This window comes from Echiichthys vipera (genome assembly GCF_963691815.1).
Source record: "Echiichthys vipera genome assembly, chromosome: Y".
Classification (NCBI taxonomy): domain Eukaryota; kingdom Metazoa; phylum Chordata; class Actinopteri; order Perciformes; family Trachinidae; genus Echiichthys; species Echiichthys vipera.
In genome coordinates this window covers 10,169,303-10,313,481 of record NC_139849.1, presented here as the reverse complement: position 1 = coordinate 10,313,481, position 144,179 = coordinate 10,169,303, and the positions used below count along the sequence as shown (strand labels likewise).

Genomic DNA, 144,179 nt, shown 5'->3' with positions numbered 1-144,179 from the left:
TTGTCTCTGGTCTGGCCACGGGGGGTGCTGTCCCGTGGACGGTTCCGGCACGGGCAGCTAGAGGGCTCTGCACTTTGGTGCGGAGGCTCCTGTCTGCCTGGGTCGGGGTGGTCTCTGTGGCGGTGCTCCCTGGACTGGGACCTCTCCCAGTGTGGTTGGCCCCCCAAAGGTAGCTTCCTCTAGACTCCTCTGTACCTCCGGTCTCGCTGCCCGGCCATGTCTCTGTAGTGACAGCTAGTGTTTGCGTAGGTGTGAGTGTGTGTGTCTGTGTGTCAGCGTGGCTGTGTGTGTTTATGTGAATGTGTGAATGAACTTATATACATTGGTGTATGTCTCTGTGCATGACTGTGGGAGGGTTGGGTTCTTTTAACTTTCTTCTCCATTTGATGTTTCTCTTTTTCTGTACATCTCACATCTCTGTAAGGCACTTTGCGATACTTTTCTGTATGAAAAGCTCCATATAAATAAAGGTTGATTTGATTTGAACATATCCCGTAAGGCCTCCTTCTTCAGTCAGACAGCTTCCCTGACCACTGGTGTCCACCACGGTGGTCGAGAGTTACCGCCCCTTGAGGCACCTAAGACCTTGAGGCCACAGCTCACCGCTGCAGCTTCAGCAATGGAAGCTTTGAACATTGCCCACTCCGGTTCAATGCCCCCAACCTCCACAGGGACGCCAGAAAAGCTCCGCCGGATGTGTGAGTTGAAGATATCTCGGACAGGGGCCTCCTTCAGACGTTCCCAGTTCATCCGCACTACTCGTTTGGGCTTACTTGGTCCGTCCAGAATCTTCCCCCATCCTCTGATCAGTTGACGGCTCTGGCCCTCTCTTCACTCGAGTGTCCAAAACATACGGCCTCAGATCAGATGATACGATCACAAAATTGATCATCGATCTTTGGCCTAGGGTGCTCTGGTACCACGTACACTTATGAGCATCCTTATTTTCGAACATGGTGTTAGTTATAGACAGTCCGTGACTAGCACAGAAGTCTTATAACTGACCATTTGGGTTTAGATCAGGGAGGCCGTTCCTCCCAATCACGCCACTCCAGGTGTCTCCATCATTGCCCACGTGGGCGTTGAAGTCTCCCAGCAGAACTGTCCCCTACTGGAGCCCCATGCAGGACTCCATTTGGGGTCTGCAATAAGGCCAAAACCTCTGAACTGCTGTTCGGTGCATATGCACAAACAACAGTCTAATTTTTTTTCCCCTACCACCCGCAGGCGTAAGGAGGCGACCCTCTGGTCCACTGGGGTCAACTCCAACAACGCGGTGCTCAGCCGGGGGTTTGTGAATATCCCCACACCCGCCAGGCGCCTCACACCCTGGGCAACTCCAGAGAAGAATAGGGTCTAACCCCTATCCAGGAATACAGTTCCAGAACCGAGACTGTGTTTGGAGGTAAGCTCCACCAGATCTAACTGTTAGCGCTCCACCTCCCGCACAAGCTCCGGCTCCTTCCCCCGCAGAGAGGTGACATTCCACGTCCCCAAAGCCAGCCTCTGCTGCCCGTGTCTGGTCCGTCAAGGCCCCTCACCTTCACTGCCACTCACTCACTGCAGCAGCACACCCAAACCCAGCGGTTCCTCCTGCGAGTGGTGGGCCCACAGGATGGAGAGGAGGGAGGTGTCACGTCACTTTTTCTGGCTGTGCTCGGCTGGGCTCCGTGGCAAACCCGGCCACCAGGCGCTCGCCGGTGAGCCCTCCGTCTGGGCTTGGCTCCAGACGGGCGCCCCGGGCTTCCTCCGGGCAGGGTCTCTCTTCCTCTTCCTCGTTTGTCCATAGAGTCTTTGTGAACCATTCTTAGTCTGGCCCCTCGCCTGAGACCACTCTGCCAAGAGAGACCCTACCAGGAGCACTCCAGAAAACGACTTTCAAAATAAAAAACGAGAAGACAAAGAAGAAAAATAAAAAATATGGCGGCATATTGCTGGCATGAAGAGGCCTCTGGCTGCAACAGAACAAAAGGAGGATGAGGAGGACGATTAACAAAAATATTAAAAGGCGTTTTAATACAAAGTGTAAAGAGATTGGCTTGTGTACGACGCCACAACAGAGGAGATGCACTGTCGGGATTGCAGTATGTATGGCAAGTGGAGGAAGCAGAGGGGAGTGTCTGCTCCTCCTCCTTTTTTGAGGACTCTGCTCTGTGCTCTGTGAAAGGGTTTTTCAATCAGTGGCTGACCTCCACATTATAGTGTAATGTAGTTTGGTTTCTGTTAATTATAATTATTGTTGTTGTTGTTGTTGACTAAATGTTATTCAGTCAAAATAGTCAAAATATGTCTTATCTTGAAAAGCAACATAAACTTATAAGTCATTTGTTATAAATGTAATGTTTATTGTTAATCTAAAATTTAAAGGAAATGTTGAACCTGGATATCTAATGACACCACAATGACAAAGAAACAGTGACTAATGGATTGTAGTTGGGTGTTAACTAAATAAATGAGATGATTGGCTGTTTTTATTTCTGTTATTTCCTATTCTAAATGGCTGCCACACCAGGTCAGACACAGCTGTAAGTGATTCTAGTAATTAATGAGAATCATTTGGTTAATAACTCAACAGCTTTAATGTGTACTCCTTACAAGTTCAAGAACCATTCTGATGCATTTTCTGAGTCGTTCGCCTTTGTTTTAGGCACAAAAAAAATTTGGTTGGTAAATAACCACAGTGGCTGGTGGCCAAAAAAGTTAACTTCAGGCCCTGCTCACGAGTATTTGTTAGATGTGTCTTCACAGCCCTCTCACACTGCAGTCGCAAGACATGAGAATTTTAATTGACGACGAGGAATTGCGTAATCCCAGGTTAAGATAGCCCAGGAGAAGGCTCTCCTTGTGTTACATATAGCCCGGCCGAGCATATTGAATTCAGGGAGTAGCTTTTTGAGCACCTCTTTAGAGCATGACCATAACTGGTGTGACTCTGAATTCACTCACTATGAGGACATGGACAATGTTCTACATTTTCTTCCCCATCCCAATAGGATGGGTTGTTGCAATACGGTCAGTCTCTTCACCTCTTGGGCGAATTGACAGCGGAAGGGCTTTCACTTGGAGGCCATGTGGCCTGATACACTGACACAGGAAGCTTGGGGTGTCGCAGCAAGGCCCTCTCTCCCTAGACCTAGGGTGAGAGAGTTTGTATATATGGACTACGTCCCATTTCACAAAGGGACTCCAGTGCAGTGGTCATCTCTGACTGCATGGAGCAATGTGCCAGACCTACAGGCTGTGCACCTAGTCCTCATTTATTCCTGCCATACAGGAGAGGCAGGCATGTGCTTGTCTGTTCTGACATCACCTTGACCAGACTTTTTCTCCTGTCATGAGCCTTATGCTACTAGAATGGCGACTTTATCCAGAGGTGTGCTTCAGCATCTGGGAGCTTTTCGGCAGAACAAAGGTCAATCTCAGCCTAGGAAATATCGTCCCTCTGTCCTGTTTGGTTCTCCTTAATGCGCAACGTCCCTCCGGGTCAAGATGCTCCAGCTCGTGCATGGTTATGTAGTATTCTTATTTTTGCTTTTCCAAGCCCATTAGGGCTGGAAATGACACGGTAGGGAACCACAGGCTTCTTCTTGAAGGAGCCTCTGGGTTTGCGTCCCTGAGCCCCCTCAGGCTCCTGCATGGGACCTACCCTTAGTGTCGGATACCCTTGCCTCCCTCGGAGCCCTGGGCACAGGCAGAACTGAAATGGTTCACAGCCAAAACTGCATAACTTCAGCTAACATGTTGTGTGCTACGTTCCTAGTCTGTGGATTGATTCATGGATGGCTCAGCTGACATGCTGTGGCCAAATTACGGTCAGTTATGCCCAGTCTGGGCCCTTGCAACCCTTTCTGGCACAATGATCCTTAGAAGGACTGTGCTCTTTCCGAACAGCGCCCCGTTCCCCTGGATCATGGTCATTCCTGTGGGACGCATGGACAATGACTGTTTTTTACAGTAAGGGGTAGGGTTCCACCCTTCCAGCAGTCTCTCCAACATTTTGGGGAGCCCTTAGGGTATATTCAATCATATTCTCCAGTGACTACAGAGTGAGGGTTGCCACTCCACATCCATTGGGCATGGTTCATTGACTGGGTTCCTCTGCCTCCTCTTTATGAGGTAGGACTCATTATTCCTTGTGACTCTGTTAGTGTGAGTCATCCAGGGTGAAACACTGCCTCTGGCGGTCAGTAAGGATAAAATAGAACAAAAGTTGAAATGATCTTGTGGATGACACCGCAACTTATACCTGAGCCGGGGGTCATCCCAGGTCACATGTTGATGTTAATGCTCGACCTGTGCTTGCGCGAGACAGAAGTTATCCAGTGTGAAGCATTGTCTCTGGCGGTCATCCAGGATTCATAAAACCGTAGTTACATTTGTAACTTTCATTTGTTTTTATTGACTTTTAACTTAAATCGTTTCTTTTCATTTGATCAGATTGATGATCAGACTTATAATTACGATGAGTTCATATGCACCTTTATATCAATGCTGGCATAAGAAAGTAAATCTCTTTATCTTGAGGATTTTTCTTTTCTTCTTTTTTCTTCACTGTTGTTTGCTCCCTTTTGCCCTTTGTCCCCTAAATTCTGTGTTTGCTGTTAGTGTCCAAATATATCACACCCCTTCACTCACATCACGCAATATTTATAGATATGGTTGTACTAAATGCACGAGCTGAGCTCCAGACTCAGTTAAAGCAATTCTTACCTTTCTGGCATGTTGCACAGCACTTAGTAAAAAATGTAATATGACGCTGCAACTTTTAGTCTCTGTATACGCCTGCTCTAACCACTGAGCCACTGGGTGCCCCATAAATAACATTTTTAATCAGTTATATGCAAAAACCCAGTTTCCTGCCAAAAGGCTGATTTTTTATATCGTTATAATTCTATTTTGTTTATATTATTTCCTCCTTCATTCATTCTTACAAACAATCATAACTCATGTAAGAATCGTCTACCTCTGAGCACCGAGCAATCCCCATAAAGGAAATTAAATTGCCCTCCACTCTCATGAAGGCAGTCAAGTTTTTCAGTCAGAGCATCTCGACAACGTGTTTGGTCAATTTTTTTATTCTATATGTACTACCATTTTAGTCTCAATGTAAATTTTCTTGTGCCACTGCTATTGACGGTTTGTAAATATGAAATAAGGCATGTGTCCAGTTGGGGCATCTGAATGCTTATTCATCAAGTATTCATTCTTATTCAAGCTCTTCTCTACAGTCTTAGGACCAGTACAGTTAAATATATGATTTTTCAACAATAAGTTAATATTTCCTCAGCTGTGTGTCCCTTACTCATGTTCTTATGGTGCCAATAAAGTGTTGAATGTTTTGACAAAAAATACCATGCGTTTTATTCATCCATAGCATTTCAGTTCTAATATCTCCACTGTTGGAAATTCACTCTAGAAGATAAAAGTCATCTTTTTAATCAGATAATTCGTGACCAATTTTTAAAGGTGTCCTGAGGCATCAAAGGTCTCGAGCTGTGTATGAACATCTCAAAACAAGCTCTTGTTTTATTTTTGTACCTGAATTGGATCTCAAAGTGAGTGAATATTAAACTGGATGTGTGCATCTCTGTGTTTTTGTACACATGTATCTGTTATTTGGCTCACCTGTACACGGAGTTCAGTTGTTATTTGTGCTTGCCAATTCATACTAATAATAAAGTCAAGGAAAATATCTTGCTACAATTCAGATTTCTTTTTTTATTTCTCTCTGTAGCTCGCTTTGTCGATTTCCCCACCTTTTTTTCACTCAGGTGGCTGAAATTTGTCATGTGTGTGTTTGTGTGACAGCATGGATTCATACGTGTATGTGGTCACAGCAATTGTGAAATTACGCCTGTTATTACTGCGACTGACTACAGTGGTTGATCCAGGATTACAGTATTTTTTAATGGCAGTGAATGAACTAGTGTTGGATTAGACCTCATAGCACAACATGTTTACAAATGTTAGTATTACTTTTGTCAAGAGTTGGTTCTGTCAGTGCCCTCCTCTCTCCCTTTTGTTTGAGTTTGTCTCCCTCTGTCTGTTTTTCCCTTTCGGACACCGTTCGATTAAACTAATGCGCCAGCAGTGGAGAGCCGTGGAGAGTGGACAGGTTAGGTCGGATCCTGCAACTCAACTCCCATATCTACGGATACACGGGAGTTTGTCCTGGCCTGCACCGTCTGCGCCAGGGGAAGGCCTCTCATCGCCCTCCAGCTGGTCTTCGCCGTCCTCTTCCCGTGCCTGGTCAGCCCTGGTCTCACATCACCTTGGACTTTGCCACTGGACTTCCTGCCTCCCAAGGTAACGACACCATTGTCACCATTGTGGATAGATTCTCTAAGATGGTTCACTTCGTTCCCCTGCCTAAGCTGCCTTCTGCCATGGAGACGGCATCTATCCTGGTTGACCATGTCTTTCGCCTCCACCGGATACCGGCTGACATCGTCTCGGACCAGGGTTCCCAGTTCACCTGCCGTGTCTGGAAAGCCAGGCCTTGGCAGCTAAGGTCAGCTTATCGTCGGGCAAATCAGGACCTGGAGACCGCTGTTCGCTGTATCTGTGCTCGCAACCCCTCGTCGTGGTCTTCTCAGCTGTCCTGGGTGGAAAACTCCCACAACTCCCTTACCTGCACCGCTACAGGTATGTTCCCGTTCAAGGTTTCGTTGGGCTACTTACCTCCTCTCTTTCCGGCCCAGGAATCAGAGATTGCTGTTCCGTACGTCCAACACCATCTGCGGAGAGTTCGCGGGATATGGAGAGAGACCCGGTGGGCTTTGTTACGGACGGCGGAGCAGAACCGCAGGATGGCAGATCGCCATCGCATTTCTGCGCCCAAGTACAGACCAGGTCAGAAGGTCTGGTTGAACTCGCACAACATCCCCCTGAATGTCGCATCCAGGAAACTTGCTCCTCGCTTTATTGGTCCCTTCGAGGTGGAGACCATTATCAACCCCAGTGCTGTCCCCCTGAAGCTCCCAGCGTCCCTCAGGGTCCTTCCAACCTTTCACGTCTCCCAGTTGAAGCCAGTATCCACCAGCACGTTGTGCCCTGCTGCCGTCGCCCCACCACCCCCCCGTACCGTTGACGGCCAGTTCCATTTCGGACGTGGTTTCCAGTACCTGGTGGACTGGGAGGGATATGGCCCTGAGGAACGGAGCTGGGTGTCACGATCCCTAATCCTGAACCCCTCCCTGATCCGGGACTGGTACCGGGCTCACCCAGGGGGGCCCGGAGGAGCGCCTAGAGGCGCTCGTTAAGGGGGAGGTACAGTCAAGAGTTGGTTCTGTCAGTGTCTCCCTTTTGTTTGAGTTTGTCTCCCCCTGTTTTTCCCTGCATGTGTCTCCCCTTGGTGTTTTGTTTGTCCAGGTCCGGTAGGCGTGTCTTACCCAGCTGCAGCCTGTTACGACTGATCAGCTGTGGACTATAAAGACCCTGAGCTGACAGGCATGCAGCGCCGGACCGTTGTTATCCTTCCCCTGTTAAACTCTTTGCCGGATTGGCTCCCGTTACTCGTTCGTTGGTTTTTGCGCTCCTCGTTGTTTGTTATATTAATCGTTGTTTTCTTTGTTTCCTTCCATAGTATCCCGCGTTCCTGTTTCTTCGTCCTGTTCCCTGATCGTCCGTCGTTTCCCGTTCCTGTTGTCCTCGACCGTCTTGTCCTCAGTGTATCTGTATCCCTGGTAGTTATTTCACGTTTGTTTGTCGTTTATATTAAACGTTTTGTTTGTACTTTTACCCCGTGTCCGTGTCTGCATTTGGGTCCAGTTTCCCAGTGTTATATCCCGCACCATTCATGACAACTTTATTATAACACAGCCTTCATTTTGATCTCAGCTACACACCTTTATTGTTTTGTTACTTCATCTTGCACTATTGGTTATCACAGTGAAAACAACAACAAAATCTGGCCACAGAAAGAGACGGACAAACACCTGGCAAAATACTCAAATCACCTCTGTGGTAGTTCAGATTGCAGTAGATTTCGGCAGGACCACATGTTGCCATGACGACACACAGACTCTCAAACTGAAGACAATACTGGTTGGAAATCACATGTTACAGATCTGAGTAGGTTTCTTAGATTAGGCCACCTAGATGATTAGGAATTGAAAGTTTGTTTCTCCCTTTCCCATGCGTAGACTAGACAAGACGTAGACAAGACACAATTAGTAAAGTGCAAGACACAAGTAGTAGCCAATGGTGTACACTAGGGAGCGCAATCATTCAGGGACGAGTGGTATAGTAGAACAATGTATTATAAAATAGAAAGGTCTACAAGAAGGAGTCAGCAGAGAAGTCTCACAGCCATCAAGGGGAATTTATTGAATCAAGGTCAACCGACTCTCATCACAGAATTCCTAGTGTCTCTTAACAGAACTTCCCCTCTTATACTGAGGTTCGTGTGCTGGCCTATGTTCCAAGTACATTGTGAAATTGTGGTTGTGAAATAGTTTCTTGTTATTCACTTTCTCAGTCATGTCTCTTCCACAGTGGGGCCATCCCTAAATACTGTACTACACAGTCAAAGAGACCATTAACATATGGACTTTTTGCAGAGGGACACCATGGCTGTGATGTACATGTGTATTTAGGTAAATATGTACTATTCTTAGTGCTTTTTTACTGTATTTTTCTTTAATTCTGTATTGTACTGCAAGTACAAAATTTGTAGTAAAATAGTGTAGAGTTTATAATTTTTCTGAATGAAATAACAAGATTTTTTTCACTTTATCCAAATGGGTTAAGTCTTTTGTAACATATAACAATTAACACTAGATAAACTGAGCCTGTGATGGGCATGACTTTTAAATTCTATCTTTCCAGTTTTTAAGGTGGTTTGGGTTTTATTTCTGGCAAAGTGGTTAAGTACACACAGAACCTCACAGCTTAAGATGCTGGAGGTAAATACTGGAGTTAAATATGCTGTAGCGATATGTCAGCACTGTTTGCCTGTAATTTAGTGTAGAAACACAGACTAAGATCTGTAGATTTGGGAATATCAGACCTGCAACTAGCAGTTATTTGTATTAATTAACCAATGGTCACTTTTCCTGATTAGTTGATCAATCATTTGATTTATACTATGTCAGAAAATAAATAAAAATACGATTTCCAGTTCCAAGCGCTCCGTTGTACTAAAACAGACTTAACGGCCGAACATCTGAACAATTACGATCACCTCTAACGTCAGTTAGACACCGTATTCATCCATAAGAAAGAGGTAAAATAACATTTATGTTGTTTTTTAAAAACTCAGATCTGTTCTAACAACGGGGAAAACGGCACTGCTGCGGTGGAGAAATACGAGGCACAGACCAGCTTAGACCCGAAAATCATATTTTGAAAGGCTGTTACTGATGCTAATTAAGTGTCCAAAACCTCAATTTAGTTTAATATCACAAAAAGACTAATAAAACCCTCTCCCCCCACTGGCCAGCCCGTTTGTACTCACACTGCCTGGGCCTCGCGCAAATGCTTCTTGCCTGTCCATACGTCATCACGGCGTAACACATCACACGCACTGATTGACGTCATCGCGATGCGTCGCTTTGTTTACAAATCTTTCCATGGACCTCGGAGTTTTTGTGCGTCTTGTCCGACTGTTTTTAAATATTTTCATCCGCCGAAATCTGCAGTAAACACTCCACCTCCGCATCACACCAACGTGAACCTTTCGCCACCATTGTTGTTGTTAAATGTCTACGCATGGTCCGTTATTTTTTTTCTTTCTATATCCGAACAGGCGCGCATAAAATGACGTGAGAGCCGCCGTAGGCGCTGTGCTCGTACATGTGCAAACGCGCTCTACAAAAGCCCACCTCTCTCAAACGGGCTGTGGATGGCCAACTGGCCGCAGCTAGGTGCGGAGCGGTTGCACTCACACTGGTCAAACGCACTAGGCTCTACCCGAAAAACCTGTTTTTGCCCAGTGTGGAAGGACAGTGTGAGTGCGCCCTTATATTTCAGAAGCTGGAACCAAGTTGTATTAGCCTTTTTGTTTAAATAACATAAACAATTATCAAAATAGTTACTGTTTGATTATCTGTTGTCGACTAATTGATTAAACTAATAGATTTTGTGTCTAAATTATCAGTATGTACAAATAATTTGTCGTGTGGAACCATGACTCACAAGGACAAAAAATGCAAAAATAAAAATATGAAAAAGGATTGTCAGATTTCAAATATGCAGCCAGTTATGGCTAATGTTTCGGATCATTTAGGTCTAAAAAAACAATGGTCTATAATGAAGGAAAGACGGGAATTGAATGAGGGAGGTCCCAGCGGTCTCTCCAGTCATGTGCCGCTGAGGACTCAGAGGCATGTGCATGGTGACTTGAGATAAAACGGGCGTTGCGAGTGAGCGCGCACACATGAGCCACTCAAGTTCAATTCAATTAAATTCAATTTTATTTACAGTGCCAAATCATAACAAAAGTTATCTCAGGACCCTTTACAGAGTAGGTATAGACCACACTCTATGACTTATTTATGATTTACATAGACCCAACAATTCCCCCGTAGAATACGGTGGAGACGAAAACCTTCACTATAACAGACAGGAACGTGGAACAGACCCAGCTCTGTGGAGGACAGACATCTGTCTTCGCCGGTTGGGGGGGGGGGGGGGGGGAAAGGAGAGAGAAAGATAGAAAAGACGGACAGATGGACAGAGAGAGACAAAGCCAGACACAAAGACAGAGATGCAAGCAACCGCAAAAGTAACAGTGACTATAATGATAGCTAAAGCAATGTGAATATGATTTACAAGATATTGCCGTTCATACAGCAGAACAGCAAGAAACAGGCAGAACAGCAAGAAACAGGCACAGCTAGAGTGAAAGAACATGACAATGATAATTATGGTGGCAAACATTGAGTTGATTTAGTTACATGTGTAACCCATCTGGTGTCTGTTCCACCAACCCTGCAGGTATGTCTAATGTCTAGGTTCTAAGAGGAGACTGAAAGTAAAATAGAGCAGTAAAGTAGTGAATGAAACACTTATTTCTTCCCAACAATAACTCACACCAACCGTTAACCTTTTTCAAATCACCGTATTGGTTTCTATTTCAATGTTTAACGGTTTGTTTCACTTTTTTTCCCTGGTATTCACCTTTAAGTTAAACCCTAGCTTTAAATTGTTTTTCTTTTACTTCAGTACACTTTTTCATATTTATAACGAAGACCTTTAACATGTACACAATTGGGCATGACAAAATTTAAACACACATCTGGCCCAATTTGAAGTTAAATTATCAATACCGAAACAAATATGGCGACATAATTATCATCATGACATTTTGCGCTAACTTGTATTCAACTACAAATAAATTGTTGGGACCCAACCAAAATAAAAAATAAAAAATTGAGATCTCAATAACCAAAACAAATGTTTTGGGGCGGCTGTGGCTCAGTGAAAAGAGTGGGTCGTCCTACAATTGAGAGATCCCCAGCTTCCCCTGTCCTTGGGCAAGACACTGAACCCCGAATTGCTCGCATGGGTGTGTAAATGTGGTGTCAAGTAGGCTGGTAGGCTTCCAGGGTGTCCATGTCCTGGTTTAGGCCGGCCTGCATCTGCTCCCATGTCAGTCGTCTCATCATAATGGCCAGGTCGTCAGCGTAGCCATATTTCCGGGATGTTGTCTCCGGTTTGTCGTGGATGTAAATGTTGAACAACATCGGTGCGAGGACAGACCCCTGCGGAACACCATTCCTCAGCCTCCTTTAAAGTGAAGCTGCGGTTTGTCACCATCTCCATGATGAAGTTCACCATGTGCCGGTCGGGAATTATCTTTAATAGCTTTAGGTGGAGTCCAGGGTGCCAGACGGTGTCGTAAGCGGCAGTGAGATCCAGCAACACTACTCCAGCCTTCTGTATTTCCTGAAAGCTGTCCTTGATGTCTTGGGTGAGCAGTGTCACCTTGTCAACCGTTGACCGTCCGCACCGGAAGCCAGCTTGTTCCCGTGGGAGTTGGGGGTCCACTATTGGCTCGATGCGATTATGGATCAGCCTCTCCAGGATTTTGAATGGGACGCAGAGCGGTGAGATGGGTCGGTAGGATTTGGGGTCTTCAGCAGGCTTGTTTGGTTTTGGAAGGGCTATGACAGCAGTGCGGTGCCATATCTTCGGGAGCTTGGACCTCCGGAGGCATGCCGAATAGAATAAGCAGAGCCATGCAGATGTTCTTGCACTCTGGTGAATCACAAACTCAGGGTGGACGTAATCATGGCCTGGTGCCTTCCCTTGTTTGATCTTACTCAAGGCAGTCCAGTTCAGCTGTTGTAAATTCCCCTGACAAGTTGGCGTCCACACTAGCCGCTCTACACAGGGAAGTCACCTGGTGTGATGTTGTGCGGGCAAAGTTTTTATCAGCATCAGGGAAACTGACGTTCTTAAAGAGCTGGGATGCGATGGCATTTGCTGTTATTGGGCACCGGGAGGTCGATGGTGTTCTGCCTGTCAGCTGGTATATTGTCTGCCACGCCTTACGGCTGGAGTGGGTGAAGTCAATTGACTGAACTACTTCAGTCCACATTGACCTCGGGTGGCATCTAGCTTCTGCAGGAGTGCCGTTGCAGATTCATTAACTTCCTGCCTGGAGCTTGCCTGCTGGCGGGCATGCAGGAGGTTGCTGCATTCTTCATCCCAGGCCGGGATGTAGTTAGCGTTAAAGCCACAGGGGATGGTTTCCCTTGCTGACCCAACGAGTACTCTGCAGTAAGCTGCGTACCCGGTGTCCACGTCGGCGTTGTCTGGGTCTGGGAGGCAGGATGATGTTCTTTCCGGGAATGATGATGAGAGGGAACCAGAAGGCAGCGGGATGAAGGTAGTTTGAGCACTCGATCCAGTCTGTAGAACAGCTCAACAAAAAACCAGCCTGCACGGGAAAAATAATAATTGTCCTTATCAAAGGTCCACTGTATTCAATTCAATTCAATTCAATTTTATTTATAGTGTCGAATCATAACAAAAGTTATCTCAGGACACTTTACAGAGTAGGTAAAGCCACACTCAATGACTTATTTATGATTTACATAGACCCATCAATTCCTCTGTAGAGTACGGTGGCAACGAAAACCTTCCCTTTAACAGGCAGGAACGTCAGACAGACCCAGCTCTGTGGAGGACGGCCATCTGTCTTGACCGGTTGGGGAGGAAGAAAAGGAGAGAGAAAGAGAGAAAAGACAGACACACTTCCAGAGATGCAAGCAACAGTAACTATAATAATATTTATAGTAATGTGAATATAACGTATGTGTTAAGACAGTTAATACAACAGAATAGTAGAAACAAGCACAGCTAAGGTGACAGAATATGAAAATGATAATAATTATGGTGGCAAACATGATCAATGATGAGTAGTGGCAATAGCAGCTACGACACAGCCACAGCTTTATAGTTTATTAAACTAGTGATAGTATATATGAGTAACAGTGATAACAGCAGCAGGAAGCGTCATGTAGGACCACGGCAGCAGGCACCACCATGAGAGACCTGCGAGACGACAAAGCACAAACAGCTCCGGGGAAGAAGCTGAATTAGTAACATGCATTGATGAGACATGAATGATACAAACAGAGAGGAGAGAAGCTCAGAGTATCAGGAAAAGTATTATCCCCCGGCAGACTAGGCCTATAGCAGCATAATTAAGCAGAATAGAGTCTTATCGTAAGCCCTAGCTGTAAGCTTTATCAAAAAGGAAGGTTTTAAGTTTACTTTTAAATAAGGGGACAGTGTCTGCGCGCCGAATAACATTTGGGAGTTTGTTCCACAGGAGAGGAGCTTGGTAGCTGAAGGTTTGTGAGTTATACCACGGAGCTAACTTCCTCTGTTTTATTATCTTCTTTTTTAAAGGAGCAACAGAGTCGAGTGTTGTTCTTAGAGAGCCTGCAACACTTTCAACAAGGTGATCAATTTCAGAGAAACTAACGTTAGTGCAGGAATCTTGAATATTAGGATAAGGCATTAAAGTAAATGCAGATGGAATCACTTCCTTAAATTTAGTTATAGCACTATCATATAAACATCTAGTGTAGACACTTTTACCCAGAGGTGAGTAGTCCTGTAATATGAATTCAAAAGTTATTTAATAATGGTCTGATAAAATAGGATTCTGTGAAAAGACTATTAAGTCATTCATTTCCACACCATAAACCAAAACAAGGTCGAGGGTGTTATTAAAACAGTGAGTAGGTTTATGTACACTCTGACTAAAACCAATCGAATCTAATAGAGAGATAAACGCGATACTGAGACTATTATTATCGCTGTCCACATGAATATTAAAATCACCTACAATGATTACTTTATCAGATTTAAGGACTACATTTGACAGAAACTCTGAGAATTCAGACAGAAATTCAGAGTACGGACCAGGAGCACGGTACACTATAACAAATATAATTGGCTGCACAGTTTTCCAGGTTGAATGTTAAAGACTAAGAACAAGACTTTCAAATGAATTATAATTTAGTTTAGGTTTAGGGTTGATTAATAGGCCTGAGTCATAAATAGCTGCAACACCTCATCCTCGACCACTGCCTCGAGGAATATGAGTATTAATATGACTGGGAGGAGTGGATTCATTTAGGCTAACATATTCTTCGGGACGCAGCCAGGTTTCGGTCAGACAGAGTAAATCAATATGGTTATCTGATATCAGATCGTTTACTAATACAGCTTTAGATGACAGAGATCTGATTTTTAAAAGTCCACATTTTATTTTCTGATATTGTTGCATTGTCGCAGATTTTGCGTTGATTTGTATCAAGTTTTTCTTTATAGCTCCTCTTCTGTTCATTTTTGATCTGTTTAATTTAAATGATCGTGGTTTGTATACTAAACTGAGCTGGAAAATGCTCCACAGGGAGCGCAGAGAGGTGTGTAAGACTGCCACTCTGCTTCCTGGGCACCTGCGATAAGGGCAGCACAGAGAGGTGTATTACTGTATGTCGTCCCTTTCTATCTCTCAGAGTTACACACACTATCACACAATCCCTCATACTTCACATCCGAACATTACACTCACATATACCTTAACTTTTGCATTATATGTGTAGCAATCCCCTCAATAGGGCAGGCTTCTGGGTTTAGTCATTGTATGTTCACCCTATTTTTAAAGTAATTCTCTGAAAGTAATTTGGATTTTGTTTTTTACACACTCACCTCACTCACATGAATTCACCTTTTCAACTTTGGCAAAGGAAATATCACAAGACTTCTTTGATATTTAAAAAAATAAAACTTTTTTTATTTTAATTATTTACTTCAAGTTTTAAATGTATTCAAACAAAACACCAATGTCAAGAGTCCTCTCTCCCTCTTGTGTGAGTTAGTCTCCCTCTGTCTGTTTTTCCCTGCATGTGTCTCTCCTTTGTGTTTGTTTGTCCAGGTATGGGTAGGCGTGTTCCTTCCCAGCTGCAGCTTGTTACACTAATCACCTGAGGAGTGTAAAGACCCAGAGCTGACAGGCATGCAGCGCCGGACCCGGTTATCCTTCCCTTGATAAACTCTTCGTCAGATTGGCTCCCGTTTCTCGTTCATTCTGTTTTTTGCGCTCCTGGTTGATTTTTGTGTTAATCATTGTCTTTGTTTCTTCCCGTAGTTTCCCGCGTTCCTGTTTCCCCGTCCTGTTCCCTAACCAATACACTTTAACTGAAAATATATTTAAAGGAAATTATTTGTAGTCTTCTTGTTTCATCACAACACTAGTTTACTGCCAATTTTAAAATAAATCAAAATTGGCATAACACAGAAGAGCAGCCTTTCAGTTAAATAGAACACCTTTGAGGTCCCCAAAATATATCCATCCATCTTCAACCGCTTGTCCCTATCAGGGTCGCGGGGAGCTGGAGCCGAAACCCAGCTGACATCGGGCGTGTGGCATCACAGGGTCACAAAATATATGTATAGCCTAATCCTTTAAGTTTCAAAAACTACTCTTTAAGTTTCAAAATACCATTTTAAGTTTCAAAAAATACATGCAATTTACTCCAACTAACTATAAACCCTAAATATTTAGATTTTAGTTACTTTCAGTAATAAACTCAAACACAGCTCAGTGGGGACACACTCACACGCACACACACACAGCCAGCAAAACAAAATAACCCCGTTGCAGGCCTGATATGGTGACTTTTGAGTGCGAGGAAATCCAGCGTCTGAAGTCTGGAAGGTGACACTGCAGGTAGATGGAGACAGACGAGCAGGCGATGGAGACTAGCAGCCCGGGACGATATCCAACGACGACGAGTCACACACAATAGCAGCGGCCGAGCCGAATCCTCCTGCTCCCACGTTGAGACCTCAAGGTACAGCCTATCAGAAGCTGGTTTAGCTCCTCAGGGCTAAGCTAAAAACAGTGCAGCTTCGACAGGAGTTCCCAGCTGAAACTTCTCAAACTGTACACCGAACATCAGTAGCTCCAATATCCAGGTTCCGAGTGTGGAGCAGACAGTCTCTTAGACTAAATATGAACTCATATAAACCATAGATTATTTACTCTATGAGTAAGGATACTTAACAGGTTTACATATGCTGAATAAAATAGCTTACAAAGAATATTTTCACACATTGAGCACATTTTATTAACCATGATTAGCTGACCAATAGGCCTAATTTTTTCCACACAGCATTTACACAGTTCCAAAATAAACACACCGTAATATCACAGTGAGCCTATCAGCTTATCCCGACTGTTTTTTTTAACACAATTAATCCACAGTCTGAAGTTATAACCTTTATCAAGTTATCAACCAGAATGCTAATTCACCGTGCTAGTTGTATGTGCTAATTCGCCGGGTTTTTCTAACAGCTAACTCACCGGGAAATTCAATAGCCACGTAGTTCAGGAGGTACGGAACCTCCACGATGTCGGACGACTTCTCTTTCCACAGTCAAAAAACTCTCCTAACGTAGCCTTGCTACTTCCTACTTTAAAGATAAGTAGTGAACTATTGTTTTGTGCTAGTAACAGCCCTCTGCTGATGCTGCTAAGCTTACTCTCCACACTCGTGTCTGTTGGTTTTTTTTGGAAACACTCGTCAGTCCCCCACTTCCTATCGCTCAGTTACACCACTAGGCGGCAGTAGTAAGCCACCAAAACTGAAAACATGGATAATCTGATACTAGAATGGCTGTTTAGACTGCTGGGCTACACATGCATTAATGAGACATGAATGATCCAGACTGACAGGATAAAAGCTCAGAGTATCAGCAACCGGATAAGCCTTCGGCAGACTAGGCCTATAGCAGCATCATTAAGCATAACAAAACCAGCTTAGGCTCTAAGAGAACTTGGATGCCAATAACAACATAGCTAAGGGCTCGTAAGCCCTAGCTGTAAGCTTTATCAAAGAGGAAAGTTTTAAGTTCACTCTTAAATATGGGGACAGTGTGTGCCACAGGAGAGGAGCTTGGTAGCTGAAGGCTCTGCCTCCCATTCTACTTTTGGAGACTCTAGGGACGACGAGTAGCCCTGTTTTCTCAGAGCGCAGCGATCTAGTCGGGTAATACCGTACTATGAGCTCTTTAAGATACGACGGAGCCTGACCAATAAGAGCTTTGTAGGTAAGGAAAGGGATTTTAAATTCTATTCTAGATTTTATGGGTAGCCAGTGCAAAGAAGCTAAATACAGGAGAAATATGTTCTCTTCGATTTGTTTTAGTTAGTACACGAGCTGCAGCATTTTGGACCAACTGGAGACTCTTAACATACTTATTGGAGCAGCCTTATAATAAGGAGTTGCAATAGTCCAGCCTAGAAGTAACAAATGCATGGACTAGTTTTTCTGCATCTTTCTGAGACACAATGTTCCTAATTGATAAAAGCTGATTGACGACTAGTTAGAGAGAAAAGGAAGGTTAGATATAGGTCTATTGTTGGCTAGAACCTCTGGATCAAGATTGGGCTTTTTAAGAAGAGGTTTAATTACAGCTACTTTAAAAGACTGTGGTACATAACCTGCTGATAAAGACATATTCATCATATCTAATACAGGAGTGCGAACTGAAGGTAACACTTCTTTTAGTAACCTAGTTGGAATAGAGTCTAGGAGACAAGTAGAGGGCTTTGATGCCGAAATAGTAGAGGTTAATTTGTTAATCTCAACTGTAGAAAAGCAGTCCAAGAATATATCAGTTCGTACAGTTGTTTCTAAGGTTCCTGGGTTTGAAGAAAAATAGGTGCCAACCGAGTTGATTTTGTCATTAAAGAAGGTCATGAAGTCGTTACTACTGAGGGTTATAGGAATACATGGCTCAATAGAGCTGTGGCTCTCTGTCAGCCTGGCTCTTATTCTCCTCTATTAAGTCAAGTCAAGTCAAGTCAGTTTTATTGTCAAAAATTGCAATATGCATGACAAACAAAATGCAAAAAATGAAATTACAGTCCTCTCAGACCCAGTGCAATCGGCATATTAATAATTAAAAATAAAAATAGACTAAAGAATTAACAATTTTTTTTATATATACAACATGATAAAAATAATAAAAATATACAAAGAGTAAAAAATGTAAAGTGGCAGTGGATTGTAAAGTGACAAGTGAAAATGACAGTGGTATGAATCAGAATAAGATAATAATAATAAATAGACAGTAACAATGCAATGACATTTGTTGAATTGAGGTAGAGCGGTATTGTTCATTAAGGTGAGGTAGTGCAGTGAAGTGCAAATAGCAGTTAGAGTCCGAGTTCAGATGTAATGTGTGTGTGTGTGTGTGTGTGGGGGGGGGGGCATGATGTCAGATGACGGAGGGGAGGGGAGGTGTAAGGGTGGCTGTGGCAGGGGGCAGAGTCAGAGGGGGGAGGGGGGGCAGAGTAGGGAGGGAGTTGAGTCTCCTGACTGCCTGCTGGTTTTGGCTCGGAGACTCCGCAGTCTCCTCCCCGACGGCAGCAGGCTGGAGAGGCTGTTGGAGGGGTGGGTGGGGTCACCTGCGATCCTGATGGCTCTGCGGGTGAGACGGGTGTTGTAAATGTCCAACAGGGGGGGAGAGAGACACCAATAATCCACTCAGCTGCCCTCACGATGCGCTGCAGAGTCTTGCGACAGGACACGGTGCAGGCGCCGTACCACACGGTGATGCAGCTGGAGAGGATGCTCTCGATGGTGCCTCTGTAGAAGGTGTGCATGATGGGGGTCGGGGCTCTTGCTCTCCTGAGCTTGCGGAGGAAGTACAGGCGCTGGTTTGCTCTCTTGGCCAGTGATGCTGAGTTGTTGCTCCAGGACAGGTCTTCAGAGATGTGCACTCCTAGGAACTTGGTGCTGCTCACCTGCTCCACTGCAGCACCGTCGATGGTGAGTGGAACATGCTGGGAGTGCCGTCGTCTGAAGTCCACAACAATCTCCTTCGTCTTCTCCACATTCAGGCGGAGATTGTTGTCCTTGCACCACGTGGCCAGGTGGCTCACCTCGTCCCTGTAGGCGGTCTCCTCATCGTTGCTGATGAGACCGACCACAGTTGTGTCGTCCGCAAACTTGATGAAGAGGTTGGAGCCGGATGATGGTGTGCAGTAGTGGGTCAGCAGAGTGAAGAGGAGGGGGCTCAGCACACACCCCTGGGGGGCCCCTGTGTTGAGCGTGATGGTGCTGGAGGTGTTGCTTCCAACTCGAACTGCCTGTGGTCTCCCCGTCAGGAAGTCCAGCAGCCAGTTGCACAGGGAGGTGTTGAGCCCCAGCTGACTGAGCTTGTGGGTGAGCTGCTGAGGGATGATTGTGTTGAATGCTGAGCTGAAGTCGATGAACAGCATTCTGACGTAGGAGTCTCTGGTCTCTAGGTGGGTGAGGGCTGAGTGGAGGGCGGTGGAGATGGCATCGTCGGTCGAGCGGTTGGACCGATATGCAAACTGGAAAGGGTCCAGGGTGGGGGGGAGGGCAGACTTGATGTGTTGCATGACTAGCCGCTCGAAGCACTTCATGATGATGGGAGTGAGTGCAACCGGGCGGTAGTCATTGTGGCAGGTGGGGAACGACTTCTTCGGGACCGGGATGATGGTGGTGGCTTTGAGGCACGTGGGGACAACAGCCTGGCTCAGTGAGGTGTTGAAGATGTCCGTGAAGACATCTATGAGCTCCTCAGCACAGTCTCTCAGGACACGACCAGGAATGTTGTCGGGACCCGGGGCTTTGCGTGCGTTGGTCCCTCTGAGGGATTTCCTCACGCTGTCCGGGGATAGCGTCAGCACCTGGTCGCCGAGAGGTGGTGAGGTCTTCTGTGCCGGGGTGCTGTTGTCAGCCTCAAAAGATGAGAAATAGGCTGCTCTGGCATTACGGAGGGCCTTTCTTTATTTGTTTTAGACATTCTTGCCAATGTAACCAATCTTAGTGATATAAAAGTGAATTACAGCATAATAACAACTTGGACTAATAACTAGACCCTGGTCAGAATCAGGAACCAATGTGTTTAGCAGCAATAATGAGGCAGGCACTGGAATAACTGTTGACTAGCCACTCTTGTATTTTAAAAGTAAACAAAAACAATGTTCAATTTGTACAAAAAATAGGATAATGAGCAAAAATAATAGAATAGTGTTCACACTTAAATAAAACAAAAGTGTCCGTTGGGGCAGGTGCACCTGATTTTAATTAATTTAGGTCCATGGAGTGTAATGTGAATGTACTGTATGTGTGCGAGTGCGTACGCGTGTATCTCCTATGATTTATAAAATTACTTTATTTCCCTTTAAATTGGCATTAGGATAATAAAACAAACCTGTGTTGCTGGCTTACTTTTCCTCTTTTCACAGTTTAGCTCGGGTTTCTTTCCTTTTTTCTGTCTGCTAAGCAGGTAGCTGCCTTCACTCCCGTGCCTGAGATAAAAAAGGACCAGAAGAGCGACGCGCCGGCACTTCACCTTCCGAGGTGAACGTGGCCTGCGTTACACCTGATTGGCTGTTGGGGATACCCCATGTGGGATCATGTGAACTGAGCGGTGCATTCAAATGCAATGGGAGATTTTAAACGTTCCCGATATAAATAAATAAAAATAAGAAAATAAATACTCTCACTTCTTTCTCTTATCTAATTGTGTTCATTTTACATCTGGGCTACACCCTCCACTCTTGAACTCATGCATGTCCCTGTGCATGGTAGACAGTTAAATGATAATGATTTAAGGGGTCAAGGCAGGGGGTTGAATAGCTCCTCACCATCACTGATGACATCTGCCCAAGCTATAGAAAGACCTTGGAAAAATTATTTCCCTGCTGTGATCAAAGGATTGCCTAACTCTGTATAAGGTAGCGGTTTCTATCAGATCTCCTGACAGAATCATTTGTATCTGTGTCGTCTGTATCTATTGGGATTGTTCCAATCCATTTCACCTGCTTCCTCCTTTCTTTCCTCAGTTTCTGCATTTTTAATGCCATCCTTCTCAACTGGAAGTTGCTCTACCTGAATTCCTAAATGATCATCCTCAGGTAAGTCATGTTGAATCAAGGCTGTTTCATTCGCTTGTGACTCTATCGGTGGGTAAGTACTCAGTATCACTTTGGTGAAAGTCAGGCTCAATGAGCATCAAAGGCCCATCTGAAGTACTATTGGACATATCAGGTAGGTTGTCAAAATCAGATTGGTTGTCAAGATCAGGTAATTTGTCAATATCAGGTGGGTTGTCAATATCTGGTAGACTGTCAACATTTCGAGCATTTACAGGATTCTCCACAGGACGAACAACCGGAGGTTAAGTATGCTGGGTATCTTGAACGTTGGTCATAGGTAGATCATGATCCATAGGACTCTCACTGACTGTGGCGATAGGGGGACTTACACAAACTGGAATGAGTACATCATCTCCTTCATCTGAGGAATTCTTTTCCCCTACTGCAGGGTTTGCACGGGTTCCTGGCCTGCGTGACACTGGTTTTTGTACAGTCCCTGCTTTCAGGTTTAACTGTGTATACTGGGAGAGTACCTACACTTCTTACCACTACATGAACAGTGGGTTCCCATTTGTCAGAAATCCTATGTTTTCCCCGGATGCGGACATTTCTGACCAGCACCTGATCTCCAGCTTCCAACTCTAAGGCAGTAACATGTCTATCAAACCTTGTTTTGTTCTTGTGAGCGATCTTTGCAGCCTTGTCCATAGCTACATTGTAGCTTTCTTTGAGACGTGACTTAAGGCTTTGCACATAATCAGAGTGAGATGAATGTTGACCCTCTTGTACTGGCAACTTGAACGCAAGATCAAGGCAGGCGAGGTTGGCGCCCAAACATCATTTCGTACGGGGTGAAGCCAGTCAACATGTTCCTGGTGCAATTATAGGAGTGGACCGGGAGTGGACCACTTACATGATCACGCCAACTGGACTGATCTTGATCTTGGAAAGTGCCCAACATGTCAAGCAGGGTATGATTAAATCGTTCCACAGGGTTGCCCCTAGGGTGGTATGAGGTTGTCCTAACCTTGTGGATTCCAGCCACCTGACCCTGATTGTGCGGGACTCGAAATCTGGACCCTGGTCAATATGTAACTTCTCCGGGATGCCATAGTGTACCATAAAGTTCTCCCACGGACACTTTGCTACTGTGCGGGCCTTTTGGTTTGGTGTTTTTTCGGATGGCAACTGCAAATTTAGTGAAGTGATCTGTGATCACCAGTACATCCTTGGTTCCACTTTTGTTGGTGTCAAGGGACAGGAAGTCATACAGAGGAGTTCAAGGGGTCGAGTTGTGTTAATGTTGACCAAGGGGGCAGCTCTTTCAGGTTGTGCCTTCCTCCGCACGCACTTGTCACATGTCCTCACTTTCCCTTCCACATTCCTGGCCATTTTTGGCCAGTTAACCTGGCCCTTACAAGGTCCAGTGTACGGTCGACTCCCATGTGACCCATATGGTCATGCAGGCTGGTCAGGACTGTGTTAAAGAGCTCAGCAGGGAGTACAAGCTGGAAAGTTGTCTGGAATCCCACTTGGCGTCTGAGAAAAGAGTTTAACTCTCGTAGGACAGGCCATGTTTTAAGAGCTGAAATCTTCTCTGGATCAGTCTGAACGCCATTTCTGGAGACTACATGACCCAGATAACGAACTGATGTATGGAAAAAGAAACATTTTTCTGGGGATAACTTCAACCTAAACTCTTTGAGACGGGTAAGCACCTTCACAAGTCTCTCTTCATGCTCCTCAAGGGTTCTTGAGAACACTATCACGTTATCAAGGAAGACCAATGCATTTTTCAAGTGCATATCCCCCATGCACCGTTCCATTAATCTTTGGAATGTGCTGGGGGCGTTTTTCACACCTTGAGGCATTCTGTTGAACTCCCAGAAACCGAGAGGGCACACAAAGGCCGTCTTCGGTTTGTCTGTTTCTTCAACCTCAATCTGGTAGTACCCCACTATAGGTCAAGAACTGAGAACTACTGAGAGCCATTGAGGGCCGAGAATGTGTCCTCCAGCTTTGGAAGGTTGTATGCATCTTTTATAGTCTGAAGGTTTAAACGCCTATAATCAATGCACAACTGGACTTGGCCGTTCTTTTTCCGGACTATCACTTTGGGTAATGCAAATGGCGACTCTGACTCCCTGATAACTCATGAATCAAGAAGCTCTTGGATGTGCCTTCTGACAGCTTCACTGTCCTGTGCGTGGATTGGTCGGGCACGCAGTTTGAAGGGAGTTTCATCTGAGAGTTTTATGTGGTGTTTCACCTGGTCCGTCTGGCCAAAATCCAGGTCATGATGTGCAAACACATCAGGCATGTTCTTGAGCGTCTGAGTGATGCGCTGCTTCCATTCAAATGGGACTGGGGAGTCACCAAAATTAAAATTTAAGGTGGGCTCTTGGGATGACTGGTTCCCTGGAGGTATCTGGAGGGGTTCTGATTGTTTGGCTATACTGTGCTCCTTTAATAGGCTGGTCTGATAAGCACTAACCTCTGCAATAGTGCACTTGGCAGGAATGACAATGTCATGGTCAGACTCGTTGCTTATGACGACTGGCAGCTTATGGGGCTTAAAGAACAGCGACAAGGGCAACTCCCTCTACCACTACAGTTTCACTGGCTGTAACGATTTGAGGCATCTTGCCTTGCATCTCCACTACCCCCTGGTGGTTGTTGCTTGCTTGCTTCCGTATTAACTCAATGACTTTGAAGACTACTCTGTAGTCGTGTGGAAGGGGCTGGCGATTGGCTAAGTCAGTCTCTGAGTAGAAAACAAACAGTACATCTAGGGTGTTCGTGCCTCTGAGCATTAGGGACTGTGACGTGTCAGGGACGACCAAGGCAAGTGTGTTTACATCTATTGGAACCGCTATGAAGTCCCTTGGAAAGGTTATGGGCATTTCTACATAGCCAAAGTAGGGCACTAGCTGGCCATTTGCACCTTCCACTTGAGTCATTTTACAAGGTGCTGCTTGTAAAATAACTCAGGTACTGTGGTAACTTGTGAGCCTGAGTCAAGAAGGCAGTTGAATGCTTCACCTCTCACAGTCACTTGAGCTGCTGTTTGTCCCACAACAGGAACTGTTAGTCTGAACCATTTTGTGCTTCCCACTGGTGCTGTTTTTCCTCCAAACACTTGTTCTTTTCTGCCACTAGGTTGGGGTTTGCAGGGTCGGTCCAGCAGGGGGCAATGTGCCCGTCCTTGCCGCAGTTAAAACAGCACCAGGGCTTGGGTTTTTTCTTTATAGTTTGTCTTTGCATGTCTGTATCATTTGGCTTTGACATCCTGCTCTGAGGATTCCCTGCAGGTCCCTTGCTGCTAGCCCCTTTTGCCTTTTTCTGTGACATGAATGTAGTTAGTTGATTTTGCAGACTTGCCACCTGCTTTCTCAGATCCTCAATAGCACTGATGCTGCTCTCATCTTTCTCCTCTGGATCACAACCATATGGACCCTGGAACTGCAACTGAGCTCTGTGCTTTGTGGTATCAATATTTTTTTTTCATACGACTGGTTTTTGGTTGCTTATTTAGAGCAAATCATTAGCAAGAAGTCTGAGAACTGGGGAGGGCTGCTCTTCTTTTGTTCGAGTTGTAGGACGCTGAGCAGGTTATCCCAACAAACTCTGCATAAAGAGATGTTTGTCTGCCTCTTCACATGTGACACCAACCACCCCTTTCGTGACTCTGTTTAATGCTAGCTGGAGCCGGTGAAGGTAAGTGGATGGGTTGAGAATTGAGCGAAAAGATCCTCCCTATCTTCCAAAGTGCCAAAGGCTGAGTCTAGGACCTGTAGGTAGGTTGCAGGCGCTGACTACATCAGCTGCTGGCGGGAGCAAGCTCTCATTAGACTTAGACTTCTCTTTCTTGACCCCTTTGGGATGACTCCTGCAAGGAAATTGATCTTCCAGCAGATTACAAAAACACGAGGGATGTATATGAGGTAGATGAAATCTGAAAAAATGAAATCAGATAAGTTAAATGTAGAGGAAATGTATAAGATAAATATGTATGACTGTTTATGAAAGAAATGAGCAGTAAGTTAAATGAATGCACTTAAGTGGTGGATAAAGTTATTGCACAAAGAAAAAAAGATAAGTGTCCAGGTATGTATGAGTAGATTATTAATTGCACAGTGAGTGGCTCCCACTCCTTCCCCTCTGTCCTCTTCCCCCCCGGACAGAATTTGACAGAAACTCTGAGAATTCAGATAGAAATTCAGGAGCACGGTACACTATAACAAGTATAACTGGCTGCACAGTTTTCCAGGTTGAATGTGAAAGACAAAGAACAAGACTTTCAAATGAATTATAATTTAGTTTAGGTTTAGGGTTGATTAATAGGCCTGAGTCATAAATAGCAGCAACGCCTCCTCCGCAGCCACTGTCTTGAGGAATATGAGTATTAATATGACTGGTAGGAGTGGATTTGTTTCGGAGGGCGGAGGACTCAACCTCCCTGGAGCGGGCCCTCACGTGCCTGACCCTCCAGGTCCCAACAACCAGCACGGAGGGAATGAGTTGTTCCACGGACTGCCTGGAGGTGCGCCGGCCCGCAGCTGCTCCTAACCGAGACAGAGGGGAGGGTTCAGGTTGGACAAGAGGACCGCGGCTCCTGGGTCGGCGAGAGCCGTGACCGGCTGGATGGATCACCCAGCGGAGGGAAATCCTGCAGGCTTAGGACGTCATGCCTGTTATCCAGTGGTAGATCCGGAGACGGAGGAGGGAAAAATAGACGAAACCCAGTGCCCCTGTTCACCACTGACCAGGGTTCACTCGGCTTGAGTGCAGTTGATCTCACTAGAACTGGAGCCACTGCTCCGACAAGCTTCGCCTGGGTCGTGGCGACGGTTGAGAGATCCAGGAGGATTTTGTCTCTCTCCTTGAGGTCAGCCTTCAGGCCAGAGACGTTCTCGCTCAGTTTTGAGAGGGTGGGGAGACTGGACTCGCACAGGGCCATCATATCTGCAGCCTGTGCTGGAAATCAGTCACCCCCGGACACAGAACCAGGTGAGTTTAATTCTGGCCCTCGAGCCGAATTATCCAGGGAGACCTTCTTGACTCCTGGGCAGGCAGTGCACTTTACCAGTTGCTTTTAGATCCCACTGAGTTAAAAAAAAAATAAAAGTGATTTAAAAAGTGGCGCATCGCTAGTGCGATTCGGCGTCACAACTTCCGTGTTTTACTTCTCCGGTGTCATCAGAGGCAACCACAGGCCCGATGGTTAAAAGCTTAGATCCATGTTTTGAAAAAATACAATAAAAGCTGGGCACGAGTGATTCCAAGTATAAACACGAGAAACTGTGTTAAAAACAATATTTTTCGGAGCCGAAGTGACGGAAAAACCAGCAAAATCTAGCAATGCTGCGAATGCGTAGACTGAATGACTTCTGATGCAACCAGTCTCCCACCCTTTGCGTCAGCGCGCATGCTCCATTGTAGGTGATGATGGTGGAAGGGGAGCAGCGCTGGGTTGCATCTGAGTTTTTACAACAGCTGTAGAACCGTCTACAACATCCCTTCTCTCCGTCGAGACCTTCTCCCGAGACGATGGGAAACAAGGCCAGTATGGAAGGGGAGACTCTGGCTTCCATTTCAGCACCACCGGCTCACAATTGAGCGCCTTTTTTTTTAGGCAACACCACCCTAATTACTCAACGTCAATTTTTTGTCGAAGTCAAATGTAATATGCACCGCTTTCGATGCAGAATCAATAATAATAACGTAAATACAGCTTTCAGCTGTTTCAGTAGGAATTCATAATCCCATCTGCGCCATAGCATTTCTGAGGGGCCTAGGATGCACATAGGCTCACAGAAATGGGCACATATAGTAGAACAATATATAATAAAAATAGAAAGGTCTACAAGAATGAGTCAGCAGAGATGTCTCACAGCCATCAAGGGGACTTTATTGAATCAAGGTTAACAATGGTCTTAACAACCACACTCTTATCACAGAATTCCAAGTGTCTCTTAACAGAACTCCCCCTCTTATACTGAGGTTCTTGTGTTGGCAAAGTTTACACGCCCCCTCTGGTTTCACAATACACACTCATTGACCATCAGTAGTGTCTACTTCGTGTCCAGTCGTCATCATACATGCCCAAATATAGTTCTATTATTCTCTAAACATGATGTGAGCTTATCAGGCCTATGGTCTAAGTACATTGTGACATTGTGGTTGTGAAATAGTATCTTGTTATTCACTTTCTCAGTCATGTTTCTTCCACATAGCCCTCCTCTGAGGGTTCCAAAACCCTCATTAAATTATTAACGTTAGAAATCAATTCGCCATGCAGGTGAAAAATCTCCGGCCTTCATTTTGTCATCATATAATCATTATTGATTATCTCATCATTTTATGGAGTCCTGCATAGTCCCCATTGGCCTCTGTTTTGACATAACATAGGTAATGGGTGACTGCGCTTGGCGCAGGAAAGGGCTGCGTTGATTTCTTTACGTTAATCTTTTAGCATGTGATAAAAATGAACCAGTGATAAAACATTTGTAAATGAAACTGTAAAACTGTAAATTATGAACTGTAAAACTGTAAATCATAAATGTAAAATCACGATTAAGTGTTATTACCTGTAAAAACTATCAACTGAGTTACAAATGTAGTGTTAACCTGAGCAACTGTAGATTAGCGCTTGCCTGCATTGTGCAGTTGTCTTAAATCAAAACATGAAATCAGAGCATATATGTGATAATGTCTGAAAATTAATCTTAAACTCACTGAATGAATGAATGAAAACACCACTTTCCTCTTTCCTGACTCCCAACTGTGCAGATCATCAGCTTTGATCTGGCGATTATTACCATCTACTCTCTGACTGTTTACATCCACCATACCATATCCCTCCTGAAGTCACTATTTGTGTTTTACCTTGATTGTCTTATTACCATAAAACCTGTAACTGTTCTCTGGTGTATGATTATGATGTAACCTTTATAATGCGACTTACACTCTAATATTGGATAGCATACACATATGAAATTCATGAAAATTGTAAGTAAAATTTAATAATGTGGGTGCATGTGTCTGCATCTTTTATCATCGCCGTCTCTGCCAATATCAATATTCAGTTTTGCAATATTTCAGAGTGAGAGGATGCCTCATGGCACAGTCCTGATGAGCCCTCTCTCAGTTAGTTTGTGCCCATTTCACCATCCTCCTTACTGCGATGGGAAAGGTCTCGTCACTGAGAGGAAAATAATGTGGGTAAAGTCATGGTTACATTGGCACAATCCTCTTCTAAAGTCTCTGAAGGGTTTTCGAACCACACTGGTGACGTAATTGATGTCTTGTTTACATGTGGAAACCAGGATAGTACCCATGTAACACCACACTTTACCGTTGTGTTTCCTACTTCAACACCACCTTGATCCCTGAAGATCTCTTATTCGCAAAGCACTCTTATTCAGCCTCTCGGTCTATGTTGTAATTGGTTGGGGGGGTGTTGTCTTCAGCGGGGTGTTGTCTTAATATCAGCACATTTTATGTCATATTTATAGCTTCCAAATCTTAAACATGTACTTATTCTGTGAGAACCATATAAAAATCTACATCCAAGACCACACACAGGTTGGCGAAAGAACCTCGGTGCATGTTTGTTCCTAGTCAACTGTCCTTTTTCACGGACTCGTTTCTGATAACTCTGCACACTCTCTAGAGTTTAATTTTTCTGGGATTACCATAGATCTTGTTCCAGGAATTTTGGAACATACTAAACAGTCATTTGTTGTCAGGTCTTTGGCCGTAGCCCACACACTATTTTACCAATAGTTCTGTGCGACTCGGGCCTCCAGCTCATCTTTAATCTCTCTATATTCTTTTGGCCATACCCACTTGGGTTTAAATGCTCTTGGACCTGCCACAGGAAATGCTCTTGGATCGGCTTTGGGGCTGACTCCATTGCACGTCACGTCCACCAATACTTCCAGCCCACCTGGAGGATCGTTACACTCTACTGTACTCTCTTTTTTATTTTTAGTTGCATTGTCTGTTCTATACACTCTAGGTTGAATCACAACCCCTCTCTGTACTACTACTTTTGTGGTCATGGTTAGACCTGTAGTCTCTTGTTTTGGTTTTACTGTGGTAGTGCTGTGGGGTGTTGTATTGCCAGTTCCTGTCCTTTAATTATTCTGATCTGACATTGATCTAACCCCCATGGGCTGCCTTCTTTTTCTGTCTATACCACACAGGTTTGTCTCCCCCACTTTCACACGCACAACGTACTCATATGTATGACCTGGCCTTGTAAATTGTTCTAGAAGTATAAATTTGCCCTCCCAAATCCATGCTGTATGGCTCTATCTTTTTTTCCCGCATTTTTATGCTTTCCTGTGTTAAACACTCAAATGGATTTGTACATTTATTTCTATCTGACAATGCTGGCAGATGGCACAGAGTGCTTAATTTTGCATCATACTTATCTGTTTTAGACTGGTGGATCCCTGTCCGGGGCTGAATTGCCTTTTCCTCCTCTCCGACTCCTTCTTTCTGTGGAATCTCGCTTATCGGTACCTGGCTTGGCACGGTTCTGCTCTCTTGAGTCATCCACCTCTGAACACACAGGAATGTCAGAGTCAATATTTTCAGTTTTACCACATTTCTCATCTCCCACTTCTGCCGTTGGGTTCCCTTCATCCTTGATTTGTGTTTTTGTGCAGTAGTTCAGATGATACCACGTGGTACTCCCTTCGACCTGGACAGCTGTCGACGTGGCCCCCTGACCACCTGGTACGGTCCTTCCCAACACGGTTGATGCCACTTCCCCCGGAACGCCTTGCTCCACACCAGGGGCTTCATGTACTAAGACTTGCATGGATTTCTTATTGAAACATGGCGTACGCTAGAATCCAGAAACTGTCGTACACACACTTTGATACATCTGATTTTTTTTGTGCGTACGACAGTTTCTGGATTCTAGCGTACGCCATGTTTCAATAAGAAATCCAATGCATGGATCCAAGCACTTTTCCTTTGTACATCCCAGTCAACGTGGAATAGAGCGCACATGTAGAAGTGCTAAACTCAAACGCAACTTGAACGAGTCTGAGCTCGAAATTTTATTAAATGAAGTGGAGACCATAAGAGCTGTTTTATTTGGTAGCCTCTCTTCAAGGATAAACACAAAGAAAAAGAAATTTGAGTGGGAGTGTGTGTGTGAGGCAGTGAACGCTGTGGGGTCGGAGCAGCGCACAACCACTGAAATTTAAAAAAAAAATGGTCCGACGTGAAGGTGGAGGTGAAGCGGAGGATTTCTGCCCACCGCCGAAGTATCACCGCAACAGGGGAGGGGACAGGAGGGGAGGAACTGACCCCCTTTGACCAGAGAGTGGCGGCTATTGTGGGGGACACACAGATCATCCTCAAGGTAAATGTGTTAAACTCAGAAATGTCATTATACTGGTCGTACAATAGGCTGCTCACATTACACATGCTTGTGCGTTAAGTTGCCAGGATATAAACACATTGACACATGTTTAATTACTTCATTTCTTTTATTATTATTTCTCAATAGACGATGAACCAGGAGAGGGCTCCTCCCTCTGCACCGTGCGCCCTGGCGTCTCCACCTAACCTATTGGTTAGAATGAACGAGTCATGCGTTGAACCAGGCCACCTTGCCACGATTGGTGAGCTGCATTTGCCATTTTTTCATCACTTTGCGCATGCTTATATCCATCCATATGATTGCAAACATGTGTGTGTTAATTGTCCATTAATTTGTCTCTGATGTACACATTACACTGAGGGTGAATTGTTTTCACATAATTAACAGTTTCCCAGCATCACCTCTAAGTGTCGCCAAAGAAACAATAGCTGTAGAAACGTGCGTACGCCAGCCATGAAGCTTGCGTGGCGCACCGCACATTTCCACGGTCATTTCACTTTTGATACATCTGAATGTTGGCGTAAAAAATGGCGTACGCCACGTTATTGTGCGTACGCAACATTGATACATGAGGCCCCAGGTCTCCTGGTTTCACTGGCCACTCCACCTTCTGCTCCAGGCTCTCCTCTAGTGCTTTTTCCTGTGTATAGATAGTTCTATGGATCGTAGTTAGACACTTCATATATGCTTTCAGCTCATTATGCAATTGTTCAAGTGGTGGTCCTTTAAAGGGACCTCTTAGCTGTGGTGCTGGAGAGTTTTTCTATGCGTTTGCATGTGATAGCTCATAAATAGATGTTTAAATGGGCCTTCTGGTACTGGAATATGTCCCACAGGTGTTTTCACACCTTTCTTCACATTATTCTGAGCACATATTTAACTTTGGTTTAACACCTAGTTCACCATTACTTGCATATAAGGTGACCAGTAACCTTGTTGTCAAATTTTCTTCATCACTTCCCCCCTTGCAAAGTTATCTAGACTGTGCACTTCAGAAATTAGCATGGACAACAATGTCACTGGGACCACCAACAAACCGTCTTGTGACCTCTATAACCCTTGTTCACTCATTGTTGCGCCTTGCCTTCTCCAAATGTCTCGTTCTTCCTCAGCCGCTTCTTTTTTTTATCAAAATGAAGTCTTCTGGGGAGGCCACATGCTCCAATGTCACCATTGGGGCCAAAATAGCTATTTGACACTTACGTCATTGTTCCCTTTCCGGTGTGCCTGGCACTTTGTAATTGCTACTTTTAATAAAAGCATCATTGCTGCAATTAGATCCTTAATTTGGCTGCAAGGTTGAATTGGGGTCCCATCTGTTCTCTAGAACCCTCTTTTTTTCCACACAGACGCGAACAAATAACACACTCTGTGTGCATATGCTGAGTCCGTATATATGTTGACAGTTTTTCCTTTTGCTAATTTACATGCTTCAGGCAATACTTTTAGTTCTGCTAGTTGTGCTGAGCATGGCTGCTCACACTTTTTCGCTTTATCTGTTATGTGCTCGCTACCCTTCTGTCTGACTACTGCATAGCCTGCATGGGTCCCTACATGGTCTCTGTAACATGAACCATCAACAAAATATGACATTGGTCTGTAACAATGGTGAAGACTCCATGTCAGGTCTTAGTCTGGTATATTACATAGTCTCAGCAACACATTCACGGGGCTCCCCCTCTTCCTCTGACGGCATGAAGTTAGCTGGATTTATTATGTTGCATCTCTTTATGGTCATGTCCGGATATGTTAGCAACATCATGTACTGTAAGCATCTTGCCTGGGTTATCACAAACTTTCCCTGATTTACCAACTCAACGATCTTCTGGTGTGTCAGGATGGTAACTGGGTACCCAATGGTCACCGTTGCCACCTTTTCGTATGCATAATGCACTGCAGCAAGGCCTTGATAACATGGAGGCCATCCCTGCACAACATTATCCAACTTTATGCTGTAGTATGCTATTGGTTGTTTTTTACTACCGGGACATGTCTCTTGCATTAATACTGCTGAGGCATACTTGTTTTGTTTGTTAGCTACATACAAAAATAACTGCTTTTTAAAGTCAGGTGTTGCTAACATTGGTGCATTTTGCATGTCCATTTTTAAAGTTTCAAAAGCTATGTTTGCCTCTGTAGTCCACTTCAGTGGAGCTTTTAAAACCAGCGTGTCTGCCCGTTTCATTAGTTCTCGTAGCGGAGCTGTTTTTTCTGCATAGTCTTCCATCCACTCAGAACTAAATCCTGTTATTCCTAAGAATGTCATAATCTGTCCTACAGTACGTGGTTTTGGAGCTCTAGCTATACCCTCAAATTGGGCAGGTGAGATTGCTATGGTTCCTTCTGAGATTTTTCGTCCCAAATACTCTACCTGTGTTTTGCAATACTGAAGCTTTAATTTTGACACTCTGTTCCCTCCTTCTACCAATCGCTGGAGGATTTTGATGGAGTCTTAGTGGCATTCCTCTAGTGTCATTGCGCAGAGCAACAGGTCATCTACGTACGCAACAGTGTGCCACTGAGCTCCAGCCCTTCCAAGTCTTGCCTCAGTATCTGGTTGAAAATGTTTGGTGATTCCCGAAATCCTTGCAGGATTTGGTGTAAGTGTACTGCTTTCTCCTGTAAGTGAATGCAAGTGTAGGACCTTATAGGAAGTGCTCCATGTGAGTCCTCTGTGTCTGGTTTTTCTGCTCAGCGTCACAGGAAGGGAGCGGGAGATAAGACGTTTTTTTACTTGTTTCAGTATGAGATAAGGTGTGTTTTACAACCTCAAACCCTCCTAGGGTAATTAAAACCCAGAACTTCAGGACGAAGGACCCCTAAATCAACGTCAAATCTGACCGCAATTTGAACCGGAGGATCGGTCTCTGTTTGGAGACAGAGGTACTTTCATTGATCTAAACAACAGAACTTTGCGTAAAAGTTTGAAAAACAGTTAAAGTTCGATGTTTGATTGCAACGGGCTGTTCAAAGACATTCTTGCAAATGTGTAACAGTATATGCATTATTTGTATCTTGTTGTGAGTATGTTTATGTGGTTTCAGAAGTGCAAAGTCTCTGTCTAATTCCTGAAATATTTTGTGTTTTAATAATAGGCCCGTCACTCAGTATCTGTATCTGTTAAAACTGTCTGCCTAAAGATTTTGGTTAAATTGGATATCAGAAAGCTTAATAACGGAAAATCAACCAAAGATAGTTTAACTTCCCTGTTAGAATTCCGGGATAATAAAGCAGTTAAATCGCTCAAGAGCCAAAGGGTTGGGTCAGAAAGAGCCCCCTGCTTACCAGCTCCCCCTTTTCTTCCATAGAAAAGGAAGAGACTGCTGTCTTTCACCCTCTTCTGCTCTCTTCGCACCTCTGACCTTTCTTCTCGCTTCACCTCCTGCACTTCTCTCTTCTATCCCTCTTCTGCGCTTCCTGCGTTTTGTTTCTTTTGTTCAACTTTGTTAACCCAAAGTTAGCAAGAGACGTTACTTTATATTTTGTTTTCTTGTTAAAATATTTTCGTTTGAATCTATTTTTATCGCGCAACTCCATAAGTTTTCTACGCCATGTTTTCATCTTTTATAAGTATAGTAGAACCTCCATTGCTGTCTTTTCCCTTTTGTTCCGGCCGGAAAATTGCATCAAACTCGCGACTCCAGCCCCTCAGAACATTTTTGTCAACCCACAGACAACCTCCAGAGGCAAGCCACCTGAACAGTTGAATCCAAGCCGGGACGGGAGCAGACGAGCCCCGCCGATCCAACCGCGCAGCTGACCAAGTCTACAGACCAGAACTCAGGTCCGACAAACACCCGGAGCGACGAACCTGCATCGGTACTGTAAGACGCCAGGGCGACTGTAATATCAACGGCAAAGTAAGATTGGCCTTTTAATGCAACTCTTGGTTTAAACGTTGGTGACAGTTAAATTCTGATCCGAGTTCTGTTGACAGGCTAATTAGAGCCAGTTTAAGTCCGCCAGTAATATTATAAACCAGCCCCGTAGTTCTGAATCACTCTGGTCTTAAGCTTTTTATATCCACATTTAACCCTTTTTCACGTGTCTATTCAGTATTGCACTATCCTGTATTCTCCTTGCTAGCTAGTCAAATAAATGTTTATAACCTGACGTCGTTGTGAGAATCTTCCGTTCTGTACAGAAAGTTTGGTCACTGATAAAGGCTTTGGTTCGAACTAACGCGTTCAAGACGAGACTGATAAAATTTAAACAATCAATTACTTTAAATTACTAACAGGTATTTAACCTTCACCAAAGTTCAATAAACATCCTGTCTTATTTTGGTGTGGTGCCCTACTTCGAGGTAAAATAAATCCTAAATTTTAACGAGTCGAGTTAATTCATAATTAATTCAGCGACTAATATATTCTAGCCATAATAAAGGTAGGCTTACTCTCCTACACAAGTAAGTACTGCTAGTCTTCATGTAGGGGAATGCTGAAAAATACTAAACACAAGTCAATGACCATGAAAAATTTTACATCCCTTTACTCGGTCTTTTACAACCCTTAGATCATGCATTAACCTGTATTTGGACTTATCAGCTTTCAACACTGTGTTGAGAGCTGAGTGTTACATGGACTGTGTGTTTCTATCAGAACTCCTGCTTTTAGCAGACCAGAAATGGTCTTACTTATTCCTTCATTCACTTCTGGCTTCAGCAGATATTGTCAGCGATTGGGGAGGGTTTCCAGGGTTTAAGATCCACCTTTAGTGGCCTGGCAGACCTTACCAGTCCAACATCAAAATCCTTTTTCGGCCATAAGTGATCTGGCACTTGTTTCAACATTTATTCCAACAGGTTGTTTTCTGTCTCTTCTACATCTGTGTCCCTGTGACTCAGAACCTTTGCCATTATATTTTCTTCTTGTGGTTTAGCCATCATTGATGTTCCGAACAGAATTTTAATCATTTTTGAGTCTTGCGTCTGAAATATCAACGGATTGTCAGTTGCCTTCCATTCTGCTTTTTCTGCAGTTTTCATCATGAGACCCAAATCTCTGGCTTTGGCTTTGATATTCACCAGCAGAGTGATGTGAGGCGTGGATTCTGGAACATTGTGCCATTTATTGATGAAATCATTGGGTTCCATGCTGAGAGCTGCACCTTGTTCACCTACAAATATGTACTGCATGACTACTTCTACTTCTGTTCCTTCGGTTTCTGTTCTTCACCTTCTTTCGAACTCTTTACTTCTAGTCACATCATAAGACATTGTTCAGTGATAGTCTAGTGTTGGTGTTTTTGCTTTTGGGAGTTGTACTTAAAATATTTCCCCCACTTCTGGAGTGCTTGTGACACTGGCTTTGTGATGTTCCCCAGCCAATATACTTTAGCTTTTCCTGATTGAATGGCCATTTGACCGTCAGGGGTGATTTCGACTGAATTTTGCACATTTTTTGACGAACAACAAATTGTCATGTTTAATTTACACAATGCATCTCTTCCAATCAAACAGGTGTTTGTTTCGCCAGAACTGGGATTTTAATGTCATCGTTTTCTGTGGTTATTTTCACTGGGGCCGTCATTTAAATTAGCTGCTTTTGTCCCGAGAATCCTACGACATAGGGGGGTCTGTGGGACTTTGGACTCACACATGTGTGAGTGGCTCCAGTGTCCACTAGCATTGGTACTTGTCTACCCTCAATTTGAACCTGCAGCATAGGTTCTTCATCACCCTCCACTGCTGACACTGGAAACTGACCCTCCCCTTTAGGATTCTCTGGGCACCCCTTGTATCCAAAATGAGGTCTTCCCCAGGGGCCTGCCGAGCCTCTAGGTCCATGTTGCATTGGCCTGCCTCTGCCCCCTCTGAATGCACTGTTCTTTGGACATCGGTCTGCAAAATGTCCTGGCATGCCGCACTCCCAGCATTCACCACCAGTTCGTCGTGGTCCCTGTTCTCTGTTGGGACCTCCCCTTGACTGATATGAGTTTCCATATCCACCCCGTGCACCACAAGATTGTTGGTATATATTGACAGCTACTGGTGATTGTTGCACAGGTGTTAACGCTTGTGAAGGTGGCTGTGGGATCTGATTTTCTTGCACCTCCTGTACCACCATCACTTGTCATTTGTTCTTTCCTTGCAGCTCGTTGAGTTGTAACTATGTCAGTTGCTGCTGCTCTCAATGTCCTCCTTAGTTTCCTGCTTCCACTTTTTATCTGCCTTTTGATGTACCTGGCTGGGTTCTCAGTCTCTGAGAGCAACTCCCCCTTAAGAGCCTTTGGATCAACTCTCGTGCAGTATTCGCTGCGCAATTCCGTCCACAGCGTGGTACGATATGCTTTGAACTCAGTTCTGTCTGCTCTGGGTTCTAACATCCATCCATAGCGGCTTTTGGTGGCTGGGGAACCTCTGGCCACTGTTTGGATTCTCCATTTGTATGTCTGTCCCGTGCTCTGTAATGGTATACATCCATGTCTTCCTCCAAGTCGTGTATTTGAGATCGATTCAATTCTCTGTGTAGGTCAGTGCCTGCAGTATCTAGTTTCAGCCAGTAGGTCTGTCCTGCTTTGCTTGTATCTAGTCCTTGGAGCAGTATCTAGGTCCTTGTAGCAGTCCAATATGGATGTCCTTTTCCCTGTGCTACAGAATTTTGGAACCAAGCCTGATTGGCAATTAACTCCGTCGGAGTTTTGTCCTTGTTGTCGCTCACACCTAGCCTCTGTGTTATCACACTGTCGGGGGACTTGACCTGCGAGTCCTGAACTGCACTTATCCCATCCATCTGCCATGGGTTGTCGTTTACTTAAGGTGGAGGGGCCTGTGTTGCCACTGTTGTTTGCTCTTTGAGCATGTCAAAGTCTCCAGTAAATTTAACCGTGCCAGCTAGACTGGGGTAGATTCCTGCAGCCTGCTCTTTGTATGCATCTTTTTTCATTTGACTGTGATTTATCACGTTCTCTCTGAATTTCTCTCTGTATCTTTCACTTTCGGTTTGATTCAAAATGGCGATTGGATTTTACAACCACACCTAACACCTGAATGTTAACTGCTCCACAACCTCAAAATGGCGTTTGATAGCACAACCACACCCACTTCAGATTTTCTTATGCACCACTGCTTCAAAATGGCGATTGGCTTTTATAGCAACACCCAACTCCTGAATTTCAACTGCGCCACAACTTCAAAATGACAACGCCCGCAAAACCCCAGTTGTTTATTCATAGAATGTCTTTGCACAATTCTTATTCTGCTGTTTTTCCACTGAAATTGGATCACCCAAGCAACATGAACTTTTCTACTTTGGAACCATGTAAGCCAGCTACTCAACATGCAGATAGCAGTTTGCCAAAGCACATATCTCAAAACTCATGACTCTCTACACCTGCCAAAACACACTTTAAACGTCTCATACACACACAGGCCTCTCAACACTCACACACCCACGCACATCCTTTTTACAGTCTTGTCTCAGTCAGTGAGAGAACTTGGTCAGTTTGTGATTAACCCGTTCAGTCAAAGATTCAGTTTATAGATTTGCATATTTATTTATAGGTATAGATAGATTTTTACAGATCTATATATATATATATGTTATTATTTATTTATCTATTTTTTCATGATTTCTGATGTTATTTTGACACTTTTTTTCCTGTTTAGAAAATTGTAATACAATAACTTTCCTTTATTAATTGGTACTTTACATATCGTGCATGCAGTGGTTATATGAGTTGATATGTTTTTGTGTGGGAGTTTTTATAAGCATTGTGTTCCCATTATCGACTGAATTACTTTATTTGTGAGCCTTCCAATGGACCATTTGAGACACCTTCTCTTTTTCTGAGTGTGTGTGTGTGTTTCCCTATCTTTATACAGTGCTCAAACAGATCCTGCTCAATTGCTAGTAAATTTTCCTTTCACATATATATAAATGATTTACTTGACTCTGTAGCAGCTTTCCTGCATGCAGGAACACACAAGACAGCCAGAAGCCTCCCAGCTGACTCAACCTGTTCAATTTGGAATGAAACTCAAAAACACTATCCTGAGTCAAGGCTGAGCCTCGACAGGCATGCAACTGTGCGAGATAGGAAAAAAATTCCTACCTTTTTGGTGCGTTCTGCACAGCTCCTGCGATGATGAAGCCCAGCCGCCGTACCAGCAAGCAGGTCCAAACCGATCAGGCATCCTAGGTCACCAATTTATAGTAGAACAATGTATTGTAAAAATAGAAAAATCTACAAGAATGAGTCAGTAGAGATGTCTCACAACCATCAACAATGGTCTTAACCACACTCTCATCACAGAATTCCAAGTGTCTCTTAACAGAACTTCCCCTCTTATACTGAGGTTCGTGTGTTGGCAACGTTTACACGCCCCCTCTGGTTTACCAATACACACTCATACATTGACCATCAGTAGTGTCTACTTTATGTCCAGTCGTCATCATACACGCCCAAATACAGTTCTATTATTCACTAAACAGGATGTGAGCTTATCAGGCCTATATTTCCTATTGTGACATAGTGGTTGTGAAATAGTTACCTGTTATTCACTTTTTAGTCATGTTTCTTCCACACACACAGGTCAGAAGTGGCGAAAATTGCAAAGTTCAAAAGTCATTGGGGTCGGGTGTGGCCAGCGGGATCCATAGCGCCCACAAAACACACGCCATGGTTGGGATAAAGTTCTTTCGATGTTCATGAAATTTGGTTTGGGATCATTGCTCTCATCTTAAAGAGCAAATGTACATTAATTTTTTTTTCACAGAAGAGGAGGTTGGTCATTTTGGATTTCCTGCATGAATTTTCATTTTACAAACACGTTTGAGGACTCAGGATGCACAAAAACTGACAAAATGTTACGCCCATGTTCAAACTCGTAATTACTTCGATTTGATGCCACAATTGGGCTTGGCACATCGGCTCTATAGAGCCTCTGTGGAAGATAGAGAAATGAGCTGCTCGGTCTATCCTCCGATCAATGGACCCGGGGAGGTAACTGCAGGTTGATCTCAACACCTCCTAATTGGCATTTTTGAGGCGCTAATCGTACTCTTAAGCACACAAAAAAAAACATGCATCATTAGTGACGTAATACCTGATATGGGTCTTGGGCTTGTGTGTGCTAAACTGGCTCGAGGGCGCTCCCTAGAATATTTCTAGTCATTGCCCCCACCTTTAAATTTGATGTAGACATACGAAATTGGGTAGGCAGATGTAAAGTATGTGTTATGATCTACATCTTGGCAGTCCCTCCTCCCCTTTTGTCTGCTCTGTATATGTTTTGATCCTCGTCTCTCCCCTTCCCTGTCAGTGTTGTGGGTGTGGTCTTCTCTCTCCAGCAGGTGGAGCCAGGTGCATCTCATCCCACTAATCAACCTCTCCATATAACCTTTTCCAGCCACTCGTTGCCAGTGCATACTCTTTGCCTGAGCGGTACCTAGTTTGACACCGGCCTCTAGTTATCTCTTGATTGTTTTCGCTTGTGTAGCTTTTCTAACCTGTTGATTCCTCTGTCCAGTTAATCCTGCTTGCCCGCCTGCCTGCTTGCTTCCACGCCTGTTCGTCTCCTCCTGCCACTGCCGGTCTCTGCAGCCACCCAACCTCCATCTTTGGGAAGCTTCCGACCAGCACAACGCAGACCGTGTTGAAACGCGGCTCCGCCATTACGAGGGGAGATCTCCACGTTTTCACCCAGCACCACCAGCACTCCTCGTGGGACCCCGAGTCGTGCATTTGGGTTCAACCTCTGTTGTGCACCATAACAGAATGAACTGGCCCAAAACATGAACCCAGCCGACTCCGAACCTGAGGCACAAGGAGCTAACCTCCGAAACACACCGCCAATGATTCCAGTGGGTCCGCCTCATTCCGGGAGCCCTTCCTCATTCCGGGAGCCCTTCCTCCCTGCACCCGAACGTTACGAGGGGAGACTAGGTGAATGCAAATCATTCCTATTTCAGTGCTCTCTTGTATTCGAGTTACAGCCCCTAACTTACATCAGTGAGGGTTGGGCTAGGTCTTGGGGGCACTGCTTTCTGGCACAGCTCTGCTAATTTTTACGCTACTTTTCACAAGTTTTCGGCAGAGATGTCCTCCGCTTTTGACCACCCTGTTGCTAGTAGCGACGCTAGCAACCGCCTGCTTAGCCTTCGTCAGGGCTTTCTCAGTGCAGCTAACTACTCGGTGGAGTTTCGTACGCTAGCCATGAAACTCGGGTGGGATGATGGGGCACTTCAGAGCATTTTCTTGAGGGGGTTAAACAAAGCCGTAAAAGACAGTATTGCAGAGCTGAAACCACAGACTTACAGGAGCTGATAACTCTCGCCATTAAGGTGGAGAACCAGGACATCAACTGGCAGCCTGTCCTTTGCGGATAAACTCGAAGCCTCACCAGTCACAGACGGGGTTCTGGTGAGTAGCACGGCTTTACCATGTTCACCCCGAGAACGCACCCACATCAAGGCTAGTATTTTCTTTAATGGAGAGACTTTTAAATTGGAGGCTCTACAATCTTTCGGCGCCAGAGCGGGAGGCCATGGAGAGGTACATCACGAGTCATTGGATTCAGGTATTATTCGCCCCACCACTTGGGGCGGGGTTTTTCTTTGTGTCCAAGAAGGATAAGACTCTGAGGCCTTGCATTGACTTTCGTGGACTAAATAATATTACTGTTAAAAACAAGTATCCCCTGCCTCTCATTAACTCTGCTTTCGAGCCTCTTCATGGTGCAAAGATTTTCTCGAAGCTAGACCTGCGCAACGCCTACCACCTGGTCCGCATCAGAGAGGGGGACGAATGGAAAACTGCTTTTAACACCCAGTTATGTCACTTTGAATATTTAGGAATGCCCTTTGGCCTAACTAACGCTCCAGCAGTTTTTCAGGCCCTGGTGAATGATATTCTGAGAGACTTCTTGAACCACTCAGTTTTTGTTTATTTGGATGACATTCTTATTTTCTCCAAGAACCTCGAGGAACACATTGTACATGTGCTACAGGTTCTCCAGAGACTGTGGGGGAATAAGCTGTTTGTCAAACAGGAGAAGTGTGAATTCCATGTCCCTTCAGTGACCTTTTTAGGCTACATTCTGGAGAGTGGGCAAGTGCGACCTGACCTCGCCAAGGTCCAGGCGGTCACCGACTGGCCACAACCCAACATACGGAAGCAGCTTCAGAGATTCCTGGGTTTTGCCAATTTCTACCGACTAAACTAACCTCTCTATCTGTCCCGTTTGTGTGGTCTCCCGCAGCTGAGGAAGCGTTCAGTGAGTTGAAGGGACGCTTCTCCTTGGCCCCCATTCTAGTTCAGCCAGACCCATCCCGTCAATTCATCGTGGAGGTAGATGCGCCTTGGTGTTGGAGCGGTTCTTTCACAGAGAGCCAAAGGAGATGAAAAACTGCATCCCTGTGTATTCTTCTCAAAAAAGCTTTCACCTGCTGAGAGGAATTACGACGTGGGCAACAGGGAGTTGCTAGCGGTCAAACTAGCCCTGGAGGAGTGGCGTCACTGGCTGGGAGGGAGCAGAACCACCATTCACGGTATGGACAGACCACAAGAACCTAGCTTACATTCAGACCGCCAAGCTGTTGAATTCCTGTCAAGCTCGGTGGGCTCTCTTCTTTGGTCGTTTCAATTTCAGTCTCACCTATAGACCTGGTAGTAAGAACATTGCTCAGACTCTGAGTCATGCCTGGTGGGGTCTCTGACCTGGGAGATTGAGTCCATGGTCCAGTCAGCAATGCAGAACAACCCAGATCCAGGTGGTGGGCCTCCAGGCCGTTTGTTTCTGCCCATCTCTGTTCGTCCTCAGGTGCTGAGATGGGGTCACACTTCACACTTTGCCTGCCATCCTGGAGTTTCCCGCACGCTGCTCCTACTTCAACGACATTTCTGGTGGCCATCCATCGCAGCAGACACCCGCGAAAAATGTGAGAGCCTGCACCATCTGCGCTAGGGGCAAGACCACTCATCGACCTCCTGCTGGTGTTCTCCATCCTCTTCCTGTGCCTGGACGACCGTGGTCTCACATTGCTCTGGATTTTGTGACTGGATTGCCTCTATCAGATGGTAATGACACTATTCTCGACATTGTGGGTCGGTTTTCCAAAGCTGTTCATTTCGTGGCTCTTCCCAAATTACATTCCGCTGCAGAGACGGCCCAGCTGATGGTGAACCATGTCTTCCGGGTTCATGGGATTCCCCTGGACATCGTCTCCGACAGGGGTCCCCAGTTCACTTCCCGTGTGTGGAAGGAATTCTGCCGTGCGCTGGGAGCCACGGTCAGCCTGTCCTCCGGCCATCACCCTCAGTCTCGAGGTCTCCAGGTCTTGATTTGCTCTCTCAGTCTGCAATGGGCAGACTGAGACCGTGCTGAGATGCATTTGTGCCCACAACCCAGCTGCATGGAATTATGGAAGTATGGAGACTTTGAAAAAAGCCTCTTTTGTTTAGGAAGCACCACCCTATTTACTCAACATCAATTTTATGTCAAAGTCAAATGTAATGTGCACCGCTTTCGATGCAGAATTAATAATAATTAAAGTGACAAGAAGCGATGAACGGGCCCTCGCACCCAGCACATGTCGGGGAGGTGGCTGGTTGCCAGCACTCATGGCAGTGTGCTTTAGATAGAGAATTTCATGTAAATCTGATTCATTTTGTAATATAAGTCTGATTTCCTGTTGCCAGTAGGTGGCACTGTGTCTGTTAGTCGATATTGGCATGTAGTTGTCCTCAGGCGTTGACTCTAATCATCCAATCAATGTGGTGCAGTTTGGACAATGTATGCTGAAGTTAGAGCCACTTCCTGTTTATGTCAGGTGTCATAAAATGGCTGCCATGCCATTACCTAACATACACATAACATGCATCATGTTTCCTTACATCAAGTGTTGAACCCATGCCTACCAATTTTCATACATGTAGGTGAATCGCATTGAGGGGCTCGACTTTGGCAATATTCAAGGGGGGCGCTATCAAGCTCATTTGCCACGCCCAAGACTTAGACCCATAAAATATCACATTTTTCACCACTTCTGATCAGTGTGCAAACTTTCACAAAAAGTTATACATGCTAAGGCCCTCAAAAATGCGATTTAAGATGAGGAAAAATAATAATAATAATAATCATTCCAATTACAATAGGTTCCTCGACCGACTTAGGGCGTGATCACACTGTCCTTTTGGCCGCGGCCAAAACCGTTTTTTCAGCTAAAGTCTAGTACCTTTAAGCAGTGTGAGTGGACCCGCTCCGCGCTCAACTGCGGCCAGCGGACCGTCCACGGCCCGCTTGAAAGAGGTGGGCTTTAGCGGAGCCGTTTGCACATGTACGAGCACGAGCGTGCGCACGTGTACGAGCACGAGCACGAGCCCTACGGCAGTAGCGTTATGTCCGCCTGTTCCGACATGTAAATAGAAGGAGGGACCATGCGCGGACATTTAACAACAACAACAATGGCGGTGAAAGGTTCACGTTGGTTTTTAATGCGGAGGTGGAGTGTTTACTGCAGATTTGGTCGATGAAAATATTAAAAAACAGTCGACAAGACGCACAAAAACTCCGAGGTCTATGGAAAGATTTGTAAACAAAGCCACACACGCGATCAATGCGTGTGACGTGTTACGGCTTGATGGCGTATGGACAGCAAGAAGCATTGGCCGAGGCCCAGGCAGTGTGAGTACAAACGGGGCTGGGGCGCGGGGGGGAGAGGGAGGGGGGACAAGTACCCTAAAGTCCGGGTCGTGGTCCGGGAGGACAGTGTGAGCAGACCCTAAGGGCGCGCTCACACTATCCTCCCGGATGTGGCTTTGTTTACAAATCTTTCCATAGACCTCGGAGTTTTTGTGCGTCTTGTCGGCTGTTTTTGAATATTTTCATCCGACCAAATCTGCAGTAAACACTCCACCTCCGCATCACACCAACATGAACCTTTCACCGCCATTGTTGTTGTTGTTAAATGTCCGCGCATGGTCCGTCCTTCTATTTACATGTCCGAACAGGCGGACATAACGCTACTGCCGTAGGGCTCGTGCGCGTGCACGTGCGCACGCTCGTGCTCGTACATGTGCAAACGGCTCCGCTAAAGCCCACCTCTTTCAAGCGGGCCGTGGCGGCCCAGCTGGCCGCAGTTGAGCGCGGAGCGGGTGCGCTCACACTACTTAAAGGTACTAGACTTTAGCTGAAAAACCGGTTTTGGCCGCGGCCAAAAGGATAGTGTGATCACGCTCTAAGTCGATGCTCGGGCCCTAATTAAAGCTGCAAGCTGCGATGAATGGGCCCTCGCACCCGGTGCATGTCGGGGAGGTTGCTGGTCGCCGGCACTCGCGACAGTGTGCTTTAGATATTGAGAATTTCATTTAAATCTGATTTATTATGTAGCACATTACACTTTGAAGAAAGAAGAATCGTATCCAGGTTCATTGGCCAGGGATATCAGAAGCTTTAAGATCGACAAAAAAGCCCAGGATATACCAACTGATAGCACAGGAACGACACAAACACAGTGTATTCTTTAATAACAATGATGGAAAATCAGTCCCACATCACTTGTCTGTGGATGGTGTGCATGTGTAACGGTGTGAAAGGATTCAAGTTTCGTATCTCTAAGTATCTTCCGGGGTCGTCATCAAACTTCGACTGGCTCCAACATCCAGGTAGCTCCAAATCTCAATAGGGTCCAACGAAAAAAACCTGACCTACGATAAGAAGGATCGGAGCATTCATTTTGATTTTCTCAGCTCTCAATTAATTCTAGAACATAAATCATGTTAAATCTAGACAAACTATTTTAATAGAGAATGACTATTTTTACTGAATTACTGTTTTGATATGACATCACAATTCTCAGTTATAAAATAAACAGCATTCAAATAATCATATGTTATTGAAATAACTTCTCAAAATCAACAGTATCAAAATATTCTCTGCTATCAAAATATTCTGGGCTCTTTATATAGTAATAAGCACACAAACAACATCAGCCATTAAGAAAGAAAAATATCTAATGTACACAGTTGGTGTTAGAAAGCCTGTGTTGTTTAAGTGTTCTCAATTACAGTTTTTCTCAATTGCTAAGACACATTTCTTGAAAGCTTCTCTCCTTTTCTCTAAACTGTGAACACAAACCCCGATTTTCAAGCTACATTCACAAAACCTCAGACTCTTCTTGCAAAACCAAACTTTCACCTCAAAACAGTTCAATCTGTGCCCAAAACTGAACTTTGTTGTCAAATCGTGCCCCAAGTCAATCAAAATTAAAAACACTACTGAGCAGTCACTAAACACTACATAGAAAAATAGAAAACACAATGCTCAGGACATGAAGCTGAATGCATGTTGCAAAACAAAAAACCTGTGCATTTAGCACTTGTACACAAAGACAAAAAACTTGTGTATTTAAACGCAGCACTTGTACAAAACAAACAGAAATATTGTGCATTTGCCACTTGTGTACATGTGCCACCTGTCCTCCCACCCCCATGTGGCAGTCTTTCAATTCTACAAAAAGAGAACATGCAGTTACAAAAAATATACATGGAATACTAGGCCTACAGACAGTTAGACTAACCCCCCATTACAATACTACAGTACATTGACACAGTGATGTACTGAAACATATATTTACTTACAGTATACTGTGGTACAGTATATACTGTAATATGTCATACAGTAATTTGCTCTCAACATGTACATACTGTACTATAATGTCAAAAAAGATAATTACCTGTTCTCTTCTCTAAATCTTCGGATTATGGTGGACACAGTGAATCTACCGATGTTTGGATGTACCCTTTGTCCGGCCTCCCTCGTGCTCATGCCATGGACAAGAACATGGTCAATCACAGTAGCTCTGATTTCATCAGATATTACTGTTCTTTGTCTTCGCTGACCACCTTGATCACCTCGACCACCTCGACTTCCTCGACCTCCTCTCACACGAACTCTTCCTCTCAGATTTCTATCCATTGTAGTGCCTCACAAATCAGTGCTCTCTGAACTGACTTTATATATTCCCTCACATCATTAGCCATAAGTGTGATCAATTTTGAGTTGTTGTGTTCAAGTAGTGACAACCGTGCTTTAATTGTGTTTGACTTTTGCCACCTGTGCTTACCATTATGCAGCACAGGTGCATCACAATGAAAATGTGTTGGGATGTTGTGTCTAAACAGGTGAAAAGTGCTCATGAGTGTAAAAAAGAGTGATTGATTCAATCAGTGGGTTCAGGCAACAGAGAAATTGGTTCAGACAACAGGGTTTAGTGTTTTAGCAATTGAGAAAAACTGTAAATGCTGTTCAGTTATATTGAGTTTTTCCGTCAAGTTTTCATGTGTCCGACGCTCTTGAACGCACCATTGCCGTTCTGACGCTAGTGAATGCGCTAGGTCTGTGTGTGAAGTGCCGTGCTGTGTATGTTAGTTTCTCTCGATACAGCGGCAGATAACGTGTAACTCCTTCGCCCTTTTCCAACATTCAACTGCAGCTCCCTGGTTTTATTGCTGTGTGTAAATGCCAGAAGGTGAGCCTAATGACGTTATAACTGTCTAAGTGGATGTTAACTTTGTGTAAATGTGTATCGTTTAGCTTTCTTATGCTGGTGTGTAGTTATAACTAATAAGCTAAGTCATGCTGTCTGTGCTACTCACCTGAGGTGATTGGTTTATTTTTTATTATTTTTAGAATATACTTGAGTACTGAATACAGTATTTGTAACCTTATTTATGTCATTATCTTTGTGTCATCCTAGACAGTGTACTGGTTGTTACTTTCTATTGTTATTACAGACCACAGTGAAATAAATCCATGACTAACCTGGACACCTGTATCTGTCTTTTAACAGGAACACACACACCATACACCTTTCCGCTCTAAATCCAGCTAATTCCCGGAGAACCCCCCCTTCTCCTTTTTAGTTGGTAAATTGTGGCTAAATGTGCTTATAAACACACACATAATACAGCTCAGTGTGCACAAAAAAACAATAAAATAGAAAATGAACATCTTTAAAATGTCAGATTAATGCTTCAGCATTATCTAGTGTGTCTGCCCTGATTAGCACCAGGAGCTAGCGCTCCGACACTAGTTTGTATGCTAATGGTTAGCTCGTTTCGCTATTAGCATTAGCAATTTAGCATTTCAAACCGGTTGCTCACCGATGCGTTTGACATCCCGAGCGGCTCCTCCCAGTTTTATCTACGTTTTATTTTATTGTTTCATGGTCCCTAAGTGTGTGTATCGTGACTCGTGTTTAGTGCGGCTACTCTTTCTCTCTCTCTCTCTCTTTCTATCTCCTAGCAGCTTCAGAGGAAGTGAACCCCGTCCGATCAGGTCAATGGCCGGGAGCTTTTCTTCGATTGGATAAAGGAATCTCCAACCCAGCTCTTACAAATTAACACTCTAAATGGCTTTTTTTTATTACAGTTCTAGTTCTCTTTTTTAAGCTCTGTTTTCATTCAAAAACAAAACATTAAATTTCATGAATTGATTTTTCCACTATGAAATATCAGTGTTTTTAATTCAAAAATCTTGGTTATAATATGCAATGAATTATTTTTAATACAGATTTTAAACCTGGGTTACACCTATGCCATACAAGTCAGATTTCCTGTTGCCAGTAGATGGCACTGTGTCTGTTAGTCAAAATTGGCATGTAGTTGTCCTGAGGCCTTGACTCTTACAATCTCTGGGAAATAAAGTGCAGTTTGGGCAATTCATGCTAAGCGACTTCCTGTTTATAGCGGGCGGTACAAAATGCCTGCCATGCCATTACCCAACATACACAAAACATGCATTGTGTTACCCTAAACCAAACTTCATGGCTGGCGTACGCACGTTTCTACAGCTATTGTTTCGTTGGCGACACTTAGAGGTGATGCTGGGAAACTGTTATGTGAAAACAATTCATCCTCAGTGTAATGTGCGCATCAGAGACACATTAATGGACAATTAACACACGTGTTTGCAATCATAAGGATATAAAATAAGGAGAAGGATATAAAAGCATGCGCAATTTAATGAAAAATGGCATTAACAATGGCAGCCTTGGCCTTGTTAGAAGACATCGCAAATGGTAATATCAGACGTGAGAGGGTGTTTAGAAAGCGGGAAGATGTGTTGGCAAATGACGACAACTGGCTCATGAGTCGTTTCAGGTTGCCGAGGCCAGTGTTACCGGAGCTGTGCGCGGAGCTGCGGCCAGCCCTAGAACAACACACAGCCAGGAGCCAGGGGTTGTCCGTTTTCCGACAGGTGCAATTTGCAGCAAGAGCCGGTTTCCCTAATGTTATCGGAGCTATTGACTGCACACATGTTTCTATAAAAGCGCCGTCACAGGATGAATTCGTTTGTGTGAACAGGAAACATTTTCAATCAATAAATGTTCAAATAATATGTGATGCGCAAATGCAGCTCACCAACATCGTGGCAAGGTGGCCTGGTTCAACACATGACTCGTTCATTCTAAACAATAGCATGGTTGGTAACAGGTTGGAGGCTGGCACGGTGCGCGATGGGTGGCTTCTCGGTGAGTAAATCATTTATCCGTTTAATGCGCCCCGAATTTAAACCAGCACAATGCCCGTTTGGGCACGTGCATTCAAATATCTGTATTTGTTTTTCCCTGGTGAAAAAAGAATGGTAGAGCTATCTAGTAAGCTTTCTTGTCTCCTTGTGTTCAGTATTTGTCTCAATAAACGCGTGCGTAAAGTTGGAACCTCTGCAGTCATTAATAAAAGTGTGATCAGTCTTTTCAATCCTTGTAATGAAGTTGTTTGGTCCTGTTTGTTTTCCCACGAACAGTAGTGTGATATATATATATATATATATATATATATATATATATATATATGGTTACCCCCTGAGAACGTGGCTGTTGACCCCTCTCACTAACCCTGGCACCGACCAAAAGGGGAGGTACAACGACCGCCATTCCCGAACTCGGGCAGTGGTGGAGAGGGCAATTTGCCTATTGAAGGTGCTGTCTAGACCGGTCGGGCGGGGTGCTGCTGTACACACCTGAGAAGGTGTGCCGCATCGTGCTGGCCTATGGTGTCCTGCACTTGGCACACCGCCATGGCATACCACTGCCAGAGCACATCCCCCCCACCAGAGGAACCGGATGCCGGACCCGTCAACCTCAACCCACCCTGCGAAGCGATACGGGCCCGGCAGCATCTGATTTCAACGATGTAAAGACGCAAGGACACAATTTAGTTTGTAAGTGCATTTATCCGTTTAATGCGCCCCGAATTTAAACGAGCACAATGCCCGTTTGGGCACGCGCATTCAAATATGTGTATTTGTTTTTTTCCCTGGTGAAAAAAGAATGGCAGAGCTATCTAGTAAGCCTTTTTTGTCTCCCTGGGGCCTCATGTACTAAGACTTGCGTGGATTTCTTACTAAAACATGGCGTACGCTAGAATCCAGAAAGCGTACGCACAAAAAAAATCAGATGTATCAAAGTGTGCGTACGCATGGATCCAAGCACTTTTACTTTGTACATCCCAATCAACGTGGAATTGAGCGCACATGTAGAAGTGCTGAACTCCTCCCTGTCCACGCCCCCATTTAAATATGCAAATCAATGTAAATAGAGCCTGCACCGGGGATTCCCTCTCTGCACCATCAGATTTAAACGATGAGTAAAGGTAAGAAGCGCAACTTCAACGAGTCTAAGCTCGAAGTTTTATTAAATGAAGTGGAGACCGAAGAGCTGTTTTATTTGGTAGCCTCTTTTCAAGGATAAACACAAAGAAAAAGACATTTGAGTGGGAGTGTGTGTGTGGGGCAGTGAACGATGTGGGGTCGGAGCAGCGCACACCCACTGGATTAAAAAAAAAGGTCCGACGTGAAGGTGGAGGTGAAGCGGAGGATTTAGGCCAGTGACGTGCAGTCAGGGGAGGCAGGTGAGGCTGTGCCTCCCCTGTCATCATGAGAGGAAAAAGAAACGAAATAATAAAATAACACAAGTATTAATATTTGTCCTCTGGACTATGATTTTGGTGTGGTTCTAAATGTATTTTGACCGTTTTTATAGTAAAAATCGCAGAAAATTCTGTATTTCCTATTTAAATAAACGGAGTCTCTTCGGAGACGAGAGGTGAGGCACGGACAGCCGAGCCTCCCTCCAGATTGCGCAATCACTCACAAACTATTGAGCGCGTGCCCTCTGCGCGTGCTTGTTCCCATTTCTGTGTATGTTTCTAATATGATGGTTGAGGACTCTTTTATGAAATAAAAGCATACGTCTTCTTTTCCATGGTGTTCAGTAATGTATTTTACCTATGTGTGTAATATTTACATCTTATTGATATGACATAAATCCACAGGGAAAATGCTTGCCTTGAGGCAGGCAGTACCTCTGCCTCAAGGCAGGCGGCGATAGTGAGCAGCCTGATCGCCTGCAGCCAGGTCACGGTGAACTCTAACCTGTGTGCAAAAAGTAAACACAGAAGTGTGCTGTGCGACGCTGTAGAGCTTAGCAACAAGCTGTCATTTCTCCCACTGAAAATGGAGGATTTGATTTCTAAACTAAGACATTTTTCAAAGCTGGACTTTCAGTCAGTAAAGGTAAGATATACTGAAATATACAGTCATTTACAGTAAAGGTAAGATATGCTGCAATATACAGTCATTTACAGTAAAGGTCAGATATACTGCAATATACAGTAGCACTGGTGTTTTAAAATCGTTTTCAGCATCCTATTCGCTCCTATTCTCTCCTCCTATCCTATTGGCATCCTACTGTATGTTTGTAAATCTGTGATTCAGTGCCTCCCCAACCCCAACCCTCACTGCACGTCACTGATTTAGGCCCACCGCCGAAGTATCACAACGGGCGGGGGGACAGGAGGGGAGGAACTGACCCCCTTTGATCAGAGAGTGGCGGCTATTGTGGTTCACACCGCTCAGCGGAGTTGTGGGGGCCATGAAGGCAGATCATCCTCAAGGTAAATGTGTTAAACTCAGAAATGTCATTATACTGGTCGCACAATAGACATGCTCGTGCGTTAAGTTGCCAGGATATAAACACATTGACTCATGTTTGATTACTTCATTTTTTTTATTATTATTTCTCAATAGATGATGAGACAGGAGAGGGCTCATCCCTCTGCACCGTGCGCCCTGGCTTCGCGGGGTGGGTTGAGGTTGACGGGACCGGCATCCGGTTCCTCTGGTGGGGGGATGTGCTCTGGCAGTGGTATGCCATGGCGGTGTGCCAAGTGCAGGACACCATAGGCCAGCACGATGCGGCACACCTTCTCAGGTGTGTACAGCAGCACCCCCCCGACCTGTCTAGACAGCGCCAGCGCCCTTTCAATTTCTAAAGATATATATATATATATTTATATAATCACACTACTGTTCGTGGGAAAACAAACAGGACAAAACAACTTCATTACAAGGATTGAAAAGACTGATCACACTTATATTAATGACTGCAGAGGTGCGCCGTGGCTACTGAAGTGTGACATTTCCAACTTTACGCACGCGTTTATTGAGACAAATACTGAACACAAGGAGACAAAAAAGGCTTACTAGATAGCTCTGCCACTCTTTTTTCACCAGGGAAAAAAAACAAATACACATATTTGAATGCGGGCATTGTGCTGGTTTAAATTCGGGGCGCATTAAACGGATAAATTATTTACTCAGCGAGAAGCCACTCATCGCGCACTGTGCCAGCCTCCAACCTGTTACCAACCATGCTATTGGTTAGAATGAACGAGTCATGCGTTGCCAGAAACCCCAGAGTGGTCAGCACCTGTGTGGGAACCGACAACCCCTGGCTCCTGGCTGTGTGTCGTTCTAGGGCTGGCCACAGTTCTACGCACAGCTCCGGTAACACTGGCCTCGGCAACCTGAAATGACTCATGAGCCAGTTGTCGTCATTTGCAAACAGATCTTCCCGTTCTCTAAACACCCTCTCACGTCTGATATAACCATTTGCGATGTCTTCTAACAAGGCCAAGGCTGCCATTGTTAATGCCATTATTCATTAAATTGCGCATGCTTTTATATTCATCCTTATGATTGCAAACACGTGTGTGTTAATTGTCCATTAATGTGTTTCTGATGCGCACATTAAACAGAGGATGAATTGTTTTCACATAATTAACAGTTTCCCAGCATCACCTCTAAGTGTCGCCAAAGAAACAATAGCTGTAGAACAAGCGTACGCCAGCCATGAAGTTTGCGTGGAGCACCGCACATTTCCACGGTCATTTCACTTTTGATACATCTGAACGTTGGCGTGGAAAATGGGGTACGCCACGTTTTTGTGCGTACGCAACATGGCCCCTGGTGTGCAGTTTCAGCAGTGTCTTTTGTCATGGTGTTCCATCGAAATTCGCCATGCCACCACAGCTGTGCCGTTACACGACATCGTGCCATGTTCACAGTGAAGCATCATTCGCGTCTTAAGGCTCTCATCACCACTTTTGAGGAGGATGTGATGAACCAGTGCTGTGACTATACGTAAATATTGTCTCATAGATGTGTTCAGGCTGAGAGACCAATCATGCCTGAGAAGTTTGGGACAGATTGGACAATGTATGGTCATGTTAAAGACCAATCCTGACCCATGCTGTGAAATTTGAGGGCCCGCCACGGCCAGGCTAATTGATGTAAATGGGTATGCTCCTGAATTTAGCGTTGGCCATGTCTTGAAGGTGTACTGACCAACTTTGAAGTCATTCCGTTGAAATCTCTAGGACGAGTTTGTTAAAGTACAGAGCAAAGTTTTTGAAAAAAACGGCCAAAAATTAACAAAAATTAGATTGTTCGTCTGCATTCGTCACTATCAATTTTCATATATGTAGGTGAAAGCGCATTAAAGGGGCTCAACTTTGGCAATTCTCAAGGGGGCACTATCGAGCTAATTTGCCACGCCCAAGACTTAGACCCATAAAATATCACATTTTTCACCACTTCTGATCAGTGTTCAAAGTTTCACAAAAAGTTACACATGTTTAGGCCCTCAAAAATGTGATTTAAGAGGAGGAAAAATAATAATAATAAGAAGAAGAAGAAGAATTGTTTTTCCTCCTAGTCGGAGCAACTTTTGTTTTTTGTTTTATTGGCTCAGAGATTACCGTTTTGGATTTTGTGAATAAACACCAGCTTGACCTGCGCACCTCCGAATCTGAGTCCTCATTCCTGCCCAGGTCTGACAGAGAGATTATAACTCCACACTGGCCTGGGAACGCCTAATGGCCTTATAATAATAATAATAATAATAGATCCGATTACAAAAGGGTCCTCGCCGACTGGGTCTGTGCTCAGGCCCTAATAAGAATAATAATAATAATATTTCCAATTACAATAGGGTCCTCGCCGACTTCGTCGGTGCTTTGGCCCTAATAATTATAATAATATTAATAATAATCATTCCAATTACAATAGGGTCCTATTACTTCGTCTGTGCTTGGGCCCTAGTAATAATAAATATAATAAGAAGAATAATCATTCCAATAACAATAGGGTCCTCACCGACTTTGTTGGTGCTCGGGCCCTAATAATAATAATAATAATATTAATAATCCTTCCAATTACAATAGGGTCCTCACCGACTTTGTCGGTGCTCGGGCCCTAATAATAATAATCATTCCAATTACAATAGGGCTCGAGCACCGACAATAATAATGATAATAAGAATAATAATCATTCCAATTACAATAGGGCTCGAGCCCTAATAATAATCATTCAAGATGCATGTCGGAGAAATTGGCCGGTCTCCGGCCGATTCGGTCGCGTGTCTCAGCTATATTATATTATTATATTGGTATTGAGATGGTAGTGTAATCAGGCTGGGGGTCTTGTCAATCTAATCCAGAAATTCGGTGACTTCCTGTTTCATAACCTGCCCCACTTCCTGTGTCCACTTTGTAGCGTTAGAGAATGCCTACCAAACATGCTTTGCCTTGTTGTATATCAAACGAAAAACACACATTGATAATCTGATGTAAATCGTATGCAGTTTGTCATATTAGGCTTACTTCCTGTTGCCAACAGTTGGCGCTGTTACTGTGAGTTAATACTGAGATGAGATTGGAAAATGTATGCTAAAGTTACAGCATCTTCCTGTTTTATAACGTGACGCCAATATTTGCCGCCAGGCTACGGCCAGACGCCCCATAAAAACAAAACGCTATGAGGTAACTTTGATCATTAAAGTCTTTAGACGATACAGGTCGATTTTGAGGTGATGAGATTCAATTTCTAGGAGGAGTTTGTTAAGTTATGTCACCATCAAAAAGCCATATATTTCCTGTTGCCAATAGGTCGCGCTCTGATTATGAGTGAATATTGAGATGGGGTTCTGTTCAGGGCAGGACTCTCATCAACCATAAGAAATTTGGTCAAGATTAGACAATGTATGTAAGTTACAGCAACTTCCTGTTTTATAACTTGACGCCAATATTCGCCACCATGCCACTGACACGCTCCTGAAAAATGAAATGAGGTAACATTGATCACAGACGTCTTTAGATGATACTGGCCAATTTTGAAGTCAATCGGGTTAAATCACTATGAGGAGTTTGTTAAAGTATGACTAGTGCAAATATTGGAAAATGGCCATAAAATCCAAAATGGCCGACTTCCTGTTGAGTTTAGGATTTCACTCCAAGAGGCTTTTTTGTACCTCTGGAGGTGTTATATATGCCTACCGAGTTTCATAAAAGTACGTCCATCCTGGAGGAGGGGCTGTAATTTAAGGTGTGCCAGTAGGGGGCGCTATCACTGTGAGTTAATGTCATTTAGGTTTGTTTAGGGTGGGGCTCTTGTCATGCATGAGATATTTGGGGTAGCTTGGACATATATTGATCAAGTAAGAGCTACTTAATGTGTTCTGATGAGACGCCAATGTTCACAGCCATGCCACGGCCACACAATCCAGAAAAACAAAACGATATGAGGTAACTATGATCACTAAGGTCTAAGGTACAGACCGATTTTGAAGGTGATGGGATTAAATCTCTAGGAGGAGTTTGTTAAAGTAAGAGACAATCAAAAAGCCATTTATTTCCTGTAGCCACTATGGGGCCCACCCCTTGAATGTGTATTACATCCTTTGTCTTACTGTGGGGTTGACCAGCCCAGACATCCTGCCGTATAATTAACAGGTCTGATCAACACAGTTTCAGAATACACAAGGGTTGAATACATCATGAGACAGTGAGCTGTTGACTGTCTCTGAAACGTGAAATGCAATTACAAGGTCTAGCCTTTAAAATACACAAATGGGTAGAAAAGAAAAAGGGATCTGATATCTTGGGGGGAAATCCTTCTGTTCTGCTGTCTGAAAGGCTTCTCAAGGAAGAAGGAATATTCAAATTTACCATTACAGGCCCTAATAATAATAATCACTAGAGAAACAATAGGTTCGTCGATGATCTGGCCCTAATAATAATTGTGAAAGAAATAGAAATTTGCAATATTCATAACCCTCGCTTTCTTGTTAATATAAACATGTTGTTCTAAACCTGTTTTGCTGAATCATTACTGTGGGGTTATCCCACATTTGTTGTAATGTCATAGCTACCTCTTGTTGCAGCAATCCCCCTCTGTAGGTTATGTGGTGTGGATCCTTTTTTTTCTGTATTCATGCTGTTGTTTTGACTGGTGAAGCTGAGCTGTTGATTACCTAGCGAACGGCACGGTTACTGTTCAGGTACTAAGTAGCATAGCCTGTGTGTAAAGGAAAGCTTATGCAAATAAACAAGTGGAAGACAGTAATCGGATGTCCGAGTTTGAGTGTGACCGGTTTAAAACACCCTTTACGGTGGGAGTTATTAGATTTATGTAGTTAGTTTAATAAAACCGTATAATTACTCTTCTGTGCTTTTTAAACATGTTTGTCTCAATTGAACTGAGAAAACCCAAATGGACTGGCTAAATTAAACAGGAGCTGAGACAGCCTTGAACAAAGTTTGCCCCTGCGCAAACAACTGGGCGGTGCCCGTGCGTCATTCCACGTCTCCTGCACATGGAAGCTGTGTATTAAAACGCTTGCTAAACTTCAAGAAATTGTCAGAGTCTTTCGACTTATACCTTTATTTCTCACCAGGTAAGTGTTAAATTTCCACCACAATAATAATCATTCCAATAGGGTCCTCATCGAACTTCGTCGGTGCTTGGGCCCTAATAATAATAATATTAATCATTCCAATTACAATAGGGTCCTCGCCAACTTCGTCTGTGCTCGGGCATTAATTAAAACTGCAAGCAGTGATGACATTCCCTCACCAACCAATGCACGTTGAGGAACTGGCTGGACTCTGGGTGTCGCATCACTCTTTGTTGTAAATCACATGATAAAAGAGAGAGATAATAAAGCCGTACAGTAATCAACATTAAGCCAGGCCCGTGACGGAGAACTGGAGGCCGGACAGTGTCAACAACAATGAGGAGGCTGACGTGCGGACGAGACCCGTTGGAGAGTCCCTGCCAATAAACAACTCAAATTAAGCCCTTGGGAGAGGGTTTTGCTTGGTCTGTGACTGTACTTGAGTGACTTTCATTGTGACTGTTTAGCGCGACGGCATAGGATAAGCCGATCACCACAAATTAGCTATTAGCATGTAGCTTAGTGGCTAGCTAAGCTAACTGAATTGTGTCACGTCATCTTGGCACGGGACCAGAACTACGTCATCAAAACAAAGACTGAAAGAGCGAGACAATAAAAGCATGGTGGACTGTGAAGAATTAAAGAAAGAGCATTCATATGCACAAGGGGCTTTTAATAGGAGGGCAAACTCCATTGATTTTAACATGGGCCTTTTAAATGAACATGAGCTCAAATGTGAACTGAGGGTGTGACGGATTGAATTATCTGTGTTGCCAGCATACTGAACAATATGTATTATCAGCAGCAGATTAACAGTTAATGTATTTAGTGTGAGTATATTCCTTTAATTTAATAGTTGAAAGTCATTAATCTTTACTCTATGTTATAGCAGTTTGAGTACAGCATTTTCATACCTCATGCTTTATGTTTAAAATACCATTTTAACAGCAGCAGTATGAACAGTAGTTGTAATTACCTGAGGGCTACAGTAGGGGCAGTGTAGAGCTGTTGAGCTATTTTACAGCGCGCTTCACTTCTTTCTCTCAGTTAATAAGACGCATAGTCTGAGGAAAGTTGTGTCCGTGCATCTTTCATTCATAACTCCCCTTTTCAGGTATGGGTCCCTCATAATAAGAGTTGTTGGTTACTGTAGTGTTAGTTGAATGTGTAGACGTTCTCAGAAGATGATTTGTAACGCAGTATGACCGTGTATTGTGATGTAATGAAGTTTATTACCGGACGATGAGTAAGCGCGCCACATGAGCTAACCTGTTGCGATACTAGCTACACTGCACTGTCATGAGCTAATCTGTTGCGATGCTAGCTGCACAGCACTGTCGTCTTTATAGTACTTCGTAGCTGTGGGAAACTCTGTTGTTGCTGGGAATGTCAGGCCATTGTGTATGTACTTAAAAGGAAGCTTTATTGATTAAGTGTATTTGTAATAGTTAGTATGGTTTAAAGCTGCAGTATGTCATTTTGGTAAGCAAAGTACATTTTTATGTATAGCTATTTGTTGATCTCAAATGAGCCATTCTACTTCACTATGCTTTATTATATTATACTTGCCATTCAGAATTGAAAATACTAGTGCAAGTCCTTATGCTAAAAAATGTTGAGTGTAATGTTGATGCACATGTTCTCTTATAATATTTCAGCAGAATTACTGATGTTTGTTATTATGTCAGTTAATAAGACGCATAGTCTGAGGAAAGTTGTGTCCGTGCATCTTTCATTCATAACTCCCCTTTTCAGGGCTTTTACATTTGGAGGCACCGCTGGGATGAAAGAGGCAAGGTTGGCGTCCCTAAACAGAGGAGGACATCCTGCATCTATCATCCCATAAAAATAACCCAGGTGGCAGAGAGTGCAGCTACAGTTGGAGTGAGAGCCTAGCCAAGGAAAGTGTGCATCCTGAGGTGTGTAAAGTATCCACTAGGGAGCAGCGAGAACCACGGTAACAGGCAAAACCTCACCCCACAGTATTGTTCGTCACTCACCTGCCAAGATGGATTCAGAGGTTGAGAACCTGAAGTTTGAAATTAAAGGAGCTCTTTTTCAACTTACCACAGATCAGTTAATGCAAATAAGTGACCTTCTGGAAATATCAGGCGAAAACCAAAAATATATTGTGGGTAAAACACGTAACACTCTTGTCTCCTATATTATCAAGCATGTTGAAAGTGAGGAACTAAGTGAACTTGAAGATGAAGGCATGTCAGAACTGTTGATCCTACTGGACACAATAAAAACACTGCAAGATGCTAACAAAAATGACACACTAGAAGAAGCTGTGGGTAATGAAGAGCAGGAGAAATTAAAGAGAGAGCTGGAGCAGTTAAAACTTATGGTGCAACAGAAAGAAACTGAAATGCAGGAACAAGCTAACAAAAACAGGAAGAGTGTAGTAAACAATGAACCTGTACCTATTTACACAACCCCTGCAAATACAAACAACCCGCCATGGCGAAAAGACTTTAAAATTTCAGGTCAAATTGGCGAACCTGGACCAAAAGACAGGCTGACCTTCTCCAGCTTGGCTCGCCAAATTGAGAATGGTCTCAGCAAAGGCTACCCTGAATCAGAAATAGCGGACGTTGTTATCAGAGCCATTGTACCTGGCCTACAGGTGCGGAGCTATCTTGAGGGTAAAAGTGACTTGTCCCTGCCTACTCTTAGAAGGATCCTTCGGTCACACTACCAAGAGAGGAGTGCAACTGAGCTATACAAACAACTTACCACAGAGGTTCAGAGCAATAGAGAGACTCCTCAAAACTTTTTAATTAAAGCAATGGATTTAAGGCAGAAAATATTGTTTGCATCACAGGAAGCTGAGTCTAGCCTCAAGTATGACCCCGCACTCGTGCAGAGCATGTTCATGCACACTATACTCACAGGCCTACAAAATGACAACATTAAAACTGACCTCCAGCCGTATCTGTTGGAACCAACTACCTCAGATGAGTTGCTTTTGGAGAAGCTAAATATGGCATGTGCTCACGAGAAAGAGAGACAAGAGAAAAAGAGGCAGACTGCACCACAGCGGCACACGGGCGTCCATGCTGTCCAGTCTAGTGATGTAAGTGGAGACCAAAAATACATAACCCGACAGAGCATTGCCACACTCGCACCAGATGTGCTGTCCGACCTAAAGGAAATCAAAGCAGACATAGTACTGTTGAAAGATCTCAAGGCAGAGATATCACAAATCAGAGAGTCTATTCATAAGACAGAGGCTGCATCACAACTGTATCCTCCTGTTACCAAAGAAACTGATTATGGCGCAGCAAACCACCCATTTTATGGCCAGCCACACTTCCACAAGCCAAGCGGGACAATACAGGAGTATAGTGCTGCAGGTGGTCCAAGGTTCCTGAGGGGAACAGCTCAGTTCCAGCAGAGGTTTGCACCACAGAGATATCCAACACCACGTCCCCGACTGAGATGTTTTATGTGCCAGCAACAAGGAGAGGAATACTGCATGCATTGCTACAGTTGCGGGAGCAGTGAGCACTTCCGTGCAGGCTGCAGGGGGTACAGAGGACTATCCAGTGGTTTAAGAGAGAGGCCTTTAAACGAGGAGCGGTTGCCCCCGGGGGACAGGGAGTGACCAGACCATTCAAAACGTCCCACAAATGCACCAGCTGCGGAAAGGAAGAAAAATACCAGATGTTTCAACAATGTTCGGTGTGTAAAGAAGTACTTTACTGTTCCAGGAAATGTCAGGCAAGTGACTGGCCAAAACATAAAGAAAACTGTCAACCTGCCACACACCTTGAGTCAAAACCACACCAAAAACATTCATGTAAGACTATGACTGACAAAAAAAGAAACATTCTGACAAAACAACATTCAACAGTGACTGAACTGGTTGGAAAGAAATGTCTCCTCAACTGCTACCTACAAGGAAAGTGGACCGAAGTACTCTGGGATACCGGCTCACAGGTTTCTGCAATTGATGAGGTTTGGAAAGCTAATCATTTCCCTGACATCAAATTGAGAGACATAGCTGAGATAATTGATACCAATGATCCCTTGCAGATTGAGGCAGCTAATGGTACAGAGATGCCGTATGTGGGGTGGGTAGAAGTGAACTTTAGGCTAGCGGCTGATGCAGAGGGGTTTAATGTTCCCATGCTTGTGATGAAAGGCAGCCAGCCGCCCCGCCCAATTATTGGCTTTAACGTCATTGAACGTGTTGTTATGAACAGCCAGAACAAACAGACAGACGATGAAGAGGGAGAGAAACTAATAAAAACAGTAAAGATGGTTTTTCCTAAATTAAAGGAAAAGACTGTTAAGGCATTTATTAAAGCAGTGAGTGTTGAGCGAACACGAGAGTACCTTGTGAAAACAGCTTGTCAGAAAACAAATATACCAAGTCATAGTGCTGTCCAGGTAAATTGTAGAATACATGCGAAACCCTTCAGAGAAGACATTACAGTAGTCTTTGAGCCAGACGAAAACCCTCAGTGGCCAGAAGGACTTGAATTATGTGACACAGTTGTTCAGGTGAGAAAAGGGGCACAACCAAACATAATCCTCTGTGTCCAAAACCCCACTGACCATGACATCATGTTAACAGGAAGAGTAGCTATCGGTACAACACAGTCAGTCACATCAGTGTATCCAGTCAGGACTGCTAAGGAAGCGCACTCACCTGTTGATGTAAACAACATTCAGGCCCAACACAACAAAGAGCAGGAAGAGACTACAGGGCCCTGGGACCCCCCCGTTGATCTCAGCCACTTAGATGAGAGTCAGAGGCAGCTTGTTCGTAAGATGTTGAGGGAGGAGTCAGACTCTTTCTCCCGGTCAGATAACGACATAGGTTGTATTGAGAAGCTTCAGTTGAAAATCTCATTGACAGATCCTGAGCCGGTAGTACGATCTTATATGTCAGTTCCTAAACCCTTATATGAAGAAATGAAGGACTACCTAATTGATCTTATTGCACAGGGGTGGATAGAGAAATCCCATTCATCCTATGCTTCGCCCATTGTTTGTATAAGAAAGAAATGTGGCTCCCTACGCTTGTGCATAGACTATCGGGAATTAAATCGCAAGACTCAACCTGACAGACAGCCAATCCCCAGAGTTCAGGATATCATGGATGGCCTTGGAGGAAACACCATGTTCTCACTATTAGACCAGGGAAAGGCTTACCATCAGGGGTTCATGGCAAAAGACAGCAAGCACCTGACAGCGTTTGTAACACCCTGGGGCTTGTATGAATGGGCCAGGATCCCCTTTGGACTCATGAACGCCCCGGCGGCTTTTCAACGTTGCATGGAGGAGTGTTTAGAGGGCATCCGAGACAAGATATGTATCCCATACTTAGATGATACTCTTGTGTACAGCAAGACATTTGAAAGCCATGTGGACGATGTAAGACAAGTATTGCAGAAACTGAGGCAGTATGGGATCAAGCTAAAACCAAGCAAATGCGAGGTATTCAAAACTGAAATTCGCTACCTTGGGAGAATAGTATCAGCACAGGGGAACAAAATCGATCCTTCTGACACTGCTGCCATCACAGTGCTTAAAGACAGGAAACCAAAAACAGTTGGTGAGTTAAGACAGATTATGGGACTGTTGAGTTACTATCGCCAGTACATAAAAGACTTTTCTCGCATCGCCAGCCCGCTTTATGAGCTAACTAAGGGACCTGCCTCTACAGAAATCCCACAGCCCCAAGGGAGGAGGTTACACAAAAAAGGAAATGCAAAAGTGGTGCCATCTCACACACCAATTGAATGGACAGACTCACACCAACAGATCATTGAGCAACTGATAAACTGTCTTGTTCAACCACCTGTCCTGGCTTTTCCAGAGTTTTCCCAGCCATTTGTCCTTCATACAGACGCATCCAACAAGGGGTTAGGAGCTGTGCTGTATCAGAAACAAAACGGGAAGCTACGTGTCATAGCATACGGGTCTCGGACACTGTCAGCATCAGAAAGAAACTATCACCTCCATTCAGGTAAATTGGAATTCCTCGCTCTTAAATGGGCGATAACAGAAAAATTCCGTGACTATTTGTATTATGCTCCCTTTTTCACAGTGTTCAGTGACAACAACCCCTTGACTTATGTGTTGTCCACTGCAAAATTGAATGCCACAGGTAGTAGATGGGTTGCAGAGCTAGCAGATTTCAACTTTACCATTAAATACCGCCCCGGTAAAGAGAACGTCGATGCTGATAGTTTGTCTAGGATGCCAGTAGATATTGAAAACCTGATGAGTGAGTGCACGGAGGAGATGTCTTATGATGCAGTGGGAACGACTGCTCAGGCAGTAGAGACACAGCCAGAGTCAAGTGCTTTGTGGTCCATGGCCATCTCTGTTAACAGTTTGCTCGATGTTCAAGACACCTCAGTTGTTTCATTAACACCAGCACAGATCCAGCAGGACCAGAAAGATGATTCACAAATTGGGCCAACATTACAGTGCAAAGTGTCTGGAGTGAGGCCCTTACGCCAAGAACTGAGAAAACTGGATGTACAAAGCCGTTGTCTCCTCCGAGAGTGGGATAAACTGGACGTAGATGGAAATGGAGTCCTATGGAGAAAGACAGCCCACAGAAAACAACTGGTGTTGCCTGAAAAACACAAAAACACAGCATTAAAGGAACTACACAACCAAATGGGGCACCAGGGCACAGACAGAACAGTATCGCTGATTAGAGAACGCTTTTTCTGGCCACACATGCAACGAGAAATAGAGCAGTATGTATTGAGCTGTACTTGCCTGAAACAAAAAAAACCTAGCCGTGAGACAAGGGCCCCTCTTACAAACATTGTTGCCACCCAGCCGTTTGAACTTGTGTCAGTGGACTTCCTCCACCTGGATAAGTGCAAAGGTGGCTACGAATACATACTTGTGATTGTAGATCATTTTACACGTTTCGCACAGGCGTACCCTACAACGTCAAAGTCTGGAAAAACTGTGGCTGACAGAATATTCAATGACTATGCCCTGAAATTTGGATTTCCAACGCGCATTCACCATGACCAGGGAGGTGAGTTTGAGAACCAGCTCTTCTCACAACTGAGCAAATACTGCAGTGTTGCCGGATCAAGGACGACCCCGTACCATCCCCAGGGAAATGGTCAGGTAGAACGTTTCAATCGAACATTAATGCAGATGCTTAAAACGCTCACAGACAAAGACAAAATGAACTGGAAAGACTCTCTGAATAAGCTCATATTTGCCTATAACTGCACACGTACAGAGGTAACTGGCTTTTCCCCATTTTTCTTACTGTATGGTCGTTCTCCAAGACTGCCAATCGACATGTTGTTTAACTTGCCCACTGAAGCAGGAAGTTGTAGCCAACGTGAATATGTTGAAAAGTGGAAGCAAGGAATGCAAGAGGCATATGCTATTGCAAGAGAGAACGCACAAAAATCTGCCCAGAGAAACAAGAGGATATATGATGGTAAAGTCAGGAGCTCAGTGTTGTACCCAGGTGACCGTGTGTTAATCCGCAACCTGACCCCCCGTGGTGGACCTGGAAAATTAAGAAATCACTGGGAAGACACCATCCACACTGTAGTTCGGCAAGTAGGAGAGGATATCCCCGTTTACGAGCTGAGACCCGAACAGGGGAAAGGAAAGTCAAGGATTCTGCATCGAAACCTCCTCTTACCATGTGATCACTTACCTTTGGAAGCTAGAGTGCACCCACAAGTGAAACAAAAAAGGAAAACTGCAGTAACTGATCAAGTCAGAGAGGATTCAGAGGAAGAGGATGATGAGGATGATGACTATTTCATGCCGCCCCAGATCATTGCTCGACCATCAGAACCAGTGAGAGAGACTCCTGGTATGGCAGAAGATGTAACCCCACCAATTCAAAATAAACCTGCAACGGAACCACATCAGGCACAGAACAGTGATGATAACCTACTGGAATGTCAGGATATCCAGGGCGACAATGCACCTCATGCTGAAGAGGAGGCACCACTGCCCTCGATGGACAACACAAAGGAGAGCGAGATGAGACCCCAGCGGCCTCAGAGACAGCGCAGGCCACCAAAGACTCTCAGATATGATAAAATTGGGATTCCATCCTGCTACAGTCTTGATGCAATGTCTTCTTATGTAAGGCCTCAAATATGGACACAACCAGTGCAGCCTTACTACAACCAGCACCTTTATCTGTGTGGGATGTAAAGCAAAACATTTCTTTCTGCGTTTCAGTCATGGACTCATTGAGCAGAGTGTTGCTGATAAACATCATACACTTATGGACTTATGGAGCAAAGTGTCACTGATGTCGCAAACATTGCATGCGCAAAGTAGTTTAAGCCTGCGGGTGAACTGTCAAAATGTACTGAGACAAAACAGAATGTATCAAAAGAGTTCCAGTCTGTAACAAGTGTTTTCAATATGTTCGACTGCATTTTGACAGGTTTTAAGGTCAAAGGTAATGATGTTGAGGACAACATCTAATTTTGAGGGGAAGTATGTGACGGATTGAATTATCTGTGTTGCCAGCATACTGAACAATATGTATTATCAGCAGCAGATTAACAGTTAATGTATTTAGTGTGAGTATATTCCTTTAATTTAATAGTTGAAAGTCATTAATCTTTACTCTATGTTATAGCAGTTTGAGTACAGCATTTTCATACCTCATGCTTTATGTTTAAAATACCATTTTAACAGCAGCAGTATGAACAGTAGTTGTAATTACCTGAGGGCTACAGTAGGGGCAGTGTAGAGCTGTTGAGCTATTTTACAGCGCGCTTCACTTCTTTCTCTCAGTTAATAAGACGCATAGTCTGAGGAAAGTTGTGTCCGTGCATCTTTCATTCATAACTCCCCTTTTCAGGTATGGGTCCCTCATAATAAGAGTTGTTGGTTACTGTAGTGTTAGTTGAATGTGTAGACGTTCTCAGAAGATGATTTGTAACGCAGTATGACCGTGTATTGTGATGTAATGAAGTTTATTACCGGACGATGAGTAAGCGCGCCACATGAGCTAACCTGTTGCGATACTAGCTACACTGCACTGTCATGAGCTAATCTGTTGCGATGCTAGCTGCACAGCACTGTCGTCTTTATAGTACTTCGTAGCTGTGGGAAACTCTGTTGTTGCTGGGAATGTCAGGCCATTGTGTATGTACTTAAAAGGAAGCTTTATTGATTAAGTGTATTTGTAATAGTTAGTATGGTTTAAAGCTGCAGTATGTCATTTTGGTAAGCAAAGTACATTTTTATGTATAGCTATTTGTTGATCTCAAATGAGCCATTCTACTTCACTATGCTTTATTATATTATACTTGCCATTCAGAATTGAAAATACTAGTGCAAGTCCTTATGCTAAAAAATGTTGAGTGTAATGTTGATGCACATGTTCTCTTATAATATTTCAGCAGAATTACTGATGTTTGTTATTATGTCAGTTAATAAGACGCATAGTCTGAGGAAAGTTGTGTCCGTGCATCTTTCATTCATAACTCCCCTTTTCAGGGCTTTTACAAGGGCACTCAAGGGCAGTTATGAAGAGATGTGTAATAGCAGTTTTGATTACATTGCTGTTATTGAGGAGGGAGAGGAAAGCTGATACGAAATGATTGTAGCTGATGTGAAGAAAAGCCTGCATCATTGCCGCACAAAGTATCAAGACACGGAGATGAAGATAAAAAAGACATTGTGGTCCCGCTGTGCATCGTTGGAAGTCTGAAGGCGGACCTCAAAGACGTTTGGTCAGGCTGAAGCGCTTCAATCAGGCCACATGATTTGGTGCACACAGCATTAGAGAGCGGAGTCAAAGCACTGGAGGAGTTAGTGCGGGACTGGAACTGATACGTCCCGGACAAGGAGGTGGATGACATGCGGGTCTGTCTCAAGGGCTACAAGGAGCAGAGAAAAATGACTGTAGTTGCAGTGACTAACTGCATGCGCCAAAGCCAAAGGGTAGGGCATAGCGACCTTGGTGTCATGGCAGGGGGTGAAGGAGACGATGGTGGCGACGGTCAAGCAGTGTGGATGGTGGAGGAACAATCACCACTGATAAACCGAGTGGGCCTTCAGACGGTGGTGGAGTCAGTGGCACAACCCAGGATGATGGGGTGCAAAATGCAAGTGCAGTTCCAGCGACCAACCCGACTGTTGCTGTGATTAGCAGAGCACTGGATAGTAATGTGGACTGTAGTGGGGCACAAGGCACCAGCCTCCCGTCAACATCTCCCCAAGTGCCACCACAGTGGTCCATGAAAGCAACATTTGACCCTGGCTTCTGTAGCACACCGCGGCAGCAGCGAGAAGCGCATATTGTGTTACCGGACAGTGGTGGGGCAGGACAGAGCATGTCTGCCACCTCTCAGGGATTGAGTGGGCTCAAGATTGCACTCACGCCCCTAAGCCTACCAAATTTCTCTGGAGACAGGAGGGGCCATTAGCGGTGGAAGAGTAACTGGGGGACCCTTCAAGCATTAGCCGAACCCACAGGCTCTCGAAGTGTAGGCTCTTCTACCTGCTGGACAGCATCGGTGATAAATATCAGTTGCCATGTCATCTGTCGAGGGACTCTTCGACAGATGACATCGAGGACTTCACCGTAGTACGGGTGAACATGGAACATGAACATCAACAACAACAACAACGCTGATGTGCAGACGAGACCCGGTGGAGAGTCCCAGCCAATCAACAACGCCTCGGACTCAAATTAAGCCCTTGGGAGAGGGTATTGCTTGGTCTGTGACTGTACTTGAGTGACTTTCATTGTGACCGTTGCGACAGCAAAGGATAAGCCGATCACCGCAAAATAGCTATTAGCACGTAGCTTAGCGGCTAGCTAGTGGCTAGCTAAGCTAACTGAAGTGTGTCACCGCCATCTTGGCACGGGACCGGAACTACGTCATCAAAATATGTCATCCAGGACTACGCCGTGGTACGGGTTAACATGGGTGATAAGCCGGCTGGTTGTATCGTCCAGGTGGCCGAAGTGGGAGGCAAGGTGGCGTTCCCACCAAAACTGAGACCATCGTGTTGCCAAACCAGTTACAGGATGAGGACAACAAGGCCCTGGGAGTGGGTTATCACGTGGGGGAGGACAAACTTGCAATACAATACAGGGTATTGTTCTGTATTGTATTGCATTGTATTGTATTGTATTGTACTGTCTACGTCATCTGTCTACGTTAACTACACATGCACAGCGTCGCTTGATTTCACTGGATTTCCCACCACTTCGGCTCCGGATAATATTGCTGTTAACATAGTTTATCGTTTCTATATTTGGAATCACTCGTGCCCAGCTTTTATTGTATTAATTTCTTCAAACCATGGGCCGAAGCTTTTAACCATCAGGCCTGTGGTTGCCTCTGATTACACCGGAGAAGTAAAACACGGAAGTCGTGACGCCGAATTGCACGGCCAATTTTTAATGACCTTCTTTAACTCAGTGGGATCTAAAAACAACTGCTTGAGTGGGCTGCCTGCCCAGGAGTGAAGAAAGTCACCCTGGACATTCGGCTCCAGGACCGGAATTTAACTCACCTCCCTGTCGTGGTTCTGTGTCCCGGGGTGACAGATCCCCAGCACAGGCTGCGATATGATGGCCGTGTGCGAGTACTGTCTCCACACGCTCTCAAAACTGAGGGAGAAGGTCTCTGGCCTGAAGGCTGACCTCATGGAGAGGGACAAAATCCTCCTGGATCTCTCCAAAGTCGCCACGTCCCAGGCGAAGCTCGTCGCCCTTCTTAAGGCTTCCGGCGCTGGTGACCTGACCATGACAGCCGCCGACAACACGACCCTGCCGTGGACTCCATCACCACCGGATCCCCGGCACCAGCACTCACGCTGGTTGTCGGGACCTCGATGGTCAGGCACGTGAGGGTACGAGGCGGCCAGACCTTCTGCCGCCCGCGTCAGGGAAGTTGAGTCCTTCGCCCTCCGTGTTCACAGCACAACTCCGTCTCCATGCTGGTCCTGCAGGCCAGTACCAACGATTTAAAGAACCACCAGTCCGAGGTCCTCAAGAAGTCCATGGTGGACCGCCTGCTAGACACGGGGAAGGACTGATTATTTCCAGCCCGCTTCCCCCGCCGCGTTTTGGTGACTTCATGTACAGCCGCCTCCGGCTACAAGCGGCCGAAATGGGTTTTCTCAGGAGGGTGGCTGGAGTCTCCCTTAGAGATAGGGTGAGAAGTTCAGCCATCCGTGAGGAACTCGGGATAGAGCCGCTGCTCCTTTGCGTTGAAAGGAGCCAGTTGAGGTGGTTCGGGCATCTAGTAAGGATGCCCCCTGGGCGTCTCCCTAGGGAGGTGTTCCAGGCACGTCCAGCTGGGAGGAGGCCTCGGGGAAGACCCAGGACTATCTCTCTAGGTCGTCCTCAGACGAGCCGTCCATCGTTGTCTCCAGTCATCCCGATTCTCCATACATCTTTCCAGTTCGCTGGTACTCTGGGCTCCTGCATCCCTCTTGAGTATGTTCACGTATGTTAGTGTGGAATGTCCACTTGACCGGCGCCTGCGTGTCGGTTCCCACAGCACCAGCTTGCTGGCTGAAAGTTCTAGGTGTCTTTGGCAGTGCCCTGCAAGTCTCATTCTCCTTACAGCAATATTTTCACTCACCCTTGGTATTCCCTCATACAGGATTATATTGGTTACATGTGCATTCTTGCTGATGCATCCTGGTGTAGCACCCGTCCAGGGACTTCTCTAGGGTTGGTTTAAGGGTCCAGCATTCACTGCCATAGAGGAGAACGGACTCTATTGTAGCGTAGAAGAAGCTGAGTTTGATTTGGCGGGGGAGATTGGAGTTCCATACACTGGTCATCCCGTTCAGGGCCCTTCACGCAAGTGGCTACCTCACTTTTAGATCCCCCTCAGTTGAGTTGACCCATGAGCCCAGGTACTTGAAGTCATGAACTTCTTTCAGCACAGTGCCTCCTGCTGTAGACAGAGGTTGATGTTCTGGTTGAATGTTATAGGTGATGACCTCAGTTTTCTTGGCGTTCAACCTGAGGCCAACCTTGGCACACTCTAGCTCTACCCTGTTTAGTAGTTCTTGTGTCTGTTCCACGTTGTCGGAGAGCAAACTGATGTCATCCGCATATTCAAGGTCTGTGAGGACCACTGCGGGTTTTCGACTTGACCACCTTGGTGTTAGCGTGAAGCCAAGTTCCTGCTCTCGCCCACTGATTGCCTTCCTGAGTGCATGATCAAGGACTAGTGTATCCCCTTGCATAACCCCAGCAAGGATGTCAAACTCCTCACTGCTGCCATCTGGGGTCACCACCTTGGCTCTTGTTCCTGCGTACATGGTCTCTATTGCTCGGAGTAGGTTGGGAGGAATACCATATGACTTGAGGATCTTCAACATCATACCTCGGTGGATCGAGTCAAATGCCTTTTTGAAGTCTATAAAGCATAGGACTGCAGACAGGTTGTTCTTCTTCACCTCCTCAATCAATCTCCTAAGTGCCAAGATCTGGGCTGTAGTAGTTCTCCCCTCTCGAAAGCCATTCTGATTCACCCGCAGGTATGGGTCAACTGCTTGCCGGACCCCTGTTTAGGATCATGCGGTTGTAGATAGTCAGACTGATGCCTCGATAGTTGTCCGGCTTTGAGAGGTCTCAAGATTTAGGCACTGGGACGATGTTTGACAAAGACCACATATCAGGCAGCCGATTGTGCAGCAGAGCAAGGTTGCAGAAACCCAGGATGATGTCGTCGAGATCACAGTTCTTCAGGACCTCTGGGGGAATCTGTACCGGCACTTTTGCCCACTTTCACAGTGGTTTTCGCCCTGGCGAGCTCCCCAGGCATGAAGGGACCATCATTGATTGAGAGGTTCTGGAGGTATGGTGGCACATCTTCTTCAACTGTTTCCGCTGTCTCTCCCAGCAGCCCTTGGAAGTGGCTGAACCAGGTTGTCACCCTCTCTTCAGGGCTGTGTCCCTTGACCTGTCCCTCCTTGGTCTTCTTCCTCCTTCCATTGCTATTCCCCTTGTGCAGCCCGCACTCTCTGCACTTTCTCCATCAGCTCCTCCCCTTTGATGGTATCATAGGTGTTGAAGAGAAGCTGTTTGGCCTCGTTCAGCTCCCTACGACTCTCCACGGTTGGCTCCTTCTCGAAGTTGAGACGGGCTTCCTCCACCTTCCCCCGTGCTGCTACCACCTGTGTGTTTGGAGCGCTGGGAGGTTTTGACTCTCTCCATCATGGGTACACACAGTTTGGCTCCGCTCCCTTATCCAGCTCCTGGAATTGCTTCCTCACCTGCTCCGTGTACCTGGTTTGAAGGCCAGGGTCGCTAGAGAATGCTTTCCAGTTATACCGGATCCTGGGACTTGGTTTGGGGACCCTGAGGCTCAGACGCACCTTCATCGAGACCACACGGTGGTCTAAGCCCAAAGAACTGAATGTGGAGTATGGCTCTGCATTCATAATGGAGTTCCTCCATTTCCTCCTCACTAGGATGTAATCGAGCTGTCTGAGCATGCCAGTGGCTCTGTCTCGGAACGTCCACCTCTTTCCTGTCCTCTTCCGGAAGATGGTATTTGCCGCTAGCAGCTCATGCTCTGTGAGAAAGGCGGTAAGGTAGGTGCCATTGCGGTTGGTAGAGTCTAGGTAAGAGAAGGTTGTGTCCTCTGGTCCAAGCCTTGCGTTGAAATCCCAAAGGATTGCCAGGAAGTTGTGGGCTGGGACGTCTCGGACCGCTGCTACCAGGTCCTTGAAGAACTCCTCCACGTCCTCAGGTGGTGCCACGTTGGTGGGCGAGTACACGACTATCACTGTTGTTACTGGATTGCCCGAGAACTCTGCGATCAGGATCCTGTCGGTGTGGTGGTGAACCCGACGAAGAGCCTTATGTGCCCGGGAACCCAGCATTAACCCAACGCCGCCTGTTGCAGCCTGGGCCTCGTTCCGCCCTGCTGATGCTGATGAATGTGCATCTCTCCACTCTGCGGTACACGATCCGGTCATCAGTGTGCACTCTCCTGTGTTCCTGGATCCCCAGGATCTCCACTCCCCATTCCCCAGCACAGTGGGCTAGCTCTATCAACCTAGCTTCTTCCCTCGCTGTGCATGCGTTGAAGGTTCCCATAACAAATGGTCTCCGACAACGCATGAGTGCATTGGACGGGGTGCTGTGATCAGACAGGACCCGCCCTGGGACAAGCCCAGGGTTTGAGGCCCTGTCGTCATAGTGTCCTCCAGAAGGAGGACCAGCACCACCGTCCGCCGCGATATTCCTGTGGACTCCCGCTACTGGAAGTATAGGATTTGGGATGACGCTGTACTCCATGGTTGGCTTTACTATGCTGATAGCGAACTGTGGGGCGCAACTCCTCACAGTCCCGGTTTTAGATCAGAGTGTCCTTCTCCTAGACGGGTTGCCATCCAAGGCTATGAGCCCCGTCTGTCCACAACCATTCTTAGGGCGCACTCACACTGTCCTTCCGCACCGGCCAAAACCGGTTTTTCAGGTAAAGCCTAGTCCAGTTGAGCAGTGTGAGTGCACCCGCTCCGCGCATAACTGCATACAGCGGGCCGTCTACGGCCCGCCTGAGAGAGGTGGGCTTTTGTAGAGCCCGTTTGCACATGTACAAGCACGAGCGTGCGCACGTGTACGAGCACGAGCACGAGGCCTACGGTGGTTCTGACGTCCTTCATGCGCGTCTGTTCGGACATAGAAAATAGAAGTAGGGACCATGCGCGGACATTTAACAATAACAACAATGGCGGCGAAAGGTTCACGTTGGTGAGATGCGGAGGTGGAGTGTTTACTGCAGATTTTGGTCGGATGAAAATATTAAAAAACAGTCGACAAGACGCACAAAAACTCAGAGGTCTATGGAAAGATTTGTAAACAAAGCGACGCATCGCGATGACGTCAATCAATGCGTGTGACGTTTTACGGCGTGATGACGTATGGACAGCAAGAAGCATTTGCGCGAGGCCCAGGCAGTGTGAGTACAAACGGGCCTGGGGCGCGGGGGGAGACGGAGGGGGGACAAGTACCCTAAAGCCTGGGGCGCGGTGCGGAAGGAGAGTGTGAGTGCGCCCTTAGTCAGGCCCCTACCCTGAGACCACACTGCCATGGGAGACCCTACCAGGAGCACAAGGCTCCAGACAACACAGCCCTCAGGTTCACAGGGACACACAAACCTCTCCACCACGATAAGGTGATGGTTCCCGGAAAGGGACTAGGTGGAGAGATTATATCTCCACACTGGCCTGGGAACGCCTCGGGATCCCCTAGTTAGAGCTGGTTAATGTGGCCCGGGAAAAGGAAGTTTGGAGTCCCCTGCTAAAGCTGCTGCCCCCACGACCGGACCCCGATAAGCGGTTGAAGATGAGATGAGATGAGATGAGATGACCGTATTGTAACCATATTGCAAATAAATTGTAAAGTAAAATGTGGACTTCTGAACATCAGATCTCTGCCATCTAAAGCTGAATTAATAAATGATCTGATATCAGATAACAATATTGATTTACTCTGTCTGACTGAAACATGGCTGCGTCCCGAAGAATATGTTTACCTAAATTAATCCACTCCTCCCAGTCATATTAATACTCATATTCCTCGAGGCAGTGGTCGCGGAGGAGGCGTTGCAACTATTTATGACTCAGGCCTATTAATCAACCCTAAACCTAAACTAAATTATAATTCATTTGAAAGTCTTGTTCTTAGTCTTTCACATTCAACCTGGAAAACTGTGCAGCCAATTTTACTTGTTATAGTGTACTGTGCTCCTGATCCGTACTCTGAATTTCTATCTGAATTCTCAGAGTTACTGTAAAATTTAGTCCTTTAATCTGATAAAGTAATCATTGTAGGAGGTTTTAATACTCACCCAGACGTTGATAATAGAAGCCTTAGTATTCGATATCTCTATCTATTATTAGATTCGATTGGTTTTAGTCAGAGTGTACATAAACCTACTCACTGTTGCAACTACACCCTCAACCTTGTTTTGGCTTATGATGTGGAAATCAATGACTGAAAAGTCTTTCCATAGAATCATATTTTATCAGACCATTATTTAATATCTTTTGAATTCGTATTACAGGACTACTCACCTCTGGGTAAAAGTGTCTACACTAGATATTTATCTGATAGTGGTGTAACTAAATTTAATCGGAATCGATTTCATCTGCATTTTATTTTATTTAATGCCTTATCCTAATATTCCAGATTCCTGCACTAACGCTAGTTTTTCTAAAATTGATCACCTTGTTGACAGTGTTGCAAACTCACTACGAACAACACTCGACTGTTGCTCCTTTGCAAAAGAAGATATAGAAACAGAAGAAGTTAGCGCCGTGGTATAACTCACAAACCCGTGAATTAAAACAAATATTGCAAAATTCGAAAGTAAGTGGTGTTCCACTAAATTGGAGGAATCTCGCTTTGTTTGGCAAGCAAGTCTAAAAATATATAGGAAGGCCCTCCATAATGCCAGAGCAGCCTATTACTCATCTTTAGTAGAAGGGAATAAGAACAATCCTAGATTTCTTTTCAGCACTGTAGCCAGGCTGATAAAGAGCCACAGCTCTATTGAGCGATGTATTCCTAAAACCCCTCAGTAGTAACGACTTCATGATAACTTTAATGATAAAATTATAATTATTAGAGACAAAATCAACTCGCTTGGCAACAATTTTTCTTCAAACCAAGGAACCTTAGAAAGAACTGTACGACACGATATATTCTCGTACGTTGAGCAAATGAGGAAGTCTTGCCTGTGGGATCTTCCACACTTCTGACCAACTGATGTTCCGGTTTGCGATTCCCTCCCAGGTTGTCCGACTTCCTTGTCGACCCTGTGACACAGCCTTGATCTTGTATATCTTCGTGTATCTTCCTCTGTCCTTGTCACCTCTGCTACCACCATCTCCTTCCTCTCTTTGCGGTTGGCCTTGGACCAAAAGCGTGGGGCCTCTCCCCATCCTAGCCCTGCTCTTCCTGCCTGCACTCTGCCCATGATCTCTCGGTGTTGAAGCCGACTGACAGCTTGGTCGACCTCGGTTTGGGCATTCCACTTGCGGCCAGATGGAACCTTGGCATTTGCATTCCTTACGGACTCGTCTGTGGACTCCCTAAGCTCGAGTACCGACCTGGTCTTCTCTTGCATGTAGCCCAATCGTATACATTGCAGTGGCAGCTGCTGCATGTTCTTTCCAAAGAGACCGGTTTCAGATATGCACCGTGGCAGTCCCAACCACTTTCGGATGAACGAGTTGGCTTTTCCATCCATCTTACTTGCGGTTTATGAGGGGATCTCGCTCATTTTCAGGGGCAACATCACCCTCCTGTAGAGTGTAAACTGGTAGCACCAAACCCTGTACTTCCCAGGGAGTTGGCTTTGATCAATCCTTGCCAGGCCATCAGAGAGCTGCTTCATGACTGATGTTCCCATCTGTTTGTCAGATAGATCTGCACTATACTGCCTCCCCAGGCTTTTGATGGGTTGCTTTGATAGGAGTGGGATTTTTTCCCCTCCAACAACGAAGATGGTGTTGTCGTTCCTAACTCCTCTTCTGAGTGATAAGCTCCGAGTCTTGGAGGGCTTGATCTTCATTCTAGCCCATGACATCAATTTGTCCATCCTCTTCAGCAGTCTTGATGTGCATGCTGCTGTCTGAAGGAGGCTGGTGACATCATCCATGTAGCTGCTCAGTGGAGGGAGCCTCTGACCAGTTGGCAGTTTGATTCCCCCAACCATTTGCCTTGCCCCAATGAGGATTATCTCAAAGGCTGCTACAAACAGTATTGGAGAAATGGCACACCCCATCGCAATTCCTACTTCAAGACGCTGCCAGCCAGTGGTGAAGTAATGTAGGGAAAAGCACATCTGCAGGTTATTGAAATACCAAGTTCTTGTCGCAGGTGGGCATGTGAAAGAATCCCATGGCATAGTTGATTAGCTGATGTGGAACTGATCCATACGCATTGGCGAGGTCAAGCCAGATGACATGCAGGTCTTTCTTCTCCTGCTTGGCCTTCTGGATCTGGTCAAAGATCATAGTGGAGTGCTCTACACACCCTGGGAAGCCTTGGACTCCTGCTTTCTGGCAGTTGGTGTCGAGATAGCCGTTCTAAAAGGTAGGTGGTCATCCTTCTGGCTAGCACTTAGAAGAAGATCTTTCCTTCTACGTTCAGCAGGGTGATGTTTCGGAGTTTGGCTGATGTTTTACTAGATCTATCTATTGACACTATTGACCATCGCATCCTGCTACAGAGACTGGAGCATCTAATTGGCATTAAAGGAACCGCATTAAGCTGTTTTAAGTCTTATTTATCAGAATGATCTCAGTTTGTACATGTTAACGACAAATCCTCCATACACACTAAAGTCAGTCAGTCCCACAGGGTTCTGTCCTTGGACCGATTCTATTCACCTTATATATGCTTCCCTTAGGAAATATTAAAAGGAAGCACTCTTGCATATTTTTCGATCAAACCATAAGAAACCGATCAGTTTGATAAACTTCAAATGTGCATTAAGGAAATAAAAAGCTGGATGACCTACAATTTTCTGATGTTATTTTGAGGCTGGACTATTGCAACTCCTTATTATCTGGCTGCTCCAATAAGTCTGTTAAGAGTCTTCAGTTGGTCCAAAATGCTGCAGCTCGAGTACTAACTAAATCAAATCGAAGAGAACACATTTCTCCTGTATTAGCTTCTTTGCACTGGCTACCTTTAAAGTCTGGAATAAAATTTAAAATCCTTCTTCTTACCCACGAAGCTCTTATTGGTCAGGCTCCGTTGTATCTTAAAGAGCTCATGGTACCCTATTACTCGACTAGATTGCTGCGCTCTGAGAATGCAGAGTCTCCAAAAGTAGAATGGGAGGCAGAGATTTCAGCTACCAAGCTCCTCTACTATGGAACCGACTCGCAAGTGTTATTCGGGAGGCAGACACTGTCCCATATTTAAGAGTAAACTTAAAACTTTCCTATTTGATAAAGTTTACAGCTAGGGCTTACGAGCCAGCAAGCTGATTTTGTCAAGACAGATGGCTGTCCTCCATAGAGCTGGGTCTATCCGACGTTCCTGCCTGTTATAGGGAAGGTTTTCGTTGCCACTGTGAATTGTTGGGCCTATGTAAATCATAAATAAGTCTTAGAGTGTGGTCTATACCTACTCTGTAAAGTGTCCTGAGATAACCTTTGTTAATATTTGGCACTATAAATAAAATTTAATTGAAATTGAATTGAAACTTTTCCTCATGGTGCCCGAAAAAGATGCGCACTAAGCTCGACCTCACGGAGGAAAGAGGGGAAAACGCCAGTTAGCAGGGCTTTATGACCCCCTTGGTCTGGCGACGCCCCTGAAAGAGAAGGGCGTCTATCTTGTCAGGAGGGTCTTTCAAGAGGCCGGCACATTGACTAAGGATACATGGGATAAGCCACTGTCTGGTGAGCTGCGCGGGAGGGCAATCAAGCTCTTCAAAGAGTATGCCTGGCTGAGTACCATCACTTTCTCCAGGAGTATTACACCTCCCGGCTGGCTGGGTAAACCCTGGGGGATCACATTTTCCGACGGGAGCTGTGACTCTTATGGGGCGGTTCTCTACCTGCGCTGGGAGACTTCAGGGAGTATTGTAACCCGGCTTGTGGAGTCAAAGGCAAAATTGACCCTGCTCAACCAGAAGGGCGATGCTGTAAAAGCGGAGATCCGCGGAGCCGTCTTTGCTGCCTGGCTGAAGGGGTGCATACTGAAGCATAGGCGGTTGGAAGTGGATAGGTGGTAACACTTTGTCGACAGCCAGACTGTGTTGGGAGCCAGACTGTGTTGGGAGCCATCCAGCGGGAAGTTTCTTACTCACTAACCGTGTTGGTGAGATCCAGAAGGCCGGACCAGTGACAGATTGGTGGTTGGTCCCCGGTCAGTACAACGTGGCCGATCTAGTCATGAGAGGGTGTTCCCCTGAGCAGCTTGATGGTGACTCCTTGTGGTAGAGAGGCCCCGAGTTCCTGACTAGAGCAGTGGAGGAGTGGCCCATGACGTCTGCTGCAGAGGTGGCCTCTGGTTTCAGGGAGGTCGTGAGTAAGCTCCTAAGGAAAGCTTTCTCTGCTTTCTCCTTTCTGCTTCAGGCGGTCCTACCAGTGTGAATGCCATGGGCAGGGACGGGGCAATTACGTCGCCTCCTGTGGTTCATAATAGAGGATCCTCGCCAGGTGCTACTGCGGGGTCTTCTTCGACAGCATCTAGTGCCTGCAGTACGAAGAGGATTTGGGGTTTGGCTCTTGTAGGACTGGTGAATCTTTCGAGGTTTGCTACCCTAACCAAGCTCTCTGGGGCTGTGGGATACGTCTGCAGGGCTGTGCACTTCTGGTTATTCAGCAGAAAATGAACCAGCAAGCGAGAACAGTGAGACGGGTTTTCTCACACACCAGGAATAAGAGGAGGTGTTCAAGGATTTATGTCTCGCTGCCCAGACGGGTGTGATCTTCCCCAGGACAACATTTAACCGTGTGGTTGTGAACAAGGACACTGCAACAGACCTCTTGTTGTGCCGCGGCCGTATCCAGTCTGTCGATAAAGGGGGACCTGGGGTTCCACTCATCCCCTACAACGAGCGGATCAGCACCCTCCTTGCCGATGAAGCTCACCGTGCCAACTATGAAGGCATTGACGGTACCCTGCTTCGGATGAGGGAAAGAGCCTGGGTGGTGCAAGGTCCTAGAGTCGCTTACAACATTGTAGACTCATGTATGCATTGCCGGAAGAGCAGGGCCAAGTTCTGTGTGAACTCCCTTCTGTAAGCACTGGGCCAGCAGCTCCTTTTGAGTACACAACGCTGGACCTGTTCGGTCCATACGCAGTTAGGGATGCTGTGAGGCGGCGCACGAAGAAGAAGGTCTGGGTGGTCTTTAGTTGTATGGCTTCGAGAGCGATGCATGCAGATTTGGTTGAGGACCTGTCGACTGAGGGCTTTCTCAAAACCTACCAGCGATTTACCGTCCTGAGGGGCCATTCCAAAAAGCTCTGGTCCGACCAGGGCACCAACTTCGTAGGGGCCAGACCTGCACTAAAAGAGCTCTATAGCTTCCTGGCAGGTATCGATAAAGGGAAAGTCCAAAGGAAGCGGTTGTGGCTGGAACTGACTTAGTGTGGGAGTTTAGTCAGGGGCAGCGGGGGCAGCTGTCTGCGTTTTGAAGAGGTCTTTGAGCAGTGTGGGTGAGGAGGGTGCCTTGACCATCCTGGAGTTCAAAACCCTTCTCTACCTGGTTGCCAACCTTTCCAATGAGAGGCCAGGGCTCAGGTCCAAGAGGATACTGTGAATGTTGTGACACCAAACTCATTGCTGTTGGGTCGGGCGGGACCCAGGGGTGACACCTAGGGTTTTGAATTCCCTACCTACCCGTTCAGTCGTCTGCGTGCTGTCCAGGTGGAAGTGGATACGTTTTGGAGACGCTGGAGCCAATTGGCAGGACCTCACCTGTTTGTGCGGCAGAAGTGGCATGCCCCGGCCAGGAACGTCACTGTTGGAGATGCGTCTGTCCACTGCATGTGGAAGCTGTGTATTAGAAGGCCTGCTAAACTTCAAGAAATTGTCAGACTCTGAAACCAACCTTGTGGATGACTCTGACCCTACTCAGCTGAACAGTATTGCATGACTGTCTGTTTGATTGTCGACCCATTTGTTGGCCTGTATAATTTTTGACTGAACCTGTTCCTTATTAAATCAATTTAAAAACTCAGTCGACTTATACCTTTATTTCTCACCAGGGAAGTGTTGAATTTCCACCACAATAAAAATAATCATTCCAATTACAATGGGGTCCTCATCGACTTCGTCTGTGCTTGGGCCGTAATAATAATATTAATCATTCCAATTATAATAGGTTTCTCGCCGACTTAGTCAGTGCTTGGGCCCTAATGAAAACTGCAAGCAGTAATGATGTGCCCTCACCAACCAATGCACGTTGAGGAACTGGCTGGAATCTGGGTGACGCATCACTCTTTGTTGTAAATCAGATGAAGTTTGAAATGTTAATCTGTAATCTTTAGGTTTTCCAAATGAATTGCTTAAACTAATCCATCTCATGAGTCTTTAGTTGTATTGTTTGGGTGATAACACTAGATGGAGCTCTTGGTTTAGATAAAAATGTTAAGGTTTTTGTTTGATCAGGACCGAAATGCACGACTCAACTCTGGTTCAAAGTGCAACAAAGAATCTTTAATGTTCAAAGGGGTGCAAGCATAGGTGCGAGGTGGAGGGGTAGTGCAAGGTCCCAGGATCCTGATGTGATAGGTGAAGTCACCGAGGAGTGCGTGGATGCAGGTGGCGTGATGTGAGGTCCGCTGTAGGGGAATGGTGATGCAGTGAGAGAGCTCCGGAGAGCTGGCAGCAGGCAGGCAGGTCCACAAGCAGGCAGGGAGGAAGCAATGCTCAGGACTGCGCAGCAAAGCACAGTAATCTGAAGCAGGTAGCAAAAACACAAGGAGATTAGCTTCACAAGCTAAGCACAGGGTAAAAAATGCAAAGAAGCCAGGATCCAAACCACCACATAGACTGACGAACAATCTGGCAATGAGCAGGAGAGAAACCAGTGGATTAATGGGAGGCTTGATTGTAGAGTGAGTTCACCTGTGGAGCAGAAGCCTAGCCCACATGCACACACACAGCACAGACAGGGGGAGAGACAGAAGGAATAATACAGTCCACAGCCACAGCCACACTGTCCAACAAGAATTGAAGAGCTTTGCAATATAACTTTGTGCATGTTTTGAGAGTGGCCTAACCAGATTAAAAGTGGGTCGGGTTATATCTATTGGGGGAGTTCGTCACAGGAAAATGCATGAAAATCAGGGAATATGACAGGAAATTCAAAATGGCTGACTCCTCGTTTGTCTGGGTAACTTATATATGCCTACAAATTTTTATCCATCTACATCAAATTTAAAGGAGGATTTTTTGTGAAAGAGATTATGTTTTTACATATTTCTTACTGCCAGTAGGGGGCGCTCTGACTATGACTGCATATTGAGATGTCGATGTGTCTAGGCCTCTACTCTTATGAATCATGAGCAATTTGGGGCAGATTGGACAATGTATGGTGAATTTACAACAACTTCCTGTTTCTTGGCGAAAGCTGGTCGCCACAGCGAGAGATTTTGATGAAAAGTCAAAAGTTGCTGGATCTAGCATCATAAAGGTCTTAAGTCTCTGCTGACCGGTTTCGAAGTGGATCGGTTCAACCAGCTTAGAGTAATACATCAAAGTATAGCGACAGTAACTTCCTGTTGCAGATAGGGGGCGCTGTGTATAATTCAAAATTGTCAGACAGATGTCTTCAGACCGGGCCTGTGATCATACATGAGAGCAGTGGTGGCTGCTGGTCTTTCAAGGAGGGGAAGCCCATTTTTCTGGCCTACATCATAAATGTGTTTGTTTATTTATATGTAAATTCTACCCTTCGTTCCTTTTCAAGAAAATGATCTGTGACCTTGTCGTACCAACTAGGCGTCTTTTCCAGGGACTTGACCAGTGTCCTCTCACTGGCCAGCAGAGCTAGGCTGCTTAAACGGCCTTGGCCCATTGTGTTGCGGGTGTAAGACTTGAGCCGCTTTAAACAGGAGAAGCTCCTTTCTACAATTGCAGATGTAGCTCCAACTGTTGCTACTAATGACAACAGTTTGTACAGCTGAGTCATTGCACTGTAACAGCAAGAAATTACACAGCCTCCCCTGTTGCCCTGCAAGTCCTGGTTTGAATAAAGGACCTGAAGTTCAGACCTCAGTCTCCCTGAATCAAAGAACTGGCCATAACTTTTGACGACACTTGCCTCCTCTGGAAACACTTGTCACATCTCATCAAATTTCCCTGGATTGACCAATTCTAAGAAACGCATGCTTTCCAAATTTGCAAAACGCTGAGGTATCTGCTCTGAAAGCTTGTCTGGGATGGCCATGTACAGATTTCTGTAGCGCTCCTTGGGATCTTGCAGCTGTGACAGGAGGTGCTTTCTCAGGGGCTCAGTTTGCGGGTCCGATTTGAGTTCTGCTGCTTTGGCAAAGACATTCTGGAAAACCGCAAGAAGAGACTAAATTCTTTTCTTGCAGTACAGAACATCCATAGATCTCTGCTGGACAATGTCAAACACCACATCAGTCTCAGAGAGGATTTGTTCATATGTGTACAACATGAACACAAACTCAAAATCCCCCAGTTTCATCAGAAATCCTTTAGCACAATCTAATGTGTAGTCATGCATGGTCTTGTCTGCAATGCTCTTCTCAAAAACCTTGAGCATCCTGCAGACTCAAGAAGAGACGTCCTTTTTTGTGGATTTTGAAAATAATGTGGCAAACCGGAGAGAGCTGCAAAACAAATTCTGCACTCAGATAAGTTTTTAACCCCCTGAGACAGCACCAGATTAAATCTGTGTGCATAGCAATGCACAAACATTGCACTGGGGACTTTTGCTTTAACTTTGGCCTGCAAACTATTGAGAGCTGAAGCAATGACAGCAGCCCCATCATAGGTTTGTGCCACAAGTTTCTATCTTGAAATTATAGCCCTGCATGTGTAAGCTGGGATCGGCTCCAGCACCCCCGTGACCCCGACCCCGGGATAAGCGGTTGAAGATGAATGAAATGAATGATGTTCTCATTCATGACTTCAAAAACAGACTGAGCATCTATTCCCCCAGAAACATCAGAAAATCCAGTAAAGCGCTCCTGAATTTTACCTGCACTATCCACATAGAGAACAATGACAGAGAGTTGGGCACAGCAAGCTATATCAGTTGTCTCATCCACCTGCCATGCAAAAAAGGGAGAAACCTGAATTTCATCTTTGATCTCATCAGAAACAGTGGCTGAATGAGCAATGACATCATTTGGGATTGAATGGGACATCCCAGAAAACACAGCCGGTGACTGGAATTTTGTGGCCAGGGCAGAGTCATATTTTGCTAATGTTTCTGTAAACTCCCGGTAATTCCCCTTGTTGGATGATTCACCACTCTAATCATGCCCCCTGACAGCCAAGCGAGGATCAATCAATCATCAATAAGGCGGTTAAGGAAAGTCCTGTTTTGTTTGACTGTTTCATTATGTTTTGCTACTTGAATGTGAGCACCTTCATATATTGCACGTTCAACCCTGATTCTGTCCAGGCACACTTAACCTTGCACATCCACTCACATGTTCATTTCTTCTTTCATGCCTTTTGTATGCCCTGTCAAAGTTAGATACATCCCCAAAACCCACTTTGACCAGACAACACATTCCTGAGATGGTTTCATCAAGAGGCATGGCCAACAGTACATGTTATTTGTGGCAGCACTTCCAGTCAGCCAGCTCACCTTGTCAGGACACCTGAAAAGACATACTTTTACTTTAAATTACTTTTCAACCTTTACAATAAAAATAAACTTAGGAGTTGACCTGCCCTGCTGTTTAACTCTAATTTTTACTTCGTAAGGAAGACTATCAAATGGCTTCGCCAAAATCCGGTCGACAACATTCATATTATCTGCCATGATTTGCAGCTTGCTAATGTTAGTAGCTGGAGCTGCTGCGCCAGGCTACTGTGAAGTGTGACCGCCTGTGAGTGAGTGACGGGGGGGAGAAGCTCCGCAGCTGCAGAGTGACAGAACAGAGTCGCCAAACAAAACGCTAGTCGTTTTTAACAAAGACAAAGTCTCTGGGGATCTGTAATGTCTCCGGATCAGTTCAGAACAACGGAATGAAAAACTTGAAAATGCTCTAGTGGATGTTTATTCTTCAAGATCGCTGATTCGCTCATTTAGCTGTCAATCAAAAAAGGATTCCGCCTCAGACAGCTCAGTCAATCATCATGCAGAAGCCGAGCGTACGGGCCAGCCCACTGTCCCATAGGCCCCCAGAGACGCTGAGCGTCCGATGGGTGGGACAAAGCCCAGCATTTATCCAATGACCGTTTAGTTTCGCTGCAGTGGAACAACCCGCTCTACGCTTCCCCATTGAAGTCAGTATAAGCTGAGCATCCGACTGTGTAAAGCGCTGTGGGGATGAATGAGAAGGAAGTTGCTCCGGTTACCTGTGACAAGTAGCTGATTCTGAACAAAAGATGAAGGCTTTCTAGTGCGTATTTAGTCAATGAAATGTACACACTGCAGTACATATTTCAACACTTTTTTTTGGTGACATTTTAGGGGAAGCAGTCTTAGAACAGATGTAAAATGAATGTCAGCAGTCAGAAAAGCACATAAAAACACAATGGGCCTCATTTATCAATCTTGCCTGAAAACGGGCGCAGATCTGAGCGCAGAATTGGTCGTATGACAGGACCCACGTGTGATTTATGAAACATTCGTATCGGACCAATCTCAGCGTACGAATGAGCGGGCCTTGATAAATGCGGCGGCTGAATTCGATCGTCATTAACATGTTACGCCCCTAAATATTCCTGGTTCGGAGGCCTCGCCCACTGAGGTAAAACACGGAGAGAAGGAACGCAGGTTAGAAAATAAACTTTTCCGACACACAGATCGGCATCCTGACATCCGAGATGGAGCAAAATAAAGATGTGCTTTTTTGTCAGTCTTAAGAGTGGAATAAAAGGGGCCCATAAAAACGCTGTATGGAAAAGAATAACGGAGGCAGTCCGTCCCGAAGCAGCGCTCCACTGTGACCCGAGTGTGCCTGTGCGCACTGTTGGACAGGTGTAACCCAATTAAAAGCACACACGTTTGAACCTATGAATTGCAAGAAAAACTGGGATTATATTTAGGAAACGCTAAGTCAACTTGCTCAAAAGATCCATTTAATTCATTTTGTAATTATGGCTGCAGTATATTTCCACCGAACATACAAAAAGGTGTTGTTTTGTGTTCGCTATTATCCAAGTTTGTGATTTTAAACTCTTTAAAATAGTTTAAAGACTGTAAGTAACCAATGTTCTGACCGCTGTGGGTTACCTGTATATAAGCTACTCCTATAGGTGGAAACAACAGCCTTCTGATCCAGAATATCACCTATAATGCGAGGGGGTGCATTTCACGGCAGGGGTGCTGAATACGGCACAACACCGGCGCTCTTGCTCTGTAGCGGGGTTTGCCAGCGGGTTATTAGGTATACCGTAAGAGGATACCTTTGTCACCTAGAAGAACCATACCAAGATGTAAATCATCTGATACCTTGTTTGATGCAATTTATCGAGGGTAGCCACTAACCGAGGAGATGACTATGGCTCTGTAGTGCGTCTTGCTGCAGCCACGCGCCAACACTTTCATTCATTCATTCAATGTCGGGGTCACGGGGGGCTGGAGCCGAGCTGTTTTGATATTTAAAAGAATCGTGTGTTCCCCCCGGTCACCTGGCCACCACGTTTAAAAGCGATAGCTTGGCATCACAAATCACCTGTACATTTATCGAGTAGTAGTTTTGGCGATTGATGAATGCGTAATCATTCATGGGTGGTGCCTTCAGACGCACATGAGTACAATAAATCGCTCCAACCACAATTTTTATATTTTTTATATTAGTTTTAAGAATCCGTTTTGATCTGTTCTTAATATGTGACGGCTTATGCTTAATGACAGCTGAGGTTTGTTCATTATTTTCAGCCAGATTTTGCTGCACCGCAAATACACAGGCTCAAATGTGCGTACACGATCTCAGACCAGACGTGAGATTTGATCGTAGCTCCCGCTCACGTCCAAATTGATAAATGCCGAAGTTTGCCAGGAAATGGTCGTACGCACGTTTTTCTGCCTTACGTTCGTTTGATAAATGAGGGCCAATGTGTTGTTGTTGCACAGAGCACCAGTGAGTGGCAGACACTGAACACTGCAGATCACTATAAAACCAACGCCACATGCACAGTACTCAACGTCACAAAACAAGTAGTTAAATCCGTATAAAAAGTAGGTTGCTTTTATTAGAAGCCGGGAAACGACAACATTATCAACATCGTCGTTAATACTTTTTTTTGTAAGACCACAATATTGCCATTACCAGCATCATCACATCACTTTTTCCACAACATGCAAAAGATTCAAGAATTTGGCGTTCTGTTTCCACACTACTGACAAAGGCTTCTCCACTTGGTCTCCTGTAGGAATCACAACTTGGCTTACATTAACATTGCAAGTACAACTGAGGGTGGATAGAAAAAAACATCAAAAAGAGTACAACAGAAGAAATCTTAGAATGGATGCAAGAGGAGAAATTCACAGCCTTATGCCATGTGCCTCCTTATGTGGTGATGGCGAGGAACCTCATTGAAGCCCTCAGCGCTGTGAACTAGAGGACACGATCTGATCCTACTGCTAACAGCTCTCTGACCTGTGGATTGGTATAACAAACTTTTATTCCCCTTGCTCAAATGCAATTGTCTTGAAATGACATTAAGGATTTAGTGCCAATTGAGGACCTGAATGTAGAAAAACACACTAACCTGCTAAGGACAGTAAATAGTAAAACTATTAAATGTGCTTCTGAACCAAGAACGCGGTTCAAGTGAGTCCTGTGTCAGGACTGGTTTGTATTGCAGCCTTGGGATCAATCTGAATTCCTCTTGGCAGACACCTAATGATGCTTTTATGTTCCCAAGATCACAGTAGCAACCTTTTCTCATCTTTCTGTATTTAACATCAAAACACTACTTTTCGAAAAACAGGACAATCTCACAAGTGCTGCACCTGATCTCGGAGTCACTAGTTTTGAGATGGTTTATGGCTTCAGATGGTCTGCTGATCATTGTTGTTGTTCTAAGCCAATTTACCGCTTGTAGCAAAGACCTTAAGTACATTCTCAGGCCTCTAGCAATATCCGAGCCACTAGTAAAACTGAACTCAATGTAAATTAAGGCATTAATAGACAAACGAGTACCTGGTATATAATGAGCTGCCAATTTCATTTCAGTCCCTTCTGTACTTCAGTACTGTATAACTTGTAATTAAAAAAATGTATCTGCTAATGGGTGAAAAAAAAAAGACTAAGCAGATGGGACTGGGGGGAGGGTGAGTAAAAGGACAGGAGGAAGGAAGTGTCCAAGCAATCGGGCAGAACAGATTGGATAGGGTCAACTTTTTTTCTTTGAAATCAAGATACATTTTATTTCTTTTCTTAAAAAACAAACGTTGCAAAAAAAATCTGAATAGAGAATGAGAACAGGAGAAAAGACAGTAATATTTTAACTCAAAAGAAAAAAAAACAAAACATCTCTTCTTGCATTTCTTAAAAAAAAAAACATTTAGGGGTGCCTGGCACAAGGGGTTGAATGTTTTGAAGTGAGGCGACAACTTTTTGTTCTGAAAAGGATGGGGTTGCTTCCCCTAGCATGGTGCTTCGTTTGAAAGTTGAGCATACAGCAACAGAAGACGTTTAACAAGGGCAGAGAAAAAAAAACATGTCAGACCCTCTAGCAGGAAGTACCCCCACAGGTATATAAGCTTAAAGAAGTACATAAAAACACACATGCTGGCTTAAAACGCGGGATAGGGGCAGTCGGGCAGCTACAGACATTTAGCAGTTATCCACCACTTCACCAGTCTACCCAACAAACCTTTATAACAGGGCACTAATAAAGTCTGAAACAAGCAGGGCGATCTTCAAAATTATCAAAAGAAGCTGCTTTGACTGAAAGAAAAGTTTAGGCTTTTGAAAAAAACTACATAACTAATGCTGCCCTGTTAAAATATGCTCCTGGTTTAAAGTAACAACGAGAGGGTAAAGCCTTCAGCACTGCACGTGTTGACTTAGTGTCATTTTGTAAATGCAGGGCTTTAGTAACTAATACCATTAGCTCTGAACAATACCTCCAGTAATCGCAGATATCAGTAAAGTAAACTAAAAAAGTGTGGGGCCAGTCATGTCAGATCACTGATAACAGGGAAGAAAAGAAAAAGTGAATTGGTTTGTTCACACTCAGGACGGATGCTCAGTTGCACTGAGCCCTTGGAAAGACTGAAACCTTTTTGGATTTTCACACTACTCCTTACATACACCGTATGATCACGTCTTGGGTGGAGGGGGGAGAAGCAAAACAAAATAAAAAGCTAGCCCACACACCAGGCCAACAGGAGAAGAAAAAAAACCCTCTTAACATAGAACAACAAAAGAAAAGAAAAACTCTGAGAAGAGACAGAAAAAGAGACGTGGAGGATGGGCTTCAGTGGGTACCATCTTCTAGTCTTCTCCAGAGGGTGCCTCCTCTTCTGAGCAGTCCTCTTCCTCTTCGTCTTCCTCCTCCTCGTCTCCTCCTGCAGCCTCCTTCGTCGTCTTGGGGGCAGGGGAGGTCTCTTTCTTCTCTGCCTCCTCCTCTTCTTCCTCCAGGGGACTCTCAGGGTCCTCCTCCTCCTCTTTGGGTGCGCTCTTCTCCAGGGCCTTGGTGCTAGGGCGCCCCTTCCCCTTTCCTTTCATTGGGCTGGGGGTGACTGGGGAGATAGACAAATCAGTTAGAGATCATAGGCAGTGTTTCCCTACCATTATATTAGTTAATACAAGTTAATTGTATTTTCTTTATAGCCAAATTGGCACCAATTGGCTTATTTTGCTTTGATCGAGCTCAGCCGGACTTCTCTACTAACACCCCTAATCTCTGTGACACAGCATTTAACATGCATAAAACTGCAGTTAATTACTGCTAATACAAACTGAACATTTCCGACAGCTGCAGCTTCACATTAAAAGCTTTTAACTGGCCAAATGTGAGTTAACTTTTATTTTGGAGCAGACACAGGAAAGTAACGCGTTACAGCGTCAGTCAGGGTCTCAGTCAGCATGTCTTCAGTGAGGGATTTTTAAAGAAAGAAAAGTTTGGCAATTTGCAAAACTTGCAAGGCAGAAATAAGCTGCCGTAGTCAGAGATGATGGAGAAACAACAGAACATTTAAGTCCTCCTGCTTGCCTGAAGTAATCGGTGTGGAAACATGTTTGCCTTCTCCGAGAGATATGTAAACAAACAACTTGCAGATTCCACAACAACGATAGGCAGAAACAGGTAGCAATCACTAATTTCTTCCTCTCCACCATGAGTACTACTTCTTCCCAGTTTCCAGAAGCGTAGACACGAGTTTGACGTCATTGTTTTGCAATAGATAACTCTCAGAAAAACATGCTGACATTCATAAAAGAAACTAATAAGCTCAGAGCAAGAAGATTCCAGTTCCAATTTGTTACCCATCCCTACCCATTAGTTTAATCTGCCCTCAAACAGAAATGTAAAAATAACAAAGTGACTTCCCTAAGACTTACGGTCATGTGACTTTGCCAGGACACTGGAACAGAAGCTTTTTTGTAAAACATTATTTTGGAAGAAAAAATTATTTTATGTAGTGTGAAATCAGATTTTTAAGAAAATATAAGTAGTCCCTTCTGTTCATGATTTTCCTGTTTTTGTAACACTTTCACTGAAGAGCACTGTAAATGTGTCCTATGGTGTGACATAAAATACACCAAGAATAAAAGTCTTGATAAATATAAAAACATACATGAAAGAATTTCATCCTCATTGTTAGACACTTATTTTATTTTCAGATAAACCCACATCCTCTCCGGGAACCATCACCTTATCGTGGTGGAAAGGTTTGTGTGTCCCTGTGAACCTGAGGGCTGTCTTGTCTGGAGCCTAGTGCTCCTGGTAGGGTCTCCCATGGCAGAGTGGTCTCAGGCGAGGGGCCGGACTAAGAATGGTTCACAAAGACTCAATGGACAAACGAGGAAGAGAGACCCTGCCCGGAGGAAGCCTGGGGCCCCCGTCTGGAGCCAGGCCCAGACGGAGGGCTCGCCGGCGAGCGCCTGGTGGCTGGGTTTGCCACGGAACCCACCCGGGCACAGCCCGAAAAGGGGACGTGGCACATCCCTCCTCTCCATCCTGTGGGCCCACCCCTCGCAGGAGGAACCACTTGGGTCTGGTGTGCTGCTGGAGTGAGAGAGTGGCAGTGAAGGTGAGGGGCCTCGACGGACCAGACACGGGCAGTAGAGGCTGGCTCTGGGGACGTGGAATGTCACCTCTCTGTCAGGGAAGGAGCCGGAGCTTGTGCAGGAGGTGGTGCGCTACCAGTTAGATCTGGTGGGGCTTACCTCCACACACAGTCTCGGTTCTGGAACCGTACTCCTGGATAGGGGTTGGACCCTATTCTTCTCAGGAGTTGCCCAGGGTGTGAGGCGCCGGGCGGGTGTGGGGATACTCACAAACCCCCGGCTGAGTGCCGTGGTGTTGGGAGTTCACCCAGGTGGACGAGAGGGTCGCCTCCTTACGCCTGCGGGTGGTAGGAGGGGAAAACTCTGTTTATGCGTATGTCAAACAGCAGTTCAGAGTATTTGGCCTTCTTGGAGACCCTGAATGGAGTCCTGCATGGGGCTCCAGTAGGAGACACCATAGTTCTGCTGGGTGACTTCAACGCGGGGTTTGGAGGGGATGTCTTGATTGACCCTGTTTAAAAAGGGGTGGTGCCAATTCAAGGGTATCACACTACTCAGCCTCCCTGGTAAAGTCTACTCCAAGGTGCTGGAAAGGAGGGTTCGTCCTATAGTCGAACCTCAGATTGAAGAGGAAAAATGCGGATTCCGTCCTGGACGTGGAACAACGAACCAGCTTTTTACTCTCGCAAGGATTCTGGAGGGGGCCTGGGAGTATGCCCATCCAGTCTATATGTGTTTTGTGGATCTGGAGAAGGCATATGACCGGGTCCCTCTGGCGATACTGTGGGAGGTGCTGCAGGAGTATGGGGCGAGGGAGTCACTTCTGTGGGCCATCCAATCTCTGTACACCCAAAGCAAGAACTGGAGAGATCCGTGGCAGTAAGTCAGATGCGTTCCCGGTGGGGGTTGGCCTCCCGCTTTGTCACCAATCCTGTTCGTGATTTTCATGGACAGGATATCGAGGCGTAGTCGTGGTGGTGAGGGGTTGCAGTTCTGTGGACTGAGGATCTCGCCTCTGCTTTTTGCAGATGATGTGGTCCTTATGGCATCGTCGGTCAGTGACCTTCAGCAATCACTGGATCGGTTCCCAGCCAAGTGTGAAACGGCTGGGATGAGGATCAGCACCTCTAAATCTGAGGCCATGGCTCTCAGCAGGAAACCGGTGGATTGCTTACTCCAGGTAGGGCATGAGTCCTTACCCCAAGTGAAGGAGTTCAAGTACCTCGGGATCTTGTTCACCAGTGAGGGGGCGGTGTTGCAGTCGCTCTACCGCACCGTTGTGACGAAAAGAGAGCTGAGCCGGAAGGCAAAGCTCTGGATCTACCGGTCAATCTTCGTTCCCACCCTCACCTATGGTCATGAAAGCTGGGTCATGACCGAAAAAACGAGTTTGCAGGTACAAGCGGCCGAAATGGGTTTTCTCAGGAGGGTGGCTGCAGTCTCCCTTAGAGATAGGGTGAGAAGTTCAGCCATCTGTGAGGAGCTTGGAGTAGAGCCGCTGCTCCTTTGCGTTGAAAGGAGCCAGTTGAGGTGGTTTGGGCATCTAGCAAGGATGCCCCCTGAGCGCCTCCCTAGGGAGGTGTTCCAGGCACGTCCAGGTGGGAGGAGGCCTCGGGGAAGACCCAGGACCAGTTGGAGAGATATCTCCGTACTGGCCTCGGGATCCCCCAGTTAGAGCTGGTTAATGTGGCCCGGGAAAGGGAAGTTTGGGGTCCCCTGCTAAAGCTGCTGCCTCCGCGACCCGACCCTGGATAAGCGGTTTCAAGATGAGATGAGATAAACACACATTTTTGGTTCTTTTATGCATGTCACACTATAGGCCAATGTGTAACACTAAAGGACAGAAATGGTAGTTAATGCATTAAAGAGGAAGTAAGGAAGTCTTTCTGGAGACTGTAGGGTTGTGTTTGGAAAAACTCCGGGTGCCTTTTCTATTGCCCTGCATCTTTCTTTGGATTCTTTCAGTTTTAACAGAAGTCAAGTCTATCCTAAAGGTTTTCACTCACAAATGAATACACAATCTGAATCAGAGATACTTTAATAATCCCAGGGGGAAATTGTTTTCGATTAATCTCCAGCTATAAAAACACATTGACAACAACAATATTATACAGATAACATATACACCTCACCAGCCACTTTTTTAGGTACACCTTGCTAGTACCGGGTTGGAACCCCTTTTGCCTTCAGAACTGCTTTAATCCTTCGTTGCATAGTTTCAACAAGGTACTGGAAACATTCCTCAGAGAGTCCATATTGACATGATAGAATCACGCAGTTGCTGCAGATTTGTCGGCTGCACATCCATGATGCCAATTTCCCGTTCCACCACATCCCAAAGGTGCTCTATGGGATTGAGATCTGGTGACTGTGGAGGCCATTAAGTGCAGTGAACTCATCGTCATGTTCAAAAAACCAGTCTGAGATGATTCATGCTTTATGACATGGCAAGTTATCCTGCTGGAAGTAGCAATCAGATGGGTCCACTGTGGTCATAAAGGGATGGACATGGTCAGCAAAAATACTCAGGGATGCTGTGACACGATGCTCAATTGGTACTAATGGGCCCAAAGTGTGTCAAGAAAACATCCCCCACACCATTACACCACCATCAGCGTGAACCGTTGATACAAGGCAGGAGGGATCCATGCTTTCATGTTGTCAACGCCAAATCCTGACCCGACCATCCGAATGTCGCAGCAGAAATTGAGACTCATCAGACCAGGCAACGTTTTTTCCAATCTTCTATTGTCAAGTTTTGGGTGAGCCTGTGCGAATTGTACCCTCAGTTTCCTGTTCTTAGCTGATAGGTGTGGTCTTCTGCCGCTGGTGCCCTCCTGCATTCCTCTGTTGTAACCAGTGGATATCTGAGTTGCTGTTACCTTTCTATCAGCTCCAACCAGTCTGGCCATTGTCCTCTGACCTCTGGCATCAACAAGGCATTTGCGCCAACAGAACTGCCGCTCACTGGATCTTTGACAAGGTCACAAACTCAAATGTAATAAATATAAGATAAACATTCGATAAAGAACTGGTATTATTAGTGATACCTCGTTTTTAATTCTTGTTGGAATAAATGTGCATAAAGTAATCTCATATTTACTCAAATTGCCTTTGCATTTTAACTAACATTACTTGGGGTGTGTGTATAGCCAATATGTGCAGAGGTGCTTTGCAGGTCAAGGAAATCAGATAAGCCTGACTGTTAATGTGTCACCAAAAGGGGGGTCTGTGGAAACACAGACCCTGCTCAACTGATCAAGGACAGGATATGTCTTGAGTTGCAGCTATGTGACCCTCACCTTAAGAATGGTAATTCATTGTATACATTGTAACCACCAAAAGCCAATAAAATGAAGGGGTCCGGCAGAGATTACCTCAGATCGGTAGGAGATTTGTAACTGAGCAGATCTCTGTCCGTTCTCCTTGCAAGTAAAATAACTCGTCTCTCTCTCTTTTGTTAAGTTTTGGGTGTTTTAGGTTGCTTAAACCTGACATTTATTTGGTCCTTCGAGCCGGATACCAACACGCCTGAAGGATTCCAGCGGGTGTGGGGGACTCCAGGAAAGACCGTGGCCACGGCAGACTCCATAGAGTGAGTCTTTTAAGATCCTTTTCCAGGACTGGAAATCAGCTCACCCGCTGGGATCCGACGGCTGACGGTCATCCGTGAAGGGGAAAGACAACAGTGGTGCCACAGTGGTGAGTGAAGTTTCACTTAAAAAGGTGACGAATGACTGAGGATCATTGCGTGTATAAAGCCCTGACAATTCTAGACACTATCAGGTAAAAGCGATCACTTAAATCCCGTAGAGGCAACGGAGGTCCGCAAAAAAATATTTAAAACTAAAAATAAAATAAAAAATGATAATAAATGAAAATTAAAAACTCCGTGTAAAGGACGGCGGGGTCCTGTGATGCTAAACCCACTGGGAGACAGAGACCCGAAAGCTCTGTGTAAAAGGACAAGTGGGGTCCGGACGTCTTAAAAGTTCAGAAGAAAAAACCTTAAAATTGTGTGAATGAAAGTTTGATTGTGAGTGTAATTGGAGATCAAAATACCACTAGGTATTTTACCTCATGCAAAACAGTAGGAATACAAGTAGCGAGCCTATTGTGGATGCAAAGGCAAGAATTCTCCACTCGAAAGAGTTGAAGTGAGAGTTACCACAAAAGGTAGTTTAATCGCTACCCTACTGACTAAAACCAGTTTTTAGAACACCCTATGTGTTAATAGGACTGGACCAAAATCTCAAAAATGGGAAAAGGGGGAAGCAAAATCGAACTAAAAGATGAACTGTTAATTAAAGATTGGAATGTTATAGAAAAAACAGGATCCTGATAAATTTAAATAAATAAATGGATAAAACAGTAACAATTTGAAGGCCGGCCGAACACACAAAAAATAACTGCACTACAAGATGCAATTAAAAAAAAAAAACAAAGACCAAAAAGAATCCCATAAAGATGAAACAAGAAGGGTATGAAGATACGGAGTATTGGATGAAGGCTGTAAAAAAAGAAAAAGTAAAAGACAGATACTTGAAAGTGTAGAGAAAGCTAAAGCAAAAGAGGTGCTGTTTTATAGGAAGAAAGGATGATGAGACAGGGCTAGTGACAGGAAGAAAGGAGAGACATAGGGATGAGGAAAGTGAAGAAAAAGGAGCTGCTGCAAAGCCAATGGTTGCTGCAGGGCCAAAGGTCGTAGTGCAAGGATTATGTTAAGTATTTTCTTTTAGGAAAGGAAGAGGAGATTTACAACGAAGGAGGTTTCAGAGAGAGCAGAACAGACAGGGACACAGGAGAAGTGCTGTTAAATGATCAGGACCTGCTCTCTATGCATAGTATAAAACCAGAGGTCATTTTGTATGTGAACGGTAAACCTTTTACCTTTTTATGTGACATAGGTGCCTGCAGGACTACCTGCAGATAACTAATAGATAAATAAATAGATTAATAGATAGATAAATGAATAGATAGATAGATAACTTTATTTATACCAGAGGGGAAATAAGGTGACCGTAGCAGCGGTACAAAGATAAAAAATAGAATAAAATACAATATAAAATACAAAATATGAACTATAATAAGAGTACTGTATCGCAGATACATACTATATTACAATATACTATGTGGATACCAGGGTTTAAAACAAATCAAACAAGTGTCACTGTGAGATCTGCCAGTGGAAAGCTGACTCAGGTGCCAGAGACAGAACCCGTGTGGATAAGAGACCCAGATCCACCTGGACTGTCTTGTCAGCTGTCCATCTTAATGTTTCCAGAATGTCCAGTCAACCTTTTGGGCAGAGACACTTGTTGTTGTTAGGACTAGCACGAATACCTACACCTGGACCAGATAGAGAATACGAAGCTAAACTAGGGAAAAACACTTCTGCTAAAATCACTGTAACATATTTGTATGGAGATTCAGAAAGTACAGCAGTCTGGTGAAAATTCTAACCTGTATCGGATGTGGACCCCACCTCACATCTCCCTGTATAAAAGTAAAAATCAACAATGGAAAGATTTGGGTAAAATAGTGCAAATGGGGGAGAGTGCAACAGACGGGGTTGCCACATCAGTGAACACGTGGTATAACTCAAATACAGGTCTGACCAGAAAAGCATTGTTTTGGACAGTTCAAGTGCAGGGAGGTACTCATCTGGACCAAAGAGCTCAGTGAAACATTATGTTAGTGGAAAATGAGGAAGAACTACTAAAAAAGTGTTCCAGATAAATTATGGTCTAAAGGACCAACTGATGTGGGACAAGTAAAAGGAGCATTATCAGTGCAAATAAGACCTAAAACTGAGTACAGACCATGTGTGAGACAATATCCATTAAAACAAAATGCACAAGAGGGAATAAAACCTGTAATTGAGGTTTAAATTGCTGCAGGAGTAATAATTATATGCGAAGACTCCCCCTGCAACACTCCTATTTTTCCAGTAAAAAAGCAAGCACCAAAAACACTTTGAAGGATGGTGCATGGTGCAAGATTTACAAGCAGTAAATTATGCTGTAATTCAAAGAGCTCCGTGTGTTCCTGACCCTCATACACTGCTAAATACTTTAAGACCAGATGCAAAAGTGTTCACTGTAGTAGATATCAGTAACGCATTCTTTTCGGTGCCAGTAAAAAAAACAAAAACAAATAAAAAAAAGGTCAATTCTGGTTCACCTTCACCTTTGGGGGGAAAAGATACACATATACCAGACTTTCCCAAGACTGAGGGTCCAACTATTTACTCTCAAGTGATGAGTGCAAGTAGGGGGAAGCCAAGTGCTCCTGTATGAAAATGATATTTTACAAGCCTCCCCTGATATGGAGACATGTAAAAAGACACTATAGCACTCCTAAAATATTTAGCTGAGGAAGGTCACAAAGCAAGTAAAGAACAAGCTGCACATGTGAAAAGAACAGATAAAATACTTGGGACACAATCTTAGTGCAGGAGGACGAATAATAGTGGAAGACAGAAGAAACAGCAATCCTCCAAGCTCCCAAACTAGTGACTAAAAAAAAATAGATGTCATTTTTAGGATTGACAAATTATTGTAGAACTTGGGTGCCTAACTATGCAGAAATAACAGCACCTTTGAGTAAATTAATGTATGAAGAAGATCTAAAAATGACATCCCCATTATGCTGGAATGCAGAGGCTGAAGAAGCATTTTGTAAAATAAAACAAATTTTGGTATCTAGCACAGCACTAGCATTACCAGATTATGGGAAACCTTTTGTTCAAATGGTAGATTGCAAAGGATATTTTGTGACCTTTGTATTAGCTCAACAACATGGAGACAAATCACCGGCTAGACATCTGTCTTGCATGTCTACTTTGCTGTCACAACCCCATCTGACCATTGAAAGATGTACAACTCTGAATCCTGCTATGTTGTTACCCCTCCTAGAGGATTGTGTACAACATGATTGCCAGGAACTAGCAAAACAGACAGCTTAAAGATGAGCCGATCTGAGAGACCAACCATTACAAAAAGGAGAAGTGATATTTGTAGATGGTTCTTCTAAAAAGAATGAACTACGTAAAACCCTGACAGGAGATGCAGTTGTAACACACACGACGGTGCTAAAAGCAGAACAACTGCCATCACATTATTCAGCACAGGCTGCTGAATAAATAGCCTTAATTGGAGTATGTAAATTAATGAAAAACAAAGAAGTAACTATCTATACTGATAGTCAATATACATATGCTACAGTTCATACTTTTGCACAATATTGGAAGAACAGAGGCATGAAAACAGGGAAACTAGTAACACATGTTGAACTTTTGACAGATCTATTGCAAGCGGTGCAACTTCCAAAAGCATTAGCAATATGTAAATGTGCAGCACATACGTCTGGCACAGATAGTGTTTCCCTAGGAAATGCATTTGCAGACAAAACAGCAAAAGCGTCAGCAACAGGTGACACAACTGTGTTGACAGTGCAAGAATGCACAACTCTAGATTAAACTACCTTGAAAGAAATGCGAGAACAAAGTCCACAAACTAAAAGAGAAGTTTGGATAAAAAATGGAGCAAAATTACAAGGCAACATATATATGACTAGAATACAAACCTATCCTACCAAGAAACTTGTATAAATGGGCGGCAATATTGAGCCATGGGTTAACACATGTCTCAACAGGAGGGATGGTAGGACAGATACACCAACCTATGGATTCAACTCTTATTTAAAAAAAAAAAAAAAAATTCTGTAGAGCATGTCTGACGTGTGCCAGGCACAATCCACAAGGTAATCTAAGACCGCGTAGAGGAACGTTTCCTACACCTAAATATCCATTCCAAATAATCCACATGGATTTTATAGAATTAAACCAAAGTGAAGGAAAAAGTGGGGAAAAGTAGTCCATTCATAATAGATGCTTTGACAAGACATTATTCCCAGGTAAGGGATACCTGAGAAAACCTAGAGTGATAATGGAACTCATGTTGTAAACCAGATAGTAAATAATATAATATAATGTTTCATATTGATCTGAAGAATCATTGTGCTTACCAACCACAAAGTGCTGCCGAGTAGAAAGAACTATTAAAAATAGATTAAAGAAGTGCATTGAAGAAAAGACATGGACGCAATGTTTGGATTTAGTAAAATTATACATAAATATCACCTGTACTTTTTTAAATTGATACCTTATGAAATGTTCTTTGAAAAACCATATAGACTACCCCAATTTAAAAAAACCAATGGGAAACAGATGATGAGGCTAAATTAGCTGATTAGATGAGTTCCATGTTGGAAAAACAAAAACAGAAACAAACTAATGAAAAACCTTTCTGTCCCCCAGCAGGAACTCCACCTAGTGGAACTGGGAGACTGGGTGTTAATAAGAATCATAAAAAGAAACATTGGTATTCACCTAGGTGTGAAGGGTCGTATCACGTATTGCTGACAAACCCCACAGCAGTAAAAAATAGCAGAATGATCAACGTGGATCCATCTAACACATTGCAAAAGGATCATTTTGGTTAAAGACTCCGTTAGGGGAAGTGAGCAAAATCTGATAATAGGGTTGATTCAGACGTACAGAGGCTGGATAGACCTGAAAGTCAGTGAAGCGTTTATAAGACACCAAACCAAGTAGAGGAGATTTAGCCAAAATGATCCAAAGATGGTTAGGAGATGCCATTTATTGCTGAGAGACATCTATCTGTTTAATAATAATGATCCTTTGTTCCTAATAAGTCTATGCATGTATAAATGTAGTGAACAAGGAGTTTTTGCATTTGGAGAACCTACAGTAGCGTATACTCCAGATGAATGGTTCCAGGCGGCAACAGAGGGTATCTGGACATAATACCAATTGGTTATTAATGGTTGAACAAGCTGCTAACATGTCTAAACAGAATTGTGTAGCGTGTATGAGTCCTAGACCCCTCTTACAAATAATCCCAGCTATAATTCCCCAAATATGTGTAGCTGACATAATGAATAACACAAATCCTAGGGAAAATTGTAGATACTGGGATTCTATTTTCCCGATCACTGCGATCGACCTTAAGAAAGTAATGTTTTCTAAAAAAGTAGCACCAGGCAACTTTACATGTATAAACATGACAGAAGGAGAACAACGACTAGGCAATCTCTCAAATGAATGGTGTCAAGTAATTGTTCCCGTAGATGGACAATATAAACCTGTGTCAAGAAGCGACATCTGATGGTGCAGTGGTGACAAGAGATTGTTTAATAATTTACCGAGAGATGTGACGGGATACTGTGCTCTCATAATATTGCTCTTGCCAATATCTATTCATCCTATGTCTGCTGCAGATTTAGCAGCAAATGGATCCAGTTTAATGCCTGAACAGTGGCAACGTGTGAAAAGATCTGCAAAATGGATAGACGTAAGAGATCCAACATACATTGATGATATAGGTGTTCCACGAGGGGTGCAAGAGGAATATAAAGAAGCCAATCAGATATCTAATGGTTTTGAATCTATTTTTTGCTTGTGTTGTACAGTTAACAAGAACATTGACAGAATCAATTACATCCACTACAATGTGCAAAAGCTAGGTTATTGGACACAAAGTGGGTTCGAAGCAGTTCATGATCAATTAGCTGCAACTTCACTCATGGCATTCCAAAACCGAATAGCCCTGAACATGCTATTGGCCGAGAAAGGAGGGGTATGTGCAATGTTCGGTGAACAGTGCTGCACTTAAATCCCTAACAACACTGCTGCTGATGGCAACTTCACCAAGGCCGTAGCAGGGCTCTGTACTCTCAACAGTAAGATGAAGGAGCATTCTGGAGTCTGTACCACTATGTGGGACTCCTGGATAGATGCTTTTGGGAAGTATAGAACTTTGGTGTCCTCTGTCCTAGTCTCCATAGCAGTTTTTGCTGCAGTTTTAACCTTGTGTGGATGCGGTTGTGTTTCCTGTATGTGTGCTTTGCTTAACCGTCTCATTACTACAGCTATTTCACCCATGGAGAACAAAATGGAGCAGCTGTATCCTTTGCTTGGCAGCGATCCCCAAAGTGATGATGAAAGCAAAGATGACGACAACCAGGAAACTCCTTTTGATTTGACGGAACTGTGTCTTGATCCAACCAAAACTTATGAGTGTAAATGTATTTGTGCTCATGAAAATGATCTTACAGCTGAAAATCAAACACGTGGCTGACTGAAAGTGATATGAGAATTTGAACAAATATGTGATAAACAGGAGGGAAATGTTGGAATAAATGTGCATAAAGTAATCTCATATTTACTCAAATTGCCTTTGCATTTTAACTAACATTACTTGGGGTGTGTGTATAGCCAATATGTGCAGAGGTGCTTTGCAGGTCAAGGAAATCAGATAAGCCTGACTGTTAATGTGTCACCAAAAGGGGGGTCTGTGGAAACACAGACCCTGCTCAACTGATCAAGGACAGGATATGTCTTGAGTTGCAGCTATGTGACCCTCACCTTAAGAATGGTAATTCATTGTATACATTGTAACCACCAAAAGCCAATAAAATGAAGGGGTCCGGCAGAGATTACCTCAGATCGGTAGGAGATTTGTAACTGAGCAGATCTCTGTCCGTTCTCCTTGCAAGTAAAATAACTCTTGTCTCTCTCTCTTTTGTTAAGTTTTGGGTGTTTTAGGTTGCTTAAACCTGACAATTCTGTATCAGAGAAACGTATTAACTTAGAGGGATTTATCAAATATTGCAAAGTGCTTGTATGGTTGCGTGGAAAAGCAGAGGTAAGCTTATCACCAGTAGGGCCACAGTGTGGCCTGCGACTTTTCAGAGTACAGTGAAAGTCCGTTGCCGGCACAGAAGGGCCCACCTGCAATCTCAGGTCAAATAGAAAATGGATTTTCGGGGTAGATTTAAATAGATCCGCTCCACCTGAGTTCTAAAAGTGTGGACAACGCATCTGTGTCTGGCAGGGACACCCAGAGGCTATGAATGCTATAGTGTATCCAGGCTTTCCCTTTTTTAGGGTCAGTCTTCACCCTGATCCCGGACAATACATGCCCATGGCATCTGACTGAGGTTAAAAAAAAAACGTGCATTTTTCAGGGGAGAGTTTTAATCCGTACTCTTTCAGACAGTGTCAGACTCGTCAGCCTGACCTCATGTTCGTCTTAGAAAAGGAAATTTCCTCTCCATTAGGCCGAGCACTGTGAACCAATGGGATCCAGTGAGGGTAGAAAAATGTCTCCTACGTGGAGCGCGTAAGCATCTTTCACCGTCTGGAGGTTAAGCTTCCTGTAGTCGATACAGAGGCGAACCTCTCCTTTCTTCTCCCTCAGGACTTAAATAGGTGAAGAGAATGGGGCTGAGGACTCACGGATCACTCCAGCTTGATGTAGTTCCTGGAGGTGCTTACGAACTGCTTCCAGGTCATTTGGATGGATGGGCCGATCTTTGTGCTTAAAAGGGGTGTCGTCTGGGAGTTTGATCTGGTGTTTTACTTGATCAGTCCTCCAAAGTCAAGATCATTGTGTGCAAAAACTATACTAATACTGTTGAGTTTCTGTATGATTCTCTCTTTCCACTCAGCATCAAGTGAGGAGCCGTCAAAGTTGAAGCTCACACCGGACTATGGTGTCGGTGACAACACTATGCTCCTGGAAGAGAACTCTTTGAAAAGCACTAACCTCACCCAAAACACACTTCTGAGGGACGATGACATCATAATCAGTGTCATTGGTAAGAACAACTGGTGCCATCTATGGTGCTTTTGAAGGCAGGTCAATTAGGCAGGTTTTCACCAGAAGCCCATTTGGATGACAGGATGACAATGAAGGGTGCTCAAAAATGGCGGATGTCTCAGTTATGTAGCAATTCATGGCAACAGAACCTTCCAGTATCACTGTTTGGCCTGCTGGGACAGCTGAGGATTCTTGTCAAGCATTGTAACTAGTCCCAGATTACTGTTGCTGCTCCGTTTGGTGTCTCTGCTAAAGCACTTTTAACACTGCTTGACAGCCATGTTATATTGGTGGCTGCAAGTCTGAGTTAGGGCCACAGTAGGTCTCATACAATACATACTGTAGTGTATTAGTACCAATCAGAACCAGGGACTGAGAAGCTGCACGCACATCTGGAAGGACCAGTACCAGAGTTGGCACTTCAGCTTCAAGTCCAAGTCTCTGGGAAAACCAACACTTATCTCAATGTATTCAAGGTGGGGTACAGGCTGGTGCCTGGCAAAAAGAGGCCTGTTCCTGATACTGCAGCAGGACCCTCAGTGTTGAAAGGGCCTGTGGATACCTCACGCGTGTATCTAGGTGGAGCTCTTGCTATGTGGGTATAGGGAGTTTTTGTGGTTCTCAGTAGGGATGCACAGAATATTCGGCTGACGAAATACTTTTATCACCGAAACAACACGGCCGAAACAGAAAGTTGTGATGACGCAAACAAAAACTGCGGTCTGAATAGAGAACATTCTCGCTCTTCTTGCCCCCTTTCAGCAGCTAACTAAAGAGATCAGTTCCTCTGATGCATCTGCAGCAGAGGTTATTCCTTTAATTGCAGCACTAAAGCGTCTTCTAAGCAAAGAGGTTGAGATGGACCACCGAGTGAAAACAATGAAAAGTACACTCTGTCATCTGAATTTGCCATCACACATTTTACTGAGATCGATATCTGCACTTCATTGGGAATGCACTTGACCCGCGTTATAAAGATCATTACTTGGATGTGGGATTAAAGTAGCGCACACGAGAAATGATCCAGGCCGCGATGGATGTGGAGAACCCTCTTGGAGAAGGAAAAAATGCACAGCGCAGGAGAAGGAGAGCAGAGCGCAGAAAAAGGGACTCGTCTCTCTGCACCAGATCAGGGGCATGCCCCCTCCCTGTCTGATATGTTCAATGAGCTCCTGCAAGAGAGTGCATCAAATAATAGGTAGGGTATTCTGTTCCGACTTACTATATATATGTGACAAATGATTTCATCTCACAATCTCTTCATAGGAGTAAAAAATAGAAAGAAAGAGGTCAAAATAGGGTAAAAGAGCCAAAAATCGGAGAGCTACTGGAGAGGCAGCAGACTCCAGTAGCTCCTACAGCGCCAGCGTGCAGAGACCTGCTGGCAGTCCAGCAGAGATGGGGATTTGAGACTTGTGAACAATCTTTTTATCCATGTCCTTTTTGGAGAATTAACATCAGGAGCAGAAAGTCATTCTCTCCCACATAAATGCGTGAGAAGGGGGAATATATTTTATCAAGATAAATAGTAGAAATAGGCCTCAAAGTGCAACAGCATAACAGCTAATCAAAACAAGTAGTGATAGGCCAACTCAAGCAAAAACCATGACAAAAAACAATCCTTGTTAAATGAACAAACCTGTTAACCAGAGGTTTTCACTCAATTATTGGACTAAAGGACAAGTTTGTCCTATACTTGAGTATTTTATTTACATGCTACTTCTACTCCACTACAAATCAGTGAAATAGTCTACTTTTTACTCCACTACATTTATCTGATTACTTCAGTTGCTAGTTCCTTTACCAGGCTTACAAGCACATGTGAAACATTAGTTTATCAATAACTTGACTGCCAAAAATTAATGTAACATACATGCAGAGTATTTTTTACAGTTCAGTGGTGTAAGTTAGCATTATTTTTCTAAAAACGCCTTATCAACTTATACTCTTTACACACCGATATGGCTGCAGCGTAAACACAGGCTTCATAGTGACAGAAACAAAAACTTCTCTGTCCATTCTCTGGTGAACTGGCAGTTTTCTGTGTCAACCTTTTTTTATTTTCAGAGTCGAAAGAGACATTGCGGTGGTGACTTAACCACAGATTTAACCAGACGAACTATTGAGAACAACAGAGCGGAGCTCAGCGAGCTGCTGCCAAGAGGATTCAGAAACCCACGAAGAAAAGTGTAGCAGGAGCGTGCGGAATTACTGTTTCACACAGGCTTCTACTCAAAGGGCCAGGAAATATTCTATCGTTTGTTCACACAGAATCACAGACAGAATGCAACGTCAGTGTTAAGCTCAGCTGCATAAACTATCAACATTAGCTTCTTACTAATGTTAGCTTTGTGAGAGATTTAAAAATGAATCTTGGCGTTCATTAAATTACATATTTCTGAAGAGTGCTTTCTTGCTGGTGCTGTCACCATCTGCTGGCTGACAGCGTTATTAATGTCAGCTAAAGGCAAGTTTATGTTACAGGCTTATTGTTGACCACATTAATGTTACTGCGTTATTAGTTTGAACCATTACACTACATTTGAGAAGCTGGAGGATTTTTTATTTATGTCACAGAAAGAGCTCACTGACATTAAACATCTCTTTTTTCAGAGTGCTCTGAGACAGACAGCAGCACGACTGACAACATTTTTGACAAACATAATGAGCAGCCAATACAAAATACATGACTATAATACAATTAAAATATATCAACAAGTAAAACAGCAAATACATCAAAATATATACCATAATCATGAATACATAATGCAGAATATCTACAGCCAGATGTGTCTGCTTATTATCAAATGTCTTAAAATCCTCCAATGAGAGCAGGACCTGAAGTTTCAGGTATGTCTGTAATTAGTTCAGGTAAAGGGAGCAGAAAACTTTATTTATTTACACTAGATTATAAGATATCACTAGTTGGGACTTTGTATAATTATACAATACGATTGCACTTCAACTCTATTTTATTGCAAATAGTCTGAAAAAGACAAGCTGTGCCGGTTAAAATAGGAAAGCTCCGACACAGTTAAATAATTCTCAGTAAGTTTTTTAGCTAAAGGTTCAGCTCTGGATAGGACAGTGTGTGGATCTCGACCTGGCCCGCAGCCCGCTATTAATGACCTTTATATTAGAGCAACAGCTTTAGCCTGCTGGTCTTACACCACTTCTTTTTCACAAGCTCCGCTGCTGGAACTTAAGATTCAGAACAACTAAGCTACTAAATTTAAATTATTTGCACAATATGATTTATTTTTGAACTGAGATTCTGACAGAAAATCATCAAAAATACATAAGCAGATAACTGCAGGGGTTTCTCCTTTCAGTCTCACTGGTACTCTCACCTGTGGCCTTTAGTCTGGGCTTGGGGCTTTTCTTCTTCTTGTCCGGCCGTCCCCGTCGAATCACCTTCTTGCTCTTCTTCTTGGAGCGATCATAGTCACTGTCATCATCATCCTCCACCATAAAGTCCTCATCGCTGCCAGACTCGTCAGCTGAACACAAACATGGGACACACAAGGAGCACACGATTCTTTTATATTTCAGAACAGCTCGGCTCCAGCCCCCCGCGACCTGGACATTGAATTAATGAATCCTCTGTTATTCTTTTCCATACAGCGTTTTTATCTTTATTTTGGTCCATCTCGGATGTCAGGATGCTGATCTGTGTGTTTCTTTTCGTACCAGCGTTTCTCCTCTGCATGTTTGACCTCAGTGGGCGAGTATCCGAACCAGGAATATTTAAGGGCGTAACATGTTAATGACGATCGAATTCAGCCGCCGCATTTATCAAGGCCCGCTCATTCGTACGCTGAGATTGGTCAGATACGAATGTTTCATAAATCACACGGGGGTTCTTTCCTAAGACCAATTCTGCACTCAGATCTGCGCCCGTTTTGACGCAAGATTGATAAATGAGGCCCATTGTGTTTTACAAGAAAAATCAAAGAACGTAGAGAAAAGTTGAAAAACTAAACAGAATATCGTGTAACAAAAATATATTTACCTCTCTATTCCTTCAATTATCTGGGGACCTTTCAAATTCTGGGGGGACCTGTTTAGGAAGCCTAACCCCCAGGTTGGGAAACTCTTAAATCATCTTTTATTGTGACAGACATTTCAGGCCTTTAATTAATCCTCTTTAAGAATCTGCAAACGTGAGCTTCCAGTAGCTTTCAACGTTGTCTTGGTTTGGTGGAAATTTACTTCTAATGTGTGACATGTGGCTCATGAGGCATTTGAGAAGCTGTGTTGCTATATCAGTATACAGCAAAGGTGTACATACGGTCCATGTAGGGTTCCTCTTGGTCTTCGTGCTCCTCATCCTCGCTGCCTCCATCGTCAAGCAGGATCTCCCTCTGTTTGGACACAGCCTTGGTGGCCGCCTGGCGCACTGTACGCTTTCGACTTACTTCCTTATCATCATCACTGTCATCTATGCAAAGAACGCACACAATAATACAATTGTTCACAACACAACAACAGTAAACAGAAAGGATGATATATTAGGGATGGGCATAAAAGCTTGAGTACACGATTTGCACGTCAGTATTTGCTGAAGAGATAGTGTACGTTTTTTGCTTTGTGCCCATGCTATGACTTCCTACTTTGACAAGCGACATGCAGCTACCAAGCTAATGCCTACAGTACTAAATAGAGCAAGCGCCACTGGTTGTAACATTATTATATTATTTATAAGACTGCAAGGGAAGCTCAGCTTCCCCTAAGATGTCATCAAACAAAAAAAAAAAAAGTGTTGAAATATGTACTGCTGTGTGTACATTTCATTGACTAAATACACGCTAGGAAAGCCTTCATCTTTTGTTCAGAATCAGCTACTTGTCACAGGTAACCGGAGCAACTTCCTTCTCATTCATCCCCTCAGCTCTTTACACAGTCGGATGCTCAGCTTCTACTGATTTCCCTGGGGAAGCGTAGAGCGGTATGTTCTACTGCAGTCAAACCAGATGCTCATTAGATAAATGTTGGGCTTTGTCCCGCCCATCGGACGCTCAGCGTCTCTGGGGGCCTATGGGACAGTGGGCTGGCCCGTACGCTCGGCTTCTGCATGATGATTGGATGAGCTGTCTGAGGCGGAATCCTCTTTTGATTGACAGCTAAATGAGCGAATCAGCGATCTTGAAGAATAAACATCCAGCGGAGCATTTTCTAGGTTTTTAATTCCGTTGTTCTAAACCGATCCGGAGACTTTACCGATCCGCAGATATTTTGTCTTTGTTAAAAAACGACTAACGTTGTGTTTGAGCTTCTCCCCCTGTCACGAGTAGCCTGGCGCCGGGCTCCAGCTGGGACAAGGCCGTTTAAGCAGCCTAGCTCTGCTGCCAATGAGAGGACACTGGTCAAGTCCCTGGAAAAGACGCCTAGTTGGTACGACAAGGTCACAGATCATTTTCTTGAAAAGGAACAAGAGTAGAATTTACACATAAATAAACAAACACATTTATGATGTAGGTTGGAAAAATGAGCTTTCTCTCCTTGAAAGACCAGCAGCCACCACTGGTTACATCAATGTTCAGCACATTCATAAACTTGTTTTAAGTATAATGGTTTTGATTACAGTGCTGGACTTTCCCATATTCACCACATAACAGTAGATGGTAGTAGTAATGGTGAGTCAGCAAGTTAGCACACCACACAATCCCTTCGCAGCTCCCTGCCGCTGGGAGACTTCAACCGTAAGCGGGAGCTGATGGTCGGTCCTTAACATATGGACTGCTGGCTGATCATTGGCTAGCCAGCTTGCTAATTGCCCCATGCTTTACACTGGTTACAGAAAATTAGCCAAACAAAGCTGCCACCAATCAGGTCATAGTAATGTGCTTTCCTGCGATGTGTGTGAGAATGAAGCATTAAGTGGTTATATTTCACTGATTTATCAAACCCCTGGTGCTGGAGTTAGGGCAAGGATCTGTCTCAACACACAGTGTCTCCCCGTTGAAGACAATTTTGAGTGAAAGCCCACTCCGCAGTGACCAAACCTTTCATTAGCAGAAAGAATGAAAATGCCAGACTTGCCTTTGCTGAGGAGCATGTTGTGTGGACAGAGGAGAACTGGTCCAGAGTGACTTCAGTGATGAGAGGACGTTCAAATTATTTGAGTTTGATGGAAATATTATGTAAGGTGTAAGACTGGGGAAAGACTGAACCCAAAGTTTTCAAAGAAGTCGACTCTAAATGACGACTACTGGTTCACCAAGAAATCCTTGGTCGGGGGCAGTCCTACATTTCTGAGTCCTATAGCCCTAAGAAAACATTGTTTAAATCTTCTCTTCTTCACATCAACCACCTTAAGAATTAATATTTTTTTAGCTAACTGGATGTTAATTATGTTGGTGGGAATACCATCAGTTTCTATAAACATTTTTTTCAAAATGCCCATTGTGTTTAAGAAAAACAGCACGAGACAAATATTGTAATTAGCAATTACTTTGTTGATTATATTTTGATCAATCAGTTTGTAAATTAAAAGTCAGAATTTAGTGAAAAATGGCCATCACAAGTTCTGGGAGTCAAATGTGACCTAATGCAAGTCTTGTTTTATCCGGGTTACATGGCAAACCCCTAACATTCACTTAAAATTATAAAAAAAGCAGCCATTTCAGCAATTAAAAATCTGGAAATATTTGCTTGCCAAATGTCAAACTTGTTGCTGGCTCATTTTCTGTCGGCTCCTCCTCCAATACCAGCGCTTCCAAATGGGCTTTTTACTGCTTTGCATTTTAGTGCCTTTAAATGAAACGTATACTCCAATGATGATCAAACTAGCCGAACATCCCTTTAATACTAATTTTGCAAGGGAGGTGTTGATCATTATCCACAAACAATTAAGAACAGCCTGCTTCATTAACCCTCTGAGGTTGATGCCTGCACGTCTTAGCAATGTTGTTTCACTGTTTATATCACTATCTTATATGTATATCTGATCTATATATTGCCGGAGGCGGCAGACTCTCCTCTTCCGCATTCTTTTTACTGCAAGCTCATAGGTCGCTCACACGGCCAATAAGAAGACAGGAAGGAGCACTTGTGTCTTGCATCATTTGCCACTCAGGGCGCACTCACACTGTCCATCCGTACCGTGCCCTGTGCTTTAGGGTATGTGCTTTACAAAAGCTGGCTTCTCCCAAACGGGCCGTGGCCGGCAAACATACTTTAGCCGTTAAACGTGCTAGGGCACGGTACGGATGGACAGTGTGAGTGCGCCCTCGGTGTGTGGTTGGTGGAGCGTGGTGCCTGTCATCATTTTCTGTGAAACTAACCAATAGACACTCAGGAAATCACTAAACCTCTCCGGGAACCATCACCTTATCGTGGTGGAGAGGTTTGTGTGTTCCTGTGAACCGGGCGTTTGTGGGGATACTCACAAACCCCCGGCTGAGCTTCGGGGTGTTGGAGTTCACCCCGGTGGACGAGAGGGTCTCCTCCTTACGCCTGCGGGTGGTAGGGGGGAAAACTCTGACTGTTGTTTGTGCATATGCACCGAAAAGCTGTTCAGGGTATTCGGCCTTCTTGGAGACCCTGAATGGAGTCCTGCATGGGGCTCCAGTAGGGGACTCCATAGTTCTGCTGGGAGACTTCAACGCCCAGGTGGGCAATGATGGAGACACCTGGATAGGCGTGATTGGGAGGAACGGCCTTCCCGATCTATCTGACTTGTCGTCAGTTATTAGACTTCTGTGCTAGTCACGGATTGTCTATAACCAACACCATGTTGGAACATAAGGATGCTCATAAGTGTACGTGGTACCAGAGCACCCTAGGCCAAAGGTCGATGATCGATTTTGTGATCGTATCATCTGATCTGAGGCCGTATGTTTTGGACACTCGAGTGAAGAGAGGGGCAGAGCTGTCAACTGATCACCATCTGGTGATGAGTTGGATCAGAGGATGGTGGAAGATTCTGGACAGACCAGGTAAGCCCAAACGAGTAGTGCGGGTGAACTGGGAACGTCTGGAGGACGCCCCTGTCCGAGATATCTTCAACTCACATTCGTCCAGAAATGCTGAAAGCTTTGGGTTCGGAGGGGCTGTCTTGGTTGACACGTCTCTTCAACATTGGGTGGAGGTCTGGGACGGTGCCAAGGGAGTGGCAGACTGGGGTGGTGGTTCCTCTGTTTAAAAAGGGGGACCAGAGGGTGTGTGCCAATTACAGGGGTATCACACTACTCAGCCTCCCTGGTAAAGTCTACTCCAAGGTGCTGGAAAGGAGGGTTGGTCCTATAGTCGAACCTCAGATTGAAGAGGAACAATGTGGATTCCGTCCTGGACGTGGAACAACGGACCAGCTCTTCACTCTCGCAAGATTCCTTGAGGGGGCTTGGGAGAATGCCCATCCAGTCTACATGGGTTTTGTGGATCTGGAGAAGGAATATGACCGGGTCCCTCGGGAGATACTGTGGGAGTATGGGCTGAGGGGGTCACTTCTGTGGGCCATCCAATCTCTGTACACCCAAAGCAAGAGCTGTGTCCGGATCCTCGGCAGTAAGTCGGATTCCTTCCCGGTGGGGGTTGGCCTCCCGCCAGGGGTGCGCTTTGTCACCAATATTGTTCGTAATTTTCATGGACAGGATATCGGGCGTAGTCATGGTGGGGAGGGGTTGCAGTTCGGTGGGCTGAGGGTCTCGTCTCTGCTTTTTGCAGACAATGTGGTCCTGATGGCACCGTCGGTCAGTGACCTTCAACACTCACTGGATCAGTTCGCAGCAGAGTGTGAAACGGCTGGGATGAGGATCAGCACCTCTAAATCTGAGGCCATGGCTCTCAGCAGGAAACCGGTGGATTGCTTACTCCAGGTAGGGCATGAGTCCTTACCCCAAGTGAAGGAGTTAAAGTACCTCGGGATCATGTTCACGAGTGAGGGGAGGATGGAGCGTGAGTTTGGCCGGAGGATCGGAGCAGCGGGGACGGTGTTGCAGTCGCTCTACTGCACCGTTGTGACGAAAAGAGAGCTGAGCGGGAAGGAAAAGCTCTCAATCTACCGGTCAATCTTCGTTCCTACCCCGCGACCCGACCCCGGATAAGCGGATGAGATGAGATGAAGTCACTGAAGACTCACCGACTACTGTCAGCAAGTTAGTCTGATCCTTTTACTGCATCCTGACGCATCCTGAACAGTGGAAAGCACATGGACAAAAGTGCCGTTCTGGAACTGATTTGGCCGCCATGGGGATTACGGTGCTTCTAAGGGTGGATTTCTCCGACAGAAAGAAACAATAGAGATCCATCTGAAGATGAGTATCGTATTTTCCGCACCTAAAAACCTTCAAATTTCTCAAAAGCCGACAGTGCGCCTTATAATCCGGTGCGCCTAATGGACCAATATTGAGCCTCAACAGGTCTCGCAACTACGGTGAGCAGCCGTCGACTTTATTTTCCCCCGTAGAAGTACTAACGCGCGGTGTATGTTGAGATATAAGACTGCGCGAAGCGGGCTGTTTCATTTCCATTTGTGTGGTTGTGTAAAGACCCCAAAATGGCTCCTATTAAGAGACATGCTTACGACGCAGAGTTTAAACTCAAGGCGATTAGTCACGCAGTAGAATACGGGAATAGAGCAGCAGCGAGAGAGTTTAACATTAACGAATCAATGGTGCGGAAGTGGAGGAAGCAACAAGATGACCTGCGCCAAGTAAAGAAAGCTAAACAGAGTTTCAGAGGGAACAGAGCGAGATGGCTACAGTTGGAGGGCAAATTCGAACAGTGGGTTGTTGAACAGAGAGCAGCAAGTAGAAGTGTCAGTACAATCACTATTCGACTGAAGGCAAAAGCGCTAGCCAATACTATCCAGTTGCAGACCTGGAGCACAAGCCCCTCACTTGTCACAAGCCCCTTGCTTGACGGAAGTGAGGCAAAAGTTTTCGTTTCAAGGACTTGTGTCAAGTGAGGGGCTTGTGCTCTGGGTCTGCAGCTGGATGCTACTCGCGCTAGCACGCGAACTTAACAACAATGAATGTTCTTAACGTAACCCCAGCCTCGACTGTAGCGTCTATTCTATGCGCCTTATATATGAAAAAAGTTTCAAAATAAGCCATTCATTAAAAGGTGCGCCTTATAATGTGGTGCGCCTTATAGTGCGGAAAACGCATTGTGCATTGCTATTCACAAAAACGATGCGTAATTGTGACCTGATTGGCCAAAGTGTGCTTCTGTGCGCAATGCCTGAATTGGTCTGTTTCAATAGTCATGAACTTCCCTTTCCCGGGCCACATTAACCAGCTCTAACTGGGGGATCCTGAGGCGTTCCCAGGCCAGTGTGGAGATATAATCTCTCCCCCTGGTCCTGGGTCTTCCCCGAGGCTTCCTCCCAGCTGGACGTGCCTGGAACACTTCCCTAGGGAGGCACCCAGGGAGCATCCTTACCAGATGATCCTGACCCACCTCAACTGGCTTCTTTCAACGCAAAGGAGCAGCGGCTCTACTCTGAGTTTCTCACAGATGGCAGAACTTCTCACCCTATCTCTAAGGGAGACTCCAGCCCCCCTCCTGAGAAAACACTTTTCAGACGCTTGTACCTGTAGTTTTACGCTGTAATAGTGTTTTAGTTTTGTATAATTGATTAGTGAGCGTCACTTACTTATAGTCTAGATGAATGGATATGTTTTGGCCACTAGTTCTGCACACTGTTCTGGGCAGATGAAACTGTCTTTCAGAGAAATGCATTTCTTTATTTGTTTGTGATTTTTAGACTGAATATAACAGTGAAATCCTTTTCTGTCATGGCTGGTTGAATATATGAAGCATAAAACATGCAAATTATGTTAATATTGAAAATTGGGTGTTTTTGTATATAATAAATAGGGGTGTGTATTAGCAAGAATCTGGCGATACGATACAGGGGCAACGATATATTGAATTTCTTGAAATAATTTAATTGTAGGAAAACTGTAGCACATAGCATGCACAATGCTTTTACATGCTTAACATCAGCTTAAGATTATTCCTTAACTGTATAATAGGCAGGCTCAAATTTCTGAGGTTAAAAAAGAAAATGCAAAGTCACTGCAACATATGCTCTTTATGTGAAGGCTGAAAAAAATGAATATCTGCCTTTCAGTAAAAGGCTCAAATACATGCAGTCCCTGTATAATTTAACATAATACTTTTTCTACAATATCAACAGTCATTAGCTTAATGTGAAGAAAAATATGTAAACAATGTTACAATTAGGCTGTAGATGTTTTAAGATATCTGCTTCGAGGTTCACAAACAGTGCGAGGAGTTTTCGAAGAAGTTATCAAAAGAAAATATGGTCTCTATACCTTCAAACGTCCTTACACTTTTTCTGGCTGTTAACACAAATAAATTAGCATATACTCTCTCTATAATCAAATATGGAAGTGCTTGTAGGACTCTTAAATATTAACAAAAAACGTAAACTGTTCTTGACAAAAAGTAAAAAGCCCTGCAACATCCACTTTTTCAGTGTAATCTCAATAAAGGAATTTACCCATCCACCTAAATAAATAAAAGCTTGCAGGACTCAACAAAATATAAATATGGTAAACAGTCTCAGATACTGGATTTTACATGTTCCAGTTTCTATATCAGTGCTTATTTTTGCTTAGTTTTTTCCAACTAGCGGCCGGGGGTTAAATTGAACAAAAACGAACAAACGGCGTGAATATTTGCATGTTAATAGTTAATAATGTTAAATATCGATACAGTATCGTTAAATAAAATATCTCGATATTTATGTGTATCAATATTTTCTTACACCCCTAATAATAAATATTTAGTTTGGAAGAGAAACAGTTGTAATGCTATTTTTCTTCATTTGCACACATCCCATGAAGCTAGATATGCAGTATGAAGTCTCATTTCATCTCATGGTGAAAATAGAGTGAGAGACAACACTTTTTCTCAAAAAGATTTTCAGACATTCATTTTACATGTATCTACTATTTTTTTCATATAATACACTACTTTTGTGAACCAAAGACTTTGGTAAACTCATTTCAAGCACCAAAACAGTTTGTTCACAAGAGTAAAGGTGTGTTTTCATAAGAGATATGAAGAATTTGAAAAAGTGGAATTCAATTTTCAGCCTTTGGGCCAAATCTCTTTACACATTGCTCTAGGACAAATTAGGGCCTCACTATTCATAAAGCAGAGTTTGTAAAAGGGGAATTTACAAAAGTATGCAAACCCTGCGTGAATATAGCTTTAGACCTCAGAGGGTTAATGCTTGAATGAAAACGCTATTCTTCAAAAGAAATGTCATAAAATGGTATACAATTTAACAGAAGAAAAAAAAAATAGACTAAGATACTGAAGATATTTCACTCACATTGCTCAGCCCTCATTTGCACTTTTAATCATTTGTTTGAATTGGACTAATGGATTTATGTTGTGTATCAAAGTAGATAAACATAAAAAAACAGAATACACTATAATTCCTTTTACAAAACGGAAAAACAAGATGATCGGGTTAATAAGTAGGAGGAAGAAACTGGATCTTTACCTGCAGCCCGTTTTCTCTTTGGCCCCCTCTTGCTGGGCTTCTCCACCTTTGCTTTCTTTCCCTTTTTGCCTTTTTTTTCTTCGTAGTCGCTTCCTCCGTCTTCATCCTTCTCCTCTCCAAAGTCATTGTCTTCCTCATCGCTGCCAAAGTCATCTGCAGCAGAGTTACAGAGGGAAGTCAGTGAGCTGGCTACCAGTCTCCACTAATCAAATTCCACTTGTTTTCACAGAGTGCCTGAGCCAAACTTCTCATCTATATCAGATCATAGACTGACTTACCTGCTGAATCATTTTTGGTTTTAGAGAGCTTTTCATGCGACTCCTCACTGGAACTTAGAAATTAGGACAAAACAAAGTCTTAGCAACTAGAGTAAGGATACAGAGGGAGATCATGAACAAGGCACAGATTTTAACCTGCATTTTATTAGTCAAATAAATACTCAACAAACAAGCAATAGAAGATGGGTACTGAACCCTCTAGGACTACCAATGAAGATTACCCATTTAAATATAAATATTCAAATTATAAAACTAGAAATTAAAAAAAAGACATTGCCACTGCAAACCAGTGATGGTCCAGTTTACGCGCACACACACACACACACACACACACACACACACACACACACACACACACACACACACACACACACACACACACACACACACACACACACACACACACACACACACACACACACACACACACACACACACACACACACACACACACACACACACACACACACACACACACACACACACACACACACACACACACACACACACACACACACACACACACACACACACACGTGTGTTCTCTTCTGTTCCTAAGTTATGGTGTTGAATAAAGACCAGAAACATCATGTCACAGTGAAGATAACCTTTTGGATCTAAAATGTTATAACTTTATCTAATAGTATAAAGTTATAACATTTTAGCTCCAAAAGGTTCTTTGTGAAAAATGTTGTCATTCTGTAGGACTTCTTGAGTTAGGAACAAAATGAATTTGATCTTTGACCTCCAAAATCCCAAGATATCACATTGACAAGAATGAGATGGACAGGTGGAGAAAAAAGCAACCCTACGGTGGCTGTTTTGTAATGTTAAGTTGGTTCAGCTGGTCATCCAGAGAGTTAACAGAGGACGAGTTTTGTGTTAATGACGTTTTTATCATGAGGCCTCTTGTTGGTTCTTTGCAATAAGACAATTCACCATTACAAAGATAAGAAGTTAGACTTTGGTTTAACTATGAATTTAACTCTAAACATTACACCATCATTGAGATTTGTAGGTTAAACAGAAAGTTTGATAGAATTTAGCCAAAAACTGTTCGTCGGGAGGGTCCGATCTGTTCTCTGGGAACCAAACCTCCATCATCGTGTTTGTGGAGACATTTTCTCACAGTCTGCCCCGTCACAAGAGGCTCCTCCTCCACCAGGCAGTCTTACAGTCTCTGTAGCACTTGTACTTTTGACCACGTCCCCTCTCTTTAACCTCCTCACCCAGATGTTAACCTGGATAAATTCATTTTTTTCTGAAGGAAATCGATAAAACCCTTCACCCTTTGCTGTATATCAGTCGGCTCAACCCCAAACCCAACACATTTTCATTTTTAACTCTGTAACACTGTTTAAGCTAGCAGCTGGTCAGCTTCAGGTCAGTGGATGCTGCCTGCGTTCTGCCACCAGGAATTGTGCTGACGCCTGTTTACAGACATTCCAAAATGACCTATACTGGGAAATATATTGGCAAATGTAACCTTCCAGTTGACACATCTATTCTATTTGTTACTGCTATTGTATTTAATAAAGATGATGGAAGTCAATTCATCAGTTTTTTTCTACTGTGCATCATTATAAATAGTTGGTTTAAGTAATAAGTAGTCACAGCGGTAAAAAATAAACCATGTATAGAAATGTAAAAAAGGAAAAAATGATGTACCATAATCGTTTAATCATATTCATAGCGTCACAGTCCTCGGAATCGAATTATGAGGTGCCTAGAGATTCCCACCCCTCACAAAACCACCAGAATCTTAAATTCTTTTGGTCATACTGCCCAGCACTATATCCGTGATACATAGGTCAAGGTATTATGCCCCTGAGAAAACTATCAATCCCTGGACAATCCCTCTCACCCCCTCCACATGACACACTGAAGAGCAGTTTCAGCAACAGACTGATCCCCCCCCCCCCCCCCCCCGCTGCTCTAAGGAACATTACAGGAAATCTTTCCTACCCACGGCAATAAGACTTTTCAATTCATAAACCGCCGTCAGAGCCTTAATCACCTGGACTAAATCACATCTGTAAATTCTTGCACATTGCATTGTTGCACATGCTCTGTCCACATAATCATAGTATAGTATTTTTTAGTATCAAAATGTATATTATACCCATACTACATATCCCATACATATATCATATATTGCATGTACATATACATTTTATTTTACCATCATCCTTCCACTACACCTTACTATTCATTTATTCAGTTATCTTGCTTTATCTTGTTGTTATGTCTAAGTGTCCATGTTCCGTTCTGTGTTTCTACTTATTTCCTATACCCAGATTTTTTTTTTAATTATTTTATCTTATTTTTATTCTATTGTATTATATCATATTCAGTTAGCAGATTGCTGCAACAAAAAAATTTCCCTTCGGGAATGAATAAAGTAATAAGATATCTATCTATCTAAACTAGAAATGTAAAATAATCATTAAAAAAAAAAGGCACAGCACTAAACATGCTTAAGCACATCGTCAGTCCTACCACTCTATACCGAGAGCTCACCCCTCATCCTGCGAGTTCTTTGAGCGCTTGTGCTTGGGCTCACGAGGGGGTGCACGCATCTTCTTAGGCTTATTCTCACCATATTCGTCTACAGAGAAAGAACAAAATTTGAGGATTTCACTCGCATTCATCCACATACAAGAAAAGACAAAAGACAGAAAATGTTTCTCAGGTCGCACTCACACTGTCCTTCCGTACCGTGCCCCAGGACGTTTCAGGACTAAAGTCTAGTTCGTCAGACCAGTGTGAGTGCAACCGTACCGCTCGGTATGGTTGCCGTCCACGGCCCGTTTGGGAGGGGTGGGCTTTTGTAAAGCAGGTTTGTACATGTACGAGCACGAGCGTGCGCACAAGCATGAGGCATACGGCGGTTCTGACGTCATTTTATGTGCGCCTGTTCGGACACAGAAAAAAGGAGGGAACATGTGCGGACATTTAAAACAATGGAGGCGAAAGGTTCACGTTGGTGTGATGCAGAGGTGGAGTGTTTACTGCAGATTTGGTCGGATGAAAATATTTAAAAACAGCCAGACAAGACGCACAAAAACTCAGAGGTCTTTGGAAAGATTTGTAAACAAAGCGACGCATCGCGATGAGGTCAATCAATGCGTGTGACGTGTTACGGCATGATGACGTATAGGCAACAAGAAGCATTCGCCGAGGCCCAGGCAGTGTGTTTACAAACGGGCCTGGGCCGCGGTGGGGATCAAATTCTGAACAATAAAAAACAACATTTCAGAATAAATCAAGGATTTACACTCCAGTGCATATTAAAACACATATCGAGCATATCTTACCTGCATCGTCAGACTCATTGAATTGTGAGTAGTTCACCACTTTCTTGTTTCTGTAAAGAAGCATACATGTATCACATTTCATTTACACATCACACAGTTACTTCACAGCCAATACGTGGTATTAGACATGTCATAGGAGGCTGGAGGGGGTAGGCAACAAAGATATAATAGGCCCTGTCCAGCAATTTAACAGCAACAGGTTAGCTATGTATGAATGTCTGGATTGTTTAATTTGGTATGAGAAGCCACAAACAGCACACTGGTCAGCCTTCTACAGTTTCCAGGGCTAATTTGCCAAAGTGTATGAGGGAAGCCTCAGGTGACAGCAGCTGACTGTAAGGTAACACACAAACACCTCTAGAAGCTGTGTTGGTTCAAAAGAAGATGAAATTAAATAATTTTGGGCACTGGTCACAGAACTGAGGATCCTAACCAGGTAAAATACCACGATGGAGAAACGTGTGTGCGTGTGTGTGTGTGTGTGTGTGTGTGTGTGTGTGTGTGTGTGTGTGTGTGTGTGTGTGTGTGTGTGTGTGTGTGTGAGAGATAGTTAACAGTGTCAGAAACTTTTAGTACGTATGACATTGCCATGTAGGCTGGGGCATAAGGGTTTCAAGATCATTCAAATCAGCAATTCCATTAAACTTTCCAGTCCCCTCAGGACTCCATTAAAATTTCGACTTAAACATTTTTATTGCAGCACAGACTGCTATGCCATTGTTCTACTGCCGAGTCTTGTTCCATTTCATCCCTACTGACCGCCAGAGGCAGTGCTTAACACTGAATGTCTTCTGTCTCGTGCATGCGCAGGTTGAGTATTAATATCAACCAAGTCACATGTGACCTCGGATGACCCCCGGCTCGGGTATAAGTTCTGGTGTCATCCACCAGACAACTTCCTTTTCATCTTCTCGCTTTGCAGGTTAACGCTTGTTACTGCGGTATCATTAGCTTTAGCTATAGCTATACATTTGGCTCGACGCTTGTAGCCTCGCGATCTTTAGATCAGAGTTGCATATTGTTCGCCCTCCAGAGGCTACAACAAGCTGTCCGTTGAGAAGGATTGGTGATTACAGGCCGTTCCGCTTTTTGCCGGGACGGCGGATGCCCCGATCCTCGTTTGTCACTAAATAAGAAGAACAAACTACCTTCATCTGATAAGGTCGATTGGTTTGTTATTATGCTAGCAGGAGTTAGCAAATGTTGATACAGTATCAGTGAAGTGGGTGCTCTTGCTCCCCTCTCCTTGCCTGTATCGTTGTTTTCTTACTTCATGGTGTTTTCGCTAATGAAGCAAGCTCATTTTTGTAACGTTACTTTGTTGTTACATGTCCTGTAGCGGCTAGCGAAGTGGTCTTGCTCAGGCTGCCCTGAAAGGACGCTAGTTTTCGCAATCGCTCCTAGATGCAGATCGGTCTCCTTCTACACTGAGGGTGTATGTGGCTGCTATTTCATCACAGCACGCCAGGATCAACAATGACACAGTGGGAAGCCACAGGCTGCTGTCCCGCTTCTGGAAAGGGGCACTGGGATTACACCCTCCTGGCGCCGCTAGAGCTCCTGCATGGGACCTGCCCCTGGTGTTGGACGCCCTATGCTTGCCATCTTTTGAACCGTTGGCACAAGCAGAGCTGAGGTCGTTGTCTGCCAAAACTGCCTTCCTACTGGCCATCACTCGGCGAAGCGTGTAGGTGAGCTGCACGCCTTGCCTGTGAGCAATTCATGCTTGAGGTGGAACTCAGACGGCTCTGGCGTTACTTTGTGGCGAAACGCGGCTTTTCTTCCTAAGGTGCTGGCGTGTTCGCACCTCAACCAGCCTATCCATCTGGCATGATTTGAACCCCCATTAAATGAGGGGGGTGACAACTCTTAGCTGCTGTGCCAGGTGCGGGCCCTTAGAGCCTATGTACTTTAGAATTGAGGCTTTCCGATCAGATCTTTATCTGTCACGGTGGACCTAGAAAAGGTCGTGCTGTGACGAAGCAATGCCTGTCCCACTAGATTGTGGACGTCATAGTCTCTGTGTTTCGACATCATGGGCTGCCTTGAGAGGTGTGCCCTTGGAGGTCATATGTGCTGCAGCCTCATCGGCATCACCAAGCACGTTCTCCAGATATTACAATGTGAATGTGGCTACCCCCCATCCATTGGGCGTGGTTTTCCAACGGATTCCCTCCAACTCATCCGTATAGGTGGGTATCCGGGATTCCTTGTGACTCTGTTGGTATAAGTCATCCAGTGTTAAGCACTGCCTCTGGCGGTCAGTAAGATGAAATAGAACAAAAGTTACGACTACGGTTAACTACAGTTCTATGAATCCTGGATGACCGCCAGAGATCCAGGTCACTCAGAATCTCGTGAACTGCGAGCAGATTCTGTAGGAAGAGATCTTGTGGATGACACCGGAACTTATACCCAAGCCGGGGGTTATCCGAGGTCACATGTGACTTTGTTGATATTAATACTCGACCTGCCCATGCGCGAGACAGAAGATATTCAGTTTTAAGCACTGCCTCTGGTGATCATCCAGGATTCATAAAACCGTAGTTACATTCGTAACTTTCGATTTCAATCAACAGATCTTTGTTTTTACAACTCTTTCACATGTTCTAATTATTAAATTATTACTACTACTACTATGAATGGCAATGACTTTTGATTAGTCATTATGTGATATAAAAAAAAATCGAATAGTTTAAGCGAATATTGTCTGGTCTTGTTTTGTTTTTACTGGCACCGGTAAAACGTGTGACATGTCTACAATAACAGAATGATATTTAATTGTGCAAGGTTTGTGGTGAATTTTGAGCCATATTTAATATCTCCCTCTCTTGCCTTCTCTATGCCCCATCACATTGTTGCAGTGTATCAAAACAAAGGAACAACATGTAAGCATGTCTGAGGCCACCCATACAGCCCTAACTCCAGCAGGAAAGCTTGTTCTTGTAAGTCTGCCACCAACTCCCTCCACCAAGAACAGCTAGGTCAAAACTCCTACCACTGTGAGCAATCAACCCATAATCATCAGGGTTTTTACAAAGGCCACACGGGAAGTCACCACTACCCATCTACCAGTCCCTGAAGGCTACATTGCTTTTTAATGTATACTTGATGTATGAGTGTTTTCTTTAGTGATTAGAGAGGCTGCTCTAAGTAATTGTACGTTTCAAAAAGTGAAGTTATAAACTTGACAGAGTAAATAGAATATAACTTTTAGCTTCTGAAATAATCAATGTACACTGCTTGTGCATAAATGCAACATGCCCCCGTCTCTCTGAAAAGGAAGCGGTCTGCTGATAGCAGTTCTACTCAGTTCACATTTTAGAGAATGTAATAAATATTTTTCTCACTTCTATATAATTTAATCAACATTTTCATCACTAACCATGCATTCACACCAAAAGCGATGGAGGTGATGAAAGCGTCAAGCTGCCATTTAAAATCAATGTAAATGACACGATGACGGGCGGCGCGTTCCGTGTAGCTGTGCTGTGACAACCAATCAGCATTGAGATTGCGCTAAGCGTCATCCAAGTTCTCTGTGACACATCCAGGGGCTCACCAAAGCCGCCATTGTTGCAGTCCTTGGGGGAAACCAGACTGTTCCTATGGATATAATATAATGGATATAACTATGAACTGTGGGTGGCAGCGACGTGCCTTTAGGCATCTAGTCTGCCGGAAATCCAGAAGAAGAAGAAAGGAGTCAGTGAAGAGTGAAGCGTATCCTGGTCTGATCTTCCGGAGATCGGGCAACACCAATACAGCTACAGACTGACGGCCTGAGCTCACTACAACACAACTGCTCTTTTAAGAGCCACACACTTCCTCTGAGAGCTCATTTCCGTTCTTTTAAAAGCATTCAGACCCCTGGTTAGCACTAGCATCACTTCCATTGAGCACAACTGCAGAGTAGGCTGAGCCAAGGGTTAGCTTCAGTTAGCTAGCCGCCTTGGCTGCTACCTGCGATAGACGCGATGATCAAAAATGTGACAAATATGAGCAAGAGACACGTAAATCCAGTTCCGGGCGATTTAATCTCCACCATCACTTTTGGAGTGAAAGCACGTTAAGAATGCTTCTACGGATAGGCAGGTAAATCTGTTATCTGTAATGTCCCCATTCAGACACTTCTGGCTGACATTATTGTTTTTTTCAAGGCTGTAGCAGGCTCAGTTTTAAAGCTAGAGTGAAGCTATAAGAGACAGACAAAGCTTTTCCTCACAGCGCCAAACATGTTGGTGTGTTAAACTCCATATCAGCAGGGAAACCTGACCTCTCAGAAGCTGAGGGAGAACAACATCAGGGAGGTCTGGGAAGGTGTGAGGACCTTCACAGGTCACAACACAAAGACCAGAGCTACAGGGGGGACAATGGAGAGGGCGAACGAGCTGAATGACGGGGGAAATAAAGAGGATAGAAGGAAAGGAGTGGGACCCACTCACTGTGCAATTAAAAATCTACTCTTACATACCTGGACACTTCTTTTCTTTGTGCAATAACTTTATCCACCACTTAAGTGCAATCATTTGATCTTACTGCTCATTTCTGTCATATACAGTCATACATATTTTATCTTATACATTTCCTTTAGATGAAACTTATCTGATTTAACATTCTGTGAATTTTATTTAACCTGTATACTTACATCTACCTCAAATATATTTGACTAAGAGTTTATTGGTTATCCTATACTGTAGGTTTTTTTTTTTTACCTCCCTTGTGTTTTTGTAAGCTGCTGGAAACACAATTTCCTTGCGGAAGTCATCCAAAAGGATCAATTAAGAGAAGTCTAAGAGCCTACTCAGACTGTCCTTTTGGCCGCGGCCAAAACCGTTTTTTCAGCTAAAGCCTAGTACCTTTAAGCAGTGTGAGTGAACCCGCTCCGCGCTCAACTGCGGCCAGCGGACCGTCCACGGCCCGCTTGAAAGAGGTGGGCTTTAGAGGAGCCGTTTGCACATGTACGAGCACGAGCGTGCGCACGTGTACGAGCACGAGCACGAGCCCTACAGCAGTATCGTTATGTCCACCTGTTCGGACATGTAAAAAGAAGGACGGACCATGCGCGGACATTTAACAACAACAACAATGGCGGTGAAAGGTTCACGTTGGTGTGGTGTGGAGGTGGAGTGTTTACTGCAGATTTGGTCGGATGAAAATATTCATGCGCGGAGCGGGTGCACTCACACTGCTTAAAGGTACTAGGCTTTAGCTGAAAAAACGGTTTTGGCCCCGGCCAGAAGGACAGTGTGAGTAGGCTATCAGTCTATCCCCTTCCAGGGCTCAAATACCTCGTAATAATAGTGCATGTAAAATTTAAAGCCGAACACGACAGTTGCCCCGTGGGAACACTTTGGTTTCAAACAGAATGACTGCGGTGAACCACTTCACCTGAATGCACCGGAATGTCGCATTTGTTGGACACAATAGCAACTAAACGTGCCAATACAACAAACCTGCATCTCCACCTGAAGCAGAACCATCCGATGTGTTTTGTTAACATCCATTTGATTTATTGTTTCAGTTGTGTGTGTGTTTTTATTTCAGTTTTATTGACTTTGAAACTGGTGATGCATTACATCTTCTAACAGTTAAACAGGAATGAACGCGCAGTGTATGTAGGCAGGGAGCAGCAGGGTTTTTTACCTGCTACACAGACTAAATTTGTTATTGTGACAGGCCTAGCTCTGACAGTTCTTCTTTGTCACTCTTAAAACAGTTGTGCTGTGCTGCCATGGGCAGCTGCTGTTTTACAGGGGCAAAGAAGAATTAATCACCTGAAACCTGTTAAAAGGAGCTAACGTTGCAGTGACTATGCATTTTCTTTTTTAACTTCAGAAATTTGAGCCTGCTTATTACAGTTAAGGGATAACCTTAAGCGGATGGTAAGCATGTAAAATAGGGATGGGTAAAAATATCGACTCAGCAATCTTCTGAATCGATTCAAGCCCCTGGCCAGTGGGGGCGCTGTGACCAACACCTTCGTGGGATTTGCGCTGCACGGACGGGGGTCACACTAGACCTAACCATAACAATATGGCGACCGGTGTGAGTAGCAGCAGCAGCGTTAAGTCAGCGCCTTCAAACCTGAAAGCAGACATGTGGATTCACTTTTTATTCCCATGCAAACATGGAACACAGGAAAGAGATAAAAGTAAGGTGTTGTGCAAACTTTGCCAGGCGGTTCTTAAATAATGTAGCAACACGACAAACCTGCGAAACCACCTGAGCCGACACCATGCAGACAGTCTGCAGCAACCTGTGGCTAAATCCGCGGATTCAAAACAAACGCAACTCGGCAGATCCCTTATGTGCAAACTGGAGCCAGGTTCTGTCCGGGCACAGAAGTTAACAGAGCCGGTGGCTGTCTTCCTATGCAAGGACCTGCGGCCGTACAGTGTCATCGAAAACGAGGGTTTTAAGATGATGGTACACAGGCGCGAACCACAATACGCCATACCAACACGCAAAAACATGATAGACGTCGCCATCCCGAAGCTGTACCTTAAACTGGTATTGTTGTGCGGATGTTATATTTTCAGTTTGTTTTTTTGACCAAAATGCTACGAGTTATTTATTTAGTTTGCAAGCGGAAAGAAATACATAATTTAAGCTACATGAACTTCAGTTCAGTGTTAATACAGCACTGTCATTTTTAAAATACTTTTGTATACTGATGTTTTATTACCCAAAATGTTATGAGTTACTTTACAATTTCCAAGAGGAAAGAAACGCACAATTTAAATTCACATGCGCTGTAGTTCAGTATTTAAGCAGTGTCCTGTTTTATCATGCTATGAGTTATACCACAGCTGTTCATAAGGCATGAAACAAAATAAATTATTTGAAAAAATTATCTGGTACTCTTACGTGTGTATTTCTAGGTGATACTGAATCGGCATTTCAATCAATATTGATTCGAATTGATATCGAATCAAATCGTGAGATTCTTAATACCCAGCCCTAATGTAAAAGCATTGTGCATGCTATGTGCTACAGTTTTCCTACAATTAAATTCTTTCAAAGAAACTCAATATATCGTTGCCCCTGTATCGTATCGCCAAATTCTTGCTAATACACACCCCTATTTATTATATACAAAAATACCCAATTCACAATATTAACATAATGTGCATGTTTTTATGCTTCATATATTCAACCAGCCATGTGTTGGTGAGGTGGTGATGGCTGTGGTGCAGGTACACAGGACAAGGATGATGTGTTTTGGTGGTAGACAGAAGAGGATTTCACTGTTACATTCAGTCTAAAAATCACAAACAAATAAAGAAATGCATTTCTCTGAAAGACAGTTTCATCTGCCCAGAACAGTGTGCAGAACTAGTGGCCAAAACATATCCATTCATCTAGACTATAAGTAAGTGACGCTCACTAATCAATTATACAAAACTAAAACACTATTACAGCGTAATACTACAGGTACAAGCGTCTGAAAAGTGTTTTCTCAGGAGGGGGGCTGGAGTCTCCCTTAGAGATAGGGTGAGAAGTTCTGCCATCCGTGAGAAACTTGGAGTAGAGCCGCTGCTCCTTTGCATTGAAAGAAGCCAGTTGAGGTGGTTCAGGATCATCTGGTAAGGATGCTCCCTGGATGCCTTTTTTTAAATGTCAGTGGCAAAGACAGATGCATATAAACAGATATCAGGACCGCCGTCAATGCTCATGGTTAGGCATGTGCGCACGCTCGTGCATGGGCATCCGTGCTTTACTAAAGCCCACCTCTCTCACCTGGTCCGAGGCCGGCAAGCGGGTGTGCCTGGGCCCGTCAGTTGTACTCGCACTGGTCAAACGAACTAGTCTTTAACGCAGGAGAAGGAGAGCAGAGCGCAGAAAAAGGGACTCGTCTCTCTGCACCAGATGAGGGGCATACCCCCTCCCTGTCTGATACGTTCAATGAGATCCTGCAAGAGAGTGCACCAAATAATAGGTAGGGTATTCTGTTCTGACTTACTGTATATGTGACAAATGATTTTATCTTTCTGTGACATTTTTTATTTTATGTGACAAAAATGTTTATTTATGCACTGGCCCTATTTATCTTTCTCAAATGTCAGGCAGAGGGCAAGCTCAACAGTTACCGTAATTTCCGGACTATAAAGCGCACCTGACTATAAGCCGAACCAGCTAAATTTAGGGTAAAATACAGATTGCTCCATATAAAAGCCGCACCCGACTGTAAGCCGCAGGCGTTTTGATGTGTAATTACCGTAGTATATAGGGGTTCCTGCTACCACGGAGGGGATTGTCGGGACAGAGATGACTGTTTGGGAACGCAAAGCGTCCCATTTATTAACAATAAATCTTTCAATCATTCAATCAAACTTTCACATCTTTGACATGGCGAACAGCATTCGTGCAGAGTAGAAAATAATACAACGGTGCAAAGTAATACAAAGTGCTCGCCTGTAACACGGCAGTAAAAGTGCAGTCCCGCGGCCGTTTACGTTATCAAAATAACCAGCCTACTACCGGTGAAAAGTCAGTTCTTCATGCTGCCTCCTCCAACGTCTCACCATTGATTCATTGATGTCAAGGGTACGTGCAGCAGCTCTATTTCCTTCTTTGACAGCCAGATCGATTGCCTTTAACTTAAAAGCAGCATCATATGCACTTCTCCGTTTGTTTTCCATGTTGAGGGTGTTTGCATGAACACTTCCTTCGCGCAAACTGTCGCTGACGCTCTCCTACTCTTTGTTTTGCTCTCGTTACCTGGCGCCAGATGTCTGCCTCGGTCTCGCGCATCCTCGGTAGTGCGCGCCCCTGGTTACCGTAAGCCGTAGAAAAGCCGCACCGTTGAATAAGCCGCAGGGACCAGAACGAGGGAAAAAAGTAGCGGCTTATGGTCCGGAAATTACGGTAGATGGTTATCTGTCTGAAGTCCCCATCTCCAGAAGTGATAACCCTCTTGCAAACTGGGAGATAACAAAAGCCGCTTTCCTGATATGGCAAAGATGGCACGCAAGTACTTGTCTGCTCCATGCACAAGCACTGACAGCGAGAGACTGTTCAGTGCTGCAGCTCATATTCTCGATGAGAAGAGGAACAGACTTTACTGTGATAAAGCAGAGAAGTTGCTCTTCATCAAGAGAAACCATGCCACTTTACCTGAAGAAGTAGAATATGCTTGTGTCTAGTGTTTAAATATTTGTTTTCCACTTTGCACATCCGTAATTCTTGGTGCATTTGTTGATGTTAAAGGCCTACGGTTAACATTCTTTGTTTTGATACACTGTTATGTTGTAGGCCTACGGAGGGAATATTGTTATATCTTCCAGCAGTTGCAGTCTTGTTCTGAATGCACTTTGTTGTAGTAATCCTACAGAGAAAATTTTAAAATGCACTGGACTTAAACGACTATGTTTTTATCTCATCTCATCTCCAACCGCTTATCCGGGGTCTCGTCGCAGGGGCAGCAGCTCTAGCAGGGGACCCCAAACTTCCCTTTCCCGCGCCACATTAACCAGTTCTAACTGTGGGATCCCGAGGCATTCCCAGGCCAGTGTGGAGATTTAATCTCTCCACCTGGTCCTTCCCCGAGGCCTCCTCCCTGCTGGACGTGCCCAGGAGGCATCCTTACCAAATGCCCGAACCACCTCAACTGGCTCCTTTCAACGCAAAGGAGCAGCGGCTCTACTCCGAGTTCCTCACGGATGGCTGAATTTCTCACCCTATCTCTAAGGGAGACTCTAGCAACCCTCCTGAGAAAACCCATTTCGGCTTGTACCCACGACCTCGTTCTTTGGCTCATGACCCAGCTTTCATGACCATAGGTGAGGGTGGGAACACAGATTGACCGGTAGATCCAGAGCTTTGCCTTCCGGCCCAGCTCTCTTTTCGTCACAACGGTGCGGTAGAGCGACTGCAACACCGCCCCCACTGCTTAGATTCTCCGGCCAAACTCACGCTCCATCGTCCCCTCACCCGTGAACATGATCCCGAGGAACTTGAACTCCTTCACTTGGGGTAAGGACTCATTCCCTACCTGGAGTAACAATCCACCGGTTTCCTGCTGAGAGCCATGGCCTCAGATTTAGAGGTGCTGATCCTCATTCCAGCCGTTTCACACTCGGCTGCGAACCAATCCAGAACATATTTAATTTTACAATCTTTCAGCAGGCAAGTCACTTATTATAGGCTTGTACATTATTATTTATCATGTACATGAGTGGGGTCAAGTTAAATATTTTATTTTATATTGTGCATTGTTGTAATGTCAGTGCTAAATAAATATTTTCATACTTTTGTAATTGATTTATTCTTTGAATTGCAATGCCTTCATTTTAGTAGTTAGTACACAGTCAGCCATAAATGCAATGACACTTAATTGGCATAATAATTTATTCCTGTGTTTCGGCCTCATTTTCTGTTTGAGCCAAGAATTTTAATTTCTGTGCATCCCTAGTTCTCAGTCTTCCTCTGACATCAGCCAGCAGCATTAATTTACTGCCAGCACTGAAACGGTAGATCTGCTCTCCCCAACAACGACACTTTCTTTGACTAGTACATCCAGGGTTTTTTTGCATTTTAAATTTGGAGGTGGCCGTCTCGCTGAAATTGGCTGCCACCGCGCTGGAATCTTGATGGAAAGCCAATATACTGTGGTTACCCTCTCTGTGGCTAGATTTTTAAAAAATGTATTAAAAATATTTTTTCACAATTTATAAATTCCTTATGAATATTTAAGGACATGATTTTGACAAATGTAGGCTATTACATGTATTTAGCAAGTGTAGCCTCCGCTAGAGACACAGGAATGCCAGCACTCGCCGAGACGGTTTGTTTTTCCCTAAACTTTATTTCATATCATAGCCGGTGTAGTCTCTGCGAGTGCTGGCATTCCCGTGTCTCTAGCGGAGACTACACGGGCTCCAGGAGTAGGCAGTAGCAGGCAGATTAACATCTAGTGTATGTGCCATAGATAGCAGGCTGTACTGCACATCATGGTGCAAGTGTAGCTATATAATTAGCATAACAAAGCTAACCTAATCGATTAAACCATCTGTTGGTTGAGTCGATTGAAGAGCAAACCGTGTTGTCACTATGGAAACACCACCACACGAATGACCACAGTCCAGGTCCAGGTGACAGAGTTAGAATGCTTACGATGCTAATCCTGACAACTAGCCTCCGAGGAGAAGTGAGGGTCAGAGGCTAGCTGTCACTCAAGAGGCCACACCCCTAATTATTCAAACACTTTAACATCCAATAAAATATAAACTAGCCTGGTACAAAAAGATTCACCCCCTTCAGTGTTGTCATGGAGATATGACCTTAACATACAGACTAGAATGTTTTTCTGTCCCAGACCTTAAACAGGTTTAATGATGCTGTGAAATCGGCCTGTTTAACATGGGGGTCAATGAGAAGCTGCTCTATTGTGAAAATGGCTGCACGTGTTTCTTGACGAGCGTGCAGGTTTCGTCTCTCGTGCACGCGCAAATTTCATCATTTCATATTGTTCTGAGCTGACAGAAATTATCTCAAAGCAGCATCGACATGCCTTGTTTGCGCGGCAACAAGATCAAATCCCGAGACCACCCCCACCTCCGGTCGTTTTTTTCTTTGGTGGTAGGGGGTGTTCGCGTTTGGATGAATGGGTAGCCATTTCATTCTCAATCAGAGAGGGAAAATTAGTATTAGACCTGGCATATGTGAGACGTAAAACGTAGCTGGTTAAATTACACCGCCCAATTTCCCGCTTGCCCCACACGGCGGACAACCAAACACATCACGGACTCGTTTAAAAGCACGATAGACACGATACAGCGGCGGGCAGGCGTTATCTCCGAGAGACATGGCGAACCGTCAACACCGCTAGGATCCATGTTAGAAAATAGGGTGCACATGCGAGAAGGGAGGCACACACGTTCCCATTTTTTTCATTAAATAAACACACTCCCAGTTCATAAAACACAGCACGGTCGAGACGTGCATGTTTTCTGCAATGCCTGCCAGCACGGTGTCGTTATTAACTGACGGAGAGCAGATTTAGTACACCTACCTCACTGGTCTTGACATTTTGCAGGAATACTGTAGATGTTAAGGATGTAAGAAAGGGGGGGGGGGGAAGAAATATAGATTCCCGCTCTGCAAAACACCAAGGGGAGCGAGGTTGGCTCAACTCCACCGTCCGAGCTAGCGCGTGGAAATAGCAGTGCGGCAGGGGCTTGTCCTCCAAACGCAAATAGTCTTGTTTTTTACCTTCAGCTACTCAAAATGGTGATTAAAACAAACTGAAACTGCAGTCTGTGTGCAACCGAACCTCGCGGCCTTGAGGGGTGGGTCCTCGAGGACAAGCACCGCCCCTACGGGGCCATGAGAGGAGTAACGTGACCTCCCGCTCCTCCAATTGGCTGATTCAAACGACACATATCCTTTGCATTGGATACTTTAGCTGCATGTTTCAACACTTTAGCATATAGTTCCCCGCCTCCGTTAGCATGCTCGGTTGAATTAGCACTTTTAAGAAAACAAAACGAGGCCCTCACTTTGGATGCAAGTTGAATTCAGTGTAGGTCCCTAAAGACCATAAAGCAACATGGCAATTATAAGTTACAACCTGCACAAACATTATGTATATGTACCGATCTAACATAATATATTTCAGGACTCTACATTTTCAGATTGTATGTGTATATGGGTAAATAACCCCTTGGACCAAATTACACAGGTTTCACAAACGTGATTTGGCAAACACATTCTTTATTAATCTAATCTCACTGTGGCAACTGTCCCTTTAAATCCTACATCTAAACAAAGAAACCACAGTGCATCCATAACAGATGGATCTCAATGTACAGGGTGGGACAAAATATCAATATCATACAGCTTCCTCTTGTGATATGTTATTGATAGGCTAGCACCACATATCAATATTTTTATTTATACAGTCATGCGCTCTTAACAGATTCCTGTTTCTTCTTTCTCATCTAAATAACAGACAAAATTTCTGTGTCAAAGTTTTCTTTCCTGATACTTGGAGTAGTCATCATACTGCATAGTCAGACAAATTCAGTGGGGTCAATAAGCTGCAGACGTGACAGAAATATAGACATGGCACTATTGCTGTTGCTTATCCAAACTCAGGTCCTCTAAAAGACACCAGACATAAGGAAGGTAACTATGCCATCTTCATATGGACGATACAGTATTTAATTCACAGCAACATACTATGTGACTACAAGCAAGTATTTTTTCACACCAAACGCGAATGACGCAAATACATTTGTATTGCTCATATTTGACACATTTTTGATCATCACTTCATCACTTCAATCGCAGGTAGCAGCTGAGGCGGCTAGCTAACTGAAGCTAAACCCTGGCTCAGCCTACACTGCAGTTGTGCTAAATGGAAGTGATGCTAGTGCTAACAGGGGTCTGAATGCTTTTAAAAGAACGGAAATGAGCTCTCAGAGGAAGTGTGTGGCTCTTAAAAGAGCAGTTGTGTTGTAGTTAGATCAGGCCGTCAGTGATTTAACCTCCGTAGCTGTACAGGTGCTGCCCTCAGCCTTACTCTGCACTGACGGCTTTCTTCTTACTCTGGATTTCAGACAGACTAGATGCCTAAAAGGTGCTGGGATCGGCTCCAGCCCCCGCAACCCCGATAGGGACAAGTGATTGAAGATGGATGGATGGATGCCTAAACGCACGACGCTGCCATCCACAGTTCATAGTTATATCCATTATATTATATCCACAGGAACAGACTGGTTTCCCCGAAGGACTGCAACAATAGTGGCTTTGTCGAGCCCCTGGATGTCTCAGGAGAACTTTGATGAGGAATCTCAACGATGATTGTCGGGGCGCGATGCCGCCTGGAAAGTTCAATATTTTTAACTTTATTCGTGTCCTGACACGCCAGACGCTCTAGACCAATCAAAAACACACCTGGACCAACAAATCAACTGTGTGAAGACAGTTCAGGTGATTGAGTAAGTCGACTCAGGTGTGTTCTTGCTTGGTTGGAATGAAAACCTGCAGCCACACGGCCCTTTACTGGATCAGTTTGACACCCTTGCTCTAGACGCTTCACTCACGCCGCATCTTGTCGCGCCTGACGCTCCATTCGCGCCGCCTCTTCCTGAATCGTGTGTCGTCGTGCCATTGACATTGATTTTCAATGTAGAGTTGTCACTCAATTTGTGTCTTTCGCATTTGGTGTGAATGCAGCTTAAAACCGAAAACACACCCAGCAACAGCAAAGGGAACTTGCCGCAATAATATGTAATAACAACATGTCTCAGGTGGCACAGTGATATAATTGGCTGCTGGTATTCTTGGGCCGCAATTTGCTGTCAAAAGTTAAAAAAGCAGAAACAAATGGTCACAGCTCGGAGCGGCCGCCACAGCTTTCCATAGACATTGCATAGAAGCAAATAAACGGTCCAGAAAAACCCAAATCTATTGCTACATTGTCAAATACCCCTGATATAAAGTCCTGTATATTGACCAACTCTCCATGTTATTCAGAGATTGCAGTATTATTGTAACTCCCTCTCAAGCACGGCAAACACAAGTGGTTTCCTTTACTGGTTTATTGAAGTCTTCTCTCCAGTCAAAACCGTGAAAACTAATAATACACAGTATTAAACACAAAAACACATGTTAGCTTATTAGCCGTGAAATAATACATAAAGAAAGTAAAATACAAACAAACAAATTACCTCGTTGGCTGCATGCTACGAAAGGAAATCATCTTGACGCCTTCATATCTTCAATATCTCTTAATTTGCTTCTCAACATGTAATACTCTCGTTCGTTTAACTATCACACTTACCCGCAACACATACGGTGCCTGCATGCTTCTGTCTCATGAACTCTCGTTACGGCAGCTCAGTGGAGGTTTCAAAATAAAAGTCCCTTTTATATTGCCAGTTAAACCAATAGAAAATTACAAAATAAAATCCAAATAAATGACAACAGTTACACTCCCACCAAATCACACCAATCTTAAATGTGGGATTTTTCTACACACAAAAGTTGTTGCAATGAACTCTTCAAACATTCAATTGTACATTTCCTATTACATCACCATTATAATGGAATGTCAGGCTTAACATTAAACATCTTATTCTGCTTCAAGCAAAGTAACAAGCTTATGTACAGGTCTTTCAAGAAAAGCTGTCTTTGTTGTGGATTTACCCTTATCATCAAATGTGGTGTCACTAACCAATAATCTGACCTTTCTCACCCTATCATCTGACCCTGGATAAACATCTGTTATTCTGGCCAGCTTCCATTCACTGCGTGGTGCCTGATCATCTTGTAAAAGCACAATGTCATTCACTTTCAGATTTCTTCTATTCTTTTGCCACTTTTGTCTTGGTTGTAAACTCAATAGGTATTCCTTTTTCCATCGAATCCAAAATTCGTTGGCCAAATATTGAACTCGACGCCACCTTTTTTGAAGATACAAATCTTCTCTCACAAACTGTCCGGGTGGAGGAAGAATGATGGTTGACTTCATGGTGAGGATGTGGTTTGGAGTCAAAGGTTCAGGTGCGGATGGGTCATTCAAGTGTTCCGCAGTGAGTGGTCTGCTATTAACGATTGCCATCACCTCATATAAGAATGTTCTTAATGAGGAGCTGTCAAGTCTTTGTGCTGATTGGTCGAGAATAGCAGTAAGAACACTCCTTACAGTTCTAATTTGTCTCTCCCAAATGCCGCCCATATGACTTGCCGCTGGAGGATTCATTAGAAATTCACATCCTAAAGCCTTCACTCTATCTTCATCCATTCCCTTCATGAGTTCTGCAAACTCTCTCCTTGCGCCAGTGAAATTGGTGCCTTGGTCACTTCGTAGCTGACGAACGTTTCCTCTTATAGCAATGAACGCTCTCAGAGCATTGATAAAAGCATCAGTCGTCATGTCATCAAGCATTTCTATGTGTATGGCTCTCGAACATAGACAGGTAAGTAAGAGACCATATCTTTTAACATCTTTTCTTCCATCTTTAACATGGATTGGACCAAAACAGTCTATGCCGGCGTAGGTGAATGGTGGAGTCGTTTCCATTCTGTCTTGAGGTAAGTCACCCATTTTTTGTTCTTCAGTATGTCTTCTGTACTTTCGACACTTGACGCATTTGAAAATGTGCGACGACACTGCGCTGCTGCATCCTAGGATCCACCATCCATTAGCTCGCAGTTCGTTTACCGTCATTCCACGTCCCTGGTGATGAACCTTTTCCTGAAAGTGCTTGATAAGCAAGTCTGATATGTGACTGTTTTTGGGTAGTATCGCTGGATGCTTAACATGTGGGTGTAACGAGGCTTGACTTAGGCGTCCTCCCACTCTTAAGATACCTTCTTCATCCAAAACTGGACTTAACTTATACAGAGTGCTATGTTTTGTCTTGACAACAACCTTCCTTGTTTTCAAACTCTTGATCTCATCTGAGAACACTTCTTCTTGAACTAGTTTAGTAATAGCAATCTCTGCTTCTTTCCTCTCTTCTAAACTTGTGCTTTCATTGGTTCTTTGCTTTACACCTTTGTGTTCATTGACTCGTCGTTTCAATCTGGCGACTGCTTGTACTACCCTTGACCAATCAGAGAACTTCTCAAGGCGGTCGACTAATGATCTGTCCTCCCTTGCCTTAGTGTTGAACACAACAGCCTTGCGGAGTTCAGGATCATCTTCCTTAACTTCTCCCACCTTGCACTCTCTGTCAGGTAGTTCCTTTTGCCAAAGAAACTTCGGTCCAGAGAACCAATTGGAAGTCTTGAGCTGCTTTGCAGTTAAGCCCCGAGAGGCATGGTCTGCCGGGTTGTCTTCGGATGCCACATAGGCCCATTGTTCAGGCTTTGTGCTTGACTTGATTCTCTGTATCCGGTTAGCTACAAACACTTGAAATCTCTTGGCGTCGTTATTTATGTAGCCAAGAACGACTGTGGAATCTGTCCAAAAGTATTCTTGGAGGTCTTGGATTTCCAGTTCATTACGGAGCATGTCACTGGTTCTGACTGCAACTACCGCCGCTGAAAGTTCCAGCCTTGGTATTGTTGTAACTTTGGTCGGCGAAACTCTTGCCTTTCCCATTACTAAACAACAATGAACTTCATTAGATTCACTAACGGCTCGCAGGTAAGTGCATTCACCATATCCAGAAACACTTGCATCGGAGAAATGGTGAAGCTCATACAATTTAACATTGCCGAAACTTGAAGGTAAGTAGCATCTTTGAATCTCTATTTCAGCTAGATTGGGTAGGTCTCTGATCCAAGACTCCCACTGAGGTCTTAAGTTTTCCGGAAGTTCCTCATCCCAACCAATCTTGTCTTTGCACATTTGTTGGAGTATTTGTTTCCCTAGAAGGACGAAAGGTGCCATAAATCCTAATGGATCGTACATCGAGGCTACAGTAGAGAGTACACCTCTTCTTGTTAGTGGGTTGGACTTGACTTGAACGCGAAACTTGAATGAATCACATGTGACGCACCACTCTACTCCAAGCACCCTCTCCATATGTGGTAGGCTTAAGGCCATATCTTGTTCTTTGATAGTGGCACGGTCCTCTTCTGGGATGGATGCCATCACATTGCTGTTGTTGGAAACAAACTTATGGAGTTTTAACTTACCAGTGTAACAAAGTTCTCTTGATTCTTTGACAAGCTGGATGGCTTCCTTCTCTGTTTGGACACTTGCCAGACCATCGTCTACATAGAAATTCCTTTGAATGAAGCGTATCGTATCTTCGCTGTATTGATCTTGACCTTGTGCCGCCAGATGTTTCAGGCCGAAGTTGGCGCAACCAGGAGACGAAGACGCTCCAAACAGGTGGACCTTCATTCTGTAGATTGATGGTGTGGTTTCCAGATTGCCATTCTCCCACCAAAGGAATCGTAGATAATCTTGATCTTCTCTTTTCACATGAAACTGATGAAACATCCTTTCAATGTCACACATCACTGCAATAGAGCCCTTTCTGAATCTGCATAGGACACCTACCAATGTATTTGTCAGGTCAGGTCCAGTGAGCAGATAGTCATTAAGAGATGTTTCTTGAAACTTAGCAGAACAGTCAAACACCACACGTATCTTTCCGGGTTTTTGTGGATGATACACTCCATGGTGTGGAATGTACCATGCCGGACTGTTGTCAAGCTCTTCCATGGGGACCTTCTCTGCATCACCACGTGAAATGATGTCATCCATAAAGTTGACATAGTCCTTGTAGTATGTTTCGTTCTTCTTTAGCCTCTTTTCAAGACAGTTAAGGCGATGTACTGCGCATATCCTATTGTTTGGAAGTTTTGGTCTTTCCTCTTTGAACGGCAATGGCATTTCGAAATGACCATTGTCCTTTTGGGTTATGCCTTCTCTCATTTTTGACAGGAACTTGAGGTCATCTTGAGACACAGGATCCTCTTCTCCAGCTCTTTCTGAGAAGTCTGATTCAAGGACCTTTAGGATGTCTAAAGGGGTAATTTCTTTGACTTTGGATCTGTTCACATAGTGCACTTCTGTTTTAAGATTGAAAGAGGGCTCAAAACCTGGTGTCACTTGTCTCACTACTATACGATGGCTGATCCCGAAAGCATCTCCATAGTCTACACAAGGATTCCCATGGCCGACAATACTCCATCCAAGATCAGTCCGCTGTGCATAGGGCTGATTTTCTTTGCCTGACACAACTTCTCGTGGCAATAGAGCTTGAGAGCAGTTGTAACCAATGAGTAGACCTACTTGACAATCTTGCAAAGGTGCTATATCTTCTTGGAGGTGCTCTAGATGGGACCAAGCCTTTGCAGTGTCATGAGTTGGTATGTGAGTTCTGTTGGCGGGAATAAATTCACGAGTGTAGGTTGGTGGTAAAAGGATCTTCTTACTAGAGTAAAAGCCACGGACTTGTAGGTTGTTCACTCTTTGAGAGCTCACTACTGTAGTTCTTGAGGTCATAGTAGAGAGTTTCAACTTGACATGCTCTTTGTTGGCCTCCAAAGCTTCAACTACTTCACTTAGAACAAATGTTGTGTCACTTTGAGAATCCAAGAGAGCATATACCAGGACTTCTTGCGCTGGCTGAGCTGCAGATGAAAGCCAAACAGGAATTATTGCAGAGGTCTGTGTATTTACTTCATCAAGGATTACTCGATTTGAAGTGGCAACTGTGACGATTTCTTTATGTTGTGTTGCTTGAGGGTTTTCTTTGTTCCTTTCTTGACTTGTACTTGATTTCTCTTGACTTTGGTTTTGTTTGAATCTTGGTAGTTTTTGTTCTTCCTTGTCTCTATCTTCATGCAAACAAGTAGGATGTCGCTTGTGGCATGTGTCACAAACACTCCTATTGTTGCAGCTCTTTGAGAGGTGGCCAAACTTAAGGCAACCAAAGCATAGCTTTTCAGCTTGAACAAATTTCACTCTGTCTGTGACTGAATTCTCCACAAACTTCCTGCACTTGTGCAAAGCACGCCAGTCTTCTTACAGAAAATGCATGTTTTGACAGTCTCTTCATTGGAACTTGTGGTCAGTGTCTTTGCTTTAACATTCTGATATTTTTGGTACTTTGGTTTGTCAGTTTCACCTTGCTTTAGTGACTGCAATGATGTAACTGGATTGCAAGCAATTTTCGCTTCTTTTGTCAAGAATTTCACAAACTGGCTGAAGGAGGGAAACTGGGCGGTCTGCTCTTCTGCTTCAATGACTTTCCTGTTCCATCTCGCAGTTAGCCAATCTGGTAACTTTGAAAGAATCTTTCTGTTTTCATTGCAGTCATTCAAGATCTGCAATGCCTTGATGTGGACCATGGCAGCCTCACAACTACGGAGAAAATCGACGAACTCTCTGAGCTCGAAGCTGTCTTTAGATCCCATCTTGGGCCACGCTTGGAGTTTGTCTCTGTATGCCTTTGAAATTGTAAATGGGTTTCCATATCTCTCTTCCAAAATCTTCCATGCAGCAACATAGGCAGATTCGGTTCCAAGTAGGAAATAGCCATCAAGTGCAGTCTTAGCTTGTCCACTTACGTATCTACGCAGATAGTATATCTTCTCTTTGTCTTGAATATTTTTCTGGTCAATGAGCGTTTCAAATGAGAGTTTCCAGTCGCTGTACTTCAATGGATCCCCACTGAATATTGAAGGCTCAGGAACTGGGATTCTGTTGGCACTCAAAGCATCTGCCAGTAGCTTGACAAGCTCTGCTGTACTTTCATGTGAGGAGGTGGTCGCAACTTGTGGGACAGGAGATAAAACCGAGGGCAGACGGCTTATGGGACCAAGCAGCTGGTTTCCTGCTACCATGTCATGACTTAGTAGGTCTTTAGGCTCTTCCTTTATGGCCAACCCCTGATCATACACCTGCATTCTTGCCTGCGCTGCATTGAGCTCTTTTACCGCTTCCAAATGCTTTATCTTTCTCCGTTTTTCCTCCAGAGTCCTTTGAAGAACGGCGTGTTCTTCCTCTAGTTGAGCTTTCATTTCAGCTTCCTCCTCCTCTTTCTTTATTCTTCTCTTCACCTCTTCTGCTTCTTGTTCTAAACGGCGCTTTACAACTGCTGCCTCTTGAGCAGCTATCTTTCTTTTAGCTTCCGCCTCTAGGCGCTGTATTTCCAATTGCTCTCTTTCTTGTTCTTGCAACACTTTCAGAACAGCTTGGCTTGCAGCAGCGTCAGCAGCAGCTTCTTGCCGTTTCACAGAGGACTTGCTTGATTGTTCCGATGCAGCTTTCCAGATCGAGGAGACCGAACCAACTTCACTTTTCTTTGAGCTCCAAAGAGAACCTGCTTCAGGCCAATCATGCTGTTCTTCTACTGGAATCTTTCCACTCAGACGACTTGAGGCTCTAGAAACAATAAAGTTTGAAATCTCTACACACAGGTCCACTCTTCTGCGCGTGTCTTGGTCTGGAGTTGAAAGACTACGCAGTTCATCATATACTCGCTGGACATCTGCAGAAAGACCTCTGACATCACCAATAATGTCATTAAGAAGAGTATCTGATAAAGGCTCTGATGATTGTGATAATGGCTGTTTAGAGAATTTAACTTGTGTTCTCCATTTGCTGTAAATATAGTTGAACCTTTGTTGAAGTGCTTTGATTTTGTTGTCTTGCATTTCTTGACCCTTCTCTGTGAGAGTGCGGATTCGTTCACCACGTCTTGGATGCTCTACGTCCTCTTGCTGGACTTCAGTGTCACTCACTTGAGCTTCTGAGTCTTGATTTGCATTATCCATAACACTGTCCCTTACCTGAGCTGTAGACTCTAAACTGACTAAATAAATGAAAATGTACTGTATATGTAAACTTCAAAAACAGAAAAGGTAAATAACCTTAGCATTAACTGCTATCACTTACCTAAATATAAATTACTCTTAAATGTAAGTGTATACGTTTAAACTTAAAATTAATATAAGCTATATTGTCAATAGCAATACTTCACTGTTCCTCAAAAGGCACTTAGAAACTTGAAATGAATTAAATTAAAATGTCCACTAACAGATCTAGAGAACTCAAATGTGATATGGCAAATAGCCTTCACTTAATATTACCAAAACACACACTTTAAATTAGCATATAGCATTGAATGACAATTAACTAAATGGCAAGCTTCAGTTAAATCTTTAGCTAAGCAGAAAGGTCGTAATTACCACACACAGCAAAACAATGAAATCAGCTCATCATGAACAGTTGTGACAACGTCTTATAAAGCCCTTCTTAGCCCACTCTTGTTAGTGTCCAAGTTCTTTATGGCTTTGCCTTGAAATGTTGCATTTTCCGTCCGTGTATGTGTGTTTAAACTATGTGTAGCAAGTGCGTGCTTTCCACTCATCTGCGAGTCCTTCGACGATCGTTCACACCGTAACGCTAGCCACCACGTTGAGATTAGCTTGCTAGTTCTTCGGCTTGCTGAATCATCCACTTGCGTCGATGAACAGTCCGAGTTTTCACTGTAACTCCCTCTCAAGCACGGCAAACACAAGTGGTTTCCTTTACTGGTTTATTGAAGTCTTCTCTCCAGTCAAAACCGTGAAAACTAATAATACACAGTATTAAACACAAAAACACATGTTAGCTTATTAGCCGTGAAATAATACATAAAGAAAGTAAAATACAAACAGACAAATTACCTCGTTGGCTGCATGCTACGAAAGGAAATCATCTTGACGCCTTCATATCTTCAATATCTCTTAATTTGCTTCTCAACATGTAATACTCTCGTTCGTTTAACTATCACACTTACCCGCAACACATACGGTGCCTGCATGCTTCTGTCTCATGAACTCTCGTTACGGCAGCTCAGTGGAGGTTTCAAAATAAAAGTCCCTTTTATATTGCCAGTTAAACCAATAGAAAATTACAAAATAAAATCCAAATAAATGACAACAGTTACAATTATGGAAAGTAAAAGAGCAAGCGGCAAAGCCACCTGTCAAGCCTACAGAAGATCAGTGCTTGATAGTTAAAAGGTACATTATTTGTGGAGAAGGGATTTAAGCTAAGGCCCTGGCCACACGAGAACGTCTTTTCCAATAAACGCTGTGAAAGAAATTCTCTGGAGTCCTCAGTGTTTCTCAAATCATGTCTTTACTAAACTGCATGCATACAGGAGAGAGGCAGAGAACATTTCAGACCCGTTTGGGGAGCCTCTCTCCTGTATGCATGCAGTTTAGTAAAGTCCAAGTAACTTCAGCATATATACAGTCACTTCAAAGCACCTTACAAACACAATGACATAAAGTAACAAAAACACACTACCCAATGTTAATGACCCCAGTGGATGTTATCAGTGTTTTACGACCACCAAATGTCACCATTTGCAACCCCTATGTGACTCCGCAATCCTCCCAGCACTCATTCACAGCTTGACTGTTATGTTAATCAACATACAGAAACCACGGATTTACTTCATAGACTAAGAAACACTTACAAAGAAAGAAGGAAAACCCTGGTTATTTCCCACAACGCACATTTTTAATACCGGTTAGGCCAACCATCCACACGCAGCCGGCGTTATTGGAGCCTGAAAAAGGTCTTTACGGAATGTATTGAATCAAATTCAACACTCTCTCATCACAGAATGTCTCTCAACAGAACTTCCCCTCTTATACTGAGGTTCGTGTGCTGACAACGTTTACGTGCTGTCACGCCGTGGTGAGGTTTGTCCTGTCCTCTCGTTCCAGGTCACTTGCCCTTCCTCTTGTGTCACCGGTCTGACGTCATTCCCTGATTCCCGATTGTTTCCACCTGTGGTTCCCCTTCCCTCATGTGTATAAAGTCCGTGTCTTCCCCCTTGTTCCGTGCCAGATTATTTCGTACCTTTTGTCGAATGTATCCGTTTTTTCCCACAGTCTTGTTCATGCCATCAAGCTTATTGTTTCCACGTTCAGGTGATAGTATTTCTTGTTTTGTTAAAGTAAGTGTTAGTGTTTTTGAATTCTTGTTTGTCCATTGTTTTTCCCTCCTGGTTGGAGCGTCCTTGTTTAATTAATTATTTTGTTCACTTTGCCTTTTGTTATTCCTCCCGTACGGAGCGACTTTATTTACTTTATTACTGGCAACTTTCTTTTTGTTCCTATTGTGCGGAGTGATTTTTTGTTTTTGGCTTTTGCTCTGCGCCACGTTCCTGTCGTCAAGCTAATAAATTCAGTGTTGATCCGCGAACCTCCACATCTGAGTCCTCATTCCTGCCTGGGCCTGACACACGCCCCATCAGGTCTTTCCAATACACACTCATACATTAACCATCAGTAGGGTCTACTTTGTGCCCAGACGTCATCATGCCCAAATATAGTTGTATTATTCTCTCAACAGAATGTGTGCTTATCAGGCCTTTGTCCCAAGTACACTGTGACGTTGTCTTGTTATTCACTTTCTCAGTCATGTTTCTTCCACATATTTCTTCCACGTATTACATTCTATTATCATTAGAAATCAATTCGCCGCTGGACTTCCGGGGTCACGGAGCGAGATGGCAGAGTAGAGTAGAGCTCCTGAGTCGATTAAAGAAAAACTACCCCCTAAACTATGAAAGAACAGAGAATTCAATTTTAACACTAACACAAATTGAGTGGGGGACTAAAACAGAGAAGCATACAGAAAAAAATGACATCCAAAGACCAAGAAGACGATTTTGAAGACGAGTTAGCCAGCGACGAAAACGGGGACCCGAAACAACAACTCGGCTCGGTGCTAGACGGCCTCGCGAGTTTAACGAAGGCAATACGAGACCTCAAGAGGGAAATGAAAGAGGACCTCTCAAAATTCAAAGACGAATTTAAAGAAGAAGTGAGGAGAGAGTTCGCTGGCTTCACAAAGGGAACGAACCACAAAATGGCAGAAAACATCGCGGAAATACAACAGCAGCGAAAAGATATCACTGAGACACAGGAGCGTATTTCAGAGCTGGAAGAGTGGAACACGGACGCTAAAGAGGCCATTATTACGCTATTAAAACAACAAACAAAACTACAAGAAAAGTTGACCGAGGTTGAAGGACACGGAAGACGATGCAACCTGAGAATTTATAATGTAGCCGAACAGGATAATGAATCAGTGCCAGAGCTAGTGGACGGGCTCCTCCGCCGGGGGCTCGGGATACCGGAGGGAACTGAACTACACATACAGCGGGCACACAGAAGCCTGGGGACGAAACCACCACCGGGAGCAACCCCGAGGTCTATAGTGGTCAACTTCTTGAAATACGAGACCAAAGAAAATATTCTGTCCAGAGCCTGGAAGGAGAAAATACAAATCGATGGGAGACAGATATTTTTTTACCACGACTACCCCACAGAGGTAATGAAAAAACGTAAATCCTACTCAGAGATTAAAAAGACTCTAAAAAACAAAAAGATCCGCTTCCAAACTCCGTTGAGTAGGATTAGGATCCACTGGCCGGAGGGACCCAAGATCTACAACAACTCTGAAGAAGCAGCGAAGGACATGAGGTGCCCCCCCCCCACCCCCTACCAGAAATGCAAGACTTCTCTAATGTAACAAAAGAATCGACAAGAAGACCCATTGAACTGTTGGACTCATCTAGTAGGATGGGAAGAACCTTTCCAGGTATACTCCAATTCACTAGGGGGGGCCCTTTGTACACCAAAGGTTATCCCTCACTCCCACCAACAGGGAGACAGGGCCTATGGGGAATATGGTCCTTTTTTGTTTGGAAGTTCAGCTTCAGGTTCTGTGTTTGTTCTTATTATGTTCGTAAGAAAATGAAGGTTAATAATATTACAGTGGAAGGGTCACGAATCACTGCAAGAGACAAAAACAATGCAATATAATGATATTAAGGTGGTGTCATTGAATATCAATGGCCTGAACAATAAAAGAAAAAGCTTTAACTAAGTTTAGAAATGAGAAGATGCAGATTATTTTCTTACAGGAGACACACCTATCACAAGAGGAGCACGAAAAGTTTAAAAAATTAGGATACAGAAATTCATTTGCCAGTTCTTTTGGCCAAAACCATAAGAGGGGTGTGGCAATACTGATTGTTAACACGATAAAGTTTTGAATTGATCAGAGCAGCCCTGCAGACGTAAGACCGCTAAAGTGTAAACTATTTTTGCCCAAATATAACAATTTGCCTCTGTGGGCTTAAAATTGATATGACCAATAAAAATGTATCTGTTCTATTTCTTTTCAGGAGGAGCGATGTGACACGAGGTGTTCCAGGATGGGAGAAGATGGAAACCTTAGCTGAGTACCTGCTCAACCTCAACCGCACAATAACAGCACTCTCAACAAGAGAGGCTGCTGACATTGTGCGGCTGTATTCTTTCCTTTGCCCAATGGACAAGACGCCGTCAAAGTACAGTCTGAAGTCAAAGAAGACTACCTTGACAGGGTCATGGAGGGCTTCCAGAAAAAGAAGTGACCCACAATATTAAACTACAGCATGCGTTCATAACACGAAACTATCACATTCAGTCGTTTAAACGTTTAAAGTGAAACTAATCACAATTTGTTTGCACAAATTATGTAGAAAGAATTGTTTAGGGTGATAAGATGATAAACCCATATTATTTAAACAATGGACAATAATGCAACTTTCACATGTGGCTGCTGGTAAAAAATGAATTGAACTAAAGTAGCAGTGATAATAATATTTCTTGAATTGAACTTAATAGCAATACAAATAATAGATTAAACACTAGGCAAAGTGATTTACATAAAGAACACCCTTTAAATAATCACATAAGAAAGATGTTAATTTCCAAAATGATGTTAGTTATATACTAAGGTTTCATTAAGGCGCAATATATTGTGTTAATGCGTAAGCATAAAGCTGAGCACATAATTGATTATATTTAATTCATTTATTTTTTATTACTATTACTTCACCCATAAAGTAAACACAGTAATAGATTATAACATATATATAATATTTAAAATTTATTTCTGACTAGTTCTTCCCCTACCAAGTAAAGACAGTCACAGTGATATTAAATATTTTATTGAAAAACAGCTAAATTCTAAAACACACATATATATTCAAAAAAACATATAAATTAATTTCAGCATCATTTTTTATTTATAAAATAAAAAAAATCTATATTTTGGTGATGAACATGTAGCCACGGCCATGTACAGTGTGTCTTTGTGTGTGTGTGTGTGTGTGTGTGTGTGTATATGTGTGTGTGTGTGTGTGTGTGTGTGTGTGTGTGTGTGTCTGAGGGTATATCTGGGATTTTGGGGCTATGCAGTCACTTTCCCTTCTCTGCGACCCATCGGTCCCTCTCAGCCTCATAAAAGTCAGAGAGTTTGAAGTGGGTCCAGGTCGTCTCCT

General features: G+C 44.2%; 1 protein-coding gene across 1 annotated transcript; it reads right to left on the bottom strand.

The window, feature by feature from the left end:
• Positions 1-85,736: 85,736 nt before the first annotated feature.
• On the bottom strand, positions 85,737-129,697 carry LOC310966164 (uncharacterized protein). Its single transcript, XM_083940007.1, has 8 exons — positions 129,437-129,697; positions 117,421-117,470; positions 116,624-116,711; positions 114,104-114,156; positions 113,826-113,978; positions 105,630-105,779; positions 104,689-104,838; positions 85,737-88,162 (listed from the first exon to the last, which is right to left on the bottom strand). Exons 1-8 carry the CDS (start codon positions 129,451-129,453, stop codon positions 87,915-87,917), a joined length of 909 nt encoding a protein of 302 aa, XP_083796133.1. The 5' UTR covers positions 129,454-129,697; the 3' UTR covers positions 85,737-87,914.
• Between the last annotated feature and the right edge of the window lie 14,482 nt (positions 129,698-144,179).

What these genes read in the sequence shown, in the direction of transcription:
- LOC310966164 (XM_083940007.1), bottom strand. An exon ending in AAGAACTCGCAGGATGAGGG is followed by an intron (nt 114,157 to 116,623) that starts GTGAGCTCTCGG and finishes CTAATTTCTAAG; the next exon opens with TTCCAGTGAGGAGTCGCATG. An exon ending in AAAGAGAAAACGGGCTGCAG is followed by an intron (nt 105,780 to 113,825) that starts GTAAAGATCCAG and finishes TTCTTTGCATAG; the next exon opens with ATGACAGTGATGATGATAAG.